The sequence below is a fragment of the Panthera pardus genome, unplaced genomic scaffold, assembly GCF_024362965.1.
Source record: "Panthera pardus isolate Hobbes unplaced genomic scaffold, ASM2436296v1 HiC_scaffold_24, whole genome shotgun sequence".
Lineage (NCBI taxonomy): Eukaryota > Metazoa > Chordata > Mammalia > Carnivora > Felidae > Panthera > Panthera pardus.
The window spans coordinates 120,756,690-120,900,868 of record NW_026526810.1 but is presented as its reverse complement, the minus strand read 5'-3'; positions in this window follow the sequence as shown (position 1 = coordinate 120,900,868).

Below are 144,179 nucleotides of genomic sequence, written 5' to 3'. Positions count from 1 at the left end.
TAGGTCTTTAGTCCTTATGCGTTGATTTTGTGTATGGTATAAGATCGGAGTACAGTTGCATTCTTTTACCTCCAGTTTTCTCAGCACCAGTTATTGAAGAGATTATCCTTTCCCTATTGTATATTTTGGTGTCTTAATTGCAAATTAATTGACTACATATATATGGGCTTGTTTCTGGCCTCCCTATTCTGTTCCATTGGTCTGTCTGTTTTTATGCCAATACCGCATTATTTTGATTACAATAGCTTTGTAATGTAGTTTGAAATCCAGTGGTGTCATACCTCAAGCTATGTTCTTCTTTGTGAAGATTGCTTTTGTTATTCATGGTCTTTTTTTTTTGAGCTTTGACACTCAAGGCCATTTAAAAAAATTTATTATGTTTATTTATTTTGAGAGAGAAAGAGAGACAGAGTGTGAGCAGGGGAGGGGCAGAGAGAGAGGGAGACACAGAATCCAGAGCAGGCTCCAGGCTGCGAGCTGTCGGCACAGAGCCCGACACGGGGCTCGAACTCACAGACCATGAGATCATGACCTGAGCTGAAGTCTCAACCGACTGAACCACCCAGGCGCCCCACCATTGGAATCTTAATAGGGATTGCATTGAATCTATACCTTGCTTGGTGTCATATAGATATTTTAACAATATTTATTCTTCCTATCCATTTATAATAGCATCAGAAGAATAAAATGCTTAGAACTAAATTTAACCAAGGAGGTGAAAGACCTATATGCTAAAAAGTACAAAATACAGATGAAAGAAAGAGCAGAAAATATAAGCAAGGCCATGTGCTGAGGTTCCCGTTAGACATGAATTTGGGGGGGCACACTATTTGAGTTAGTACCCCCTGGTTGAAGTGGCTTCCTGGCCACAGCACTTACTGGTTGTGACCTTGGGAAAGATGCTTTATATCTCTAATCTTCAGCTCCTTTGTAGTTAAAAGGAGAGCAGTGTTAGCACCACCTACCCTGCAGAGTTCCAGTGAGCACAGCCTGAACTAATGGATGTAAGGGCTTCAACAGCACCTGCAATATCAAGTGAGCTCTAATAAACAACATCTTTGAAATAAATAGAGTAGAGTGCAATGGGATATTTATGATAATGTCCTTCACTAGAACAGTGATGAAATGCTAAGGCAAAATTCTTACACATGGTTATATGAAACACCAAGAAATGCAAATCTCTAGAAAGACCTAAGGGTACAAAAAATATGTTGAGTAGCTGCTCAGAGACTTTCTATTGAATAATGCATTGTTCCAATAGAATCACACTAGAAGTTTTATTATCGGAATTCAAAAAGGGAGAGTACTGGGGGTGGTGGTTTAGAGTGGAGAGCGAATGCACTATTCCAAAGGGCACAGTTTGAGAAGAATAAACCCAGGAGAAGGATGGATCGCATCTCCTTCAAAGAGTGCTTTGTGAATACTGTTTCTCACAGTTGGATTTGTGTTAAGAATTGGGAAGTAGAAAAATGAAGTCTAAGAGCGGTTACATGCACCTAAGAGATGTGAGAGCAGAGAACAGCTTTAAATTCCTCAGATAGTAAAGCCACAGCAGTAACAGCGGCAACAATAAGACTAGTCATCTTGGGAAGGATTACTCGGTGCACTGTTCGACACATGTTCGGTGCCTCATTTCACCTAATCCTCACGGTCTTCTGAAGGAGATACTGGTAATTTTTCCATCTTTCTTGAAGATAAAACTGAGGCACAGAGAAGTGAAATTGATTAATGAAGTGCTACTAGGTGTCAGAAAAAAAGCATTGGAACTAAGCAGTCTGATGTTATTGCTTGTGGTTTTTACTCTTTGTGATTTTTAATTGCATTAGGAAACTAGCGATATTTTTTATGTTCTGGAATGTAGGGAGACTCAGTCCCTCCCTCTATTAGCGAACAATGTTAACTTTAAGGATGAGATTTGCTCAAAAATGAGTGTGAGGACACTAGATAACTAGAAGCTCAAATTTCTCCCATTAATTTTATTTATTAAATCTTTATCGTGTGCCTATTATGCATTAGGCACTCAGACAACAGAGCTTTTCTGAGCCTTGACCTACAAGGTGGCCATGTGACTTAGGAGACCACCATGTCTCCTAACACTGCCCCGTGACCAAAAACAAAATGACGCTCTCCATGTAGAGTCTCGTTAAAAGACAGACAGGGAAGGAAATTATTGTAGGGATGCAAATAATGTAAGATAATAATGATAGTATAGTGGAATTAGAGTTTGAACTGGATAGCGGTGTCTGGGTGACTCAGTTGGTTAAGCCTCTGACTCTTGATTTCGGCTCAAATCATGATCTCACAGTTCACGGGTTCAAGCCCCCCATCAGGCTCTGCACTGCTGGGGATTTTTACTCTCCGTTCTCTCTGTCCCTTCCTCACTCCCCCTCAAAATAAATAAATAAACTTTTTTTTTTAAGTTAAAAAATTTGAACTGGATATAAATATTTTTAAGTATATGAAGTAAGGATTTGACTGAATATTCTACTATTTCATGCTGGGTTAAAAACGGATTTTTTTTTTCCTGTAGAAATTATGTTTCTTTCTCACCTGACTCCGCTTCATGAAACATTGATTGGAAAAACTTGAGATCAAGCTAGTCGTCAGTGTTAAAATAGTTAATAGGTTTGACTCAGAATATATCATGAATCAAAAATAATCTTTTAACTTGGGCAAATAACTCGTCAAGGAGAATAGTGTGTTTTAATAAATGTGTCTCCGTATTTAAGTGAAAATATTTACGCCCAAATTAGCAGCATGTCTCATTCTTTTTCAATATCTTAGAATGGAATAAACCACAGGAGACAGAAGTTTCCTTTGTCTGATTTAATTGATTTTGGGGAGATAGACCAGCGTAAAGCCACCTGCATCAAATAACAAGAGTGTAGAGATAGGAGTTAAAGTACCATAAAAGTTGGGAGTTAACCCTGATGCAGTAAACAATTTGCAGTCTCAAGGATACTTTGAGATACAGTTTTTATCCCTACAACTTCCCTTTTAGGAACAAAGTAAGGATACTAAAAATGGATATACACCCACGGTGTCCTTAATGCAAATAAGATCATTAACAACTGCTATGTTGCCAGCAACACCCTCTCCTTAGAAAACCATGGATAAATTACGAGGATATTATTCCAATACCAAGAAAAAAAGAGGGAAAATTGGTGCTATTTTAATTTGTTTTCCTTTCTTCATGTCTAATGAATGGGTTTGTGCATGCAAGTGTGTGTATACGTACTTAATTACTTTAAATAATTTGGAGGAAAGAGGGGTGTTGGAAGAGGTTCTCTGCAAATTCAGCTAGCCCAGAAGGAATTGTCAAACCACTTGAATAGAAAAAGAGAACGGGGAAAATCGAGTGCCTTCCATGAGCCAGACCCTATGTGATTATCTGGATACACAAGGATAAAGAAGATAAAAAAGTTCTTGTCCTCAAGAAACTCAATCAGGACAAGGAACTATAAGCAGAAGTGAAAGTGAACATTCAGGACTAGCTTGTATGGTATTAAGCCGCCAGGGTAAGATGTAACATGGATATGGGAAGGTAAGAGGTTGGAAAAATAGCTTGGAGACAATTTCTAGTGACTTGAATTTAAGACCTAAAGTTAACGCTCTACTTTCCTTTCCTTTTTTTTTCCATAGCCAAAGAAGTAACAATGCCAGACAACTATATGAAAAGATTTACTTTTTAAATATTTCATCTGGTCTATAAATTGAATGTTTATGTCTCCCCAAAATTCATTAGGTTGAAAACCCAATCACCAAAATGATGGTACTTTGAGGTGGGGGTTTGGGGAGGAGATTAGGTCATGAGGGGGAAGCTTCATGTATAGGATTCATGTCCTTACAAGAGAGGCCCACAAAACTCCCTTGGCCCTTTTACCAGGTGAGATTATGATTTAAAAAAAAAAAATAAGGCCTTCTAGGAATTGGGCTCTCCTTAGACACAGAATCTGCCCATGCCATGATCTTGGACTTGCCAGCCTCCAGACCCATTTAAAAAGACCCATTTAAAAAGGAATGTGCAGGATAGGGATTTTAAAAAGATTGTGAATCAGATAAATATATTACCCTTGCACATTGACATAGACATTTTTTTCATGTTAATAAGAAATTGTGTTTTTGTTTTTCTGATATTTAGAAGTATTTCCAGGTTTGCTGCTTTATACTGTTTTTAACTTTATTTTCGGATTTGAGTGAGAAAGTTCTAAACTGTGAGTGATAATGTGAAATGTGGCCTATGTAGAAGCACTCTGTGGGGATGCTGGATCTCTGTGGCTTACCTATATGTTTAAATGGGGCTGGATGAGTCAACCAGGGTGGACCAAAGGCTATGATTTGGTCTTAAAATTAGGACACGCATCGGCAGTGTCCCTTCCTTTAGCAAGTAGACAGCTCTGGGAGTGTTCTTTCTGTGGCGCTATCTGAATGTGTAAAAACACCACACAAAACCTGTGGAACAATTGTAGCCTGGCAAATCCGGATTTTCCCATTCTTCTTGTAATTTTTAGATCAAATCCCAGGTTAAACAATGCAGCCAGCCGGTGGCACACTCTGTAGGGACAGAGGCAGAGCAAGGTGCACGGTGCTTTCTGTGAGCAAATCAAGAGGGTTTGTATTTGGAGGCTTGGTTATTTGCAGTTTGCTTTCTGTATTTTAACATTTGTAAAACAACAACAACAAAAAACTACCTTTCAACCGTGGTTGTTGAAGCTTTGCTGGGAAAAGTCTATTCCACAGCAAAAATTCAAGGCAGGAAGGGAGGCTTAAATTAGTGTTTCTCTAACTACCTGAGGCAAAGAGCTTTTTTTTTCTTTTAAATTTCCAATATATTGATGACCGTCACTTTTGTAAAATCTAATAGAAGTTACTAGAAAATTAAATAAAAGACATGCAAAATGTAAGCTCCCAGTTTTTATTATTAGATTCAATAGAAGTATTTTTCCTTTGTCAAGCTGCTCTACAGGTTTCTAAATGCTTACAATTTGCTACTTTTGTCTCCACATTTTGTAGAAAAGTTCCGGTAAGTGGACCACACTTCGAGTATCACAGGCTTAGAAAATTGTGAAAGCAATCAGGAAATCCCAGAGCAAATGATACAGTTAAAAAAGAAAAAAGAAAAAACTTGGGCGCCTGGGTGTCTCAGTTGGTTAAGTGTCCCCCTCGACTTCGGCTCAGTAGCTGTTGGTGGAATTCCGAACTGAGAAGCTATTTGTGTGTGTGTGCGCGCGCGCATATGCGGAACTATAACCTACAATCCGGGGGAACTTTGGGATCTTCATGATTTTTTTTTAAAGTAGCATCAAAAGAAACATACCCTCTGGAATACTGGCAATTACTTCTAGTTGTTTCTAAATTCATCTTTGTAAAATTTACAAATATAGAATGGAAGGCATCTTGGGGAGTTTCACTGAGTGATATTACCTCATCTTTAGAGCTATTTGTTTTCTGCTGTTTTTATTTTTTCAGCACCCCCCATTTCCCTCTATAAATCCTTTCCTCTGCTTCGTCCAAGTTTGTACTTCTTCTTACTGAATGATGAAGAAGGGGCTATCAGTCACTTCCACCTCCATTTCCCCTTCCTTCTAAAACAATAGAAGTCCTGATATTCTTTTTATGAACAAATGATTACCCAGAATAATAAAAGCTTGATTCCCAATCGTCCCTGGCAGTCAAGGGTAATTTTGAGAGTAACTGTAGACAATGGGATAAGAGCAGAGGTGTTGGCACCAGGTTGTGGGAACCGTACTTAAAAGACCCCTGGCAATCACACTTGGCTTTATTTTCCTCTTTGCCTTTACCTAATTTCTGGCTGAAATGCGGAGCTCCACCCCTCTTGGTTATAACATTGTCTGGGGAGTAGGAATCACATAGGCTGGAATGAAGAGTTAGATGAAGTAAGGATCTCGAACAGCTCCAAATACCATCCCATCTCCCTACCATTGCAAATAGATCTCCTCTGAAAGTTTCGACCTTGAGAGAAAATAAACTTCTGCCTTATTTAATCAACTATTACTCAGAAACAAACCTTGTCCTAACTGATAAGCGTGATAATAATGGAAGCATATTATAAATACATTTCTGTGCTTTTCAACGTGGTAGCCATTATCTATATGTAGTTATTTAAAAGTTAACTTAAATAAAATGTAAAATGCAGCTCCTCTGTCACCCTAGCATACTTTATGAGCTCAATAGCTATGTGTGCCTAGTGGCTATACTGACCAGTGCAGAAATTGTAGATATTTCCCTCATCACAGAAATTTCTGTTGGACAAGACCTAAGTTATTTCTTATTGTGACAAAATAAATAGATATTTACTATTTAGATAAATAGTATTGTACTATTGTACATTTACTATTTAGATAAATAGTATTGTACTATCGTAGATAAATAGATATTTACTACAATTTTCATTTCAAGGGAAGCTGGGTGACTGAGTCAGTTGAGCATCCAATTCTTGGTTTCAGCTCAGGTCATGATCCCAGGGTTGGGGGATTGAGCCCCACATCAGGCTCCATACTAAGCATGGAACCTGCCTGGGAATCTCTCTCTCTCCCCCCACCTCTGCCCCTCTCTGCTGTTTGCACTCTCTGTCTCAAAAAAAAAAAAAAATATTTTCAATATCTTTAAAGTACTTACATATGGAGTCACCCAGATAATCAAATAAATCTGTTTAAAAAATATAAAAATACATAGCAAATTTTGAGATAATTAAATGTTTGAAAACAAATCACAAGAAATACAAAATCATTCCTGGGATGGATGGACATAAAATTCAAGGGTTGATCCAGGGCCTGAAAGAAATAATTCCAAGTTCTTCTACCTCCCTTCCCCAATTTTCCAACTTATTATTTCAGGTGAAAGTGGATATCAAGGATGTCTACATGGAAAAGAATGAGGAGAGGGGCAGTGAGACACAAAAGTTGAAAGACATACCTTGGTCATGTTTTGGTTGGTAAAATAAAATAATGGGGGCCAACTGTATCTCAACTGACTTTGAGATAACAAAACATAAGAACTGACGTTATTTACAGTAATCTCATTTCCTTCATCTTTGTCTTTCATTTTTATTATTTTCCTCTTATTTGAAGTCACGTGCCTTATTTTCTACATAGTGCTTGGAGCACCTGCATATTACAGTATGCTAAGACCTCCAGAAGTTTGTCTATGACACACTTTCCGTTCTTAAGAGTGTGAGAAAGACGTTTTCACAAAGATGCAGTGTAGTATAACAGAAAGTTTAGAAACTATTTCATTGTGAAAACCTATCAGTTTGTTACATTTTTATTTTTGGTTGTCCCCATAGAAGATATCCAGGCTACTGCTCCTTTCTTCATATTGTTCTTCAAACTTTTTTTAAAGTAGACTTCACACTCAACGTGGGGCTTGAGCTTACACCTCTGAGATCAAGAGTTGGATGCTCTACCGACTGAGCCAACCAGGTGCTCCTCCTTTCTTCATATTGACTAGTAGACTTTCTACTTTTAAATATGCAAGTATATCCTTTCCCATGAGGCCTTAGCTAAAAACCAACAAACAAAAACCTTTATTTATTTTTAAGTGTTTATATTTTTGAGAGAGAGAGAGAGAGATCAGGGAAGGGGAAGAGAGAGAGGGAGATACAGAATCCAAAGCAGGCTCCAGGGTCAAGCTGTCAGCACAGAGCCCAATGTGGGGCTCCAACTCACAAACTGTGAGATCATGACCTGAGCCAAAGTTGGATGTTCAACAGACTGAACCACCTAGGTTCCCCGAAAACCTTTATTCAAAAACATTACAGTAGATTTTATTCTATAAAGTGATTATGAAAATTGAAGACTTGCTCTCTTAGTGAACTAATTTTTTTTTTCCATCTGGACTCAGTATTCAAGGGATGTCACATTGAACCTCATTCATATGGAAATGCATTGGAAACTCATCACAATGTTATTGGCTATATAGTAGAATTCAACATATATATATATATATATATATATATATATATATATATATATAAACATATTTCCCAGTCATGTATGGTGGTGATTCAGGAGTTCAAGATATTTATTTTGCCTTAATCACTTTTCCCCAGAAAGAGGTAATAACTTGATTAGCTGTGCATGCTTTCTGTCACTATATCTCAACCCTAGGTCACAATAAACCATGGCTTTCAGCTTTAGAAAGGCATCAGTGAGGTGATGTAATAGAAAGTACATAAGATTAGAGAGAGTTGAGTTCAACCCCTGGCTCCTGTTAGTTGTGGAACATGGTTAAGGGTCCTAGCCTTCCTAGGGCTCCACAAAATGAAGCATAGATTCTTTATTTCTTAGAGATATTATGAAAATGAAGTAAGAAAACTTACGGGACTATACCACTGTCTTAGTTGACTTGGAGTGTCATAAGAAAATGCCATAGACTGGATAGAAATGTATTTTTGCACAGTTCTGGGGGCTGGAAGTCTGAGATCAGAATACCAGTGTGGTCAGATGCTGATGAAGAGTCTCCTCCAGCCTTCATGCTGTGTGCTTACATTGCCTTTCCTAAATATGTGTGTGCAGAGAAAGAGAGAGCGAGCAAACTCTCTGATGTCTCTCTTTACATGGACACTCATCCATCCTATGAAACCAAACATCACCTTTATAACCTCATCGCAGCAAAAGCACCATCTTCAAGTATCATCACATTGGGGTAGGGCTTCAACATATGGATTTGGGGGTAATGTAAGCTTTCAGTCCATAATTATCTGGCACACAGGAGTCAACTGGTAAGTGCTCAAACACTAAGAGAAAAGTGAATCATCCTGTAGAGATGGATAGGACCTAAAAAAGGAAAGTAGTTATGATCACAGATACATGTTTGAGGATCTCACTTTTGGTGTGAACATCTAGACTAGAATTTCCTGGATGGCCTTTTGAAGAACAGGAGCTCCAGAGATGCTCAAAAAGGAAAAAAAAAAGGTTCCATGTTCAACAACATTTTAGAACTTTTGCCTGAAATAAGAAAATCTTAAAATACTACTTAAACCCAAAGATCCCGAACTTATTTAACTATATGATCCTCTTGTGACTTAGTCCGTGTAATATAAGAGTTTCATGGAACACAGTTTGGGAAACACTTATATTTATGAAGTTTATCATTTATTTAAAAAGAGTTTGCACTTGGGGTGTTTGGGTGGCTCAATGGGTTAACCATCCAGCTCTTGATTTCGTCTTCATGATTTCATGATTCATGGGATGGAGTCCTGCATTGGCCTCTGTGCTGACAGTGTGGAGCCTGCTTGGGATTCTCTCTCTTCCCCTCTCTCTGCTCCTCCCCTACTTGCACTCTCTCTCAAAAATAAATAAATACACATTTAAAAAAATAGAAAAGCTTTCACTTAGAAGTAGAAGAAGTAATTTGTTAATTCAATATATACTCCTATTCACAATTGACCTTAAGGCAGGACCCAAGAATAAAGATTTTATGAGACTCTGTCTCATGTTTCTGTATGTGACTATACATATTTCATGAGTGTATGCATCTATATACATACATGCACATGTAAAATATGTATATATACATAAATGCATATGTGTATACACATATATGTATTCTATGAATTTATTTTATATAGCCCACTTAATTAAAATAATTCAAGATGACTCAAACTTTGTTTAAAATGGTTTACCTCATGCACAATATACCCATTGAAAACAATAGCTAACACATTCTATGAACATGCTGTCATTATCTTAAGCTGTCTACATATATGCTTTTATTCAATCCTCAAAGTAGCTTTAGGAAGCAGGTTCATCAGTTAGTTCCCTTTTACAGATTTGGAAATTGGTGATCTGAGATGTTAAACAGTTTGCCCAAAGTTCATCTTGGAAGTAATCAGTGCAGAACGACCCTGAGGTGACCCCCAATGGGTGATGCTTCTATCCAACCCCTTTCCTTGAGTACAAGCACAACCTGTGACTTGCCTCTAACTGATAGATTATGGCAGTAGTGAAGGATATCGTCTGATTTAACTCAGGTCCTTAACAAATTGATACTGAGTTAACTAAAAGGAGATTATCTTGGGTGGGCTCAGCTTCATCTAGTGAAAGCCCCTATAAATGGCACTGGGGACTTCCCTCAAGTAAGTGGTCTGCCTGCTGACTTAAAGGAAGCAACTAACCGCCAACTCCATAGCTGTGAAGAACTGAATTCTGCCAACAACCTGAAAGAATTTGGAAGACCCTGGACTTCAGATGACAACATAGTCCAGACAAATCCTCGATCGCAGCCTTGCGAGACCAGGAACAGAGGACTCACCTCTGCAGAGCCTGGATTCTTGTCTCTCAGGAGGTGCAAGATAATAAACATGTGGTGCTTTCCACCACAAGTTCATGGAAATTCATTACATAGCAGTAAAGGGCCAATACGATGGCAAAGATGGGTTTTTAACTCAGGCTTGATTTTGTACTTCTAACCTCTGTGATATCCAGTCTGTTATAGCATAAAGCTTGGTGTCCAGTATCCTAGAGATGCACAGCAATTTACCTTGTGGTCTAGATGTTTACGGGGCCAAAGATGGGCAACAAGGTGAGTTGCAAACATAATATCTTATGTGGGTATTTTGTTTTGTTTTGTTTTGTTTTGTGTGTTTGTTTTTCTATTTAGTGTTAACGATACTTAAGTGGTGGGTAAGACCAGATATAGAGTGAAGGAATGCCATTTACTTTTTTGGTACTGGTTCTGCCCTTACTTGTATGACCTTGGGAAATTCCCAGGTTGCCATCTGCCTTATAAATTTCTTTGTGACATTGAGTTATGTTGTTCAGTTTCCAACTTAAAGCCAAGCCTGCTGATTAGACCACACGATGATGACTGAAAAAAGACTTGTCTCAAATGACAAGCATTTACAAAATATTAGCTTATACATCTAAAATCCATTTCAAAACTCATTTAATGAGTACTTACTCAGTGCCGAGTGCCATTCGTCTTCACAAATTCCTTAAGCATTGATTCTTCTCTCTTTTTAACAAGCTGGAACTAAAGTTAGTAAGCTATATGACTTGCCTCTGTGACCATAAGACAATCACTCACAAGTCCTGATTTATTGGGCTGCTAGATAAAATCTGGCTTCTGGATTTTTGAGTCCATACTTGTGGGTTGCACATCTTCAATATGTTAAGGAACAAAGAAAAATGTCAGATGATTTTAATTGCATGTTTTCACATTCTACAAGATGATGCAAGGTCTAGCCCAACTATCAGAAAAACCAGGCAATGGGTCTCGGTGTGAATTCTTGGCTCTCATTTAGGGAGCTGTGTTTTGAAAAGTAACATCGTTTCAAATTTATTTCTTCAACCCCACCCCTTATAAATGCATCGCGGCATCTACCAAGAATTTAGGAACATTAATTTTCTCTTGTCAGACTTCCTCTCTAAACACACGTTGCAAAGAACTGCTAACTTCATTTTCTTTCTGTTTAGTTTCATTTCTTTCTTTTTGGGATTCCTGTTTAAAAGAGCTTTTAGCAGTCTTCTGTCGCATATGGTGCATATGCTTACAGAATAGGCAAACCAGCTTGAGTAAAACAAGAATAAAAATAAACCACACAGAACTAAACTCCAAACTTTTTGGGAGGTCCTCAGTGGTGCTGCCTTTGTGTGTGTGTGTGTGTGTGTGTGTGTGTGTGTGCACATCAGTTATTCCTGTTTGGAACCAGGAATGGAATTGTCCCAAATACCCAAATACAGCAAGAAAGACGGCATTGTTCTCCAGATCAAAGAGTCAAACAAGGCCTATGAGTTCTTGAAAATTCTTCATCTTAAGAGATTTGCAGGCTTTATTCGTGAGCAAAAACCTTCAGCAAAAGATGAGAATTATTGCATGTGCTTTGCTAAAGGATGAACTTGACCATTTCTATTTGACATATTATAAAAAGGCAGACACTAAACATAACAAGCCACATAGCAAAGCATAAAGTCCTCAAACCTAAATATTTAAATTTTAGCTACTCAAGAAGCCCTGGAAATAAAATGGAATTTCCTAGTGAAATCCCTTTGGCATTGTCTTCCTGCTGAATGTTTTCAAAACACACGGAGCAGTCTATTTCCTTAGGGATCACTTTTCTCTAGTTGCTTTATATGTTTACACATGTTCAACTACTCATTGTATTGTCTATTATAAGAGAAAATTCATGCCATGCATTCAGGTTTGGATCCAGGTGATTACCAGATTGGTCCAAGATGTGGGCGTGCGATGCACTCCTGTCTAGATGGGATTTCAGCCTGTGTAAGAAGAGGGGAGTAAAAGCCTAGAGGAAAGAGGTTAGAGAATTGTGCTGAGTGGCTTCACTGCTCTGATCCTGCCAACACAGCCTTGGAGATCTGGCAAGATCTCTGCTCTTTGCTGCTTGAGTAAGAATCAATCAGGAAATCAATTAAAAAAAAAATAGGGTATGCACAAGGCAGGAAGGCGACACAGGGCAACTGGAGCTTGTTTTCTGGAGTTCCTACACATGATGGTGTGATAAGAATTTAAACAACATGTGACTCACCTACATGAGAGAAGTCACCATGTTCATCATTGCTTTCCAATCATCACAAACGTGGTACAGGCATCAAAGAGGAGATGGGACGTTACCTGTCAGTGAAGAAACTTGTGGTTTTTCAAGGAAATGTCAGGAAGACACATTCACTTGATTTTTTTAAGTTCATTTATTTATTTATGTAGAGAGAAAAAAGAAAAAAGAAAAAAGAGCATGAGGGGAGCGAAGAGAGGCAGACAGAGAATCCCAAGCAGGCTCCATACTGTCAGCACAGAGCCCGACGCAGGACTCGATTCCAGGAACCGTGAGGTCGTGACCGGAGCAGAAATCAAGAGTCGGAGGCTTAATCAACTGAGCCACCCAAGCGCCCTTGAATTTTGGTTTAACTAGAACGGGGTTCACAAACTCAGATGCCTTGTAGACAGCAGTGGTAATGTAAATTAGAAAAGAATGTTGGGGTTATAATTTCCTAAAGAAGCTCACTTTAAACTTTTAATTTTGCTTATCGAAGTAGTAGAAATATTCTTCACTTCCATAAAATAAAACAAAACAAAACAAAACAAAACAAAACACCTCCTTTCCCTCTTGTATTTTCTCTCAGGCCTTTCCACTTTGTAGCATGGATACAGAGCCACATGATTCCTCCTGTAGAAAAAGCAGCAGTGTAGACACATGAACAAACCTCCATTGACCCTTGGCCTCCCATCAGGAAACCAGAGGAAGCACAGAGAGCCCGCCCGCTCAGCTCCTATCCTGTCTGTGAGGAGTCGCTGTTGTGACCCTGTGAGGAAAAGAAACGATAAAGCCCAGAGCCTTGACTTTTCCAGAGAAGCTTGTATCTGAGCTTTAGTGTAAAAGCTCTCGATTTCTTTCTTGTTGACTCAATTTTTTTTTCAAGTGCGGTGCAAGCCAAAAATGCACCTGTAGAAGCAAGAATGCCCTCACCGGCATCAGCCACCAGAGAAGGGTGCCCTGGACTGCAAAGATAAGAACTTGTAGGAAATTCATGGAGTTAGTCTTCAGGTTTCAGGATGAAGATCCAGATCCGGGCTTTTACGCAGAGCCCAGATTGGATTGATTCGGTAAATGCCACATCCATTCTATTCGCATGGCATGTTTTAAAGGATTTTCCATTGGAACTGATTTTGTATTTGAGAGTGAAAGAAGAATGTATTCCGGCAAGCTGATGTTTCCTTCTGTGAAGAGCTGCTTTTCCAAGGGGTTGACAAACACCCATCTTGGCCCTTCAGCATTTTCCTATGTGCTGAATAGGTTCCAAGAGCATACATCATTTTTATTGCAGCATGCAATATGTTTGATAATAAACTTTTAAGCTCTGTTTATTGGACTCCACATACAAAACCATTACTTTCTTGGCTAACACCAATACCTTATCTAGTGGGAAAGATAAAGAGTGATTTCAGTAAGAAACTTTAAAGAGCATTTGATACTTGGGAGAAAAGAGTGATCAAATCACCTAGTATTTATTTCCTCCCGTGTGACTGGCATTATAATATTGATTGACACTGTCTTCTATAGATCTCATACATCAGCACGTTGTCTCTTTCTGTGTATGGTGAGCTCTAAATAATTGTTTCTGTGGAGTTACAGAAGCAGATTTTACTGCCTGAGCAGAAAATATCTGATAATTGCAGGAAATTTCAGAAGGACAGCAATAGGAAAAAAATTGATGTTGCAATATTTGAAGCTGACTGGTGATTACCAGATAATTTATGTGCAATTGTCCTCATTCAAATATAGATCTGACAAATGAGGAGGATATTTGAATGCCAGTTGAGAGGTAAAATGTATATAATGCTGCATTATTTCTCAATATATTTTTAATTTTGTTAGATCATTTGATATATAAAATAGCACTGTCAACCCTGGCTAAAAAAGAGAAAAAGTTGGTGTGTGTGTGTGTGTGTGTGTGTGTGTGTGTGTGTGTGTGTAGAAAGACACTAGCAGAGCTGAGCCTCCTGGCTTCCTAACCACAGTGATCTCTATCATGATAATAAATATATCTGCCTCTCACATATGCATTGTATGCACCTCCCACTGTGTACCTGACCATGGCTTGAGTGGAATTAGCCCCATCCCCTCACTGATCTATACTAATCTTTTGAAAATGACGCCCACATCAAAGTGATGGGTTCAAGACGGACATAGAGAACTAAGTTAAGCCTACAGTTTTGTCTTGACATTGTGGGGAGAAGCAAGTTCTTTTTCATTCACAAAATATAAATGAGAAAATGAGAGAGCATCTGGCACTAGGAATTGCTTGCACACATCTTGAAGCCACACGAGTTGTCAGCTTTGAGATAAAGCTGACCCTTTTCAGGCTGGAAAGAGACTGACATTAAGAACAACAAGCTAAGTACATATTTCAGCTACTGGGTAAAACCTTAAATGACTTTTTTTTTTAACCATATAGGTTTAAAAAGTGAAAAAAATTGCAACTTAAGCTAATTTCAGTTGTGGTTTCTATTATTTATAACTGAAAGAACCCAAAATGATACACAAAGCTACCTCTGAGGTCAAATTGCACACTGTTTCTCTATTAGAGAAAACCTTTAGACTGAGGAGGAGATATTTGCATGCATCAAGTGGTAACTATTTTTAGGCTATTTGCAAATATTTTTGAGATCTCGATGCAGAGAAGAGAAGCTTGCACATATAGGATTTGGGGGGAATGTTAGATTAAAGAAGTGGGTTTAAGTACACGGACCAGATTGTGTGGAATGTGGAATTGGAGACGGAGACATTTTCTTTACTGTTTCTCATTGCTCAGCACTGTTCTAGGGTTTTGTGAGTTTTGTGGACAATAAGGAACAGTCTCCTTCAGGGACAGGCATTGGCTTACTATCGGGGCATCAGCCAGGGCTAAGGTAAGGCTCCTCAAAGTGACTCTGAGAGCAGTTGCTATCAGCCTGGGAAGGTGGGGAACCGACAGGTAAACAGAAGCTAAGCACAGTATGAGAGGTGTAGAAGATATACTGATTCATAAACATTTTGTGTGTGATTTCTTGATTCAGGGTTGCCAAGAACTGGGAAGGGCTGAGATTTTACCTTGCTCACAAGCTAACAAGTTAGCATTAACACAACTTTATGGGTTCTTGCATAAGCAATGAGACTTTCATAAGAAAGGAATTATCGTTCATAGTACAGCAGTCAACATGAGCCCCAGTTAACTTTGCCCCCCAAGTTCCAGAGGGTGCAAAGGAGCCTAGATGGATGCTGCACCCAGAGTGGGTTTGTCACATACTCCAGCCATCCTGAGCTTAGGGAACCCAAATCTTTTATAGAGGGCAGTAAAAAAAAAAAAAAAAAAAAAAAAAAAATACACCCTCAGCTCTGAAAGGAGATTATCTCTTATCTTATAAGGCTCTTTGCTTACCAAGCATCTCTGAAATTGTAGTCCAGAGCAAAAAAAAGGAAGTGTATTTTCTTGAAAAATATGCAGAATAACAAGACACCCATGGAGCACTATCTTCCAACAGGATTTCATAGTGTTCTCTGGGATTCTCATATTGAAATGTAGATGTTGAAATATTATAGTTTTCATATAATAAAGTCAGTCCATTATAACTCAAAGTATAATATAAATATTCATGAGTGCATACCGATATAAATAAATGATTGAATAAATTAATATGTAGGGGAGAAGATGATTTGCCTTCACTAAGGGAGAGCATAGCTCTGTACTCCTTAGGTGTGAGCTGAGCATTGACTTCGTTCCAAAGCGTACAGTTTGTAAAGGAAGGGGTCATGGTTAAAAGGGTCAATTTATGGTGACAAAACCTGATAAACACCACCTTAGGTGATAAAGGCCAACATCAGCAGCATGTTCGTAGTATATACTCTTAATATGATACAATACAAATGGCACTTTATTTCCAAGGTCTGCCTTTCAATAAACCAGGACCCCAGTCTTATCATAACAAAAACATCAGAAAAATTTCAGTAGAAGTGCATTCTATAAAACATCTAGCCAAGGGGCTCCTGGATGGCTCAGTCAGTTAAGCATCTGACTTAGGCTCAGGTTTGTAAGTTCAAGCCCTGAATCGGGCTCTCTGCTGTCAGCACAGACCCTGCTTCGGATCCTTTGTCCCCCTCTCTCTTTGCCCCTCCCCCATTCTGTTTCTCAAAAAAAAGAAAAAAAATCTAGCCAGTACTCCTCAAAACTCTAAAAGTCATCAAAAACCAAGGACTGTCTGAGAAACTGCCATGACTGAGAACATAATTTGGATGGGGTCTTGGGACAGGAAAATAAAATGGGGTTAAATCTAAGTCTAAGGAAATTTAAATAAATCACAGACTTTTGTTGATAATAATGTATTGATATCGTTTCATTAATTGTAACAAATATATCACATACTGTAAGATGTTATTTTTTTTAATTTTTTAATGTTTGTTTATTTTTGAGAGAGAGACAAGGAGAGCACGAGAGAGCAGAGGAGGCACAGAGAGAGGGAGACACAGATCCAAAGCAGGATCTGGGCTCTGAGCTGTCAGCACAGAGCCCAATGTGGGGCTTGAACTCACGAACCGTGAGATCTGAGCAGAAGTCAGATGCTCAACTGAGCCACCCAGGCACCCCTATAATATGTTATTAATAGGAGAAATTTATTGAGGAGTATATTAGTAGTCTCTCTACTAGCTTCTCAATTTTTCTGCAAATCTAAAACTGTTCTACAAAATACATTCTCTTAAAAAATAATGAGCCTTCCTATGTCTTAGCAATTCGATTCTTGGGTATATAACCAACAGAAATATGTACATATATTTACTTAATGTATGTAAAACAATGTTTGTAGATTTACTATTCTTAATAGTTTCAACTGGAAAGAACTCAAAAGTCTTTCAATTGCATAATGAATATATTCACTATGTGTATTCACAGGGATTTTCTATGCAACATTAAGAAAGAATAAACTACAATTTCATGTAGCCATGTAGCTAAACTCCACAAACTGTGCAAAGGAAACTATGTATAAATAGAATGCACACCGCATGATTGTATTTGTATAAAATCTAAACATACAAAGTAACCTATTGGGCAGGAGGGTGGGCACCCATGAGGGAAAGTACCTGGGAGCGAAGTATGGAGTATTGGGATCTGGAAGTGCTGGTAACGTTCTCTTTCTTGATCTGGGCTTTGGATCCAAGACCGTGCAGTTTTTGAAAATCCATCAGCCTCTACTCTCATGATTTTTGCACATTTTTTATGTATGTTATACTGTCAATGACTCTTTTCCTTAAATAATTTTTGCATTGTATTTATAGGTTGTTGAAGTGTGATTACATCACATGCATGAATAGATGCTCCGGAATGAGGAACTTTTAGAAAATTAAATTCTCTTTAGAAAATTAAATTTAGAAAATTAAATTAGAGGAAAGGGGCGCGGATCAAGAAAGAAAAAGAGAAAGGTAAGCCTTAGGAATAACATGGAGACTGTTGTCTTGTCTTTTGAATCAAAACCCTAATCTTGGCTTTAATTCCCTGAAATGAGGGATAGGGTGTAACGGCAAACAGAGTTAGAGGAGTGAGAAATGAATGTACTTATTAATCAGGGTTGAATAAGTGTAGGGAGAATGACTGACTGTATCATCTCATTCTTCTCTGATTCTTCTCATCATCTCCTCTTCTTCTAAGGGGTTAATGGGATTATACCCGCACTTCCTGTCATAAATGTCAGAAGGTCTTTTTATAGCAAAAACCAAATGCTGTGTCACCATCAATTAGCCCACATGACTTCTTTAGCATGCTGGTAATACACGAACAAGTATTGATATAACATCTACTACCATGAGTGTCTATTCAGAAAGGTGATGTAAAACATGAACTCTCAAGACAGATTGCCTGAGTTCAAATCCTGGCTCTATTAGTTATTAGCTTTCTGACCTTGGGCATGTAGCATGCCATCTCTGTGCCTAATTTCTTCCCCTGAAAAGTTGGAATATTACTAATAACATCTTTATAATAAAGTAGCTGTGATGATTAAATGTAAGCTCTCTTTATGTATTAAGCTATAATTGTATCTCATGTCTATAAATTAATTTCTTAAATAATAGAGCAAACATACAAGAAAGTCACTTTTTACCTCCATTTCATAACAGAGGAAACGAAGACGTAGAGTCTTTAAATATTTTATCTAAGGTCACACAGCTTGTAAATGGTGGGACAGAATCTCAGATGTGTGCCCTTCCTCCCCCAATCCCTTTCTTGGTTCCCCAAGCTCCTGAAAAAAGCTTAAAAATACTAAGATGGGTTTTTTCATTAGGGATAGAATTCAGTCTGTTGTATATTAAAGATCTCTGTAACCACCATTAGGATGCTCTTTTCAGAACACAATTCCCTTTATTGTGGGGAAGTTCTACATGTTAGCTCATCTAATGCCTTATTCAGGTGAATTAAATCCACTTTTTTCATCTTCTTGCCTTTGTGTTGATCAAAACCAGTGCTCATTATCTACAGTATAAAAGGCTTCTTGTTATGTGAAAAGCAATTATTAGTCTTACAGGGGATAACAACTAAATCTAAAATTTCACATATTCAAGAGCTAATTGAGGGGCCTTGGGCCAGGCAGTCCCGTTCTCCACAAATGATCTCTGACTTCTCGGCATCTCATTTGAAAATTATTTGAAATAATTAGTCACCCTAGTATATTTACAATGGCAAATCTTGAACATCCATCAATTACCTATTTATAAAATACTTTCTGACCTTTGGGTGAATGAGCTTTGACGATATGGTACATGTCTTTCTGCATTTTACACTATAGTCCCAGCACACATTAGAAATTTTAGGAAGCAGGCTGGAATTCAGATTTCATGTACACTTGTTAGTTTTGACCAAAAGTTCTTGTGCCTTTCATTCGAGGAGGCAATAGAAGTTGAAACCACAAAATGCCATGATCAATGCCAATTTGTAGATTTCCACAAGCTCAGATTTGCGATTCAAGTTTTATAGAAACTTTACCTGAGCATATGAGTTTGCATTGTTATACTTTTGTAATAATCACTTAAAATTTTGGCAGTTTGTCATTATTTTTCACTTACCTAAGTAAATCTTATAAATTAGTATCAATGTTTCAGAGGTTTTGTTGGCTAGAGTATTTTATAACGTGACTCATATTGCTATCACCACCTTGATAGTCAATATAGAACTAGTCTTAGCTTGTGATTCTTTGCGTCAAAGGGTTTGAACTACTATTTCAGTTACAAATAGAAGCCTGGGGTGATTGTAATACATCCTGAGCATCTCCAGTCAGGAGGCATATTTGGCCATGCCACACGAGAGGTAGTTCAGGACTGAGCCCATCAAAATCCCAAGCTCTCATCTGAAACCCAGGGACAGCTATACATAAGAGTAGTAGGATAGGGGCGCCTGGGTGGCTCAGTCAATTAAGTGTCTGACTCTTGATTTCAGCTCAGGTTATGATGTCATGGTTGTGAGACTGAGCCCGGAATCAGGTTCTATGCAGAACATGGAGCCTGCTTAAGATTCTCTTTTTCCCCCTCTGTCTTCCCCTCCCCAGCAGGCACGGCATGTGCTCTCTCTGTTTCTCAAAACAAACAAACAAAGAGTAGTAGAATAATCAGAGGCAAATCCAGTCTTATTTTTTTTTTTAGTTTTATTTATTTATTTTGAGAGAGAGAGAGAGAGAGAGAGAAACAGAGAGAGCTCGAGCAGGGGAGCTGCAGAAAGAGAGGGAGAGAGAGAGAATCCCAAGTAGGCTCCATACTGTCAGCAGGGAGCCGGAGGCAATGCGGGGTTCGAACTCAGGAACCTCGAGATCATGACCTGAGCTGAAATCAAGAATCAGACAACCAACTGAGCCACCCAAACACCCCAAGGCGAATTCAGTCTTGAAAACACTGAAAGTCTGTTCTCTCCTTTATTAGATTAATGTTTCCTGGACTGTTCCAAGTGATCTGCAAGAAATAAAATGAACTCTCTCTGTAGAAAGAATTCTAAAATTCTACAATTTATAACAAGTCATTTCTGGCATTCAATCAGACATTACTAGGCATACCAAAAAATAAGATCAAGAGAAAGAAAAAAAGATGACCCATTATTGGAGCTGTTAGACACAGGCTTTAAAATAACTGTTATTAATACGTTCAAGAAAATGGGTGCATATGGATATTTATTTTGAGGAAAAAGAAAAAAAATGAAATCAGTGAAAAATAATCTAATGGATTTTTTAACTTAAAATCTTGGGGTGTCTGTGTGGCTCAGTCAGTTTGTTAAGCATCTGACTCTTGATTTCAGCTCAAATCATGATCTTGAGCCCGGCTTTGGGCTCCACACTGGGCATGACACCTGCTAAATATTTTCTCTCTCTCTCTCTCTCTCTTTCTCTAATTAATTAAACCTAAAAACTGTGGTAATTGAAATTCAAAATCCAGTAGATGAGTTGACCAATAATATCTGCAGAGGTCACTGGACAAATGGAAGATGAGCCAAAAATTTATACTCTGAGGCCAGGACAGCAAAAGCATGAGAACTACTTGAAAGGACATAGAGATAGGCAGGATTAGTATGAAGTGTAACGGACGTGTATTTGGAGTTTCAGAAGTATAGGAGAGAAAGAATGGGGTATTAATATTTGGAAAGAAATGGACAAGAATTTCCCCAAACTGAAGAAAGATATTAATTTATCAGACCAAAAAGTATGTCAAAGCCCAGCCTGGTTGGGTCTGAAGACAATCACCCCTAAAATTATTGAAGTAATACTGCTGATTTCCAATGTCAAAGAGAAATTATTACAAACAGCAGGTGGCGGGGGTGGAGGGACATGCTTGGCTTCAGACCAACAACAATCTGACATCTGACATTTCAGCAAAAACAATAAAAGCTAGAAGAGTAGAATTAATATGATTAAAGAAGATAGTGGAATTATTATTATCATTACTACTACTCCTACTATCTTCCACATGCGACAATAAGGCAACTTCAAAATCATGACCAAAAAAGACATTTTTAGGCATACAAGATGTGAATGAATTTGTCACTGGTAGACCCACACAAGAGCAGATACTAAAAGGAATTTTGTGAGACAGAAGAACAATGATCTCGGACTGGAAAATAGGCATACAGGAAGGATAAAAAGTAATGATAAAAATAAAGGTGGGGGCATATACAAATTAATAGACTATACAGTACCATAGCAGTGATAATTATGGGGTGAGGAAGGAAGATGTCTCATGAGCCATAACAGTTACAAAAAGGCAATATTTGATAAAAAGCACAAGGAATGAAAGGAAGTAATAAAACTTTCATTGTTTACTAACTAAATCATTGTTTTTGAGGGAAACCCCAAATGATCTAGAAATTCTATATTAGTCTTAATTCAGTGTAGTAAGTAGTTTGGGTATGTCAATATATAAAAATAAATTGTATCCTACATACCAGGAATTAAAAATGAGGAAATTATATTTTAAAAAATACTATTTTGGGGGGACGTTTGTGCGGCTCAGTTGTTACATGTCTGACTCTTGATTTCAGCTCAGGTCTCTGTCTCATGGGTTCATGCATTTGAGCCCCATACTGTCAGTGTAGAGCCTGTTTGGGATTCTCTCTCCCTCTCCCTCTCTTTCTGCACCCCCCCCCCCACACTGTCTCTCTCAAAATAAATAAACTTTAAAACAAATAATAAAACAGACTATTTATACCAGTTTAAAAATAGATATATAAGACTAAATCTAATAAAAATATACTAGACTTTTACATATGAAATTTAAACACTTACTGAGAGAAACTAATAAAAACCAAATAAAGTATTTACCATTTTTTAAAAGTATTTACCTTTTGCAAAGTTTGGGAAATTCCATATCGTAAAGATATTAATTCTGCACCAAATGAGCTATGGATTCAATGCAATAATAATAAAAAAAATTCAGCATGTCGTGAATTTGTGCATATGTACATGTGTTTGTAAAAGTTGACGAGCAGTGTAAAAGCTTTATTAAAATGAAAAAAAACCCACAAAATAACCAAGATAATCTTAAAGAGTAATAAAGTTGGAGGACTTATATCAGATATCAAGACTTAATATAATGCCACAGAAATTAAGAATATGCGATATCAAAACAGGGTTTTGTAGATCAATGGAAAAGAAATTCAGGCACAGATTTTTATATAATGACCTAATTTATAACAAAACAAGTACTGAGGTGCTGCAAGGAAGATTTTTCATTTGTTTGTTTGTTGTTTTCACAAAGAGCTAAGTCAGGTGGAGAATTGGAGATTTATGTGGGAAAAAAAGGTTAATCTTGACCCCTAACTTTTTCTAAAAGAGGAAAACCCTCAATTGCTACTTTGTTCTCAAGAAGAAAACATGAGAGAACATCTTCATGACCTTGGTTAGGCAAACATTTCTTTCTTTTCTCTTTTTTTTAACTTTTTTAAATTACATTTCTTTATTTTTGAGAGGCAGAGAGAGACAGAGTGCGAGTGGGGGAGGGGCAGAGAGAGAGGGAGACACAGAATCCGAGGCAGGCTCCAGACTCTGAGCTGTCAGCACACAGCCCGACGCAGGGCTCAAACTCACGAACTTGAGATCAAGACCTGAGCCGAAGTCTGATGCTCAACCGACAGAGCCACCCAGCACCCCAATAGGCAAGCATGTCTTAAAGAGGACATTACAAAACACCAACCATAAAGAAATAAACAATAAAAATGGACTCCTGTTTATTGAAAGATACTATCAGGATAATAAAAATCAGAACACAGAGTTGGAAAATATATTTATTATATACATCCTATAAGGACTTATACCTAAAATACATAAAGAACATCTATCCATTAATGGCTGAATGAATAAAAGCCCACCCAAGAGAAAAACAAAAAGAAATGAACAAAAGACATGAGGAGACATTTTACAAAAGAGGATATAGAAATGCCAACAGGTATCTGAAAATAAAATTCACTATTATCATGATCAAAGTCATGCAAACCAAAACCACAATGAAATATCACTGCATGACCCACAGAACAGCTTAAATGAGAAGAGATGAACCAAACCAAGTGCCCCCAGCCTGCAGACCACTGGAACTCTCACAGACTGTTGGTATAAGTGTCATTTAGGAAAATCACTTTGGGAAATTATTCGGCAAAATCTGCCGAAGGTAAAAAATATACATATTTTTATTTATTTTATTTATTTATTATTTATTTATTTATTATATTTATTTATATATTATTTATTATTTATTTATTTTATTTATTATTTACCAGTTCCACTCCTGGCGAGTCAACTAAATTATACATATGATTGACTAATGCCATGTATAAAAAGGTTCCTAGTAGCCTTATTTGTTACTTCAGTATTTATAATAGGTTCCTACTCAACGGTGAGCATGAACGAGCAAACTGCCACTACATGAAAGACGATGCATGAATCCTACAAACGGAATAATGAGCAAAAGACAGTACAAAAGATGACATACAGTATTATCCTGCTTGTGTAAAAGTCCAAATACGCCTACCTAATCTATGGAATTAGAAATGAGGAGAGTGGTTCCCGCTGGAGTGTAGGGACTGGGAGGAGACTCCAGGAGTGCGTCTTGCAAAAAGGTACAGGCACACCTCAGAGATAGGGTGTCAGTTCCAGATCACAGCAATAAAGCAACTAAAGAAATAAACTCAAATGAATTTTTTGATTTCCCAGTGCATATAAAAGTTCTCTTCGCATTATACTATGGTCTATTAAGCGTTTAAGAATATTATATCTAAAAAAATAACACGCAGGGGCGTGTGGGTGGCTCAGCGAGTTAAGCGTTCGACTTGATTTAGGCTCAGGTCATGATCTCATGGTTGTGAGTTTGAGCCCAGCATTGGCACAGAGCCTGCTTGGGATTCTCTGTCTCCCTCTCTCTCTTCCCCTCCCCTGCCCTCTTTCTTTCTCTCTCAAAAATAAATAGGCATTCAAAAAATTTAAAAACATGCGTGACTTAATTAAAAATAGCTTATTGTCAAAAATGCTAACCATCATCTCAGCTTTCAGCGAGTGGTGCTATTGCTGGTGAAGGGTCTTGCCTCAGTGTTGACGGCTAGAGTGATCGGGGTGATGGCTGCTGAAATTTGGGGTGGCTGTGGCGATTTCTTAAAATCAGAGCAAAGTGAAGTTTGCCTCATTGATTGACTCTTCCTTTCACAAATGACTTCTCTGCAGTAGTCAATGCTGTTTGAAAACATTTTACACAGCAGATCTTCTTTCAAACTTGGAGTCTGTCCTCTCAAACCCTGCTGCTGTTTTATCAACCAAGTTTATGGAATATTCTATATCCTGTCTTGTCATTCCAACAGTCTTCACAGCATCTTTTCCAGTTTCTTTGCTCATTTGTAAGAAGCAATTCATCTATTGAAGTTTTATCATGAGGGTACAGCAATTCAAATATCAGAACAATGACAAAGTTTGAAATTTTGAGAGAATTACCAAAATGTGATACAGAGACACAAAGTGGCCAAATGCTGTCGGCAAAATGGCGCCTATAGACATACTGAAGGCAAGGTTGCCACAAACTTTCAATTTAATTTGTGGAAAAAAAACCCTGCAACGCACAAATAAAGCGAAGCACAATTAAACAAGGCATGCCTGCGATATTTTCTTTTTTTGACTTGGGGGGTGGTTACGTAGTGTGTTATGCAGTGGTATTACGATTTGAGACATTTTCTATATTTTGATAAATTTCAATCACTTTAATTTTTTAAAAAAATGTATCTAATATCTGCCTTTAATCCACTGCAGCACACTTTATATTCCTGCCAAGTACTTAATCAAGGAGGAGAAAGTGTGTTTCTGGAGACCAAATAATAACAGGCGAATTTAGGAATGAGGTCTTTGTGAGTGAATCCATTTGAGTCAGTGGCCGGAGCTAATTGCTCCTTGGAGCCTTGGGAAGTGTAAAGACTATAGAAAAGGCTGTAATTAATGTGGCAGGAGTCCCACTGGTGATACGCGTAGACACCACCTAAGAGAGCTCCGAGATAGCACTCAAGCTCTCTTCCAGATGCCAGTTTCCCTCACCATTTTCAGGAAGCAGAGCGGGGAGGGAAAGGGAGGCATTTTCTTTGCCAAGGAGAATATCTCTGTGGGAATCTCAGCACAGAGGCTTTCCTGCCCTTGACTGCTGACGGTAAATGAGCTTGTCCTTACATACGTGCTTTGCCACCTGGAAAGGCTCCCCAGGCACTTTTATGAGAAACAGGCTCAGACAGATAGAAAGCTAGGGGTCACTTCTTTTGCCGTAGATGAGCTGCTATCTTGGTCAGGGCACAGCAGCCATTTAATGGAGACAGAGAAACAAAAATGTAATTACCACTGTTGAAATTTGTCCTGACACATGGTTAATGCTTCCATTTTGTATAAAGTGACAGAGGAGGGCTCCAGAGAGAAACTGGCCCATATTTCAGAAAACCTAGGACACAGGCCTTTAGCACTCAAGTAGGTAGGATCAAACTTGGATGAATACATCCTCTCTGTTTATTACATTGTCTTGTTTTCTCATCCACAAACAGATAGAGCCAGTCTTTTTTCCTTTGAGGAGAAGCATCATGAATTAGGGTAAGTGAATAGATGAAACAAACAAACAACTTATCTCCCTGATCTGAATCTTAGTTTCTTCACTTGCAAGTGGGAATAATAATTATATAGGAACAAACTCATTACGTTTGTGAGCACAAATGAGATAATAAATAGGAAAACATCTTTAAACTGAAAAACAACTGTTAAAACATTATTAATTAATAACATATAAAACAAGGCAACTTGCCTATGTGGCTCTACATGAATACTGAAAAAAGAAAAAAAAAAAAAAAAAAAAAACCTCTCCCCTCTTCCTTATCATTGAAATCCAAAGCCTTTCTAGCTTGCTCCTGAGTAGTAATCTGATGCCCAGAGACAGAGAAGTGCTATGTACTTGGAAAATATTTAAAAAGTAACAATTTCCAGACATTCCAGCCCCATAAACTGATCAGTCCAGACCTAAGAATTTTCTTCAGAGAAGTTAAATGACACTTGACTTGAGGTTACAGTTAAAAGCTCTCCAAGTCACAAGACCATCATTCAACTTTTTTAAACCAATGATCTAGTACACAGTCTATTGATTATGCTGGATATTCTCCACTTGCCCTTCTAGATTCACTCTCCATCCTTCTCTATCCTGTGCTGTGTTCCTGAAAGCTGACTTTTACCTTCTTAACCGGGTTCCCTCCTCTTGTAGCTTTCAGCTGGGATGGTCAATGGAAAGCATTGGGAGGAAAGTAGAAAGTGGGAAGGGAGTAAGAAGTAAAGCTGGGGATACTTTCCCAAACTCACTACCTACTGGGTCACAGGTTGGCATTGTCTATTTCCCACCAATTGCCAAGATTACTCGTTGGGCAACCATCTTAGAACTGGATTCCTCTGTGTCTGGATTCCAATGACAACTCTCTCCCTTTCCCCTTCAAATCTAGGGGTGGTAACAGTTCCCAGTTCTTGTTAGCTCTGGAATGATATGCAAGCATTTGCCATGTATCCTTTGAGTATATTTTCCTTAATTAACCAAACAAATGCTTCTCTTTCCCCTTGGGACTTTGACCTATCAGTGTGATGTACCAGGCATTATGGGAGGTTAGGAATACAGGAGAAAGAAACTGCCCTAGGTAACTTGTAATTTAAATATGGAAGGTCATCGAACAGTGCTGTATTATTGAGCTCAAATGTATTAGGAGTTCAAAGAAAGGGGAAATCGGTAATGCATAGAAGAGTCAAAGAACTTGTCATCATTAAGATCACAGAATAATACTCTCTTCTCAGGAAAGTTTTCCTTGATCTTTGAATGGAAAATCCAACTATTACACGTTCTTATGGTACACAGCATCTGTAACTTGTAACTCTCGTAGAGATTTTACATTTTTTATTTGATTATTTAACTGGCATTGGTTTCGCCCCCTGGGTAACAAGCACTATGGTGGCAGAGATCATGTCTGCTTTCTGTCCTACAGTTGCAATCCCAGCACCTATCACTATGTCCCGCACATACTAAGCCCTCAATAATTTACTTGTTGATTGACTACTTAAATGAGTGAATGGGTGAGAATACTCAAGTGGACATGGTGAACGATTTTAGCTACATCAGATCAAGATCAGAGATTCTTTACCAGGTTTATAGATCGTGATATGCAATAACATTAAATACTTCTTTGGGAATTTTTCTTCAAAGATACAGAGAGATATATCTTTCTGATTAAGTCCTTCTTAGGAGTAGATCAATCAAATTCAGTGACTTTTGGTCCTTATCCAATATATAGTCTTAAATAATAAGGCTTCCAGGTCAAATGTTGTATCACATAATTGCTTTTACTATAGTGTCCTAAGGACAATCACAGGCCTCTGCTTCAGTTGATGACAAATGACATTCTCTAGGCGTAATTCAGATTTGCACACTTGTTGGCCAGAAGCATGAATTCCCTGAGAATCAGGTTGTTTTTAACCTAGGAAGGCAATGGGTCTCAACCTTTTGTGTATCAGAATCACCTATTGTTTGTTAAATGCAAATCACTTGTTCCCCCCACCCAGAGTTTCCAATTCAGTAAATCTAAGGTGGGGCCCAAGAATTTGCAATTCCAGATGTTGCTGGTGTTACTAGTCTGGGGATCAATTTTGAGAACCATTGCACTAAGGAAGCCTTCTTTGTCAGAATTCCTAAGTAAAAATCATTTCACAACTAATAGTTTTTCTTATCTCACAATTTCTGCATTTTATCTTAATTTGTTATTTTGTTCTTGAATATTCAATTTCGGCAAACATTTATCAAGAGGCTAAAATAGGGTAGCACCGTTCTAAGTAACTGAAACAAACACACACAAAAATTTCCCTGCCCTCATAGAGTTTTAATTTATTATTTATAGTAAGACATACCAAAACCATATTTTTGCTTAATTTATGGGAAAGAATCTTTCCCAAGAAAGCACTTTTTGTTGTTGTTATGGCAATCTTATTCTACCCACCTCATTAATTGTTAACTCCCAGATTTTTTTATAGAAAGACCCACATTACGACTGAATAAATCTATTTTTTGTTTTAAAAATATCCTTTGACAGACTAAGACGCATAATGCATTTTTTCCTCATTTCTTTGAATTATATTCAAATACCTTTGTTTTGTCTGTTTGTTGTGCCGTGGATCTTCAGCAATGCCAGAGACAATGCTTGAAGGTTCTCTGCTTCATGTGAAGAAACTACCCTCAACCAAAGTTCCTCAAGTTTCTGCTGGTATGTAATGTTAATCATACCAGGTAAGGACTTACATAAACCAACAGAGAATATGTGGCTAGAAATTTCACAATCTGCTTTGTGGAAAACTTGGATTAAACAGTAATTTCTACATTTGTTTCCAAAATGGCTAAAGCCAGTGAGATCTAAATGTCGATCTTAATATTTGCTATTTTTATCTGCACCATACACACACCCAAAAAGTGAGTAAATTTGCATGTTTTATAGTTTATAGGGTTTTGTATTAAGTTCATTATGAAATATAATTTAAAATAATTTAGGGAGACTGATTATCCAGATAATTAAAAAAAATCTTCACTAGCTATTTAATAATTAAAGCATACATACATTCGCTTACATTACAGCAGTAACATTAGTAACATGGTAAAAAATGCCTGTAAATTATTCTATTACCCAGTGACTGATGGTGGGAATAAGATAAGAAAGTATCAAACCCAGTGTCAGAATGGAGAATAAGTTGTGTTCTGGACATGAGGCCTTTACATACTTTGCCAAGGAGTTTGAGCTCTGACATTAGAATTTGAGATTATCGCTGCTCTTCCATTAACTAAATAGTAAACTTGGGCACTTTCTATAACCTCTCAAACTGTCAACTTCTGTATCTGTAAAATAGGTTTAACAACAATACTCGAAAAGATTACTTTGCGTTAAATCAAGTAAAAGTTCTTAGCTGAGAATCTCACACATAGTTAAGTCTGTCACACATGTTAGTTATACAGGTTGTGATGCGTATGAATTACAGAAAGCTAAATCCATTCAAGAACGAGAAAATGGAAGAGGGATAAGATCCAGAAACAGGCAAGCCAAGTACACTGAAGTGTTTCTGATCAGTGTTTCCTCCAGAGCGTAATGAACCACTAGTTTAGAGGGATGCTCCAAGAAGCACCATTTCAAGGTTAAAGAAACCTGGGAAACATTGAATTTTGTATCATCTTTCTGGATGTACTTATTTGCGTATCAAAAGCCTTGAGAAAGTGTGCAAAATCCTTCCAAACATCTCCCAGTCCTTCCAAATTGGGCTAAATGTGGATCTCCTACACTGCCAATTATGTCCTGTAGTCTTTAAAATGTGTTGGGCAGTGCTGGTCCCAGACTTAACATCACTTTATTGTGGTAAGGTGCTGGTAGTAGGAGAAGAAAGACAAGTTAGAGTCAAGGGGGATCGCAAATAGAATTGGCAGAAATTTTACAGGCAAAGGGACCATCCCAAGATGACACGCATGACATCAGTCATGCATTAACTTTTCTTTGATTTGAACAACGATGGCAGTTTTTAAAAATGTAAAAATCAAATACGGGAGATTTTATAAGCATGGACATGTGTCTGATCTGGTGGGAAATAATAACCTCAACACATTCCACATGGGTCATTGGCTGTCATTGTGCATATTCCCAGCAAATTGGGCCCTTTGCTCCTAACTTAAACACCCGTTTTTGCCTAATTATGCTGTGTATTTACATTTCACATTATCTTTGTTAACACGTGGAAATCCAGCTGGTGACCTAGCAGGAAGTCCCTTGAAGTCATAACTCTTAATTACCTTCCCCGGAGCCCAGTGGTTTGAATTGAGAGGTAGTCAGAATGGTTTACAGGAGAGATCTTAGAAAAAACATGCAGATGTACAAGCTGTGGTGTTTTCGGCTAGAAGCCCGAGCTCAGTGCCTTACAGCAGCACGGGCTTTGGCTTAGATAGAGCAGTGTTCAAATATATTAGCTGGCTTGTATAACTTTGATGAGTGACTTGATCTTTCCATGCCCCAGTTTGCTTAATATTAAAATGATTAAATAATAATACCTAAATCCATAGGACTTGAGAGAAAGGAAAATAGAGGACTATGTGTAGAGCACTTAACATAGCCTCTGAAATACAGGACAGGCTCACTAAAGAGTAACTTTCTTTTTATAACAATAATAATAATAGTAATAATAATAATAATAATATTGTTATTATATTATTATTATTATTTCCTTCTGTAAAGTAAGAAGTGATTAAAATCTTGTTGCCAAAAATTATAGTAGTGTATATAATAGACAGTATTCATTAATAATGAGTAATTCATTGTTAACTTCTGCTCTGATGATTTGTCGATTTGATGTTTTTCTCTCTTCTTTAGAAATGCATCCATTTTTTGTTTCCTATATCATGGTAAAAATGTTAAATTTCTCATTTTTTAAAATGGCCAATGCTTCACAGATTTTAAGTGGTCAATAAATATTACTAACTAAATCATTGGAAACGAAAACCAACATGTCATCAGGAGCACCTTTAAGTATTTCATGATTCATGAAGCTGAATAAACTTCATCAATGCCATAAAAGCACATGAAAATGCTTAGCAAATCAACAGAGTTAAGGCTAAGAAATACATGTGTTTTATGATGGATTCAAATGATGGGTGTCCTGTCTCATGTAATAAAAGGACTGATCAAGCCACTGAAAATTGTTTCATATGCCTCCATTAATATGAATGTCATCACAATAATTACTGGTTATTGACTCTGTTCCATGGCCAAGAACTGTGCTAAGAATCACGTACATTATGCCATTGACATCTCACAAAAACTCTTCAATAAGTACCATTATCCCCAACTTACAGACGAGAAAACTGAGGAGATATAAAAATGGAAAATGCCTCAACCCAGCATTTCTTTCTGTACCTTTCTTCTAGTGAAAGAAGATGTATCACTAGCCACAGGAGCAGTTTGGGATTTAGTTACAGCATTCCCATCTCCCTGCAATTTTTTCATAGATGGGCATTTCCTCCAGCTGGACCACAGCCACTCTCATAGATTTCTCTGGTTTGAGTTGGTCCACAATAATTTTATCTCTGCATTTCTGTTTTAAAATGCTATGCTTGTACATCTGAAGTAAGCCATGGCATATTTTGTCTGCATAGAGAATGCGTAACTGTGTTGAAAGAGAGTGAATTTAACACAAAGGAAGGAAAGAGACAAATGGACAAGGTGAAGCCTAGGACCCAATCGTTCCTCAGTTCAGCCTCACTTACGCCTTTTTTGTGTTCTCATCATGTCACCAACATTTTGTTTTTCCCTTTAAGCTAAGTAAAGTCGGGTTTCTGAAGCTTTCCGTTAGAAGAGCGCCACCTATTTAAATCAAAGAGGTTAAGTCCAAAATTACATGGCTGGTTAGTTGTAGAGGCACAGAATAAATAAAACCAGGTCAATTAATGCAAAAGCCCCTTCCCTGAAAACTAGAAACTGTACTACAGCTTGACGAAAATATTTAATAATCCATGTGATCAAGAAAAAATACCTTTTAAGAACACTTGGACATTTTTCTAATGCACTAATAATGCAATAACAAGTGGATAAAATGAAGCCTTCAACTCTCAATATCAGTAACTACTTTCACATTAAGGTCTGTAAATGAATTAAAATAGATTTTTTATGGCAGCTTCTTGAAAAGCAGCACAATCTAGCAGCTTCTCCTTAGCAGGCCATCAGTCGTGATGATAAAACAGAGATATTATGTTCACACAGTTTTATATGCTGTTTTCAGAAATTATAGTTGTAGAATAGTGGCAGGTTCATGGATAGGAGCTAAACAGTAGGCACAGGACAAAGGAAAAGAGGAAACTGTAGTTTCCCGGAGCCATTGAAAATAATGTACCAACAGCTCAACTAGTGATGAAATGCTAATGGCAGTGATGAACTGATGGAAGCATACAAACGATCACATTTTGATTTTATGAAGACCATTGCTTCCAGATTAAAGCTGATAATAAGCTATGAATATGGACCTATAGTTGTAGTTTTCCTGCTATTTTGGCTTTTAATGTTATTTATATTACCAAGTCTAGTACTTCACATGAACAAATGGATCTTGATCTTGACCACCCTGCAAGAACCTCAAACAGATGCCCTTTGGTAAGTAAAACCATCATTTTTTTTTTTAGGTTGCCCAAAGCACAAGCAATCTCTGGGGGCTGGAGGTGACTTTATCCTCATGGGCAGATGTTATGACTCCCCACACTATTCTAGAAAGCCCATGGCTGCCAGAATATTTCATGGGTGCTCTTAAACATCACCCAACATAAGCTAATATTTCATTTTAACTGTGGTTCTGGGAAACACAAATGGAGACGTTGGATTGGAAATATACGAGGTATATTGGACATGGGTATTTTGCGTTTGAATGCAGAGTATCTCCAGAAAATATGTACTCCTCTGAAACTATTTCCGTATGTTTCCTGATCCACAGCTTTCACTACACAAGACATGGTGTTATCTTGATTAATGCCACGGTCGTAAATATATGATGAATGGGACTTTACGCCCATTCTAGCCCTTTCTCACTGTAACAAGATCAAAGTAAATATATTTCATTCTGCTATGAATGTGTTTTTTTCATCTTGTGTAATGCAAAAGCAGCTCCACTTTCATACGTGCCTAGAAAGGAAGGAAAAAATATTTTCTAAAGTTAAGGTCTCTTTTCTTCTGTAGAGGTAATACACATATTGTTTTTCCCTTAATACGAAGGGGTTATAAAACTCAGAAAATTACTTTCTTTTCTATTATTTACTGATGCCAAATTTTGGAGAACTAAAGAAAGTTGGCATTTAGCAGTCATGTCAAAAAAAATTGTATCTAAATTTTGTTCTTTTCCATTATTTGGAATTTTTTTGTTCTGTATTTAATTTTGATAACAATTTCCCATATTTCTCTATTAAAAACAGTCCTTCAGCAAACATGTTATGTACCTATTTATAGTAAATTCTTAACTGTGGGGGTGTTGAGCCTAAGAGAATATATAAAATACATCTCTATTTTACATTTTTTACATACTTCTCTTGAAATAACTCTTGAAAAGTGATACCCATTTATATGTTTACCTGCATACTTTCAAAAAATTGACTTTGTCAAAAGTATAAAAAATTTTCTGTTTTTGTTTTGAGTTTTTATTCTGAGAAAGGGTTGGGCATCTTTTCATTTTCTTTGGAAAATTTGTGTTTTTTGCCCTTGTCCTCTTTTTTTTAAACTATGTTTTCTTGCATATTTTCCTTTGATTTTTTATTTTTATTGATTTGAAAACATTTTATATTAAGAAAATTATATTTTGGGGGCACCTGGGTGGCTCAGTCAGTTAGGCATTCGACTTTGGCTCAGGTCATGATCTCATGGTTCATGAGTTTGAGTCCTGGGTAAGGTTCTGTGCTGACAGCTCAGAGCCTGGAGCCTGCTTCAGATTCTGTGTCTCCCTCTCTCTGCCCCTCCCCCACTCATGCTCAGTCACTCTCTCTCAAAAAAAAAATAAACATTAAAAAAATTTTTTTAAAGGAAATTATATTTTAATGCCTCAAATGCAACCTGATATTTAGAATCAATTTATTGTTTAATGAAGTGACTTTGTTAATTTCCTTTTGGTGTTTTGAAGGGAATTTTTTTATAAGCACACAAAAACTATAAACATATAATTCAATCAGTTATATTCTTTGGGACATTGAGGTACTTGTTCTTGCTTAGAAAGTCTTATCATTTATTAAAGAAAAATAATCTATTCTTACCTGCTTATAGCTTCATTTTCAAATGCACATTTTTTATTTAAAACTTTTAATATTTATCTACTTTTTCGAGAGGGAGAGCACAAGCAGAGGAAAGACAGAAAGAGACACACACAGAATCCAAGCCTCCAGTCTGTCAGTGCAGAGCTAAGAGACAACACGGGCTTGAACTCAGGAACCATGAGATCATGATCTGAGCTAAAGTTGTACACTTAACCAACTGAGCCACCCAGACATTCCTGCAAATTTTTGGTTCAGAGAAAATTGACTGTTGCATACAAAAGGCAGAATAGGATGCAAGTTTAATTTTTTCCTCTGAATAGATTTCCTGCTTTCCCAACACCAATTATTTTATTCTTTAGAGAATAGAGGTGTTAAAATGAAGAAAGTTAAGTAAACTGAGCTTCAATGACCTTATCAATATAATAATTGTGATGCCTCTTTAGTTGGTAACACTACATCTCGAAGACAATAATCAATGTGAAAGCAGCCAAAAACCACAAAACAGCTTTTAAGCTTTGTTGAATTTAAAGACCCTTTTTCAATTTGTGAAGGCTTTTATTATGTGTACAAATTAAATTTCAAAGATGGAAAATTTATTTTAGTAAAAGTTATAATTTTACACGAGGCAAAAAACATCTACATGCGATTTTTTACTGTTGTCTAGACAAAGAGGATTTCCTATGTGACCATTGTTGACATACTGATAACAGCTGTCATGAGAATATTGCAATATGCTACTGACCCATCACATATTAGGCATGGGCTTTAACTGCATTCCTATTTGATGGGATAGGATTTTCTCTGAGTCATTCTCCCTTGTAATCCACACCTTGCAGTTAAAAACAGAACACAGTAGATGTTCAAGGCATTTTTGTTGATTTCATTTGCATAGCTGGATTTGGCAATTCAATCCCTCACTATAACAAAGAAAACTGCTAAATACTCCCCATTGTGATTACACCTAATACCCTGATATCAAACACCAGGGTATTTTTTTATGACTATACTTTTTTTTTTTTAATGTTTACTTACTCTTGAGAGAGAGAGAGAGAGCGGGGGAGGGAGAAGCAGAGCACAAGTTGGGAAGGGGCAGAGAGAGAGAGGGAGACACAGAATCCGAAGCAGGCTCCAGGCTCTGAACTGTCAGCACAGAGTCTCATGCAGCCTTGAACCCATGAACTGTAAGATCATGACCTGAGCCAAAGTCAGACACTTAACTGACTGAGCCACCCAGGTGCCCCATGTCTACACTTTAATTAACAATACTCTCCCAGCAATAGACAATTATGAACTGTGTTCATCTAGATATGTATGTTAGTATATTTAGTTTTAAAAATGTTGAAATCTACCAGATTTAGTAACATTCCCGAATCATACATGCACCAAGCACTAACTGCCAAAAAGAAACATGTTCTTTGCAATGTCCTAGGGGAGGCAAGGAGAGAAATTCTACAGAATTGAATAGGCAGGCGGCCCGTGGGGACACAAGTTGCCTTAATGGGTATTGTGCCAGTGCACAGTCTTGAAGGGCATAAATAAAATGTGATGGAAATAGAAAAGAAAGAGAAAGACTCCATATCCGTAGGGACATATAAAGTATTGTGACAATATTCTAACAGCTGTTACATAACTTTTGTCAAAATCCATTTTAAACTGGAAGATTAGAGTAGAATTTTGCTTAAAAAATAAAGGTTATGCTCCCTATCAGTCATTTTTTGACATAGTGATATATTAAAAGCTACATAGATAGATAGATAGATAGATAATAAAAGCTAAACACCTCTAATTTTATCCATGAAACTAGAACTTTAGATAATGAACTAAGCATGAAAGAGAACATAAAAAACGTTGTTCTGATTTGACAACCATGAAACTGAAATAGGCTGTTATGGGATGAGTTATGTCCTCCCAGAATTCATATATTGAAGTCTTAACCCTCAGAATGTGACTGTATTTGTAGGTAGGGTCTTTAAAGAGTTAATTAAAATAAAATGAGGTCATGAGGATAGGCCCTAATCCAATATGACTGGTGTCCTTATAAGGAGAGGAGATTGGGATGCAGGGGAAGACACTAGAAGACAAGCATCTATAAAACACAGACAGTGGCCTCAGAAGCCATCCCCACTGACATCTTAATCTCAGACTTGGTACTTTGTTATGGAAGCCCCAGGAAACTAATACAATAGATTTCATACATAATTTTTTTTTCAAAACCATTATTTTTTGCATTCAAGGTAATATGCTTTAATAGCTTTGAATATGTTGTCATTTGATTCTTAGGACAAGCCTATACATTATTAATTCATGCATTATTAATTCAAATGTATGAGGAAATAAGATTAAGACTTTAAGTGATTTGGGGCACCTGGGTGGCTCTTTGGTTAAGCTTCCCACTTTGGCTCAGGTCATGATCTCATGGTTTGTGAGTTTGAGCCCCACATCAGGCTCTGTACTGACAGCTCAAAGCCTCAAACTGTTTTGGATTCTGTCTCCCTCTGTCTCTGCCCACTTCTCCATGTGTGCTCTCTCTTTCTCTCAAAAGTAAATAAACTTAAAAAAAATGAATTTAAATAATTTGCCATGTTCACACAGCTTATGTATCACAGCGAAAGACTGAAAGTAGGTATGTCTCATTCCAAAACATTTCTTTTAATCACTATACTATATATTCATGTAGCCTATCTTTGACGAAAGATTGCCAATGAGCTGTTCAAATGGCAAAATAAATGTCAAAGGTAAAAACAAGATAAGACTATTTCAGTGATTAAAATACTGAAGGGCCGCTTTCTGTCATATTTAGAATCTGATAGATTGATGACAAACTAGGAAAGAACACAAGTTCAAGACTAGAATCTTCTTAAGGAAAGCTCTGTTAGTAATAATATAATTCACTTAATGAATCTTTACTGAGCACCTGTCCAAGGCCCTGAACTAAGACTATATACATAGTACTGAATTCACAAATTTAGAGCTTGATGGTAGAAAATAGAAAAAAAAAATGTTAGTTACAAAATTACCAATGTTACCAGTGCACAGAATGAAATGGGAACATAAATGTGACTTCTAGCTCAGACTTTGCAAAATTATTTCTACCTAGAAGGAAAAGAATCTCATAAAATAGAGGGGAGCAAGATGAGAAGGATAGATTTGTAAAGATAAATAAGAAGCTATGAGTGGACATTTCTGGTTTTACCCCGTTTCTCAGCAGGTTATGAATTTTCACAGAAGAAATGATACTTGTGTACTCGCAGTTATAGGGACCAGAGTCTTTCTTACTAACATCAGGTACAATATATATATATATTTCTTTGGAGCAATGTGTAAGAATTCTTAGACCTTAGCCAAGTATTATGCCTATGTTTTAGGCTTCCCTAAATAAAGCCGTGTTTTCTGAAGCTATTGATCCTTGGTCATATATTGTATTTGTTTTCCAGGGCTGCTGTAACAAACTACCACAAACTGGGTAGCTTAAAAAAGAACAACAGAAACTTATTCTCACCCGATTGTTCAAGGTGTTGGTAGGATTCAGGTAGACTGAGGGTGAGGCAGACTCTCTCCCAGTCTTGTCTCCTACCTCCTGGTGGTTATTGGCAATCCTTCCTATCCCTGGGTTAATAGATCGCTCAAATTCTGCCCCAGTGTTCATATGGTGTTCCCCTGGGGCCTCACCTCTGCTTCCTACAAAGACCCCAGTCGCATTGGAGGAAGGCCCACCCTAATGATCTCAACTTACCTTCATTACATCTGCAAAGACCCTACTTCCAAATAAGGTCACGTTCACAGGTATTCAGATTATAACTTCAATATCTCTTTCTCGTGAACACAATTCAACCCGTAATATGTGCCTTTCCTGACAGCATTTTCTTTGGAATCCACGATGCTTACATGAGGAATTGATAGTCAAAATAATGCTGTGTATCGAACAGCTACAAAACCTCATTAACATACAGTAAAAAACATTTCTTTTCACCCATAAATATAGAGGATGGCTGGCTATTTCTGTTGATCTGAGTTGGGCTCTGGGGTCTCACTCATACTCTGACATTAAGCTGCATGTAGACTGGAAATCTTTGTGATCTTGGTTGGGTCCTCCCACGTGTTGGATCATGACAGGGACATCTGAGCTGAGGTGGTTTGATTCCACTCCACATGTCTTATCCTCAAACTGGCTTGGCTGAGGTGGAAAAAAGGGTGTGGAAATATACAAGTGATTATTTAGGTTTCTGATTGTGTCAAATTTATTATTTGTCTCATTGGCCAAAATAAGTCCTTTTGTCAAGCCCAGAGTCAGAGTGGGAAGATATCATCAAAAGATGTAGAGAGACAAAAATACTGGGACCATTAATACAATTAATTTGCTGTAGACTTACCTTCCTTCTCTGGTTCTTTGTTTCCATGTTGAAAATTCCTTTTTCAGTTTTTATTTCTCGTATATAAGTGTCGCTTCCCCCAAAGCCTCTTTCAATTAATTCTCTTCAAAGTTGTTTTTGAATACAGTAAACACCCTTTTTCAAAAATATGATTTTAGATTTTTCTCTTTCCCTTCTTAACACATCAAAATAAACTCATGCATTAGCAACTGAACTCTTTCTTTTTCATTATCTATTGCATACACTTAGACTACCTTACCTCAAATATCAGTTTTGCTCTGACACTTCCTTTCCAAAGTACCAACAACAAAGTGACTCCCCATTACTCAGCTTAATACTTGACCCCTCTGGCTGTCTACTAGTTTGGTTTCATAATTTAGTGGTATTTCTTATTAGGATTGGAGCTTCATAAGAGCAGGACTTGGTCTCTCTTATAAGTGAATAGTATGGTCTCTTGTCAAGCAAGGTATAAGATTTAACATATACTTAAAACAAACAAACAACAACAACAAAAACAAGCTTACACACTCCCTTGTTTTCCAATCAAGGCATTTTCCCCCTCATCCCTGTCTTTGATTTTTGCCTATTTGTTACACCAGCCTAGAGTGTCTTTGCTTTCCAATCATAAAGTACCCCTGAAAAAGATACAAAGTAGACAAAGAAAGTCCATTTTCTCATAGTCTGTGGGAAGGAAGCCATATACATAGGTGATAATAAAATACAGTCATTGCCATGACATAAATATTCATTAAAAACTATGGAAGTGTATAGAGAGACACCTGATCATGTATGGAAAGGGCAATCACATTTTCCTGAATTAAAAAGGAGAGTAGAATTCTTCAAGCAAAGAATGGAGCAAAGGTGGAGGCATGGACCAGTAAGGCCATGAAGGAACAACAAAGAGAATATTATTGAAGTGTCAAATTCAAGCCCCTGAATAGTGATATATAGACTGATGGGGAAAGCAGTGGCATGGACCATATGTTGGAGAGTCTTTATGCCATGTTAAAGAACTTGAACTTAATAAGTTTCCAGATGTGTAAAGATTTAAGCAAAAGAGTAAGAATTCCAAGTTTACCTTTCTAAACCTGGACCCAATAATTCCACTACATGGCAATTACAACCTTCAAGTCCTGAGTCTCATTCTCTGAATCTTCCTTTTAAACGTAAATTTTGCTCTGCTAATGTACTACTGGCTTAATGGCTGACTCAGTTGATTTTGTTCTCAGTCTTTTTGTGTTTTCAAATGCTCATCTTCTAAAGACAAAACATAAGTGAAAAGGTAGAAACAATAGCAAACTTTTCTGGCAATATGGCAAAAATGTGCAAGACATTTTTTTTTTAATGCTAACATTGGTATCATTCAAATCCTAATGATGCAGACATTACAGGCTAAGTGAATAAAAATTGATAAGACCATTTGGGCTACTTAGAGAACAAATGTGTCCCTTATATTATTTTCAAGACCATTGATTTAAAACATAATACTTTAAGTAAAGGAATATGCTTTTGCCTAAGACTACCCCAATAGACAAAATAGATTTTTCCATCTTGGAAGAAATTTTTACTTTTATTTGCTGTGTGTAAAATTATGGGGAAAGGAATTTGAACTCAGCCTAAAGTACAGGCATGGGAATTAGAAAGCGGAAGAAAAATTTATGGAACAAGTATAGATTCATCTGAAAAGCTAGATTAATTTTCACATGCTTATGCATGAAATGTTATTGCCTGTCTAACTATTCCATTATGTGTTAATAATAAAATAACCCATATGTACAAAATGGTATGTCACACCAAGAGAAAATGTTCAAAATGCCAAGTAAATACCACAACAAATGTATGAAAAATGCTTTACTGATGGTTTTACTTTGCAAATTCTTTTGAAGATTTTTCTTTTTCATTCTTCTGGAGCACAGAAAGCAAGGGTTCTCTGTTCATAGAAGAATTTTGTTTGGGTACAATTTTATATCCATTCAGTTTATATTTAACTGGAAACTTAAAATATTATGCTCTATAATGTTTTAAATTAGTATTTAAAAACATGTCAGGCTGTGAGGTTGGTTCTCCAAGCAGTATGGCTTTGAGAAAAGCTTAATTGGATGGTGTTAAGTCCTTTCATGTACTTTGAACTTTTCCTTTTTCAGTTTCCAATGTTTAAAATAAAGTTTTAGAAGAACTGAATATATTACTTTCTTCCTTGGATACAATGCTTTCATTTTTGGCAAATATTTATTTATCAATCACCCCCCCTTTGGTAGCTCTCAAGGACTTCAATTTGCATTAGCTCAATAAAAATATCTAATAGCAATGCACATTACCCCTGGACCCACTCTTCCCTCCTGAATTTCCTCTTTTGTTTATGTAAAGCCAATAGGGTCCCTTACCTTTGTAGAAGACTTTCATTACTTGATACTTAAAGTATCAGCCAGTCCTTTTTTTTTAATAGTTTGTTAGATATTTTTCCACACCCGCTTTACCAACATTTTGAAGGAGACAAGGGTTTCCATTTGGTTATTTTGTCACGATGAGCATTAGCTTTAGACCAGTCTCTCTCTTTTTTTTTCTGTTGTCGTGAGCCTGTTTCTGTTTTAATGCCCAACTGGAAAGGTCTTGATCAAGTTGGATTTTTGTGGAATTACAATCTCCGTGGAAGCCTCAGTGACAGCAATTTGTTTCCTATCATCCATAGATACACCATAGCCATGGAACAATGGCTTCTGCAAAGCTAATAACTGTTCATGCCATAGTGAGGTTATAGCTTGCTCTGCAGTAATGTTGTTTTTGAGGTGGCATTTTAAGGAACTTTGTCCAGCATTTGATTCCACCAGTTCACACATTCCTGGAAGCTTTACCTTTCTCCTTTGGCAGCATGGTGAAAAACATAAACTGCAGGCTCAGGCAGATCTTAGCTCTAACATTTGGTCTGCCACTTATTTGCTGGGCAATTTTTCTAAGATGGAGAAGACAGTGTGGATGCTTCTATTTTTAGCAATTCTGGACTAGGTTAATTCAACCAAACTTCTGAATTAGTTTTAATGAGAACCATTAATATAATTACAAATAAAACAAGTGCTTGAAGACCTCAAAGAAAATCCAGGTAGTGGTGACAGAGGAGGCCAAGATCCTGGAGGAGAAGCCTGTGCAGTGAGACAAATCTCAGGACTGGGAGCACTCTACTCTTTGTGACATTTTCTGATCCTGGAAGAGTTGCCTAAAAGGTAGAAAAACTGAGCAGTTCTATTGGAAGTCTGACAAGAAGAGGCAGACAAAACTGATGATCAGGGCCATCAAGGCTGGAAAGAGTATGATAAATCCCTATGCTTTGGTTTGGGATCATGAAGTAGGGGTGAGTGGAAAAAGCCACAGAATACCTCTTACAAGGACTGAGGTTAAGAAAAATAAGGTGATCCTAGAATGCTAGTTTTTTAGCCTGACCGCATATCAGAAGTAAAATTGAATTATCTCTAGGGATTATAAGCATCTGGAGCCATAGAATACCTCTTGCAAGGATTGAGATTAAGAAAATTAAGGTGATCCTAGAATGCTAGTCTCTTAGCCTGACCACCTGTCAGAAGTAAACTTGAATTATCTCTAGGGATTGTAAGCTTCCAGAGCCTTGACTTATCTCTACAACTTCTCAGTGTCCAATGTTTAATGATAATAATTTTTTAAAAAATTGAAAAAGAAGAAAAATCAAAACCAAAAAAAGGATCATTCCTCAGAAGGCTCTCTGCTGCATGGTGGTGACACCTTTCATGGGAATGGTGGTGTTCCTGCCCTGAGGGTGTCACTGGGGTAATGAAGACAAAATGATGGGTGATGGCGACCAATCACAATGGGCAGGAGAAATTTAAGAGTGGCCTGTTGAGGTGTTTAGGCGGAGGTAGAGGCTCCAGGGGTGAGGGGAAGAGTAGTTGCTGGATCCCAAAGGAGAGGGCTGATGAAGCCAAGTGTCAGGATTCATGAAAACCCCTTCTAGAACATGCTCCCACATCATCACACACAGGTGGGCATGGTCTGGGTCCAGGCTCCCAGATCTTCTTGTCCTGGGACAAAGAGCTGAGTGGTTGGTAACCAGTGCACACACTGGTGTTCTGTCATTTTGAACTTTCTTCTGGGAGACCTGAAGGCAGAAAAGGAATCTGCAGGGGCTAGCTGTTTTCTTACCTGCCAGCAAAGTAAGAGGAGCATGGGGTGCCCTGTCAGATGTCCTGCCCAGACAAAATAGCTGCAGACAGCCAATCCCTGTTACCATATATTACAGGATGCAAAACTTTCAGTGAGCATGCTCAACATCTCCATAGAAGAAATCACTGCAGCTGTGCACAGGAGATTGCACTACATTTAAGAACACGCTGTTTGAGATGAACTTCATGCAGATTAGCAAAGAGAAGTGATCAATATGCACATCTTTGTTCAAATGGTGACTGTGAACCTCCACTAGTCCCAGCCTCACACAATCTGATGTCATGCTGCTGGCATGATGAGCTACAAGCGGTGAAGGTTAGGTCCACCATGGCTGAGCCCACCCAGAGGAGAGACCAAAGCTTACAATGGCCTTAGAACTAGCCAGGATGCTTCCCTTGAAGTTTGCAGAACTCTCCATTCATTCATGATCATAAAAATCAGCTGTAATGCTTGCCACTGGCCGTTCTTTTTACCTTCAGTCGTGTAATCTTTCCGATGCAACAGAAGATGTTCTCATTTATTGGGACTACATTTGTTACTTCCTGAGACCACCAGTGAAAGGTTATCTGCCTGAAGACCATCCCTGCTGGGGACACAATGGATATAGTTGTGTTTGAGGGAGAGGACAAGAAGACATCATGAAGCACTGCGGAGAGAAAGCCACCAAGATCAGGTAAAGATCAGGAGTCTTGGCACAGGTCCTGTTTGGAGCCTCCTTTTTTGGTTCTGCTGGTGGGGAAGGAATCTAACATACCTGCCACACCTTCTGTGTTCATGGGAGCACACTGTCTCCTAACCATGACCTCTACAGTGCTTGATAAAGGGGAGCAGCAGGGGTGGCACTCTAGCAGACGCTGTGGACGTGCCAGCAACTGAGTGTGCAGACTCAAGGCAGCACTGGCAGGACAGAGTGGAGTGCCATAATACCAGTGGAAGCTCTAGTCTCTCCCCAGAGGATAGCATGGCTGCGGTGACTGCAAGAGCAGAGACTACCAGCAAGTCTGTTGCAGAAAAAGCAAGTGGTCCAGCAGCGAGATCCTTTGCCCAACCTTGAAGGATGAAAGCTATGGAAATGAACAGGATGGATTCAGTCTCCCAAACCCACACTGATGCATAGAGGAGAAAAAAAGAAAAGGAAAGAACTCTCCCAAGAAGACATGTTCATCATCGTAAGATGGTAGGACAAGTCTAATCTGATATCAACTTTTGCTGGTCCTTAGTGCACTATGGAACTATTAAGACTGAAAAAAAAAGAAAGGCCAAAGAAGCCTCGTGGATGGAGGACACATCTCCTTACCCCACAAAAACACCAACGACAACCCACTGCAAAGAATTCTAGGTGATATCAAACTTTGAGGAGAGCCAACATATAAGTAATTAAGAACCCCAAATCAACTGGTTCTTTCTTTATGAACTTCAAAACCCATCATACTGAACAAATAATAGTCCCAGGTTTTGGAATTAAAAGAACCAGCAGGATAGGCTAATTGCTAAAAATCAAAATTTGTCCTACTACATAAACATGGCCCCCAGTCCTGAAAGAAAGAGACTCAGAGGGATTTAATCTTTCTTAATGGATTTCAAAGCCAGTTCTACTATGCAAATATCAGGCCCAGGTCTCACAGCATAGAAATCCAGCAGAACTGGCTCTTTATTAAAGAATCTTAGGGGGCGCCTGAGTGGGTCAGTTGGTTAAGTGTTGACTCTTGATTTTGGCTCAAGTTATGATCTCACAGTCATGAGATTGAGCCCTGAATAAGGCTTTGTTCTGGGATTCGAATCTGCTTGAGATTCTCCCTCCCTCTGCCCCTTCCCTGCTCATGCTCTATCGCTCTCTTTTTCCAAAAAAAAAAAAAAAAATCTTGAAGAATCTCAAAGCCCTGTGTTCTGCACCTGACCATTATGTTTAAAACTGGAGAAGAACAGCATGGAGACCATCATTCAGTCAGCAGAGGATAATGGGGGGCTTGAGGTCACTGATACCATGATATCAGAAACTGAAGTAATAGTAAGTTTTGAAGTCTACCAAAAACCAAAATAAATAAATAAATAAATAAATAAATAAATAAATAAATAAATAAAAGTAACCAAAAGATAGGGACCAGGTTGTTTCCAGTTCAGCATCCTTTTTTTGAAAATAAATAAAACCACATATTCTCAAAATGAAACTTGGTTTTGTTTTTGAATTTACATGTTTCACAAGACAGTAGTGACTTTACTGGTGGATTCTGTGACATGAACTATACTGCAGCCTGGGACTTTCATCTCCAGTCAGCAGAGCCCAACCTCACACCTATGTTTAACAGAGCGGATAGGGGTGCTCCACCTTGCCTTGTCAGGTTCCCCTTGGGTTCCCCAAAATATGGCTAAAAGTCACAATCCCTGTCCTAAGAAACACTCTTCTTCTAATGTCTTCCCGAAAGTCCTTGAATGTAGATGTTAAATCCATTCCCCAGGAGGGAATTCACGTCCCCTCAGGATATTCAAGGAATGGAAGAGCGTACCCTTAACAATTTTACTTGTAGGTATATACCCTGGTAAAACTCTCACACACATGTCCCAGGGAAACGGCTATGAGAATATTTGTAGTAAAATAATTTATAAGAACAAAACACTGGAAATAGCCTCAAAAACCCATCTGTGGGAGGATTGATAAATTATAGTATACGACATACAAACACACACACACACACAAACACACACACACACACAGTGGGATACTATACAACAGTTGTAGCTAAGAACATGGACATGAATCAGTCTCAATGAGAAAAAAAAATCAAGTCACAGAAAAGCACATGTGCTATAATTTAGTTCAGGAAGAATTTTAAGATGACACAAAACAAGTTATTTAGGGTACAAATTTGGCAAGATTATAGATAAACAAGATCTCTGTGCTATAAAGCAAGGATATATCATCAGAAAAATACACATGAGTTTCAAAAGTGTTGGAAATTATATCATTTATATCATAAATCAGATAGTTGGTACATAGGCATTAATTCTTGAATATTTTAACACATCACGTTTTTGAAATCAGTGTGCTCTTAAGTGATATAGTTGCCATTGTCATTTTTTTCACAGAAAAATTTAACCACTTTGTCTTAGTAAGATTTTACATTTTATGGATTCACAAAATTGATAGGTCAAAAACCAAAGTCTTAAATATATGTTTTTAATAAATACATAGAACGATGTTTGAAGTGACAAGAGAAAAAATGCATTCAAGAGGAATTGAATGAACACCAAGCAAAAGAACAAAGAATTCAGACACATAGGGAGTCTAAATAAAAGAATTAAAATTGACATTGTTTTAGTTTCCTAGGGCTGCCAAACAAAGTATCACAAACTGGAGTTTGTGATACTGGGGGTGGGAGGGCGGGTTAAACAACAGAAATTGATTTTCTCACCATCCTGGAGGGTAAAATTCTGAGATCAAGGTGCTAGCAAGGTTGATTTCTTCTGAGGCCTCTCTTTTTGGGTTGCAGATGACATAATATGGGCATAATAGGAGCCTCAAAATAGTTAAAGCAAAAATTGACAATACTTAAACAAGAAGCAGAAAAAATATTAAAAAAAAAAAAGACAAATCCAGATCCATTGTGGGATATCTTTCAGTTAATTGATAGAAAACATAGGGCAGGGTGCCTGAGTGGCTCAGTCAGTTAAGCCTCCAACTTCAGCTCAGGTCATGATCTCATGGCTTGTGAGTTCAAGCCCCACATCAGGCTCTGTGCTGACAGCTTGGAGGCTGGAGCCTGCTTCGGATTCCGTGTCTCCCTCTCTCTCTGCCCCTCCCCTACTCATGCTCTGACTCTCCCTCTCTGTCTCTCTCTCTCAAAAATAAATAAACATTTAAAAGAAAGAAAAAAATAGGGCAAAAATCATTGGGAATAAAAGCAAATTCAATAGAATATTTAACAAATTTGATGAGTGGCATAAATATGATGGCCATATACAGACCCCAACTTAAGCAGAACATACATTGTTTTCAAATAAGAATAGAACATATCAAAAGTTGACCACATACTGGTACCTGAGGCATGTTTTCATTCATTTTACAGAGCTGGAATCATACACACTGTTTACTGATTAGTGTTCATATGAAATCAAAAATAAAACGATGAATGTCAAGTCCCCATATGTTTGGAAATGAAAAGACATTTGTAATTCGAAATTATACATGAATCAATAATAAATCACAATGGAAATTAGAAGTTAGTTGAAACTAAATGATAATGAAATATCAAAATATATGTAAAGCAGCCAGCACTGTGCTTAAAGATAAATTTACAAACTTAATTACATAAAATAAAAGAAGAATGATATCATAAAAGAAAAAGAAATCAGTTAAGAAGTAACAGAAATAAGGAATAAATATTACAAAGAAGAAGCAATGCAAATTATAGGAAGGATAAGAAATTTTAAAAAATGAACAAATTATCCATCTTATGAAGATAAATAACACCAAATTAAGCCCAGAATACAGTTAATACCATAATTGATTATTGAATGTCCTTATTCAGTGGTATTGCTAAATGATCCATCAGAAATATTTATCAATCGGTTTTTAAATCTGAATCTAGCAAAGATTCATTGGCACTTGTGATCGGCTTGATTCCAGAATAGCTTTCTCTATCCTACCCGCCTTGTGTACAAATCCTGAATAATGTCCTCTCCTTGAGTATGCACAGGACAAGACAGGTGTTTAAGACAGAATAACCTTTTTATAATTTGCTTATGTTATTTAGCAAAAGTGAATTGGTCTTCCAGGTACAATTAAAGTCCTTTTTCGGTTGATTTTGAGTTAATCAAAAAGGAGATTATTTTGAGTGAGGTTAACCTAATCAAATGAATCCTTGTAACAGAGTGTAGGCTGTCACTCAAGAGAGCTTAGAAATAAAAGTGATGATCCATGAAGAAGTAAACTGGCTGGGGAAGCTCCTACAAGTACCTATGTAAGAAACTGAAAAACCTCTAGAAACTGCTAGTACCTTCCACTTTGTAGCCAAGAACCTCAGTTCTACAGCCACAAAAAAGAAATTCTGACAAAAACCATATGAGTTTGGAAGGGAAACTCAAGCACTAGACGGGAACCATAGCTTGACTAACATATTGATTTCAGCATCATGAGCCCCTAAGCAGAGAACCCTGTTCTAATTTCTAAATATTGTGTGTAGAAAATGGATATATATATGTATACATATACATATATACGTGTATATATATTTATATTTATATTTATATTTATATTTATATTTATATTTATATTTATATTTATAATATAGAACGTTGGTAAAGTTCTGATTGATTTCCACTATATCAGAAAAGAAACTATTTGGCTCGCTTTTCAACATGATGAATATAAGTATGATTTATTGGCACTGACTGTGGACAAGGCGTTATAATAGGCACCAAGAAGGGGAGGTGGGCATTGAGCACCAAAATGCATTTAAGCGGAGAAGACCATTTCCCAAAGGACTTCAGAATATAATGAAGTTACCTGTCCACTGATTACAAGAGAATTGAGGAACAGCTCTGCTATTAATTGGGCCTGGGAGCCTTACCTCGGGGTACAACAGTTACCTGGGTTTGGTTATGTATTCAGTATTGGCATTCCAAACCCCGTAACATCTTATTAAATTTTCTCAACCTTGAGAAGAAAGGAAAGTAATTGCACAGAACTTAACAGTTTGAAAAGAATATAAACCTCTTGAGAGACTAGATGTATTGATTCCAATATTGCATCATCCTGAAAGATTTGTTTGCATCCATTAAATATGAATAACTAACTCTTTTCTTCAATATCACCACTGTAGAAACGTTATCTCTGGCAAAGTGATCCTTTCTTGCATTCCCAGCTGGCTTTTTTTTTCCCTTGAGAGTCTTAGTCTGTTTTCCTCAGGTTATTCTGTAATCTTTGTTAGATATATTTCTGTCATGAGGATAGTCAGTGCATCATTTCTGAAGAATAATGAAATGAACATATAGTCTTAACTAGCTAAGAGCTGAGCTTTGTATTAGATACTTAGATATAGTCACCATATTTACTTATTAGTGTCTTTATTGATATTACGTCACAACAAAAATTTACTTGAACATTTACTCTGTTTCATAAACATTGTCTTAATGCTCATAATCATCATAAAAGTCAAGCAATTTCTTTTCATTTCTACTGATAGCGAAACGCAGAGAGATTATGTTTCCTGTGCAAGGCACAGAGTCAGTGAAAAAAATTATCTGGGTTCAAGCCACACTGGTGACACTAAGACCATAGACTATGCACCAAATGTCTATTTTTATCTCTGAATTTCTGTCTCAGTGTGTGTCCGTGCCTCTGTGTGTGTGTTTGTGTGTATGCAAGCCAAAATTCCCGAGTTCTAATCCTTGCTTTACCATTTGGCGCATTACTCTAAGATTTCTGATTCAGTTTCTTTGTAGAGCAGGGATAATACCTATTTCATGGAGTTATTGTGAAGCTCAACATACCTCGTAAGAGTTCTATGAGAATCGCTATTACGATTTTTCAGCCAGGCTATCAAAAGTGAGATCTAGCAAACGGTTCCCTCTCTTAGATTCTTTTTTACCCAGCCTCGCCGACCTGCATCCTCCTTATCACCATCATGGGCATGCCGGGGGGGGGGGGGGGGGGGGGGGGGGTAATGCTCTACCTCTACACTTCCAGCACGCTGTAGAAGCCAAGGCAGAGATGAGCAGGCTTACTTAACTTCAACGAGGTGCAAAGTCAGAGATGGGGAATTCCACCACATCCATGCATATAAAACAAGAGCCTCATTTTTCTAGTGTAAGCCAAACGGACACACCTTTCTTAGTTAAAATGCGCTATCTTTAAGATGACAACCATTCAGGCAGAAACCACAAACTCAAACACCTGCAGGTCGCAAGCAGCAAGCATGACTCAAGTGAGTGAAATATTGGAGAGGCCATGTTCCATAAAAGCTTCAGAGCAATTCCGCTCGGCTCCATGGAACATAGGGTCCAGGTTCTTTCCAGAAATTGGGCAAATTCTCACATTTATTTAAGAAGCACTGGTTCTACTAGGAAATATGAAAGCACTTTATAAATATTAATTTACTTAATCGTTAAAACTACCCCATGTGATAGTTACTACTATTCTTCCGATATCACAAATGAGGAAATGGAGGCAGGGAGAGGTTAAGTGTCCAGTCCAAGGTCACTCACTTGAGAAATGACTAACCCAGTGTCCTGTGGCAAGCTATACACATGTCACTACTACCCAGGCACACAACTGTGGTGACTTGAGTGGTACAGATATGCCCAGGCCTGAGCTGAGGATTTTAAATGCCAAAATACAAAGACTGCCTTAGCAGACGACTCCTTAAACTCAAAAGAAAACACTTTTTTTTTCTTTTTTTTTTTTTTCATTTTAACAGATAGGGACCCTGAAATTCAGAGAGAATGAGTATACTGCTCACAGTCTTAATATTTAAAGAACTTTGGGGAGCCTGGGTGGCTCAGTCGGTTAAACATCCAGCTCTTGATTTGGGCTCAAGTCATGATCTCACAGTTCATGAGATCAAGCCCTGTGTCAGACTCTGTGCTGGCAGCATGGAGCCTGCTTGGGGTTCTCTCTCTCTCCCTCTTCCTCTGACCCTTCCCTGCTCACTCTTTCTCTCTCTCAAAAAAGAATTCATTAATTCATTAATTAAAAAGATTAAGATCCTCACCAGCCCTTTACTGAATTTAAGACCCTCGATTGCTCTGTTAAACTTTATTATGCCTCACTTTAGCATGAATAGATGAAAGGATCTCAGCAAGGAAATGAGTGAAGTCTATGTTTTTGTCCAAAAAAAAACCCAATACCAAAGCAACTGCCTATCGGTTTTAACATAGGATTGTTTAATGCTCCTGTTGTTCTCTGAAAGCAGCCAATTCAAATTCCCCAGACTCTTACTCAGTGGCCACTATTAAGGGATATCTCCGGAGGAGGCCTGGGTGGCTCAGTTGGTTGAGTAACGACCGACTCTTGATTTTAGCTCAAGTCATAATCCCAGGGTTGTGGGATGGGCCTTTGCGGGTCAGGATCTGTGCTGAGTATGGAGCCTGCTCAAGATTCAAGATTCTCTCTCCCTCTCTCTCTATCTCTCTCTCAAATAAAAATAAATACATAAAATAGGGGTGCCTGGGTGGCTCAGTCAGTTAGGCCTATGACTCTTGATTTCGGCTCAGGTCATGATCTCACAATGGTGAGATTGAGCCCCACACCAGGCTCTGTATTGAATGTGGAGCCTGCTTGGGACTCTCACTCTCCCTCTCTCTCTATTCCTCCCCTTCTCGCATGTGTGCCTGCTCTCTCTCTCCACCTCTCTCTCAATCAACAAATAAACTGTAAAAACAAAACAAAATGAAATACAATAAAGTTTATCTCCAAAAGTAATTATTTATTTTTCCAGATATGCTATATCCTAGGGGAAGATGGTTTCCGGAGTTCCTAAAGACAAAAGACCAAGCAGAAATATAGTGAACAGTACAGATCTTTAAACTTTCTATGTGCAACACCATGTTTATAGGATGAGACTCCAGAATCTCTTCCTTAGGTCTTGTATCTTATGTTCCTGGGAGACGAGGCTGACTCATTGTGACAGAAAAACAATTTAGCGCCATCTGAGGCTCTGCAGTCTTTCACACATCTCCTATTGGCTTCCCCAAAGAAGCTTTGCCTATTACCATGTCTGGCACGGTTTTGACTGAAGTACTCAGCTAGGCTGTAAAAGGCACTCATACAGGGAGACAAGCATTATGGAATGGCTGCTTCTGTTGGCTCACTGGGATGACTCAGGTTGCCTGGAGTAAAGCAGCTCTCGGGAGTGATAGAATTGTTTCTTTGAACCAACACTAGATATTCTTAACAAACTAACGATTTTTTCTATTGCAGCATACCTTAAATCTATAAAAACAATCATACTTTTATGTATCATTCCTTCCAGAATATCCTAAAAAGATTAAGGCGGGGAAGGTAATATCTTGGCCCTTTCATATACCAGCTGTGTGATCTTGGACATATTATAAGCATACAAGCATTACTTTTCTTCTGGTGAAATGAGGAGAAACATGAGCATAGAGAAAGGTTCTATAAGAAGGAGGCATCTTTCAGTGGCTAATAAGTCTCTGATTAGATTTAGATACACATAGGTTTGGATCCTGACTCCACGGTAGGATCTTGGGCAACTAACATTCTTCAGCTTCAGTTTTCCACATTTTTAGAACAGAGTACGATCTACCTGGAACTTACTATAAAACTCAAAAGAGGTAATACATGCAAAGTACTTAGCAAATTACGAGGCAGACAGCAAATCATAAAATAAATGTTTGTTATTTATTAGATTACTACCACCACACCCTACTAGTTTTACAACTCACACTGCAGGTTTGCTCAGGAGAATCTCTTCTAGGGATGAAACTTTAATATTAAGTAGCCCCCCGCCCCCAGTACTATGGACTGTGCTATCAATATTGAATAATTTTAACTGTTGTGAATGGTACAGAAAAAGGAAGGAAGGGGCACCTGGGTGGCTTAGGAGGTTAAACATTAGACTTGAGCCCTGCATAGGGCTCTATGCTGACAGGTCAGAGCCTGGAGCCTGCTTCAGATTCTGTGTCTCCCTCTCTGTCTGTCTGTCTGTTTGTCTCTCTTTCTCTCTCAAAAATAAATAAACATTAAAAATTAAAAATAAATTAAAAAATAAAAATAAAAAAAGAAAGAAAGAAAAGAAAGAAGAAAAGAAAGAAAGAAAGAAAGAAAGAAAGAAAGAAAGAAAGAAAGAGAGAAAGAAAAAGAAAAAGGAAGGGGAAGTCATGGAAAAAAAGAGAGACAAATGGAACAGAAATACAATGGTTACATGTGAAGCGTCAGGGAGATCGGAACATCCAAGAGGGAAGCTTGAAGGTACTCAGAGTGAACATAAAATAAAAAACGAGGATAAGAATTCCCTGAATATTGAGTGGAGATTAAATTCTAATGTTAGTTAGGTACTTTTGTTCTGTTTTGTTTTTAGGGAAAAAGACTCAGACTTTCTCCTGAGTTGCAAAAGGTTAATTCATGGTAGATGGTGCATTGATCGATGTTAACAACAGAAGCAAATCAAACAAAGTTGCATAATTGGATCAGAGTCAGGGTAACAGGTAGAGGTCATGGGCATAGAGATTCCAGTTTGAAAGCTATCAGACAATGAAGAGGAAAATGAGCTCAGAACCCTAGCAGGTAGGAGCATCAGGGAACCTGAGAAATTAGGCTCATTGGTAGAAGAGCATAGGATCAGAGAGAGCAATCAGTAGAAATTAGAGTGAATTTAAAATCCTCAGATTACTTTATTATCAACTCTTCCTTTGACCTCTCCTTCCAGAACTGCAGCCTGAAAATGTTATGCCAACATAAAGAAGTGAAATTGATGGGCTGTAAAGAGAACTGGGGGCTGGCCGTGCAATCGTAATTTTGTCTTGCTGTCAATTTTTCCCCTAAATTAAGTGATTTTGACCTTGGGCAAATTACTTAGCCCCTCTGAAGATAAGTGTCTTTACTCATAAAATGGGGATATTATACTTTCCACACAAGGCTTTATTTTTGAGATTTAAATGAAACAACATAGGTAGCACTTTTCACACTGGACCTTATCCATGCTATAAGTTCAATAAATCAGCATTTATTCTTAAGAAAAATAAGTCTATATAGCCAAGTTAGAGCAATTACTGGAGGCTTATTTATTTCTGTATATAATCTGCATATACATGGACCATATAACACCAATTCTTTCTCCATTCATGTGAGTTTTTTTTTAATGTGTATTTTTTGAGACAGAAGGACAGAGAGCAAGCAGGGAAAGGGCAGAGGGAGAGGGAGACACAGCTTCCGAAGCAGGATCCAGGCTCTGAACTCAGGCTCTGAGCTGTCAGCACTGAGCTCGATGCAGGGCTCGAACTCACGAATTGAGAGATCATGACCTGAGCCAGAGTCGGACGCCCAACCGCCTGAGCCACCCAGGCACCCCGCATTCATGTGATTCTTGAAGGGCACTATGAACTATAATAACCTCCAAATTGATAACTAGTCAAATATCACGTTTATTGAATATGAACTATAAATTAGCACAAATTAGGAGCTTTTGCCACAAAGACAAACCAGGCTAAGTTCTTGCTGTCTGGTGCTAACAATGAAATGGCAACAAGTAAAGCCCTCACATGCACACACACACACACACACACACACACACACAGAGGATAAGCATCTGGAATGCAAAAGGCATGTTTGAAAAATCCTTTTCCGTAAAACACATATTTTTTGTGTGTATATCTCTGTTGGTATCATTAGAACTTAGAGTCTTCCCACACTTGGAAAAAGAACCAGTTACTGGAGGAAATTTCCTTAAATGCTTGACTTTTGTAAGCATTTTACATCCCCAGTCAGCTTTAGTTTCCAAGTGTCACAAAGTAACATTTATCAAACCTTACGTGTACTTTCTTTTCATTTTAAAGGCAAAAAAATGTTGTCTTAAGCACATTATTTAACTGTAATGCAAGTCTTAAAATATCAGCAAATGAGTGAAAATAATTTTATGATGAAACGTCTATCTAACACATGCAATAAATGGATACATCTACCAGCAGGGTTTCAAGTTTTCAATAGATGTGTTTGTAAATTGTATAGTTATAGTTAATTAGCTACTGTATATTTAAAAGGCTGCCCCAGAGATCTTGTTAAATCTTGCTTTTGTAGCATTAATTATGATTCAATGAGACGTTCAACAAAATTAAATTCTGAATGAATCAAAAGAGAATTGTTCCCTGGAATGTTACTGTTAGGCCTACCAATGATCACAAGAATGTGGCATTATTGTTATTATTTCTTGTAGATTGGCCTCTTTTTTCCCCAAAATGTAATTTTGCAAGGAACTGATGTGCTTGGCAAATCAACTGCAGTTTATGAGACGTGCCTTCCTATCCTGATGTGTTCCAAAGGTCATACAGCAGGCATCATCAGGAAGGAAAACCCATATCAAAATCAAACACATACTATTTTTCAGTTGTGTAAAATCACAGTGTTCAAATGGAAAAAGGCCTGAACTTGGGCTCTTCTCCCTGGTAGCTGTATATTTCTGGGAACTTAGATTTATTTCTGAGGATCTCCTTCTGCTTTTATAAAAAAGAGGCAATTACACCAGTTTTAGTTACTTCACAGGATGATTTTGTGATTCACTATATATATATATATATATATATATAATATTGTGATTCAGCATACATATATACATATATATGCATATATACATACATACATACATATATATGTATGTATACATACATATACATATATATGTATATATGCATATATATGTATATATGTATATATATGTGTATATATACATTGCTATATGATATATATGTATATCATGAATAGTTTTTTTATCTGTCTCCATGGCTACCTCCAAATCTAATCTGTTGGCCTCGTTCTTAATGTTGACCTGGTGATCCTTAGAGTTATTCTGTTTTCTGGATATGCTTCGCCAGAAGCGCTATGTGGCAATTACCTGTACACTTAATGAACATGCTTAGATTATTATGTGGGCAACTATTCCTAATTCCACTAAATACTTCCATAGGTATGAAATGATCTTCCATGTAAATACAGTTAATGGAGTTTTTCAAACTTTTCACATTTCCTAATGGGTTTATGCTGATGAAGTTAACTCTGAGCTATACATCTGTGTCTGAGAGTTGCACCTCAAAAAGGAAATAATGGAAGGGCTCCTGAGTAGCTCAATTGGTTAAGCCTCCAGCTATTGGTTTCTGCTCAGGTCGTCATCTCATGGTTTGTGGATTCGAGCCCTGCATCAGGCCCTGTGCTGACGGCTCAGAATCTGTTTGGGATTCTCTCCCTCCCTCTCTTTCTCTCTCTCTCCCAAAATAAATAAATGAACATTTTTTTAAAAAAGTAAATAATGGAGCTAGAAATAGCCTAAAGAAGACACCAACTAAACTAGTAGCTCTAAAATATTTGTGTGTTCTATAATCAACAGGGAAGCTTACTAAAAGCAGACTCAATAGGGGCTTTACCAGATAGTCTGATTCAGCAGAAGGTGGTTTAGGAATCTGCAATTTTATGAAGCATTTGATATAATTTTGATACGTGGGAAAGAGTGACTAGTGCTAGTAAAACTATTTTGGACAAGCAGCTACACACATTTAACCAACATAATGGACTAATGTCAGAACAGTGGAGATGGGGAGGTGGCCATATCTAAAATCTTCACATAACATAAGGTGGCTTTAGTGATACATTTGTTTTCATTAAGCTCTTGGAAAAATTAGAAATGAACACATAATCTTGGCCTTCAGCTCCCTTTGTTCTACATTTTTTTCTTTTGGCCTTATTTCCTCTCATCATCTTTCTCTTTAGACATGGAAGGTGAAATGGTCCCTACAGACTGATTAAATTAACTTTCTCAAGTCCCGACATCAGAATTTTCTCTCCGAGATTGACTTCAGGTTCCCCGCTCTGACGTACTACATCCATTCTACATTGCCCAATCTTACCTGCAGAACCAAGAGAGGATTTCTAAGGATTGGATCCTGCCCTTACCATAAATGTCTCCCTGCTTCCATCAGTGAGCAAAAATTCACAAATGTCATAATCCAAAAACCAAAATCTATTCCGACAGACATACTTCACCTTAGACTCAGCTATTCCTAAAATATTTACATTGGAACTTGAGTTTCATAATTTGATCATTCCCTCATTGATAACAAGTACTAGAACTTTTTTTGAGTAATCCTTCACTGGCTTCCTCCATCCCTAGCCAGGTGTGAAGAACAAAGTCAACAGATGGAAGGAGATTTTTCTGTCCATGTGACATAGTGAACATAAGCTTGTGTGCTAAACTCCAACATGGTGGAATGAAGGCTATTAATTCTCAAAGTAATAAACAAAAGAGGAAGAAACAGGCAACTGAAATGTCTATAGACTTTACAGTCAGAAAGGGTCACGTTTGAATTATGCCTCAAGACTTACTAGTTTAATGTCCGCAAGCATATTCTTAACCTCACAAAGCCGTGGTTTCCAAATAAGATAAAACAAAGATGTTATATACTTGGCAACATTAGTACCGACATACAGAATACATTCGGCCAATGTTTATTTTCCTTGCCTTTTCCTCTTACGTCATCTGAGAAGATAGAGAGCTTACATAATTTATAGCAGGAATAGCAAATGCTGAAATTAAGAATAAGCTTTCATAAGGAAAGATTGCTCTGAAAAAAATGGTCAATCCTTATTTCTTTTACTTTTGTTTCTAAATTTTACAAATGTTCTTTTTCCATATGCAGCTTCGCAAGAGAATCACGTACAGTTAACTTTTCCCCACCTCTCTATGTTTATCTGGCCACTTATCACCCACCACATCAAGTATAGCTTTCTCTTCAGACAGGCTAACCGAGCCAATGTCTCAATACCACCCTGGCTGTCTCTCCCGGATCCGTGCAAGGGTGTGCACGGGCCAATAGATAGCAGTCACCCCTGAAAGGCACAGGTGAGTAATGAGGTTCAGTGTTACAGATCGGAGGCTGTGCTGTCAGGAGGAACAGACCTTTGCTGGCACCCCGGGAGCACTCTGTACTCAGTTTTAGAAATGCCATGGGTGCCATTTTCTTTTGTTAACGACTACTAACTTTTATTTCAAATTCTAGTGGTAATACAATGCATTTTCAAGTTAAGAGTAACCCTGAAAGAAGAGTGCTTATTTTTTTTCTTTCTTATATTGTACTTTGGATCACATGCAGTCAGTCAATCAACCTTTGCAGCACCCTGAAACCCGCAAGGGAAGATCTCATTGTTCACGTCCTTATTTCACTGCAACTGACGTGAACCACTCCAGGTGCGTATGGATGAACACACAGTGGGTGCCTCTTCTGTGCACTGTGATAGGCATTGTGAGTAAACCCAAGTGTCCTCAGGGAGCTGCCTAAAAAATGAGGGAGACAGAGTATAAACAAGGAATTACAACGCATGTTAGATGGGGGCTGTCAGGGACGCCTGGGTGGCTCAGTCAGTTCAGCGTTTGACTCTTGATTTTGGCTCAGGTCATGATCTCAGGTTTTCATGAGTTCGAACCCTGTGTCAGGTTCCGCACTGACAGGGAGGCAGAGCCTGCTTATGATTCTCTGTCTCCGTCTCTCCCTCCCCCTCTCTCTTTGCCCCTCCCCCACTCACACTGTCTCTATCTCTAAAAAAAATAAATAGCTTAAAAATTTTTTAAAAGATGGGGGTGTCAGGAAAAGCGTCATTCGCCATATAACTTTTGAGAACCACCTTAAAGAGTGTTGGGAGGTTTTGCACCTAAAAAAAAAAAAAAGGAAAACAAAAACAGGTGGCAGGTAGCTGAAGAAAAAGTGTTTAGTGGAGAAACAAAACAAATAAATGGAAGATTTGGAGAAGTGGAATAAATCAGCTGTCAGTATATAGAGAATAAAAATAAGTAGAATGGAGGAAGGAGGTGAAAGACAGAATGTGATGGTGGAAGGTGATGTGTTCTTCATGAAGAATGGTTTATAGCCCACTATGGAATTTGTGTGCGTTCAGTAGAAAAAAAATTTGAAGTGTAAGTGCCACAGGAGCATAGTTTGTAATAAGATCACTTTAACAGCAGTGTGGAAGGCTGATGATATTTGAAGCAGGGAGATGAGATGTGAGGGCTTGTTGTCATTGAAGAGCTTAGATGACGGAGGTTTAGACCATTGGTTTTCAGCTGGAGCAAATTCTCCCCCTCCTGCTCGACCCCTACCACACGCCTACTGGGGACAGCTGGTTCTATCTGCAGACGTTTTTTCTCATCACAGCTAGAGAGTTGACACCAGCATCTAGTGACTAGAGGCCAGTGATGTTGCTATATATCCTACAATACGGAAGAAAACTCCTCGTGACAAAGAATTATCCAGTTCAAAATGTCAATAGTGCTGAGGTCGAACACCCCTGGTCCAGTCAAAGGCTGTGACAGTTGAAATAGACAAAGAAGCCTGACCTTGAGGAACAATTCTGAAGAAATTTCAGGACTGAGAGAATGTAAGGAATAAAGAAAGAAATGAAGACATCCAAGAATTTGTCAGTATAAGAACTTAGATGTCCTTACCAAATGAGATACTTTCAATATAATAAAAGAAGATGACGTCATATTTTCAGGTGAGAGTTTCTAATAATCTATTATCCAGAAGAGATTGGCGGTTGGAAATAGATTGTTTAGTCACTGGCCTTTAACTTATAACTGAGAACATGGAATAAATGAAATTATTGAAGTAGAGTATGTATGGCTGTAACCAGAGTGGTGCATCAGAACCTTCTGGACTCAGAGAAATATTCTAACTTGGTGGACTGAAAGTAGGTCCGAAGAATATGTCTCTCGAATATGCTTTCTAAAGGGCTAAACAATACATTTATTTATTTTTTTTTTTTTAACGTTTATTTACTTTTGAGGCAGAGAGAGACAGAGCATGAACAGGGGAGGGTCAGAGAGAGAGAGGGAGACACAGAATCCGAAACAGGCTCCAGGCTCTGAGCTGTCAGCACAGAGCCCGATGCGGGGCTCGAACTCACGAACTGTGAGATCATGACCTGAGCCGAAGTCGGACGCTCAACCGACTGAGCCACCCAGGCGCCCCTAAACAATACATTTTTTAATGGTTCTTACATGGGAGTAAGAAATGGTGTAAAGAAAACAAGAATAGAAAATCATCTTTTGTGATGATATCTGATTTTGTAGAATTCAGTTTGGATTCATGGAAATATTTACATGAGAACAAAACAAAATAAAATAAACTAATATTTCCTAAAAATCTAAAGTGAAATTAAATAATACACCTATTTATATTTTGAGTTGGTGGCATTACAGCTAATCCATTCTGAGTGACTTTAAAATATAGTCATGTAACCATTTACTATGGACTGAATTGTGCTTCCCTACTGAAACCCACACTCCAGAAAAAAATCATATGCTGAATCTCTAACTCCCAATATAATGGATGATATTTGGAGATGAGGGTTTGGTGAGATAATCAGGTTTATTTTTATTTTTTTTTAATTTTTTAATCTTTATTTATTTTTGAGAGAGAAAGAGAAAAAAAACAGAGCACCTGAGGGGAAAGGGAGGAGAGAGAGGGAGACACAGAATCTGAAGCAGGCTCCAGGCTCTGAGCTGTCAGCTGTCTGTTCCTGCATGGGCTCAAACCCACGAACCAGGAGATCATGACCTGAGCTGAAGTCGGATGCTTAACCAACTGAGCCACCCAGGTGCCCCTAGGGAGATAATCAGGTTTAGACGAGGTCTTGAAGATCAAGCCCTCGTGGTAGAATTAGTACCTTTATAAGGACAGAAGGAGATAACAGAGCACTCTGTCTCTCTGCCATGTAAGGACACAGTGAGAAGGTGACCGTCTTTAGCCAAGCAGAGGGTTCTCACCAGGAATTGAATTAGCCTGCACCTTGATCTTGGACTTCCCAGTCCCCAGAGCTAAGAGAAAATAAATTTCTGTCATTTCAGCCGCTCAGTCTTCGGTATTTTTTATAGCAGCTTGAGCTGAATAAGACATATATGTGCCAAATAGGGTTCCTGTTTTTAGTAATCATATCAATGGTGGTTGTGGCAATAATGCTATTCTGAGAGTTGTATGTGCATTTTGAGCTAATATAAATGCATAATTATTCTTATATGTTTAAGAATGGGGTTTGGAGGATATAAAAATGTGATTCAGATATATGATTCATATGGTTAAGTAAGAATTCTTTATCAGTCATGATGTAGTCGTCTTAAAAAGTAAGTACATACTTTCTAACTCTGACTATTGAAAATGCATAAAATCTCAGCAGCAATTAACATTACCAGCACCAGACTGTGGTCTCTCAATACCTACTTTTTGGGAAAAGGAACCAAGATCCCCCTGGAGAAATGGCTAATTCTATGTCTGTTTCTTGGTTCCTTTTTTAAAAAGATAAATACAAAACAAAACACACATAGGTGTCATCATAGAAGCATGCTAGGGCATGGGTACATCATTTTGGAAACTGGTAAGAACAGGAAAAAGACCTCTAATAAAGCATTTAGTCTTATCTTTTCTATATACATTGTTTCTCAGAGCAAAAAATTAGTTGGATATAGAAAATTCTTTTAAGATAAATAGTCCAGCTAATAAATGAAGAAAGACTGTTAAAGTTAGAATAGCATCATTTTGCCACTCCAGTTGACATAATCAATCTAGGTAATAATCATTAATTGTTTCTCACTTTACAAAATGACAGACCAGCAAACATGGCATGACTCTGCCCTTCCAAAATACTCAAACCTGAAGCTAATTGATCATCTAGATTTATTTTCAGAAAATGCACAAGATGGAGTATGCAAAAGCACCTGAGAAGACAGTCAGCAAACTCCAGATGGGGAGAAACAAAAGAAACAACCCAGTTTCTTTGACAAATAGTAAGGAAGAAAGAGAAAGAAACAGAAGCCAGGAGAGGAGTAGGGCAAAAGATATTTTAAAAGAAACTGAAGAGATATATATCAACCACCAGCGGGGATACATAAAACTTATTCTAATTCTGATACAATCAAATAAGCTTTAAAATAACAATTTATGAAACAACATGGCTAATTTAATTTTTATTTTTATTTATTTTTTTTAGTTTTTTAATGTTTATTTATTTTTGAGAGAGAGACAGAGCTGGAGAGGGGGAGAGGCAGAGAGAGAGGGAGACATAGAATCCAAAGCAAGCTCCAGGCTTTCAGCTGTCAGCACAGAGCCCAATATGGTGCTCGAACTCACAAACCATAAGGTCATGACCTGAACTGATGTCAGATGCTTAACCGACTGAGCCACCCAGGTGCCCCATCAATATGGTTAATTTTAAAACTGACTGATGATATCAAGGAATTAATTCTAAGTTAATGAATGACCGTGGTATGTAATTATGTTTCAAAATATTCCTTTTCTAAAATATTCATTGATGTATTTTTGATCGGAAGGAAATATCCAAGATTTGCTAAAAATTCATTTGGGAGATTGACGGGTCAAAGTGGGTTTAGAAGAAACAAATTGGCTATGAACTGAGTATTGAAACAGACAAGAGTGGGTGCTGATTTTTCTATTCTCTATATTTTGTGTATGCTTGAAACTTTTCATAGTAATAAAGTTTTTGTAAAGCTTCTCAAATGATTGTGTTTAAGCCAGGTGATTACTGGTGCAAAGTAAGGATAAACAGAAACAAGGTAAGAATCCTAAGACTAGGAACCTGGATTTGAAGAATTTGCTGAGGGAGGATTAACATCAACCACTGACTCTCAGGGAGAAAAGGCAACATGACCTTTGGTGCAAATCAAGGGGGTGGTGGTAGAGGGTCCGAGAAGAGAAAGCTTTAGTCTCTGTACTCATAGAATTAAAAATGGGGTTATCCATAGGATTTTGTTACATATGACTTCTATCATCAAAGAAACTGTGTGTGTGTGTGTGTGTGTGTGTGTGTGTGTGTGTGTACATGCACACACACACATATACACACATGGACACACTAGTAATTAATTATATGGTTTTTATTTGATTCTCTTATAGTCCTTATAAATCTACCAAAGGTTTTGTAATGTATTTATTTTTTTGAAACCCTCTCATATCTCCCCTCACTGCCCTCCCTAAATCCCACCAATTTATACAGTTCTATATACTTAAACAACATGCTCAAAAGAAACATGGCAGACTTAGTGAAATTGAATTGGATTGGAAAAATGTGAGGATGCATATGAAAGGTAAGAACACGGACCTGAGATCTGGGATTACAGGAAAGGTAGGGAGATCCATCTGGATCCCAGGAAATTTTAGAAGTTTGCAGAGCCTTGATCCAGATTTTATTCACCCCCACTTTTTTATAATGCTATTCAAGGTACAAAAGAATTTTTATAGACTAAACATTGTTGAACATTACTTTGAAGTCTAGTATTCATGAGAAAATAATTTCCAACAGAACAGTTTGCTAAGTATGTGTGGAAGAGAGTAAAGTGGGTAGAATATGGTGTTGGGGCTTTAAGCCCCAAAGATATGTACGTAAGCCTCAGTCGCTACTTAGGACCAGCCAGTGATAGGCCATTTCCTGTTCCCCAAACTTACCTCAACTCACTCCCAACGATGACTAGATCTATGTCTGTACATTTAAAATGAACACTGTATGGCAAGACCCTTTTATAAGCTGGGCCTCCCTAAATGCCTCTGTGACTTGCTTTTCAGCGCATCTGACATGTCTAGTTTCTAAGGACAGCATGCAGATCAAACTTGGGTAAAAGGTCCAAAAGGCAGAAATATCCTCGTGATTTGTGACTATCTTGTGAGAAAACTCTCCCACTCCAGTTTACTTTTCTTTTTTCTTAACCTCTACGAAATGTCATTAGATTAAGGCTAATTCTGCAACAAGTCCGTTTTGTGTCTGAGTCTCAGTTTCCAAATTGGTCAAATACAAATATAATTGCTGATGAACCCCATACGATGGTGAGGCATGAAGTAACTATACATTGAACAATAAGGCAGAGTTAGGTGGACAGAAAAAACATGAAATACTTTTCAGCTCCTCAGTGCAGGCCTCTATGAACTCCCACTGCGTAATAAATATTTACAGCATCAGGCTTCATTTTGCACATTATCCTATGTGTGTGCCCCCAATTTAACAATTCTGAATCAGGAAGTAGCTCTATTCCCTCTGAAACAGATGACAACCTATGCATTGCATAAGTTTATACTTTCCAGGGCCCAAGAGTCTATTTAAACATGCATTGAACACTGGATGCCTCAATAGAGATGTCTTGAATTACCCCCAAATAATTGAGCCATTCAGAGAACTCTAGATTGTTTCACAGGGCACTGAAGCCTATGGTATAACATTTGCCTCGTGTGATGGGGATGTCATGTGACTTGGAACAAATGGTTTATAAAGACCAGAAAGTTAAGAGTTGTCAGAGTCTGAATGTGCCTATTGTATTTCAGTAATTGCCACTTAGTATTTGATTTAATGAAAGCTTAGAAGTAAAGAATGTTTCTATAGACAAGGCTGTTATGCTAATTTTTACTATACCCTTCTCTGTCTTCCCAAACTACATTCAGAAACCTCTGTTTTCTATTATAGAACCACTTTCACTCCCCCTGCTTTGTGCATACATTCCCAAATCTCTCAATGGCCTCATTAAAGACAACTACTGTAAATTATAGGGTCTCTGGTTAACTAGCTTGGCCTGTCCCGATCTAAAGATGCAAATTCCATTGCATATACTGGACAAAATTTATGCCTGTCTTCCATACATGTTAGACAAGCCAATCTTCTTTATAGAAGACTGTTGCTTGGTCAGATTGGTTAACTGCTTCCAATTATGTGTGTCTTGGTGGGAGCATATGTGTGCATATTTCAAACACCTTGTTACATTCTCGCAGGTCTGAGCTAGGGAAAAGGTGCTTCATTGCTTTTATAAAACACCCATTGATAATAATAAAGTCGGAGAATCTGGAAGGAGCTAGTTTCATCACATTCCGCCCTTCAAGTTATACAAGCCTCTGCAGGTAATGGTGGTGGAAAATAATCATTAGAAACATCCTATGGGAACTGAAATTCCAAAGCAGGGGCTAATTAGCCATCATTAGGGTATTACCTATTGTTCTATTGCTAACTCTATCTTGGACAGGTTCCAATACTTGAAGATCCAGGATCCAAATTTATTTTCTTATTAGTATTTATAATGATTTTCAGTCTATGCAACAGTTGGAAGTTAACTGCTTTCTTCCCGGCTTATAAAGCCACAATGCTCTCCCTCTCTCTCTTTCTCAATCTGTGTGTGTGTGTGTGTGTGTGTGTGTGTGTGTGTGTGTGATTGAATTATGGCAAAGAAGAAAAGAAAAAACAAAATCGACTGTCTCTGTAATCCCATACCAAGTACCTTCTGTGCTTAACACCAAATTAAATCTTCTGTTCTTTGTTTTCTTGTCCTAACAGGGACCAGCAGCCAAAGATGATGAAAATCTACAAGATAAATTATTCTGTTTTCCAATGAAGGTGTAGATAGCACAAAATTGTAAGAGAGATAGACTCTGCAGACAAGTTTTGAAGAATATCAAAGCCCCAGGGCCTTCTGAGAAGACACTCGAGTCCCTAGATTATCATTTTTAACTCCTATAAAATCATTTCAAATCCTTGGAAAGGGAATAATGAGGGGGGTTAATAGCTAAAAATGGAAATATGAATAGTACTTTCACTGGATTGATTTAAGCATTTAATGAATCAACGTAGAACTAAAGCAAGCTTATTAGCAAAAGGGGAGAAAAAACATAAAAACTATAGAAACAAGTGAGGGTAACACTTTTATGTCTGTAGCAGTCAGGAGTGGCTTCAAGAATAGTGAAGGTGACAGCTGTCTTCAAGGTTAATTTAAGGAGTACTTGGAAAGCAAGAAGCCTCAGGTAACTCTTCCATGGATTTGCCACTTATGCTTAAAATTGTGGTTGGAGAGAAGAAAGCACCGTGCAGAAAAGTACCTCTGGAAGAGGTAGCCTGTATCACTTATTCCAAGGGAATTACTTTATTAAATAATATTCAAGGCACGTTTAATTTCAGAATGGGTGGAGATATTCTGAAAACATAAGCAGCAGTTAAAAACTGAGAGATGGGTCCAGAAGAAGTGGGGACTGCCAGTTAACATAAGTAAGGAATAGGTTCAACTGGGATATTTAGAAGCCATGAAAACTGCAAAGATTATGTCACCTCTGTCGTACATTATGCACAAAACTACTTCATAGATCCAGTAAATTCCAAAGGGTAATCATCTTGCTTCCTCTTTTGAGCTAATTCATCTATCCTACTGTCTTGTGTCCTCTGCATTTGCTTCGCCTGCCTATCCAGTATGCCACAACAGGCAGAAGAGGATTTTAGTGGAAGAATTGTACTGGAAGGAGTCATAGACAAGTCCTGTATGTTTCCAACTTTGCACTTTCACCAATGACTGTTTGATTTTATGTAAAACAAAAAATGCCCTCCAATAACCTGTGTCTCTTAGTGGAAAAGAAATTCAAGGCTTATAGAGACACTGCCCAGGAAAACACAGACATTTTTACCGCTGTACCTGATGTGAGAGGCATCAGACTAAATCCTCAGCCTCAGTTTCCTTATCGTTCTATATTATGTATCTGATATTCCTTGGGCCTTGGCTGATGAGGATATTAGGCAATCATGGACAGGTACTGATGAGGTCAAGAAGAATTTCACTACAGGTGCAACCTTATACCTCTTCTGAACCAATAATGCCAAGACTCACCTAGGCATCAGAATTTCCCAAGGGACTTGACTCCAGATTTGTTGAATCAGAATTCCCTGGACAAGAGTTCTGGTCTTGCAATTTTTAATAAATTCCCCAGAGAATTCTCCTGCTTTTAGTCTGGCACTTTTCTGTGGCCTGACACTTGGGAGCCACTGTTCTTTATTCTGTTGTTTGTTATGGGCCTTTTATGTTTCATGCCATAAATCATATTCCCAAGAGCACTTTCAACAACTTTTAAACTCTTTTCTTTCATTTCTTTTAAACTCTCATTTCCTCAATGCCCTTTGCCTGTCGTAGAGATCTAATTCCCAACCCACATACATTTTCCAGTGCTTTCAAGTATATCTTACAGCAGATCCTCAATGTGTCTGAGTTGACAGAAGGAGTGGAATCTCCCCCTCTGTCTGTAACCCTACAAGGGCCTCCCTGGTTAAGCAACTCAGCCCACAGATTTGCTGGTACTGAGTCTTAAAGGGAAGGTCAAATATAATGTCAGAAAATCGTCAGCTAGTCATACCTAATTGTGAGATTCATGGCAGAACCACAAAAATAAAGTATTGAGTGAGAAGATATAGATTCCAGTTCAAGCATTTATACGGATTTGTTGAATGACTCGAATGACTCCGAAAAGTCATGGAATCTCTCTGAAACTGTTTCTTCATGTGTCACTTGGGGATTTTATGATCTGCTTTCACTTCATCTAAGGGTGTCTCAAGGATCAAATTAGTAGAAAGTGCCACCAATTGTAAGGCATTACCTTGAATCTAAGAAACAATTCGAAGACCACTCTTACAACCTCAGGGTCAAGTTTGTTTTTTAGGGTTTTTTTTTGTTTTGATTTGGTTTTGGTTTGTTTTTGCAAATCCTCCCACCTTCTCATTTTCAGTGATTCTTCCCATGTGTGGAGATGGAAGGACCTGATATGTCTGAGAAGTATTTCTGGTCTAGAAATCTAGTCAATGGAAAGGAAATAAAGTACAATTTCTACTTTTTTTTCTCCTCGTATTACTTTCCCAAAGTCATTTGGACAAATAACCACAAATGAGGTGTCTTTAAACCATAGAAATTTATACTCTTGCATTTCTGGAGGCCAGAAGTCCAAAATCCAGGAGATGGCTGGGTCAGGTTCCCTCTTGAGTTTCTAGGGTAGAATCCTTCCTTTCCTCTTCTAGCTTGTGGTCACCAAGCAATCCTCAATGTTTTGGTTTATGGAAGCCCAACCCTAGTCTCTGCTTTTGTCCTCTCATGCCCTTCTTTCCTATGTGTACATCTGTGTCCAAATTTCCCTCCTCTCATAAGGAGAGAATTGTATCCAGCCCTACTCTAATCCAGTATGATATCATCTCAATTTGATTACGTCAGCAAAGACTTTATTTCCAGATAAGGTCACATTCATAGATTTTTGAGTGGTCATAATTTGGAGGGGACTGTTCAACTCAATAAATTCTTATTGATTGTTTTTTCTCCTTTTTCTTGAGCTTCTTTATGTACCAACTTTCCAAAGCATTCTACTTCTTATCATATTTTATTGTAAAAAATAAACACATTTTTTTATCTTGGGAGATTATTAAAGGCTTTAAATGTTCCTTGGAGGTATAAATCAGTTTAACTGTTAGTGAGGAGGTGGGATTGCTGTGAGAAGCAACTAAAACATAGCTCATGATCTTTATTTAGGTCGATGAGCTACAGAACATTTTCTAGCTCTGTTAAAATATTTGAATAAAGCTCATGAGGCAAAAGAGAATTACAAATTTTCCTGGTGAATATCATATATGTGGACAATGAAGCTAAATCAATTCATCAGGAAATAAATCTATGTCTCAATAAAATAGTTTTTTATAGCACTAACAGATCTAGAGCAAGTTCAATGTTTTGCTTATGAGTAGAACCAAAACCTCATTTCTGGGAGAAAATCCAATGGAAAAGGAGAAGCTATGGTTATGGAACTTAACATTTAGACATCACAACATTTTATAAAGGATTATTAATTTTATTGGAATGTAAGCATTTGAACCTGATCACTAAAACAAGTCTCAGTCTATCATACTTTTCTTTCTTCTCTTACCAGGAAGTTCAGAGCTAAGTTTAATTGTGCTAAGACTATATCTCTTTTAATGATAGTATAAAAAAAATCTATTGGTATCCTGGAGTTCCCCTCCTTGTCCATTTTCTAATCCTATCGTTTTAACAAAAGTGTGGCATATGTTTTTCTACTTTATTGTCAAATATACCATAACAGGTATATTAATTTGGTGATAGAAAGTATTAGGCTGAAGAGCTACATGAAATTGACTATGTTCAACAATTTGTATCCATACCAAAGATAACTGTATATGATTCAAACATAAATAAATAAATTAAATAAATAAATAAATAACAATAAGAAAATAATATCCATCAACAAAAATTCTCCACGAAGTTCGTCACATGTCTTTTCCTGACATGGTTACTAGAGGATTATATGTGGGGAACTCATTCAACCTTCATTCATTCATTAAACAAATGTTTATTGAGCATTTTCCATTTGCTGAACACCATGAAATGTGCCAATATAACAGGTAAAACAGACATTTATGCCCTTAAATAATATAACTTGCAACTCAACTGGAGTGAAAATCATGGTAGTCAATTTTTTAAACACTCAAACTACATTTTTTATGTGAAAGGTAAAAGTCACTTATATCAAGGGGTTTTAAAATGGAGCTGGGAGGCCATTAAGGAGTTAGACCTTATGCATATCCTCACTGGGTAGAACTATAAACTTTTGAACTGGGCCAAACCCCAAATAGTCTAAGGTCTCAAACCTTAGATAAACACCTGCAGCTTGCTAGAGTAATGGACCTTTGCTTAGCAATAACCATAGCAACCAAGTATGTTTAGCCAAGATTGGTTTTCTGCTGCCAACACCAATCGAAACTGTCTGTAAACAACATATAGGATCATTTCCTTTTTGTTTTTAAAACCCCCTGACTTTCGTTCCCTAGTGGGACACAATTTGGGTGCTACCTGAATCTGTGTTCCTTGAACTGCATTTCTAAGACCTCAAATAAATGTTTTTGTTCTATCTCAGTTCTGCCTCTTTTCTCCATCCATAATTGAAACCTTTACGATGCTTCAAGCCCCGTGCCAGGCACTGAGAAGCAATAGTGAACAAAACATAAAAGATGATCCCTGCCCTGGCATTCTGGTAGTTTATCGTGAGCTTACTCACATAAAATTCAAAATTTGCCTCTAGTGATCAATCCTTTTAAAAAAAGAAAGCAGAGTATTAAAGGAATTTAGAATAGAGGGGATCTGATCTCATTTTATGGGCTTCATCAAGCTGAAGGTTGAGCAGGAATGAACTAGCTGAAGGTATGAGCGGGGTATTGTGGAAGAAGGCATCCTTGTCCAGGGGAACTGCTTGCTCCTGGAACTGTAAGAATGTGGGGCTGAAGTGGGAGATTAGAATGAGGATAGAGGGATCAGGAATTTAGGAGAAGAAGGGCCTTGAAGTCCTTTTTAAGATCTTAGTCTTGATCTAGACATTCTAGAGAAGCCATTAACACTTACGCAGAGGAGTTTGAGAATCTAATTTGCATTTTAAAAAGGCACCTCTGCTGGAACAAAGAAGGAAAAGTGGAATGGAAAGTGCTGTTTGGCTGGAGGCTACTGCATGTGAATTTCACATTGCATATTGTCTATACATAAGGGTGCATATGCTATTGTGTAGAGGCCTGACAGGAAATGGGTGATTGGTGGACCCAGCAGGGTTACCCGTAGGCATAACCAGGGACGTATCAACCAGAGTCAAAGTGTGTGGGACATGGATTCAAGATCAGGTCCAATAAGAGCTTCAAAGGGCAAGTGAGCTTCTCACTGAATCTGCAAATCCTTATGAACTATCATGTTGTATCATCTAAGGAGGCTAGAAGGAGAAGTAGAGACTAGACAAGAATCCAGGCTGCTCCCCCATTTGTGTGTATTTATAATTTACCATCCTGGGCCTCAGTTTCCTCATTTGATATATGGGAACATAATGCATTCTCTACTCCACAGAATGAGTGTTTTGATCCTACAACAAAATGGAAAAGAATTTTGACAAAAGAGAGAATACTGTAAAAAGGTAGGTTATTATTAACTTTTTGCATAATTTTTGACAGCTTATCTTCCCGAAATATGAGAGAAAATAGGACTGAATATGTTCCTATGCTCAGAGAAAAATGACATTATTGTCTCTCTTCCCATTATGTAACTTTAAAGGTTTTAATTCAGAACATTTTTTTGTAGAGCTCTGCACCCTGTGGGTGCTAAATAATTACTTGTCAACTGACCTGTTATTAAATGTTACTTTTAATCACCTTGCAGAGAGAATTTAAAGTAGGCTACGGAAGGACAGGCTCGATAACCTAATGGATCTTAAAATGTCTGGGAGTCTGCTGCATTGCATTTGAATTCATAAGCTATCGGAGCTTAATTTCTTTAGAGAGAAACTAGTGCTCAATGAGCTTTTTCTACAATAAAGAATTTTGAAAAAAAATCTTTCAAGGGAACAATTATTTCTCTCACAGGATAACCTTTCCTTCAAACACCTCTAGTTGGTAAAACTTCCTAAGTTTTAGAAGGAAATGAGTTCTGTAGAATTATATCTGCATTACCTTTTTTAAACAGAAGAAAGGATAGAGATAATTGGAAAAATTGTTCCAAGACAAATCCAAATTCCAGGGCCAATTTTACAGAATCTCTGTCTGCACACCGAACATTTGGTTTGACCAACCCATTGGAGACGTCCTTTCCAACTTACAGTGGCTCTCTGACTATGCGAGCCTCCAGGTAACTGGTATGGCGGTGTGTAGGACTGTTTTTATGAGTTGAGGTGAGTCACAGTATAGTGTCCCTTCTGGATTCAGGTAAGCTTCCTCTTCAAAGGCAGAGCAATACTCTGGAGCCTTTGGCTAATGGGGTCTCGTGCTCGACTTTCAAAAAGCCATTATCAAGTAAAATTGGGAACCGTTCCCATTGTTTTTTTCTTGGTACCGAACTCTGGATGACTTGTAAATATCTAGATGACTGAATTTTTTAGATTCTGGAATTTTTCAAACATCAAACACATACTTTTGGAGTTCAAGATAAATGCAATACACAGATAACCACCTGCCAGCAATGAAACATTACTGAAATTTTCTAAGATTCTATGTTCATCATGTGTTCATCTCTGTTCATCATCTGAATAGTGGGCATATTAGTGATGCCAAACCCATATGATTATTGGCAGGATTGGAAAGCAAACTCTCAGCATGTCCTTTAATCCACTGAAGTACCCAATGTATATTGGCTGTTGTCCTCAGCGACTTCTAAGGGTTGTAATTGGAATGAAAGTTATCGATGTACCGTGGCTTCCAATTACTGCTAGTTTCCTCTCCTTAAGAATTTTTTCTAAGTAATGACAATCATAGACATTTTTCTATTATCTAGTACAGTTACAAAAATCACATATTCTAGTAAATTAAATTATCACATATACTTAAACAAAGATCATCCATTACCATTTACATATGTACAAATTCTACTGAATGAAATTTTTATATTATCAAGGTACTCAAAGAAGTGTAACACCCCTCATATCCTCAAGGTCAATGTTGTGATTATTATACATATTCTTATACTAATATACTGGATGATGAATAAGAGAGTCTTGATTAATAGAATACTATCTGACAAAACAGCCATTGTGACAAAGCACCCGAGTTAGAATTTTAGAACCGAAATAATACCAACATTATAAATCTAATGTCTCATTTTACTAATGGAAAAATGATAATATATACACATATACTTACACATACATATATATATATAGTATAAGTATATACGTATAAACATACATATATATTAATTAGTTATTTCAGTTTTTTGTTTTCATATAAGTTTTGTTTTGTTTTCATATAAGAACTATATATATAGTAATATATATATATACACTATATATACACTAGTTATATATATATATATATATATATATAGTTAATGTCCAGTCTAATTTGTTCATCTGTGCCCTTGGGGTTGACATTAAAAGAAGCCTATTTACTTACTATGTACTACTAAACTGTAAGACCCAAGAGATTATGGTTGTATTGGTTTTCTATTGCTGCATAACTTATCACAAATTTACTGGCTTTAAACAATACTCTTGAATTACTTCATAGTTTCTGTAGGTTCTAAGTCTGGGCAAGCCTCAACTGGCTTTTCTACTTATGGTCTGTATTAGTTTGCTGACACTGTTATAACAAAATGCCACAAACTGGGTAGCTTAAAACACAGAATTTGTTTTCTCATAGTTCCAGACACTAGCAGTCTATGATCAAAGTGTTGGAAGCTTTGATTTCTTCTGAGACCTCTTTCCTTGCCTTTCAGATGCCATTTTCTCTGTATCTGCACATTGTCTTTTCTCTGGACATGTCCCTTCCTGGTATCTCTATGTCCAAATTTCCTCTTCTTTTAAGGACACCAGTCATTTTGGATTGGGCCCACCCTAAGAGCCTCATCACAGCCCATCACACGGTCTCATATGACCAAAATAAATGTGTTATATGGAGCCATACTCTCACATGAATTTTGTGGGTCTTTTCCAAACTCATTGGTGTTGACCAATCCATTTTGGCTGTTGTTAGAATGGAACAAACAAACAAACAAACAAAAACAAACATTTAGAGATGAGTAATATATACCCAGCTCAAAAAATATCTCTTTAGAATAATTTTTCTTATCAAGAAGCTACCAGACGATTTATCAAATAATAAAGAAGTCAAACTCTGGAATGAGAGTTATGTATTCATTTACACACACACACACACACACACACACACACACACACATATATACACACACATATTTATTTTAGATCATACATTTATCTATACCCATTTAAAAAAATAAGCCTTCGGGGTGCCTGGGTGGCTCAGCCGGCTAAGCGTCCGAAGCTCAGGTCATGATCTCATGGTCCGTGAGTTCGAGCCCCGCGTTGGGCTCTGTGCTGACTGCTCTGAGCCTGGAGCCTGTTTCAGATTCTGTGTCTCCCTCTCTCTCTGCCCCTCTCCTGTTCATGCTCTGTCTCTCTCTGTCTCAAAAATAAACGTTAAAAAAATTAAAAAAAAATAAATTAAAAAAATTAAAAAAATAAAAAAATAAGCCTTCAGTGGAGCTTGATATTAATTTCTGGGCTCCCCTGTCTATGAAATTGTTACATCTCTTAGCTAGTCTGGCCAATAGATGACTTTCGTCTTAATTCCAACACCCAACTGTTCTGGGTTTTTTTTGGGTTTTTTTAATCCTTTTTTTAATTTTTTAATTTTTTTTAAATATATGAAATTTATTATCAAATTGGTTTCCATACAACACACAGTTGTTGACTCATCCCAAAAGATGCCCTCTTCAATACCCATCACCCACCCTCCCCTCCCTCCCACCTCCCATCAGCCCTCAGTTTGTTCTCAGTTTTTAAGAGTCTCTTATGCTTTGGCTCTCTTCCACTCTAACCTCTCTCTCTCTCTTTTTTTTTTCCTTCCCCTCCCCCATGGGTTCCTGTTAAGTTTCTCAGGATCCACATAAGAGTGAAAACATATGGTATCTGTCTTTCTCTGTATGGCTTATTTCACTTAGCATCACACTCTCCAGTTCCATCCACATTGCTACAAAGGGCCATATTTCATTCTTTCTCATTGCCACGTAGTATTCCATTGTGTATATGAACCACAATTTCTTTATCCATTCATCAGTTGATGGACATTTAGGCTCTTTCCATCATTTGGCTATTGTTGAGAGTGCTGCTATAAACATTGGGGTACAAATGCCCCTATGCATCAGTACTCCTGTATCCCTTGGGTAAATTCCTAGCAGTGCTATTGCTGGGTCATAGGGTAGGTCTATTTTTAATTTTCTGAGGAACCTCCACACTGCTTTCCAGAGCAGCTGCACCAGTTTGCATTCCCACCAACAGTGCAAGAGGGTTCCTGTTTCTCCACATCCTCTCCAGCATCTATAGTCTCCTGATTTGTTCATTTTGGCCAACTGTTCTGTTTTGAAGCCACTTTTTAAGTGACCTACTTATTAGTAAGTTTTCCTCTGAATGTATACACTTGGTTAATAACTATCAAGCATTTACCAGTTGCTTTTATGGAAGTGTTTGCATTGCTTTCCATTATATGGTGCAAAACACTTTTAGACTCAAAAATACTCAGTAAATGGAGTGGATATGTGATAGTATAACCATCTTTCCCTTTCTCTCTCTGTCTGTTTCTCAATCTTTGTTCTTTCTGTTGTATGTATGCTCTGTGTTTCTAATTTTGTTATATGTGGTTTGATCTTCACATGTTGAGATGAAAAGAAATGCCTCTTCCTGCTTGTGATCCAAATGAAAGTAGAGGCTTCACTGGGCAAAAGCAAAGAAACACTACTGCCCATTCCTTGAGGTGAGTGACAAATCTGTCCCTGTGCCTCTGTTCTAAAGCCCCTTAGTTAGCTTCTCAGGTGGAATGTGACCATTTAGCAACTTCCTTCTAAGTCTTCTAGATGGGTCAGATTCTAATTTTATTAGGTACTTGAGTATCCTAATCGCAATAAATTAAACTTTGTGTTAAAATGATGTTTAAAAAACCCCTCTGTTATATTTTTTCTTAATTCTTAGTATTTTTCTTTAGTCTGCTTATTCTCCAGTCCACTCAAATTTCTTTTTCATTCCCCCCAATTTTTCTTCATCCTCGTTAGGGTGTTCTTTTGATTATTACAAGTTCTTTTCATAGTTTTTGAGAAAATCTCAATGCAAGTTCCTATCACTGCTAACAGTTTCAGACGACTCGGACTTCTCGCAATTTAGACTGCCAGTTCATCAGCTGCTCTCAAATTATGCAGAAAAAGAAAAGTTATCAGATAATCACCAAATGGAATTAACTTTGAATCTGTAGAACTAGTTAGTTCTAGAAAGTTTTGCATATTTCTATAGTATTCATGAGTATTTTGAGAAGTAAGGAGATCACACTCCTGCAGCTAGTGTATTGGAATACTCTCTCTGGTAAATGGCAAATCAAGTGCTCTCAATTCATTAGCATAGTAATCTAAATTCTTTATATCAAGTCGTAATTTTTCAAAATTACTATGTCAGAAAAATCCAAACATATAGATATGGAAAAATAAGTGTGGTTGACACATTTTCGTTTCTCTAAAAGATTTCCTTTTCCTTTTTTATTTTTAATTTTTTTTGTCCATAACATAATGTTTTATAACATTGTGGATCACTTGTTTCAGAATCACCTAAGTGGATGTTTAGTTTGGTTTTATTTGTTTTGTTTTTTCAACCCAGATATATATGACCAGCCTCTGACCTACTGAATCAGAATTCTTGCAGAGAGACTTTGCAGCATTTTCAAGTTTATTAATTCATTCAACCAATATCTGTCTACGATGTATCTGGCAATTGTCCAAGGTACTAGGGATACAACCGTGAACTGATCCTGTCTACTCCTCCTGGAGGGAGACGGAGTTAGAAATTTCAATTTCAAATAGAATAATAAAGGAGGACATCGCTGAGACAAAGGCATGAAGGAGAAAAGGAAGCCCTCCAACAAGATTTGTAAAGGCAAGGACTTGCCAGGCAGAGGGTTTGGGAGTTGAGACAGGAGCTGTCTGGTATGCCAAACAATAGCAAGAAAGCCAGTATAGCTGGAGGGGCTGACTGCTACAGAGACAGTGTTGCTGTGTCCATAAGAGAATGCTTTCTGGGGACAGATCGCCTGTGCTTGTGTCAGCCTATCACATGCTGTGTGACCTCGGGCAAGTTTCTGAATTGCTCTGGACCTCGGTTTCTTTATCTATAAAGTGAGAATACTACTTAGACCATGATTAGGTCATTATGAAATTTAATGAGCTAATATTTGTAGCTGCTTGACATTTGCATTAGTCAGGATTCTCAATTGGGAAAAAAAAAGTGGGATTCTCTAGTGAGACAGAGCCACAGGACATACACAGATAGATATAAGAGGAAATTTATTTTAGGAATTAGCTCACGTGGTTATGGAGGCCAAAGAGTTCCACAGTCTACTTCTGCAAGAGGAGGAAACAGGGCAGTCTCTGGTACAATTCGGTCTGAGTCTGAAGGCTGGGAGCCAGAGGCCATGGGTGTGAGTCCGAGAGTCTGAAGGCCCAGTAGTTCTGATGTCCAAGGGCAGGAAAAATTGACATCCCAGGTCAAGAAGACAAAAGAGGAAAATATTTACCTTTCCTTTCCTTTCTGTTGTTTTTGTGTAATCCTTCAACGGATTAGAAGGTGCTTACCCACAGCGGTGAGGGTAGCTCTCTTTACTTAGTCTACTGAATCATATGCTAATCTCTTTTAGAAACCCCTCCACAGAGGTACCCAGAAGTATGCTTTACTAGTTCTCTGAGCATCCCTTAACCCAGTCAGGTTGACACAAAGTTAACCATCACAACCCCCCTTAAAGTAGAACAATAATAGAAAATGAGGTCAGAGGGTAGGAAGCACCAATATGTAGAACATTCACTTTCACTCTGATTGAGTTGGGAAACCATTATAGGCTTTCAGCAGAAAAACTGTGAGATATGACATACATTTTAAGTAGGACAAACGTTTGTATTTTGTTTCATTCTCCGTTAATGAACTCTTTGAGAAGAAACACTTTGAAATATAGATTCAACTTGTCACATTTATTTTATTTTATTGTTGTGGCTGTCAACATCTAAATTGCAAAAAATCTCTTGGGTTTGAAATATCCTCAGATATGGCTTAGGGTTAATTTATTCTCCATCACCTGTCATGTAATCCTACTAATCAGTAATGAAATACCACTCATATTTTGCCCTGTTGCTACCGCCTAATACAACCTATTATTTCCAAAGTTCTTGACCCCTGGTTTCCTCATCCATACCACAGGATATACATATTTTTCCAGCTTGTTTCCCTTGAGAATCAGCTGAGAAAAATATATATGAACTCATTGAAATCAGCAAAATGCTATAGAAATAAATGTCTTGTCAGTCATGGCCTTTTTAAGTATTAAAGCACTGGGCTACTTAACTTCACTACTATCTTTTTAAGGTGGTAAAACTCATTTGAACAGAAAAGGTCTGCTTATTATTTCAGACACTGGGCAAGGTTATCATTAATGCATCACGGTAAGAGCCAGTCTACACTCCCTGGAATATTAGGGAGTCAGACTGGTCAATTGCAGGGGCGTAAGGAATACCTGTTATGAGTCAGCTCCTCGACCATGTTCACCCCTGTCAAGCTGGCTCTCTATTCTTCCAGAACTGCAGTTTGCAAAAGTACCCATTCCTATTCTTTCTGAGTTATCCCTCAGAAGAATGAGGACCGTGTCTTATTTGTTTATTTACAAATCCACCCATTCTCTACATATACTTTTGGAATTCTTGTGGTGTGCCAGCCACTGCTTCATGGTCTACTTATTGTTTTTTCCCTTCACTTCATGAATTACTAGTTATCTGAGGGTTGATGTTTTGGATCTTGAGTACTTAACCCAGTACCATAATCACTGAGTACCTAGACAATTGTAGAACTACACTTTGCCTAAAGAGAAGGCAAATGTGGCCTTAAGGAATGTACGTTGTGAGTCCTACAGTTGCAGACGGCTTCAAATACAGCCATCTGACCCAGGGTTGATGCTCATGGTCACAGGCTCATTGGGTGTTTAGGATGAGGATGGAAGTGGACTAGAGACAAGTTAAGTGTTTGGGTGATATTCAAATAATAGAGAAGCAGGTCACAGCCTCTTCATCTCAAGATTAAGCATGAGGAAAGAGTACGCACAAAAATCAGATTAATTTGCAAGGTAGGGGAATAAGTATATTATTATATACTTGTAACTAAGTATTCTGGGACCTTGTTATGTTGACTACTCATTAAAAACTGGGCAATATTCTCTTACCAAAATGGATGTCTCTTCTTTTCAGTTACTAGTTTCCTACACGCCATTCTTTTTTTTCTTTTTGTCTGCCATCAAAAAGAAATAAATTTGGTCATAAACAGCAAGTGTTCAAAGTTGCCAGCTGGATGTTCTACTTCTGGGCAATGACAATGACAATAAGAAGAGGGTGATGAACAACAACAGCTCGTGTTGCTGATAAGACCCAATTAAAGGGGCAAATAAGGACAAGTGTTCCACTTGACACACACACACACACACACACACACACGCACTCACCCGACTGGTCAGATTTTACAAAGTTGCCGTATTCTTTTTTCAAGTGCCTAACGTTGCCAGAATTCCTGGCATGGCCAATTGAATTTTCCACAGATTGATCCCATCATGCTGAAAATATCCAAGCCTCACATGATGATGATGCCAAACACAGACGTGGTCCTTAGCCTGAGGCATAAGGAGGCCAGCCCCAGCGCAGAGCTGCATGGCAGCATGTTGGAATGTTGTCTGGAGCAGCATGATGGGGCCTGGAGACAGTTTCCGTGGGAATTCTAGCAGTAGGCTCCAACCCTTCTAACATGGCATTTCCGTATGAACTCATGAAATGACACAGAAAATACATCTGTGCTCACCTGTAGTCCCTCTCTTGCTGTGATATTTACTGAATTATACTTCCAAAGTCTAGTGTCTCCAAACTACTCAGTATCCCACTATGAATGAGTTTAGGATTCTTTACTAGAATCACTCATGACCAGTTAGCTTCAGTTTTCCCAAGCAATCAGTGATTTTTTTTTTAACTTACCTCAGGTGCAAAATAATGATGTTTTCACTTACTCACTGAACCCAGAGAAGCCTGTGGTTTCCCGGGTGTCAGTACCATCAACGGGAAGGCAGTAAATAAGAGGGTTAGAATAACAAGCCTGAGTTGGTGAGGTCTGGGTTCAAATCCCAACCCTGTCTCAAGTCTGAGAGTAACATGTAGCCAAGCTACTTGAACTTATGAAGCTTCAGTTTTCTCAACTGCAAGAAAAGACAAAAAAAATAATTTCTGAGAGGGTTCTTATTAAGAATTAATGAGGGGAAAAAAAGCACATAAAACGATTGGTGCATAGTAAACGCTCAGAAAAGTTATGTGGTATTATAAATTCTTTAAGCAAAAGCATTCCTAACACACAATTAAATGCCATGTAGATTTGAATAAGATTTCTATTTAATTCATTATTAACGAATTAAATACATAAGAAAGTAAAAAAAACAGGCTGAGCTTTTCTTTCTTTTGTTGGGTGTCATATTTTACATTATAATTAAAGCATTATTCAAGACTAATTATACTCTTGATTTTTAACTCCGGTTTTGTTGATGATGAAAGTTAAGAGAATTTTAATCCCCAGGGTGGAGAGGGTAAAATGGCTTATTACTTGGCAAAAGAAAGAGAGAATAAGAAAGTTATTTATAGCCATCAACCAACAAAGTGCATGAGTTTTCATCAGAAATGATCGGTTGGGGAGCAGTTTTTGAGAACTCTAAGAGATAAAATAGAAGAATATAAATTGTTATAAGCACTCCACATTTTGTCCTGGCTGTGACCACCAACTCATTTTGTCAAATGTCTGTCTGTGCCCCAGCCTTCTGGTTTATAAAACGATTCTACTTTCCCTTATTTGCAAGGCATGGCTAACACCCGACATCTATTTTGGAAGTATTGTCACTCTGGAGGTTTTGCAGAGTAAGATAGTTTACAGCAGTAGGGAAGCTAAGTAATTCCAAAACCACACTTTCCAGTACAATGTAGATGTCAACATTACACCAAATACACCCATTAACTGAAAACCCTGCTTTTAAATCAGCCTGTTCATGCTTGTGGCTTCGTCTGCTTATGTGAATGTATTTGTGTTCACCGCCAAGTTCTGCTTTGAGTTGGTGAACACAGATGCCATAATGTAGGCTGGAAATACTATGTTTTGAAAAAAAAGTTACATCCTGAATTCCTGCCTGCACCCCTGTGTGTTTTATTCTCAATTGAAATGTTCATATAAAAGGAAAGATAATTATGTGATTCATTTACTGGTCGAGAGCAAGGAGGGTGTGAGTTCACAGAACTGTTGCATACCTTTGTTGGACTTTAGATTTCTTTTAGTAAGCATAGCCATTTCAGACAGGAGATACTAATAAGGCTCTTTTTTTTTTTTTCACTAATTGCTGCCAACAGAATATATAGGAAAATAAGACTGCTCATTTCTGATTTGCTTGTCCCAGCCTTGTTACTGCAGATGGATCTCAAGAGGACCATTGAAAGTGAGCTACTCTTTGGAAATAAGTGAGCTGACCTCTCCGCCTCCCCCCCCCCAACACCCTCTCCTCAAAACAAACTAGTTCACATGAGAACAAAAGAATGCCTTCTCAGAGCCTGAGTAAATAAAAGCAACTATCCTTCATAAGTCAAGAGTTCATTGGACCCCCTTTGTCAGATTCTTAAGATGAATACAGAATATGTGACGATCATCCATTTTGTTGTCTTCCTTCAGGAGGAAACAGAAAACCTAACCACCATCACATTTATGTAAATGAGAATAAGCCTCTTGTAACCAATTTCCCACCAGCCTCCCCAAAAACATTTTGAGGGACATTTGCTCAGATTTCTATTGCTGTGAAACAAACTACTACTGAACCTGGTGGCCTAAATCGACAATCATTTTATTTGTTCATGATGCTACGGGTCAGGAATGTGGGCAGAGTCCAACCTTGTGGCTCCTCTGCTTCATGTAGTATCAGCTGGGACACAAACAAGGCTGGAAGGTCCCAATGGTCTCGTTCATACACTGAACAGATGGTGTTGACTAGGGGCTATGACTTCAAGCTGACTTCCATTGTCCTTCATGTGGCTCTCTCTGTTGGCTACTTAGACTTCTTCACAGCACAGTGGCTGAGTTTCAAGAAGGAACATTCCAGGACGGATGAGAGTAGACACTTGAAATCACTTAAAGCTTGACCTCATGAGTTACCTGGCTTCACTTCAGTATAGTCGAAGCCTCATTCTGTTAGTCATTCCCTATTCTGATAGGCAAAGCCAGTCATCATATTAGCCCAAATTCAAGAGGAAGAGGAACAGACTAACCCTTTCAAAAGAATAAGTATCGCAGAATTGGAGGCCATCTTTAATCCACTACAACTTATGAAACCAAAACCAGATATAAAGTTAGCTGTAGAAAGTAAATATTTGCTTCCCCAAGTTTGATTTTTGACTTCTATTTATTTTATTTATTTACTTTTAATTTTTTTGTTGTTGTTTATTTTTTGAGAGAGACAGAGACAGAGTGTGAGCAGGAGAGGGGCAGAGAGAGAGGGAGGCACAGAATCCGAAGCAGGCTCTGGGCTCCGAGCTGTCAGCACAGAGCCCGACACAGGGCTGGAACCCACAAACTGTGAGATCATGACCTGAGCCGAAGTCGGACGCTCAACCGACTGAGCCACCCAGGTGCCCCTTGACTTCTATTTAAACACCGAATACTCTAAAGAGTCACAGAGCTGGGGGTACCCTCATGGAAACATACTCAAGTGTCAAGACTCAAAGCAATATGTATTTGTAGTCTTATTTTAAAAAAGACTTGTTTCAGATGGAAGGAACACATTGTTCAAAAAACCCTTTACTTGTTCATAGGGTGCATTCCCCCCGCCCCGAGATAGACTTAGAGAATGAGCCTACATACAGTAGACTTAGAATGTTGTCATCTTTCTGTAATGCTGAGACAGGAAACAGTACAGCTAAAAAAAAAAAAACAAAAAGAAAACAAATAGGGGGTGAGGTGGGCTGGGAAATATGTCTGGTCAAGTATATGGCACTATGCCTAAAGGAGAGGAAAAAAAATCTCTGATTTTGTCTGACACTCTAGTACCTGTGCACCTGAGTCTAGGTGCAATCAGATAAGCCTGAGCATTTTGCTTAGTACAGGTTTGACAAGTCAAGATGCTGGTAAAGATTCTTAGTGTTGATTCTGCTGTTAAATTCAAATAGCATGACTAAACCTAACAGAATCTGAGGCACACTTTTAAGATTCTCAGCTCCCCTCCCTCTTCCTCCCCGAAAATATGTGCATTCCATCTGTCTTTTTAAATTTTTTTTTTAAGACCGAAGGCATCCCTGGAAGGTTATGAAGTCTTTTTTGTATTATTTCGATTTAACTGGTGGGGAAATAGGTTGGTGATAAGTGATTTGCTCAGATTTGACAGTTAGAGACGGAATTTTTTTGAAGCTCTTGTCTCCTGCCTCTCTGTGAAGTGATCTTGGTTTCCGGCCCCCCCCCCCCGCCTCCCCCCCACCCCGGCAGATACACAGAATAGTTATTATATGCAATTTACTAAATTCCCAAGAGAACAAAACCTTACCTTTAATTAATTGATGATGCCAAGTTCAAGAGATATTAATGATGTTAATTACTAACCATGTAGTATTATTTCTTAAGTCAGGGGTAAGGGGCTTTTGGTCTTGATGATAATTACAGCAAGAATCACTGAGGCTAGAAATGCATTTTAAAATAATCTCTAGATAAACTGAGGGTTGATGGGGGGGGGGAGTGGGCGGGAGGGGAAAGTGGGTGATGGGCATTGAGGAGGGCACCTATTGGGATGAGCACTGGGTGTTGTATGAAAACCAATTTGACAATAAATTTCATATTAAAAAAATAAATAAAAAATAAAATAATCTCTAGTCATCCACTTTGTGCCCTGTCTTTCTAAAATCTTCAGCCTCCATGTGAGGAGGGAAATAAAAGGAAATGCTTTCAGAGGGTGGTAAACTGGATCTCTCACCTCATTTAAAGAATTCCCATCTTCAGTGAATTGTTGTCATGTGGCCATATGAGCCCAGCGTTGCCAGATCTTTTGATATTTCAAATAAGGCCAGAAATCCAGATTTTTACATGTACTTTCCATATTTTTTAAAATGTTAGCAATGATACAGAATACAAAGTGTGTGGGCCAGTTCTCTGGGGAGCAAAATGAAGAAAAGGCAAAAACAAGGACACACATACAATTGTGGGGACATTTCAAGTACCACGTGTGAGACTCTAGTTTGAGCTTCCTTAATGGCTTTTGTTCTTTCATATAAGATATAAAAGATATTGGAATCATTTTTCTTGTTTCCTTTCACTGCTTCATAAGCCCCCTAAGCGAAAAACACATAGAAATACACAATATGTAGACATAAACGGTACAACACCTACATATTCATACAAACAGCGAGTGTGATTTTGTGGTGTCATAGGTTCCATGGTCTGGTAGATTTCAAAAATGACCGTAACATCTTCCATTCCTCTGTGTCTATCCATTTTCCACATCTCCCATCAAAAGGAAGTCTCCTTCTAATGCCCTTGAATCTGGGCTTGATCCTCTGACTTATTTGGTTATTGAAACACTAGCAAACATGATGGAAGCAAGGCCTTGAAGAGGGTTTGTGTTTGCATCTTGTACTGATCTGTGGAACACTTCTCCCATCATGTGAATAAGTCCAAGTTGGCTTGGAACCACATGGAGGGAGTGCTACCTACCCCAGCTAATCTCGTATGCTCGGTTTGCCAGCTGAACTCTACCTCTGTACCAGTTGAGTCAACCTAGTCACAGGGAGCCACCTGGCTGACCCGTAGAATCATAAGAAATAACAAATGTGTGCTATTTGAACCTACTTACTGTTTCATGATACTAAAACAAAAACAAAAACAAAAAACGGGGAGCCTGGGTGGCTCAGTTGGTTAAGCGTCCGACTTCATCTCAGGTCATGAACTCGCGGTTTGTGAGTTTGAGCCCCGCATTGGGCTCTGTGCTGACAGCTCGGAGCCTGGAGCCTGCTTCGGATTCTGTGTCTCCCTCTCTCTCTTCCCCTCCCCTACTTGTGCTCTGTCTCTATCAAAAATAAATAAATGTAAAAATAAAAATTAAAAAACAACAGTGGGCTTTAGGGATAATAGTTTATGTCATTCCATAACTATGTGATATTGGACAAGTTCCTTGGATTTCCCTAAATTCCAATTTCTCCAATAAATTACTACCTAACATATAAGAATAAAAAGGCATATACTTATATCAATATCTGTATCCATCTATCTATCATCTATGTATCTGTCTGTCCATTTGTCCACCTCTCTGTCCTCTATGTAGTTATTCTATTAATTAGTTAGAACTATTAATATAGATCTTGGTGTTAAACTTGACAGAAGGCCTTGTCAGCTATCAGTGACCTTTCTCCTTTGTTAATTGTGTAAGTACCCTATATTGTAATGTTGACGGTTCCTGATTCCAAGGCATAGTTGTAGTTTGTGCTTGTGATGCTCTTGTTTTTGTTTTTTAATTTACTCTTAGCAACAACCTTGCCTGGCCTGTAAGGTAACCTTCCAACAAATTAAGAAATATTCAAATTGAAACTCGGAACTCCAGCAGTTGTTTTCGGAAACAAAGTTAATGATGCTGGAGGCATATGAAACCAAGTACATTGTCTTGCACTCCTTAAAGAGTAAACATTTTCCTCCAGCTCCTAAGTGAAACAAAGGCACAATCTGGATTGAATAGCTGCCCAATGTTAAGGCCTTCGATGAAAATATTATAATATTTTGGAAATAGATTTAAACGACAATTTTTGAGTCTGCCAGAGGTGTATTTTCATAGGTGTTTTTATATGTATACCAGGAATAAAGCTGTCAAAGGCAAAGGGAAGATCTAAGAAGCGATGCTAATCAAAATCACGGTATCTTGCAGGAATGCTTTTTACAACACCTTTTCTCCATCTTTGAGTTCCGATGCTGATCAAATTAAGTCAAGATACACTGAATATTGTGAGAAGGAATAAAAATACCGTTAGGGTTTTAGAAAACAGATATTCCTTTGTTTCCATTTAAAAACTCTTCTTGGTTATACATCAAAGCTATTGCTTTTCTCACCCTTGATCCTTTACAAAGTTTGACCCTCCACCTTCCAAAATGCTTCCATTTTATTTTCCACCTGTCTTGTCTCTCCTTTGTAACCCTACTACTTTAAATATGTGCTTTTATTTTTTTCTCTTCTTCCCAGCTTCTCATGCCCCTCCCTAAATATGGAAAGAACCCATCTGTACATATGTTTTCTTCTTTTTTTAATTAAAGAAAAAGCACAAAACTAAACACAAAAACACACAAAACCTAAGTGGGTCATATTTTATGCAGAAGTCCAAAGCCAAGCTCGCTGAGAATTCTGCCCACCTGATTAAAGCGTGGCTCATATCCTCTTATCCTTTTTATGCATGTCTCTGAATACGGTCTTTTTGGAACCAAGGGGTTGGTGGATTTTAATGGTTTTAAATGATTTCCTGTTGTGTGATATTCTACCGTTACAGTTTGGGATTTAAAAATAACTAACTAACTAACTAACTAACTAACTAAATAAATAAATAATAAATGTGCTTTCAGTTGGTAAAGCAACTCCTTTGTTCTTCATTCTTCCTCTCAAGTATACGTGGGAGTTTCTATTATCACCCACATCTGGTCTTTGAAACCTAAAATTCGAACTATAAACTTGCTTAAAAAAATACATGTGCACAAAAACACAGCTGTCTGTAGGTTTCTTTTGATCCCACTGTAAAAGAAGCTACATGTCATTTTCTTGATTTGAGGCTTTTCGAAGTGAGGGAGCTAACAGATCACGGCTTTTCTCCCTTCTCCTTTTCATCTTCCTCCTTACAGCACAGCATGTGTGAGAACTGTGGGCAAGAAGACACTCTTTCATGCATTAATGATTATGCTACATTTCGGTGGAAAAATAATTTGGACAAACAGGCATCCATTCACATTTTGGGGCATCTTCTGAAAGACACCAAATGTTGAGGCTGTTTCAAATTTGCTTTTCCTCCCGGGTTGTGTTTTGAGAAGAGAGGGAAGTGTTATCCGAACTTATTAGGTGATCAAACTAATTTCAGAGTCATTTTAGTGGCAGATGAAGGGCCTATATTTTTGAACTTGTCAAATGGTTCTATGATAAACCTATGAAACTCTTTCAAGTTCTTCGTGAAATCAGGATTAATGCCATATGCCATGTTCCTTGTTTATGCAGAACGAAGCAAAAACTAAAGTTAGACCTGCCAGACCTGATGTATAGGAGATTATACAGTAAAATTAGGTCTGTCGAATCTCGCCATCCCAGTATAGACACAGGAAGAAAAAATGCCAATAGTCTTCACACTTTGTTTAAAAGATCATTTCAATTTTTCACAAACATTTTTTTTTCCTAGAGATGCAAAAAAGCAGCAAAGCAGGAGTTCATTTTCTTACTTTTTAAATGTGAAATTTATGGTCAGATTGGTTTCCATACCACACCCAGCGCTCATCCCAACAGGTGCCTTCCTCAATGCCCATCACCCACTTTCCCCTCCCTCCCACCCCCTTTTTTTTAAAATTGGCTCTAGATGATTTTTTCTAGCCATTTGCAGGAATTACAAATAAATTGCAATATATGGTAAGTGTGCTTTGTGATGATTTGATATGCGTATACATTGTAAAAGGATTCCCACCATTGTTACCTAACACATGCATCACTTTTTATTTATTTATTTATTTATTTACTTACTTACTTACTTATTTGTTTGTTTGTTTATTTATTTACTTAGTGGGGTCATTTAAGTTCTATTTTCTTACCAAATTTCAGTTATACTACAGTAATGTCAACTGTAATCACCATGTTATGGATTCAACTCTCCAAACTTATTCATATTATGACTGAAAGTTCGTACTCTTTTCCAGTCTCCTTATTTTCCTCACCCTCTGGTCCCTGTCAAATATTATTCCGCTCTCAGTTTTTATGAGTTTGACTTAAAAAAAAAGTGATATTATGCAGTTTGTCCTTCGTTGTCTGGCTTATTTCACTTTGCATGACATCCTTTGCTTTCGTCTATGTTGTAAAAAAATGGCAGGATTTCCTCCTTCTTAGAGGCTGAATAATATTCCACTGTGTGTGCATATATACATGCAAGAGCATAAATATCTCTTTGAAATAATAATTTCCTTCCCTTTGCAGGTATACCCTCGTGTGGTATTGCTAGATCATAGGTGTAGTTATATTTTTAATTTCTTGAGAAACTTCCATATTTGGCCTTTCCATAATTCCATTGTTTTCTATAGTGGCTAGACCTATTGACATTCCCACCAACAGTGTGCAAGAGTTCCCTTTTCCTCACAGTGTTACCAGAATTTTTTAACTCTTATCTTTTTGATTATGGCCATCCTAACAGGTGTGAAGGCTTATCTCATTGTGGTTTGGATTTGCATTTCCATGATGATGAATGGTGCTGAACATCTTTTCATGTGCCTGTATATCTTCTTTGGAAAATGTCTATTGAGGTCCTTTGCTCATTTTTTGATGGAATCACTTAGTTTTTATGCTATTCAGTTACATGGTTTCCTTGCATAATTTACACATTAACCCCTTATCAGATATGTGGTTTGTAAATATTTTCTCCCATTTCATAGTTGGCCTTTTCATTTTGCTGATGGTTTCCTTTGAGGCACTGAAGCTTTTTAGTTTGATGTAGTCCTGCTTAATTATTTTTGCTTAGTTACCTTTTCTTTGGTGTCAAATCCAAACACTAATTGCAAATACAGATATCAAGGGACTTACGTCCAATGTTTTCTTCTAGACATTTTATGGTTTGGGGTCTTATGCTCCAGTTTTCAATCCATTTTGAGTTGATTTGTGTGAGTGGTGTAAGATAAGGGTCCAGTCTCACTCTTTTTTGCATGTAGCTATCCAGTTTTTCCAACAGCATTTGCTGAAGAAATTATCTTTTTTATTGTAAATTTTTTGTGTCTGTGTTGAAAATCAATTATCCATATATGGATTGGTCTATTTCTGGGCTCTCTGTTCTAATGCATTGATCTTTGTGTCTGTTTTTATGCCAATACCACTCTGATTTGATTACTATAGTTCACAACGTAGTCTGAATTCAGGAAGTAAGGATGAATTCAGGAATAAAGGATGCCTTTAGACTTATTCTTCTTTCTAAAGATTGTTTTGGCTATTAGAGGTATTTTGTGATTCCATATGAATTTAGGATTTATATATATTTTTTTCTTTCTTTAAAAAAATATCATTGAAATTTTGATAGGAACTGCACTGAATCTGTATATAGGTTTGGGTAGTATGGACCCTTTAACAATGTTTCATCTATTTGTATCTTCTTCAATTGCTTTCATCAATATTTCATAGTTTTCAGTGTTTAGATTTTTCACCTCCCTGGTTAAATTTATTAAGTATTCCATTCTTTCTGATGCTATTGTAAGTGAGATAGTTTTTTATTAATTTCTCTTTCTAATAGCTCATTATTAGTGTATAGAAATGCAACTGATTTTTGTATATTGATTTTGTATCCCACACTTTATTGAATTTGTTTATTTGTTTTAAGTTTTTGGCTGAAGTTTTTAAGGCTCTCAACATAAAGTCATATCATCTGCAAACTGAGACAATTTTAGCTTTCCCTTACCAATTTGAATACCTTTTATTTCTTTCTCTTGCCTAACTTCTTTAAAAAAAAACTTTATTTATTGAGAGAGAAGGACTGGGGGAGGGACAGAGAGAGAGGGAGAGAGAGAGAGAGAGAATCCCAATCAAGGTCCTCACTGCAGGTGCCAAACCCAACAAAACGCTCCATCCCATGAACTGTGAGATCATGACCTAAGCTGAAATCAAGAGCCAATGCCTAACCGAGACCCCCAGGTGCCCCTTGCCTAACTTCTACTAGTATTTCCCAGTATGATGCTGCATAAAAGTGGTGAGAGTGGTCATCTTCAACTTGTTATTGATCTCTTAGAAGAAAAGAGCTTTTAGCTCTTCACCTGTAAGTGTGATGATAGACTTGGCCTTGCCGTATATGGCCATTAGTATGTCAAAGTAAATTCCTTCTATATCCATTTTGTTGAGAATTTTTATCATGAAAGAATGTTGAATTCTGTCAAATGTGTTTTTTTTCCTCCATCTATTGAGATGATCATATGATTTTTATTCTTTATTTTGTTAATGTAGTGTATATTACATTGACTGATTCGTGATGCTGAATGCTCTTTGAATCTCTGAAATAAGTTCCACTTGATCATGATGTATGATCCTTTTAATGTACCATTAAATTTGGTGTTTTTGTATCCATATTCATCAATGGTATTAGCTTGTAATTTTCTTTTTCTTGTAGTATCTTGTAGCATCTGGCTTTGGTATCAGGGTAATGTTGGCCTCATAAAATGAGTTTGAGAGTGTTCCTTCATCTTCCGTTGTTTTGGAAGAGTTTGCAAAGTATTGATATTAACCCTTCTTTAAATGTTTAGTTAGAATTTACTCATGAAGTCATCTGGTCCTGGAACTTGTTGGGAGATTTTTGATTATTAATTTAATATGCACACTAGCAGCTGGTCTGTTCAAATTTTTCTGTTCCTTCATGATTCAGTCTTGGTAAGTTGTATGTTTCTCGGACTATATCCATTGCTTCTAAGTTATATAATTTGTTGGTATATAATTATTTATAATAATTTCATATGATTCTTAGTGTTTCTGTGTTATCAGTTGTTAATATCTACTCTTTGATTTCTGATTTTATGTATTTGAGTCTTGTTTTCCTAAGGTACTTTAGCATAAGCCTTATAAATTTTATCTTTTTAAAAGCCTCTCTTCATTTGATTGATCTTTTCTATTGGCTTTCTAGTCTTTATTTCAATTATTTCCACTCAGCTATTTGTTGTTTCCTTCCTTCTATGAACTCTGGGCTATTTGTGCTTCTTTTTTCTAGTTCTTTGAGATGTGAAGTTAGGTTGTTTATTTGAAATGTTTCTTGTTTCTTAATGTAGGCAGTTATCACTACAAATTTTAAGAAATGCTTTTGCTATATCCCATAAACTTTGGTATGTTTTGTTTCTATTTTTATTTATATCAAGAAGCTTTATGATTTTCTTTAAGATCTCTTCTTTGCCCTATTAGTTATTTAGGAGCATGTTGTTTAATCTCCACATATTTGTGAATTTTCCAGTTTTCTCTTGCAATTGGTTTCTAGTTTCATGCTATTGTTGTCAGAAAAGATATTTGATAGGATTCCATTCTTTGTAAATTTATTAATATTGTTTTTGTGGCCTAATGTGTTATCTTTCCTGGAGAATGTTCCACATGTTTTTGAAAAAAAAAAAACATATTCTGGCGCTTCAGGGTGGCATGTTCTGAGTATGTCTTCAGGGCCTATCTGGTGTAATATGTAGTTTAACTTCAATGTTTCCTCATTAATTTTCTATTTGGATGCTCAAGCTAGCCACTGTTGGAAATTCAGTAGTAAAGTCCCCTTTTGTTATTGCATTGGTAACTATTTTCTCCTTTAAATCTGATAAGATTTGTTATATATTTGATAATGATAAAAGGGTCAATTCTTCAAGAGTGTATACAACTGGGTGCATGAACATTTATAATTGTATATCCTCTTGAAGAACTGATACCTTTATCATTATATAATGACCTTTGTTTCTTGATAACATTTTTGCCTTGAAGTCTATTTTTTTCTAAATAAGAGAGCTATCTTTGTATCTTTTGTTTATTTGCTTGTTTGTTTCTATTTGGGTGGAATATCTACTTTCAGTCTACACGTGTCCTTGCATCGGAAGTGAGCCTCTTATATGCAGCATATGGGCAGTTCGTTTTTACCACCCCCCCATTAAGCCACTCTATGTTTTTGACTGGAGAATTTAGTACATTTACATGTATAGCAATTATTGGTAAATATAGGCTTATTATTGGCATTTGTTAATTGTTTTCTGACTTTCATTCCTTTTTCCCTTGTATTCTTTCTTGCTCTTTTCTTTTGTGATTTGATGATTTTCTGTACTGATAGTATTTGATTCTTTTTTCTTTATCTTTAGTGAATCAACCATATATTTATGCTTCATGGTTACTATAGGGCTTACACGAAATATATTTATTACAGTCTATTTTAAACTCATAGCAACTTAACTTTAAATACATACTAAATCTCTAAATTTTTACAATCCTCCCATACATGTTATGTTTTTAATGTCATAATTTTCTTCTTTTTATACTGTGTATCTGCTAACAAATTGTTATCATTACAGTTATTTCAATACTTTTGTCTTTTAACCTTTATTCTAGAATTTTAAGTGATTTGCTCACCACTATTTCAGTATTAAAGTATTCTGAAAATAACTACCAATTACCTTTTCTGGTGATTTTTATACGTTTATGTATTTTCCCGTTACTGATTTTATTTTATTTCAACTTGAAGAACTCCCTTTAACATTTCTTGTAAGGCCAGTCTTATGGCAATGAATTCCTTCGGCCTTTGTTTTCCTGGGTGACTCTTGAGCTCTCCTTTAATACCAAAGGTAAGTTTGCCAGTTAGGGTATCTTGATTGACAGTTTTTGTTGTTCCTGTTGTTTATTTTATTTATTTATTTATTGCACTTTGAGTATATAAACCCATTCTTTTTTGGTCTGCAAAACTTCCCCCAAAATTCCCACTAATAATCGTTGGAGTTTTCTTATATGTAGCAAGTTGCTTTTCTCCTGCTATTTTTAAAAATTCTCCCTTTGTCTTTAACTTGTGACAGTTTAATTATAATATATCTTGATGTGGGTCTCTTTAGAATCACCTTATCTGGTATTTTTTTGGACTTCCTGGATCTGGAGTCTGTCATTTCCTCCAAGTTAAAGAAGTTTCTTGTCATTATTCCTTTAAATAAGTTTTTTGTTCCTTTCTCTCTCTCTTCTTCTTCTGGGACCCATAAAAAGCCAATATTGGTATTATTGATGGTATTCTATAAATCTCTTAAGCTGTCTTTACTTTTTTCCATTCTTCGTTTTCTTTTTGTTCCTTTGATTGGATGAATTCCACTTCCCTGTCATTAAGTTCACTGATTCTTTCTTCTGCTTAATGTAGACTAATGTTGAACTCTTTCATTGAATTTTTAGCCCAGTTCTTGTATTTTTTAGGTTTATGATTTCTGTTTGGTAGGGGTTTTAATATAATCTCTTTGTTGTAATTCTTATTTTATTCATGTATTTCTCATAACCTTGGTGAGCATATTTGTGATCATTTGAACTCTGGGTAAATCATTTATCTCCATTTCATTAAGATCAGTTTTTGGAGATTTATCTGCTTTTGTTTTTAATATTTTCATCTGGTGTTTTGATTTTCCTTGTCTCTTTATGTTGCTTTTTGAATATTAAATAAAATAGTCACCCCTTCCAGGTTTGACAGACTGGTCATGTGTAAAGGAACCTTGTCAATCAGTCTGGTCTGAGCTCCTGCTTGTTTCTGAAACTTTTGTGATTATCCAATCTTCCTTCTTGCTACTAATGGCTCCTGGTAGTGAGAAGTGTGCTTAGACTTTTGTAAGTTTCCCAATGGGAAGCTTGTGGTAAGCGCCCAGATGCTGGCTGATTAGTAGCTAAACCCTCAGGCAGCAGCTGGGATGTATGCAGTCAAAGCCCTTGCAAGGAAAAACTGGGAGATGGTCCCCTCTGTGCTGAACCACGGTGAGTGCTAGCATTACAGTTCATTCCTTCTTTGTTTGTTATAGTTGTGTGGGACTCATGAGCACAAAGTCATTGGCTTTCAGAGCTAAGCAATTTGGGGTCCCAGCCACTGGTTGACAGGTTTAAAAGTTTAGGTACTAGATGTGTGGTCCAAATCTTTTCCTCCTCAGGGAAAAGCTGGGAATTAGGGGTTCCGTCCCAATTGTCTATCATTGTACCCAGGTGGAGTTTATGGCCAGAAGATGTCTCAGCCTTTTCTACCCATTTCAGTGTGGGTGTTTTCTCAGTTGTCCAACATGCAGGAGTCACACACTCTTTTCTGGATCTCTCTCTGGGGGAACCGCTCCACCCGTGGTTACATATTTGGTGCATCTGCCAGACAAGGGAAATTCAGGTGGCTTCTATGTCACCATTTCGATAAAGAGTTCTAGAAGAAATGCTAGAATCCCCTAGATAATGTTTTAATGCAAATATGTTAATTAACTTTTTAATGTATTTGCTTTAAAAGAAAATTAAATTATACAGATCACACACTTTTTGGTAAAGTAGATAGATAGACCATGAAACAGATTTTATAAATTAATAGTGCTCTTAGATTGTTGCCTTGTAATTCTTGCCTCATTAATGGAGTAAATTTGTTCTAGCAAAATATATTTGTTATGTTTTAGATGGTAGGTTGCAATATTTGGATTATCGAAGGCTAAAACAGCCTTCAAAATCTTGAGTGGCATGGGGGGAAACGTATTCATTGTAGACTTTATGCTTAAAGTCTATTTTTTTCAAAAATTAATACAAAAAAGTGAAAAACAAATTTAAGCGTGAGTTCTTTTATAGTTTCTTTTTTTTTTTTTTTTTGGTTATTTGTTCTAAATTTCACACTCTATGTATGAATTACAGCCAAGACATTTTTGTTTGTGATGATAAATTAAAAGATTTAGTAAATGGCAATAAATCTTGAATTTATAATTCCAAGTGGTAAGATGGGAATTCTCATAAGTTTTCAACTGAAGCTTGGTTTCAATTATTATTTTTGCTTCCTTTATTACTCTCTCTACCAAAAGATTATCATTACACTTACAGGCAATTTGGGGTAGTAGTGAGCTACCAATATTTTCAGATAGCAACTTAGTTTATTGCTATGAAAGAAAGATCATATTCTTTAGCTCCTTTTTCTATTATGCTTCATATCCCATATTCCCTGTACCTGCGTGTATGTATCTATGTACATGTGTTATACTACATATATATAGTTTTCTTACTTTTTGTCTAAAATAATTCTGTACGTAAATTGATTGTATTGCACTAGATATAATAAACCATAATAATAGCTTAAAATATTTTTCAAAGTGCTTTTCCATAGGGTAATATGTGTTCATAGAATATTAGCAGTCTATTTGAGGTGTGATCACTTGTACATGAAAAAATATTGAATGCAATAATAATATGTTGATTAAATAATATTTAATGAACTGTGTAAATAAAGGAATCAATGAATTATTTTAGCTGGAGAAGACCTCCCATCAAAGTCATATCTTTGGATGAATTGTGACGAATGTGAGACACATGAGTTCCTGGAGAAGTGAATTTATTATGGAGTGTATAGAAAGATAGGAGCGAGGGACATGTAAGTCCTGCCGTAGGTGACCAATCTTTGTGCCATGTGGAAAAAAAGTTTTGTTGGGGATAACAACAAAATGAACCAATAAAACCACCTTTTATTGTATTAGCCAATAAAACCTCAGTAAATAAAAGGATATAATTGAGGTAGCTGGGTGGCTCAGTCGTTTGAGCGTCCAACTTTGGCTCAGGTCATGATCTCATGGTTCATGGGTTCGAGCCCTGCCTTGCACTTGGTGCTGACAGCTCAGAGCCTGGAGTCTCTTTCGGATTCTGTGCCTGCCTCTCTCTCTCTGCCCTTCCTCACTTGTGCTCTGTCTTCTCTCTCTCTCTCTCAAAAATAAATAAACATTAAAAAAAAACTTAAAGGGTATAATGGTGAGAGGTAACTCGAATGTTCTGTGAATAAAGTGTTACTTATATTTCCTAAAATTTTGCAATGCTGCCTTCGAGTATATGTAGCAAAATAGCATTCTTATTGCATACTTAAACATCTTGGAGAACTTACTTTAGTGAATAGAAAAGAATGGCATCTAAGTAGGACACTAAAAGCACATACTTTGACATTCTTAAACAGGTGCAAGGATGTGAAAAAAAGACATTGCCAACAGGGAGAATAAAACAGCCATATGCTCAAGAGAGGGGAAAAAACTGGTTGCCTGAATCAATTTTTATTGATTTTAGATCCTAATCATTTAGCGACAACTTCACATAATTAACCATGCTTCCAAAAGCCCATTGCTTACTGCCACCCCTACGAGTGAAAGTCAGCTGTCAGCAACAGCTGGCTCTAGGAGCCACACTCTTGCTTCTGAAAGATCACCGACCCATCACCTCTAATGGCCTTGTATAAGATCAGCTCTTTGCTCCATTAAGACTATTCCATACAAGCCCAACTTCCCTTAGATAATCAAGTCATATGGTTTAGCTTTTCCTTTCAAGTATTGAGAGGTAGGCTCTTCCTTTGACTGGAAGATACGGAGGTATGAAGAAAATATGTAAGTATTTTTTCTAAAATTTTTATTTCTTTAAAAAATTTTTTAAATGTTTACTTTTGTTTTTGAGACAGAGAGAGACAGAACATGAGCAGGGAGAGGCAGAGAGAGAGGGAGACACAGAATCAGAAGCAGGCTCCAGGCTCTGTGCTGTCTGCACAGAGCCGGACGCAGGGCTCAAACTCGTCAACTGCAAGATCATGATGGAGCCGAAGTTGGACGCTTAACTGACTGAGCCACCCAGGTGCCCCATAAAAATTTTATTTCTTATTAGATGATTAATAGAAAAGTATCCATTATGAATTCTGAAACTGGGGGATTGATTCATTCAAGAAACTCTTACTTGGTACTGGGAACAATAAAGAAAATGCATGTTTTCAAAAAGCTCAGACACTGAAGCTAATAATTACAATTCAGTGTATTTACTATAATAATGGGGATGGGCTTGATGTTACAGGAGTACACAGGAGGGCCATAAAACTAAAGGTGAAGGAAATCCGAGAAGATTTACTTCTGAGCTCCCTCTTAGAAATAATAATAATAATAATAATAGGCAAATGGAGAGATGGCCATTAAGGATAAATAACTAAACCAAATGGATGTTGAGGGAATTGAACTGAATCCAGTGTTGCTATCACATAAAGAAAAAGCAGAGAACTCTGAAAAAATGAGAGAGGTAGGTATGGGCTAGATCTGCCATCAGTGAGGCATGATGAGAAATGGACATGGGGGGTTGGAGAATGGAGATGATGGAGAAATGATTGGGGAGCAATATTAGGAGACAAAGGAAACTGGACATGCAGAGAAAGGAGGAGAAAAGCAGTCGCTGTTCAGCAAGGCGAATGACGGAGCTACCAAACGCAATTGATAGGAGAGGTCATGGGTCAACAACAGTAGAGTTTATCGTGTAAATCTTAAAAATTGAAATCAACCTTAAGCTCTCTTTAGTATTTCTAAATTCATTTCACAGATTGCTTGATATTTGGAGGTGACATCCCTTTTCACATGTTTCAACAAGCTGCACTAATTCTTTTGGAAAAGGAATATTTTCCTTGACCGTCAAATGCGAGACCAATAACCGCACCATGAGATTCAACTTCTTGAAGGGTGCAACTGAGCACACAAAATGTCGGAGAAACTGGCAAATATTTAAACTGTATGCATGCTTGTTACGTGTCATTGGACTTAGTTTGGAACAAGATACTACCGATGTTGCAGTGCCTACTTGGTCTTTGAAATACAGTAAGCCATTGTTTGGTGTCTTTTTACTCCAGGTATCCTTAATGTGAGGTGGCTATTTTTACCCCCAGGCAGAGGTCTTTGAGCAAGTGATTTTATAGCTGGCGTTTTTACAGATTTAAAAGCAGACCTGCTGGAGGTCATACCAAATTAAAGTTTGCTTAGCACCAAGGACAACAGTTCAGACTGCATCAATACGGGAAAACACAGGTGTCTAAACAGAAAGAGATTAGTTTACTTCTCATTCAGCAAATGTGAAAAATGGTTCTTTGTCATATTTTCATGAGGTAAAAATCACTTTTTCTAAGGTCTATGGTAAGTGTTAACAGGCTTTCATCTTTGTCCTGACTTATCAGTTGGATATGTAAATAAAGGAGAAGCATGAGAGCATAGGTTTTGTGAGAGATGTTTACACAATTTTATTACATAAAACAGCAGTCTTTTCTATTAATAAAGCAACACACAATTGAGTGAGTGTGTCCATTATTGTTAATTACATAAATGAACATGGAGAGGAAAGAAAAATTAAAAAAAAATTACTTATTTAATGATAACTTTAAATAATAATCCTATTTGCTTCAGGTTTGGCATTTTAAAATCATGCTTCAAGATATCCAGGAAATATTAGTTATTATATATATATATATATATCCATATAAATATTTAATAAATATATTTAAATATATACATATATGTAGATGAATACATATATGAATTCATACATATATACATGTATTTTAAATTTGTGATTTATCACTAGAGGTACAGAAATGTTGGAACTGATTTTGACGTGGGTTATGGTCACGAGTTGAAAGATACCTGGTGTCCTCTTTCCTAATCTCATGGAAGATGGTTTCTATGTTTGGATACTAAAATCCAAAGCAAATGCCCCCCAAAACCTAAATTTTGTAAGGTTTCACAGTTTCACCAGCCTATGTGTTTGCAACATAAAAGAGGTACCAATAGTATAATTGTATTATTAAAATCAAAATACAGGACATTTTATTTTGTGTATAATTGGGAATTCACTACCGTCACTGCAGGTCTCGGCCGACGAGGTCTCGGCCGACGAGAGAATCTGCTTTTGCTACAGCTCTTTTCTCATTGCATTGTCCAGACTTCCACGGAAGCAGATCTTTAAGCGAAAATGTCTAACTTACTGTGTTTTCTTTTTTTTTTTTTTTTTAATTTTTTTTTCCAACGTTTTTTATTTATTTTTGGGACAGAGAGAGACAGAGCATGAACGGGGGAGGGGCAGAGAGAGAGGGAGACACAGAGTCGGAAACAGGCTCCAGGCTCCGAGCCATCAGCCCAGAGCCTGACGCGGGGCTCGAACTCACGGACCGCGAGATCATGACCTGGCTGAAGTCGGACGCTTACCGACTGCGCCACCCAGGCGCCCCACTTATTGTGTTTTCTTAATTTGTCCAGCCTCAACCACTAACTCTGTTTGCTGTATGCTGTTAAAATGCATCGGTTAGAAGGATGTTTGGAAGAATAGATGGGTGAAAAGAGACCTAGGCAAGTGAACACATTCTACTAGGAATGCCACCTGTCCTCTGTCTCATAGGCTTCGGTGGGAAGTGGTTGGGCAGAGGGTATAAAGAGGGCACCTTCATGTAACAGAAGGGCAGAATCAATCACCAACATTTAGGTTTCTGTAAAGCCACCGCGTTCTAAGTCATTTGACTACCAATCTGCATTTCCCCTGAATTGCTAAGTACCGCCCACTCTACGGATTTAGAACAGTTTTCCTATACATGAGATCGGCATATGCAAATTAAAATATCAATGACTAAAACGACATATGGCTTAATCTTTGCTTTAAATGAAATCTTATCGGGCGTGAAAATCTTTAACTGGAGATGGAATGCATCCTAACAGCCTGAACTTTAGTATTTTTTTTTCCTCTTCTCCTAACAGCAGTTATTGGTTTATCATTAGTTTAATCAGAGGCAGCCTAAAATGTGTTTGTTTTGCACCTTCATTGCAGCCGACTTGCTAAAACTAGAAGAGCATATTGGAAACATAATATGCGGTGACATTCTGAGACTGATGCCTCATTCTGTCCACCTGTTACCAGGTAAGTGCATCCAGGCGGCTTCTTGGAACATTTGAAAAGCTCTCTTAGGTACAGAGAAGATAAAAAGGGCTTTTAAAATACACATATGCTAAAAATCCATTCCTTTTCTCTCTGGAAGAGTGTATCTTTTGACCTTTTTCTACCACTTCTTTTGCTATGGTGACTCCTCTTTCCCAACTCTCTTTTATCCATATTCTCAAATTCTTGTTTCAAGAGGTGAAAAACAAGTGAGGGTCATTTTCTGTTTTTTTGTTGTTATTGTTGTTGTTTATACTCTTTTCCTTTATATCCAGACTCTGTGCCAACTTTCCCTCCAAATATTTTTATTAACACTATCACCACTCTGATTTTGACAGTTAATTAAAGTTGTCATTGACTAAACATGGAAAAGGCCCATGGCTTACCTTATAGGCTTTGTTACTCTCTAATGATTGAGTCAGAGAAGTGAAAGGAATAAGTATAAGTTGAAAAGAAAGTCATTATAGAGGGCTTTCCTTGGGTGTATGCTTTGCCTCTGACCTTCTAATATGTCACCCTGAGTCTTGAGTAGTTCAGGTATCCATTTAAGCATAAAAAGTATCAATGGGGGGAATTATAATTAGGGTTATGCAACTGTTAATTGTGACGAATGACACTTATTTAACCATAACATCAAAATATCCTTAACTATATGGGAAGAAAATTGTCCTGTGCCTCACCAAATACGCATGGTTGAGTTAGTCATGGAGTCTCATGTATTGTTTTATTAGCCTCTTTGACCTGGAAATAGTAGAAGATCCCGCTAAGCTTACACTATACAACGCTTGAGTTCAGCGGGGAGAGGGGAGAACGCTCTCGCACGTAGAAAGAGCAACCGGATAATGTATAATGAACCAAAGAATTTCCAGCTTGTAGATTTAGTTTATGATTTATACACTTAACTTAAACTGCTTATAATAATAACTTTAGAACCAAAGAAAAATATAATTTTACTTATGACATTTTGTGTTTACTCTTTCTGGCATGAGAGCTCTTAAGATGACTAATTTTTATAAAATTTTATCTGCTACTGTACAAGCAATTTTTTTAAAGTATCATACTTGAACTTTTCATATTTGGTTTAGCTACTGGGCCCTTCTGAAGCAAAAGGATAGGAAATAAAACGGTTTTTTTTTTGTTTTGTTTTGTTTTTTTTTTTTAATTTTTTTTTTTCAACTTTTTTTTTTTATTTATTTTTGGGACAGAGAGAGACAGAGCATGAACGGGGGAGGGGCAGAGAGAGAGGGAGACACAGAGTCGGAAACAGGCTCCAGGCTCCGAGCCATCAGCCCAGAGCCTGACGCGGGGCTCGAACTCACGGACCGCGAGATCGTGACCTGGCTGAAGTCGGACGCTTAACCGACTGCGCCACCCAGGCGCCCCGGAAATAAAACGTTTTTAATAGGCATGTCCTAATTTCTTAATATTAAAGTACAATATGCTCGTTGTATTAATTTTCCAAATTAAAACATCACAAATAGAAAATGTCAAACATTCCCACAATCTCAAAGTTAACAATACTCCCTATTTCTTTTAAATGTTTATTTGTTTTTGAGACAGAGAGAGACAGAGCATGAATGGGGGAGGGTCAGAGAGAGAGGGAGACACAGAATCTGAAGCAGGCTCCAGGCTCCGAGCTGTCAGCACAGAGCGCGACGCGGGGCTCGAACTCACAGACCATGAGATCATGACCTGAGCCGAGGTCGGACGCCCAACCGACTGAGCCACCCAGGCGCCCCAACAATACTCACTATTAAAAATGTATTTGACAAAAAAATTAAAATTAAAAAAAATAAAAAAATAAAAAAAATAAATAAAAATGTATTTGACTCCCTTTTAGTTCTTTTCTAAAGTAGGTTCAAATTTTATTTTACAACTTTGAGATCATATTTTAAAGCAATTTTATTCTACATTTTTCCATAATGATTATCCCACCACTGTTTTCCTTTTCATGATATAATTCCTAACCTTTTGCTATTTGTTGCATCATTTTCCATTATATATATAACATTCTATCTTAATTTTATTCTTTTATTGTAGTTTTGGATTTTTGGATGCTTTTTATCATTGTAATAATATTGAATCAAATATGCTATATATACTTTTCTCATAGATCTATGTTTGAATAATTTTCTTAAGAAAGTTTCCTTCAAGGAGAACAATCTGGTGAAGAGTATTAAATGTTTAATATATGTGGGCATATACTGATAAATCATTTTTGAGAAGTTTTACCAACTTATGCTTCTTTCTTTCTTTCTTTCTCTTTTCTAAAAGACAGACTGCCACATTCAGCTCCTTGTTTGGATATGTCTGGAGTCCTGGAAGCTTGATTACCCCACATTATCCTCCAAAGGGACCTTGAGAACTTGTTTGGATGTTCTAGCAGGGGGAGCTCAGACACTCATGTACCCTTGACCAAAAAATGGTCATCCTCTATCATTGAAGGTCTTCGACCCAGCATGCAGCCTGGGGAGAGATACACGTGGAGCAGTGAAGGAGGAAAGGGACACTTGTCTAGCCAGCTAGATCAGCCGAATCAACCTTGGCAATCAATGGGGTGATTGCCCTCACATCCCCCACTTATACCTATTTCACTCATTTATGAAAGTGATTGCTTTTATAACAGTGAGTACTCTTATTCATCTGTTGGCAAAACATGATACGCCTTCCAGGTTATTTTGCATTTATTTCATTACATGTACTTTGAACACATTTACATGTACTTTAGTCCATTTTATTTTCCCATTACTTATCAGTTCAAGTTCTCTACTGTGGGCGTGTATTTGATACCCACAACACATGGGATGAAAGAATATATGGTTTAAAAATTTTGTAATTTGGGTGCCTGGGTGGCTCAGTGGGTTAAACATTGGACTTCAGCTCAGGTCATGATCTCTAAGTTCGTGAGTTGGAGCCCCACATCTGGCTCTGTGCTGACAGCTCAGAGCCTGGGGCTGGCTTTGGATTCTGTGTCTCCCTCTCCTTCTGCCCCTCCCCTGCTCGTGCTCTGTCTCTCTGTCTCTCAAAAATTAACTTTAAAAATTATTATTGTAAATATTAGTACTATAAAACAATATGATACAAAATGCATTATATTTGTTAGATATTTATTTTGAAAAATCCTGTTGATTATATTTCAAAATTTACCTTATTTTTAAAATATGCTTCCAGAGCAGATGATGTCTTTTGAGTTAATGTTCCTCTGTTTCTTAACACCTTCCACTGTCAGTACATATAGGAGTGATTTCAAAACGTGACCTAGGGTGTTTAGAATTCTCTAACTGTAAACCATCTCTAACCAAAGTGGGGCTAATGCAATTTTGGGTCACAGACCAGTGGACACCTGAAAATTAATGGAATTTCTTCCCCTTAACCTAGGTCAGATTCATCCCCGAGCTTATGAAGGTGAAAGGCTAATGTTAACTCAATTACTCTGTCATAGGATCTCCTGATTTACAGTCTATTAAGATTTGAACATTTCCAGTTAAACTGACATACTTGACATTAAATTATGAGCTCTCTTCACTTTCCTTCCTTTGCTGGAAGTAGCTCTGTTTATCCTCCAAAGAGGTCAAGACCTTAAAATAAGAGACCGAATTTCTTTGATGATTTGAGGTTCTTCTTTGCTCACCAGTGATAAAATGGACTATAGAAGAGTTCTTAATTTAAAAAAGGCAGGATTCATTTGCTTAGTTTGTAAAAGGAGGGATATATAATGAACAAACGCTTGGATAAATAAACCCTAATGTAAATATTTGAGACAAATTGACCACATGGGCTCTTTTAAGAAGAATTTCATCAAATTATGTTTGGCAACTAGGCCTTTAACTCACTACAAAATAAACGATGTGACTTAATGAATAGCAGCTATCTGTCCAATTAATAGAAAGATTGATTCCACTCTCATTTGGGTTCTTTTTCTAAAAATGCTTCTTTATTTATTTTGAGAGAGAGAGAGAGAGAGAGAGAGAGAGAGATGAAGAGGGAGAGAGAGAGAGAGAGAGAGAGAGAGAGAGAGAGATAATGCCAAGCAGGTTCTGCATTGTGAGCACAGAGCCTGATGTTGGGTTCAACGGGTTTGATCCCATGAACCATGAGATCATGACTTGAGCTGCAATCAAGAGTTGGACTGAGTCACCCAGAAGCTCCTCATCTGGCTTCTAAGAATCATTTTACTTTTTACCATTCTCAGAACCATTATGGTTAAAAAGTGGGTTTTGACATTTAGTACTTACCTAATAGAGTTGCTGAGAGCATTAAATAAGCTATTAGATTTCAGTGACTGGTACATAGTATATAATAAATAGTTTAATATTGCTGATAATGTTTATATTTAGGCAAATAGATGCCTCTGAAATTTCATACGTATCAACAGTTATAATAGCTAATGTATTATAAATTTTATTGTTTAATTGTATCTTTACAAATATAATAGCAAGAATATAAAAAGTAATTATATGTTTAAGAATCTTAGGTTCTTTTTTTAATCTTCCTTATTACCCTTGTTTCACTTGGAAACATTCAGCAGATAGGGCAGTATTTCAAAGAGCAAATAATTGGGTTAAAGATCTAAAGTACAGGTGTCTGGGGGCCCCTGGGTGACTCAGTTGGTCGAGTGTCAACTTTACTCAGTCATGATCTCATGGGGTTCACGCCTCACATTGGGCTCTCTGCTGTCAGCACAGAGCCCACCTCAGATCATCTGTCTCCCTCTCTCTCTGCCCCTGTCCCACTTGCTCTCTCTCTCTCTTTCTCTCTCAAAAATAAACATCAAAAAATAATAATACATACATACATAAATAATAAAATACACGTGTCTGTGTAAGTTCGCTATTTTAGAGGTAAGATTCTCAACTCTGTTTCCTCACGGTATGTAAGAGAACTAGAGAATTGTCAATGGCTAAATAACCAAAGGCCCCACCCATCTGAGTCCCTGAGCACTGCTGGGCACCAGGAATGATCTACATGGTACCAGAAATGCCAGATGACTTTATGCCAACTTGGCGCCCCTGGCACACCTGTGAAAGGAAGAAACCCTGTTTCCCAGAGTCACCTTTCCTTTATGGTCCTGGTTTGAAAACTGTCAATGAGAGGAGCTCATGCTGAACTTGTAAGGTAGACGTGAATAAGAAGCCACTATTTTCTGGAGGTTGCCCCAGCCAAACTTGCAGATAGACAAAGGCCCAGAGGCTTCCCAAAAGCTATTGAGATCCACTCACTTGGGCTTTGCAAGTTGAGAGTTTTAGTGTCACCTCATGAGATTGTTGGTAGTCATCCCCTCATGACCTTCAACAGTGGTAGCTTCCCTGGCCTCTACTCCCTTGGCTGTTGGAATGATCACGTAAGCGCTAATTAACATCAAAAGCATTGCATCTGGAATATAAGAAGTGGCTTCTGTTCTGATCAAACGCTGAGCAGATAAAATGGACAAATTCTAAGCACAGCTTTAAAATATTTTTGACTGAGGTCCCATTTGTGTTTACAAACCAATTTGAATGGTTCTACATATGCGACTGTACAATAAATGTTAAAAGCTATAGTAATTCTGTTGAATTATGTTTTAATTAATCACCTGATATGCTAATGCCATAAACATGGGAGGTCAAGAGTGAGTATATTGATTCATTTTGTTTTTCTTTTTGATGGCATGTTTTCATCTATATACAGGCAAAATAAATAAATAAATAAATAATGAAAAAGGCATCAGGCCCATAGGATTGTATGGGCTATGTAGGAGGTTGACTAGTGTCCCCTCCAAAATTCATGTCCACCTGGAACTCAGAACACGACCTTGTTTGGAAATACGGCTTTTGCAGATGTAATTAGGTAAGATAATACTGGTTTAGGGTTCGCCTTCAATTCAATGACAGTGACCTTATAAGAGAAGGAGAGGACACACAGAGATACATACAGGGAAGTAGCCCATATGAAGACGGAGGCAGAGATTGGAGTGATTCAGCTGTTAGCCGAGCAAGGTTAAGAATTGCCGGGAGTCACCAAAGCCAAGAAGAAGGAAAGGATTCTTCCTTAGAGCCTTCAGAGGGAGTATGGCCTTACCAACACCTTGCTTTCAGATTCATGCCTCTAGAACTGAGAGAATCAATAACTGTTCTATTAACCACCCAATCTGTGGTTAATTCTTCATGCAGCCCTAGGCAATAACTGCATGCCAGTTCAATAAACTTCCGACATTTGTCTCATGATATTTTAAAAGTTTTAGAAAATAGTTAAAGCCTCTCAATCAATTCACCTTCTCTATGAATCTGATAACATCAAATAATAAAGCAAACAAAAAACAGCCTCACATAAATTTAATGAAAAGATGTTAAATATAATATTAGCATCCCAGATACTTAAATTAATACTTCATATTAGTGATTAATAAATTGTACCAACTAGGATTTATTCCAGAAATTCTAGAGTGGTTCCATATTTACAAAATCTATTGATAGCATCTGTTATCATACAAGAACCACAAAGGAAAATATATTAGCATCAGTGCATGCTAAAAAAGATGTTCTTTTTTTTTTTTACTTTTTTTTTTTCAACGTTTTTTATTTATTTTTGGGACAGAGAGAGACAGAGCATGAACGGGGGAGGGGCAGAGAGAGAGGGAGACACAGAATCGGAAACAGGCTCCAGGCTCCGAGCCATCAGCCCAGAGCCTGACACGGGGCTCGAACTCACGGAGCGCGAGATCGTGACCTGGCTGAAGTCGGACGCTTAACCGACTGTGCCACCCAGGCGCCCCTAAAAAAGATGTTCAATTACATTTCAAAACCATTTTTCTTTACTGAAAGATTAACATATAAATATGTGAATAAAAGGAAGTGCCTTTAAAATGATAAAGATTACCTATCTCTCTCAAATAGTCACCACCACTAGTCAAATGGCACAGCACCAGATACTTTATCATTAGGGATATGAATAAATTATGGATATTTGCTGCCACCACTTCTTCAGCATTATATTCCGATTTCTGACCAATATAATAGGACAATAAAATAAACAAGAATTTGACAGAAGAAAATAAATTTTTATCATTATTTTATTATTTTAATCTAATTAATTAATTTACTTATGTATGTATGTATGTATTTTTGAGAGTGTGAAAGTAGGGGGTGGGGCAGAGAGAAGGGGACAGAAGACCCAAATCAGGCTCTGCACTGACAGCAGTGAGCCTGATGTGGGGCTTGAACTCATGAACCTCGAGATCATGACCTGAGTGGAAGTTAGATGCTCAACTGACTGAGCCACGCAGGTGCTCCCCCTTTATTTTTTAATTTTTTAATGTATTTATTTTTCAGAGATATTTTTTTATCATTATTTGTAAATTTTACGCTTTACCTTGAAAAACCTGAACAAGTTAACTGAAAAGTACTACAATTAGAGATTTGAATGTGATAGTTAGTTGTAGAAATTACAAATAAAATAAGTTACTCTGCTAAAGACTGACCATAAAAAGGTGAAAGTAAAGAAAATAAGTTACTCATCATAACCCAAAGTATAAATAATCTAAATGAGGAATGCATGTTTCTTTAAATAAAATTATAATATATTACTGTTGACCATAATAGAAGAGTTGAGTAAGCAAAATGATCCACCATGCTCTTGGGTTGGAAGATTAACAATCAATATGTATCATTTTTCTCCAAATTAGTGAATGAATTTAGCAATTTCTACCTTTTTCTATGTAATGACAGCCAAATAATTTTTCGAAAAAAAGACAAGTAATATCAGCAAATGCACTCTTCTATATTATAAATATAGATGAGAAAAGAAAATTATAAACAATAAAAAATTATTAATAAAGTTATGAATATACTAAAGCTGATGATGTTTGTTCAGTAAGGAAGGGATAGGTTATTTGAAAACCTAGATCTTAGATACAAATAGATTATTGTTTGTATGTAAAAATTAAGAATTCTCTTTCCAGCATATACCATAGTAAATCCCTCAGGGAATACAAAGTTAAATGTAAGAAATTAAATCATAAAAGAGGAGAAAATGTAGTTAACATTTATTTATTGAGGATTGGGAAAAAAAGGTGTGTCTGTGTAATGTATTATTAAAAATTGTATGTGAGGGAGAAAAAAATAAAGAAACAGGCACCATTAACAAGGCAAAGAAGTAATTACAAACTGGGAGAAAATGACAACATATACGATGGACAAATGGTAAATATTCCTATTATATAAAGAGATTTTTCAAATTTGTAAATTTGAACATTAGATGTTGTAAGGAAACAAAACGACTAATGAATATTATAATCTTAGCCTTGTACACAGAGTAACTGCCACCTATATGTAAACTATTATCACTTTGTTAAAGGCAGTATAGCTAATTTGAATCAATAAAAGATAATCTGTTAGAAAAAAATGAACAATTAGCATCCATAGGGAAACAATGAAAAAGTTCAGTAGACTAATAATATGAAGACATTTGAGTAGTATAAACGATCCCACATGAGTAATTTATAAAGTACAACATTCTTACATATAATATTGCTAAAGTTTTTAAAAAAATAATAATTGCTGGATAAGATGTAGAAAGAGTATACTCACATAGATAGCAAAATTCTAAATATAAAACAATATTTGAAGTGCGGTTTTGACTACATTTAAAATAAAGAAAACACCAAAAAAGAAATATAAAGCAAACAAACCAAAAAACTTCAAAAATGAATATGCTGATGTAATTTCAACTTTAAAAATTTATTCTTTCAAAAAAAAAGGTCCAGAATGCAAAGATGTTTCTTTCAAAACCAGAACCACTCTGAATACCTAAAGTAAAGGTTTGAATAAGAATAGTATCTTCTTATAATAGAATATTATGCTCTTTAGAATGATATTATAGAATTAAAAAAAAAAACTTAAGAATCTGGGTAAAATAAGTTCCTTTTTTTTATAATTACAAGTGAAGTCAGGTAGAAGTACATATAGAAAAGTATCTAGAAAGAGGCAAATTGCATATATTACATATGCATATCCATTGGGTATTGATATTATGATTGATTTGTTCTTTATGCTGATCTTTTTTTTTTTCTCTATTTTCCCGTTGTGAACAGGCATGTGTTGGGTAATTAAAATGTGACTTTCTATGGCAAAGAAGTTTATGCAGACTAATGATGTTGAAATCAAACTGTGTATTAAATGTTAAAGGATTGTTATAAAAAATTACATATGGAATAATTCTAAGATGTAAAAAAAAAAAAAAACGAGAGTGAATTAGTGTTCTCCAGTGGATAGATTTATAAGCAACTTCTTTTTCTTCTTCATCTGTATTTTTAATGTTTCAATAATGACTAAGAAATAAATAATTAAGTCAAGCTATTTAAAACAAAAATACATTGAATGCCGTTGAGGCCAAATTGCCATCAAGTGATTGATCAAATGGACCTCAATTTATATTTCCTTTTTTAATGTATCCAGTAAGAATTTCAGCTGCTGTGTTAACATTATTGCTGTTTTCCTTAATCTACTTTTCTCCAATTTATAAGTTATATCCTGCTTCCCCGGGCACACAGCATGAGCATCACCCTTGGGCTTGTCAGAAATGTAGAATCTTCAGCCCCACCGCAGACCTACTGAATCAAATCTGCATTATAGCCAAAGCTTCAGGAAAATCGTATGAATATTAATTTGTGTTGCAGTGAATTATATCAGTTGATTCTACTAAGGCATCAACTGCTTTATGGATGCCTCTTCTGACTAAGTAAAATAGCAAAATCATTCTCCCTATTCAGTTTTCATCACAACACTGACTTTATTTGATCTTCCAGCTTACATTTATTCCTTATTATATATTCTTTTTTTTTTTAACAAGCTCTGCTTTCTCTAAGTTCAGGAGAATTTAGTGAGCAGGCTTGTGTAGTTGTGAAAGTGTTAAGAGTTCAGAACTGGAAAGCAGGACAGGGTCAACGTCACAAGTGGAGGTAGGATCAGTTATTTATGCAACAAATACTTCTTGAACTTTTACTGAGCACCATACCCAGGGCACAAATCAGTGCAAAATTCCTGTCCTCCTAAAACTTTCATTCTACTCAGAGGAGACAGTAGAATTGCAAAATAAATAAGTTTAGGACATTAGACAATGAGCAGTGGCAAGGAAAAGGTAGTGGATGAGGGAACAGGGGACAGCTGGGGCCCATGTCGAGTCAGTTAGATGTGAGGATTCTACATTGGCTCCTTGCCACTGCTCTCCCATAAAAAATTGTGTGACCCTCTCCTGTGCTTTCTTCACAAATGTGCATACTCTGATCCTGTATTCAGAGGAGGAAACTAACACATTTGAAATCCCTCTAAACTATAAGCTGCTGCAGGGCACAGTCTGTGACAAAATTACCACTCAGTCCACGTATCATAATTCAGGGTCTGACATGTAAAAGATGATTAGCAGTATTTGATGAAAGTTCCTGGAATGGACAGGCAAGAGTTGAGGAAAATAAACAGAAAGTAGATAGTGATGTTGCCCTGGGATTGGAGGGTGGAAAAGTGGCTGTGGCAGCAGCCTCAAGAGAACGAGAGACGATGAGATGCTGGAGAGGACTGGGTTGAAATGGTTGGGTGGGAGGCGCTGATGACCTGAAGATATGGTCCCGAAATAGGGCTGATGAACAGGAAAATACCCGGGATTCAACATCATGTAGAGCCAAGGTAGCTAACTGCTTTGGGTCAAGGGAGAGGGGTAAGTAGAGCTGGAGCCATGGTCAAGAAGAGGATAGACGGTGTTGGAGCACATTTTGCCATTATGTGGTTATGATAACGGCCTAAGTGCAAATTAGCGGTTGATCATTCACTGCATGGAGCGTTAGGCAGGGGATGCCTTGACTAAAATCAGATTCTCATTAAAGACACTTCTGAGGAAACATAACTTTTAATGAGGGGCTTGATTAGTTTATGTTCTCCCGAGCAGCCTGAGAAGGGAAAAGATGTGGGCTCTCTGCCCTTGATGTCACGAGCCAACCGAAGTTTGATGATTCCAGATTTAACAGCTACCATGTCAGTGCGATGCCTGCCATTCTCACTGATGTTATGGGATCCAATTTAACTGCAGGCACAGCTTTTGATGAAGCCACATGACTGGCCACGCAATCACTAAATTTTACTGCTTACAAAAAAAGAGCTTTCTAACCGGATGGAGGTATACAGTAATGTTCTCATATGGCTTCATATTTTCTTTACAGGCTAATTCTGCTTGTGTATGTGAATCCCAAGAAACCTTTCAATCTTCCTTGTATTATCAGGCATGGATGAAAATTTACCAGGAAAATCAAGTCATTGAATGTATTGACTGCTACACTTTCTAACTCACACATATGGCAACCTAGCCTTCCACCCCTCCATCAAACTTCTTCCTTGGTCATATTTTACAGGTTGACATTTAACACAGCCTTTTTTTTTTTTTTAAGGCAGCAGTACCCTTGAAAAGATGTGCTTATGGATTTTCAAGTTCTCTTTCCTTTTTGTGATAAGGTTGGATGAGAATTACGAATGGATGTAATAAAGCCTTCGTCTGCATAACCATCCATGGATTCTTACAAAATAGGGATTTTTCATAGTATAAACAGAAGCAATACGTTCTCCTGATTAGTACTTGTTGACTGCTTGTTGACTGCCTGGGAGCATAGGGCCAAGGCTGCTGAGTTATGGTCCCCGGTCTGTCATGAGCAAACTGTGTAACCTTGTTCAAGTTAGGTTACCTCTTAGCATTTCATTTGTAAAATGGGTGTAATCAGACCTTCCTGACAGGAATGTTGTAAGGGTTAATTAATTGCTGTTTGTTAAGTGTGCTGAGATTGTCAGATTAAAGCATTAGGGAAGTGTCAAGTTTGTGTTATTATGGTATTATTTTTCTTTGTTTGGGAGGAAATGCCATTTCTGTGTAATTTACTTTAACAGTAAAATAAGCCATTTTAATCAATGCACAATCAAGCCCTTATTCATGGAGGACAAGGGTGTATACACTTAGCAAGCACAGTAGTGTCAGCTGACCCAGGGCAGGAATCTGAAAATTCGGCGTTGGATACAAAGAAAGCCTAGAAAATGAGACATGGGGCAATCAGAATCTGAGAGCCCAGGAGACTCAGGTTACAGACCCAATATAGTCTGTTAATAGCAAAGAGAAAAAAAGTCTGTAACCTTAGCAACCGATACCAAAAAAAAAAAAGTTACCCATGTTACCAAGAAATTTTTGAAGTGATTGCACATATGGCCCAAAAACTAAATATTACAAATATTTCATTAGAATCCAAAGGGAATTTTAAACATATGGAGTTGTTTAAGACTTCCTTAGTAACTTTAAAGTGTGCATGTTTGGATGTGATTTTATTTGTATAAATACATGTTAGTTATGATTTAGGCTTTGACTATTATGATAATAGCGGGTGAATCTTGATTTTCCCAAGAGAATGCTTAGAGTTACAACTGAAAATGTTATTTAGCAATATACATAAGTTGCAATAATTTTAAGACATTATTTTTCTAATATGTATATATATACATATAAAATGTATGTATGTTTCTAATATATATATAGGAAATATACATAATAAATAGTTTAATAAGAACTTTTACTAAAAAATTACAACCATTCAGCACAAATGTTTAAAATGAGGGTGAATAAAGTGTGACACTTCATTGATTATAGGTAGGTATTTTCTAAACAATGTCCTACAAATAATGACGGCAATAACTCTCATCTACACTTTTCAGTATTAATTATCTTTGTGTTATTCAAGAATCCTATGTAGTTATTCAAAATTCTACAAATTTTACATCTTTTATTGTCCACATGGATTTAACTATTTTTTTTATTATTTTGCGCTAATACAGATGTATCTACAATCTCCATTTTGAAAAAGTACTGAAATAAATTTTCCATTTAACCAGTTTGCAAAGTCATATTGAAAGAGGGGCCATCCTCATACCTCAGTTGGACAAGAGCAGTGGGTCTCTAATGACCTCTCTGCCTACCCCTGTGTGATACAGAAGGCAGATAAATCTCTTTAAGATGTAAGTCAGGTCATGTCACAGCTCTGTTGAAAATCTGCTAGTAAGTTCCCACTGCACTGAAACCAAAATCCCACAGGGTCCTCCATAGAAGCTTCCATAGCTGCTTGTTTGCCCTCATCTCCTACATTTTTCTTTGCCTGCACAGCTCTGGCCTTATTGTTTTTCTTGGTGTACATGAGAAATACTGTACTTGGGCTTTCCCTATGGCATTTGTATTTTCTGTTCTTTCTGTAAAGGTTCCTCATTCCTTTTTCTCAGTTCTGTGCTCAAAGACGACCTTAGAGTATTTCCCTAGAAATCGTGTGTTTTGGGGCACCTGGGTGATTTGGTTGGTTACGCTTAACCTTGACTTTGGCTCAGGTCATGATCTCATGGTCCTTGAGATGGAGCCCCTGGTTGAGACCTGAGTCAGGCCCTGTGGTGTCAGTTCAGAGCTTGCTTGGGATTCTCTCTCAATCTCTCTCTCTCTCTCTCTCTCTCTCTCTCTCTCTCTCTCTCAAAATAAAAAAACTTAAAAAAAAATCTTTTGTGTTAACATCACCACTAAGCCATTTTCCTATTACCTTCTCTTACTTTTAACTTTATAACACTTCCTATCATCTGCCATATTATATATTCATCTCTCTTAGAGAACAGCTTGTTTAGTTCACTTCTTCAATGCACAGAAGACTATCCAGTGAATAATAGTAGCTTAACAAATATTTACTGAATACTTGAATGCATAGTGAGATATTGTCACGTTCCAAAATATTCTGTAAAATCTTAGTCATTACTAATGATGTTATTATTTATTGAATATTCCCAAATTAAAGTGTCTAGTTTTTTTTTTATTTTTTAAAGTTTTTATTTCTTTTTTAGGGAGAGGGATAGAGAAAGAGAGAGAGAGAGAGAGAGGATGAGCAGGGGAGGAGCAGAGAGAGAGGGAGACAGAATCTGAAGCAGGCTCCAGGCCTCGAGCTGTCAGCACAGAGCCCAACATGGGGCTTGAACCCACGAACCATGAGATCATGACCTGAGCCAAAGTTGGATGCTTAATGGACTGAGCCACTCAGGCACCCCAAAGTGCCTACTTTTGATGTGGCTTAGCCGTTCTTGAAAACAAGTGAACATTTTATTAAGGAGAATCTGTTTTGACACTCTCCAGAGCTAAAGCTTATATTTTATGTGGCTTTAAACAGTCAGTGAGGGCCTCTGCTGCGGACTCAGCTCCAGAGTTAAAGTTTGCTCATTGGTGAAAGCAACCCTGTGGCCTGAGTGAATTGTGCTATTGTTCATCCTCAGACTTACACTTTCATTTTACTTTTCTTTCTTTCTTTCTTTCTTTCTTTCTTTCTTTCTTTCTTTCTCTTTAAACTCACACTTTTCAATACAGAAGAAAAGTTGGGTGGAAATTTGATGTGAAGCATGCAAGTTTCCTAGAGGCTAATTTTGCAAGACATTTTTTTATTTGATTAAACTGATATCATTTTATGGTTCCTGAGAAAATAAAGGACAGTGTATTGCTACTTATCTGAATGTTCAAAATCCTGGTTATCCTTCAAAACCAATCTCAAATATTGAGACCCCTTTCAGTGCTAACTGCTTCCTCCTTGATTCTCTTTCCATATACCTTTAGAACACATGGTACAAAATTTATATATGTACCTGTTTCCCAATCACACTGAGCTCATTCAGTGTAGTTCCATACCATATTTATCCTTTATCTCCAGCATCTATCTCTACATTTAGCCTGGAATCGCCATTTAATAAGTATGTGTAGAAGGTTTACATGCACAGACTTCTAATTGTTCGGTTTCTTACTCGTCTATCTTTAATCTGTGTATATTCAGATTACTTCCTAGATCCATTAGAAATTAAAAGCAGTTCTTAGAGCCTTTGGAAAGGTGTTGTGATATGACGTCATCATTGCTGTCATCAACAATGTATATAATTTAATTAAACACCTACTCTAACTCTGGGTGGTCTATGCATTGCTGAAAAGTTTCACTTGTAACTGATTTGTATCATCAAATAATAGTTTGGGTCTGCTATCACATGTACGAAGTGCAAACACTTTCCAGAGTAACCCTTTGATCAATTTCTTTTTTTGCAAGAAGAAGCATGTAAAATTAGGAAGAAAAGTATATTTCATTTATAAGGGCAGGGAATTGGAGTGTTGGGGTTACAGTGTTATTCTTTTCAGTGTTTGACTTTGAGCTAACGTAACCTATTTTATGCTTTCCATTTGTCATTTGTGAAAGAGGAGTCACAGATGGATGATAGCTGTGGGTGGGCAGAATAATATTCCACAAAGATGTTTATAGCAGATTCCTGGGAACCCGTGAGTATGATGCCTTCTCTGGAGAAGCGGACTTTGTGGGTGTGGTTCCGATGAAGGATTTTGAGTCGGGGACATTAACCTGGATTATCCTGGTGAGCTCATCCTGATCACATGATTTCAGCAGAAGCAATGAAGCTTCCTTAGCTGTTGGCAGGCAGGGAGGTGTGACTAGGAAGAAAAATCAAGGAGATGCAACATTGTTGCTGGCTATGAAGAGAGAAGCAGCCTACAGCCAAGGAAAAGGGTGGCCTCTGGAAACTACCAGAGGCAAGAAAATGAATTCTTCACCGGTCTCTGAAAAGGAATGTAGCCCTGTTGAAACCTTGCGTTTAGTCCAGGGAGACCCGTGCCAGGCTCCTGATCTACAAAATGTAAATAAATTTGGGGTAATTTGTTACAGCAGCAGTAGAACCCTAATACGGTATCTTGTTGCTTTTCGCCTTGAAAATCTTCCAATTCCACCTTTAATATATTTAATATATTGTTTAAATCCCGGTTATCATGTAGCGAGGCTGTTTAAAAGTGACGCGCATTCATACCGCAGATTTCTGTCTTCTAAATGTATGCATTTGATATACTTCAGAAAAACCTCTCAATTCACTGCTTGAACAAAGGATTTTGTAACTAACTCCTATACTCCTTCTACACAATAGAAATCAGAGCCTGTGAGAGCTCATGCCATTTACTTGCGTCAAAATCTGAATGATGCATTGCATAAGTAACCGCATAATAAGGCCCTCATATTGTAATCTGGGTGGATGTATGCTGTGCTTTGAAAATCAAATATCGTTCCCTTTGACGTTTTGACAAGTAATTTCGACAACAATATACATTTGGCTAACTCATGAATGTAGTACTTCTCGTCCTCCGGATTGTGCCGGGTTTGCACTCTGCTAAGAATGACAACAATTAGAGAACTGACTCGCATCTGCCAAGTGAACAGATGGTCTTGTAGTTTAGAGGAACAATGGTGAGGAAAGAAAAGGCAAAGGGGTGGGAGGGAGAGCCGGTGGGGTGGGATAAAAATTTTGCAATCCAAAATAGCACTAATATGTCTAAAGAAAGATGTAGACAAAGGCATGTTACAATTTATTATTGAGAGGTATAAAAAAAAATAAGAGAAAGGTCTTGCTTATTTCACCCTTCTTTCATACTGGCATTGAATCAAGTTCCAGGGTACTTGAGATCTGTAAGCTTTAAAACTAATATTGACCACCTCATTTATGGAAATGGTTGTTTTATTTTATTTTATTTTATTTTATTTTATTTTATTTTATTTTTTAATGTTTATTTATTTTTGAGAGAGAGAGAGAGAGAGAGAAGGAGAGAGCGCACGAGCAGGAGAGGGGCAGAGAGAGAGGGAGGCAGAATCCAAAGCAGGCTCCAGGCTCTGAGCTCTGAGCTGTCAGCACGGAGCCCGACTCAGGGCTCAAATCCATGAACCGTGAGATCATGACCGGAGCTGAAATCAGGTGCTTAGCTGCCTGAGCCACCTAAGCGCCTCTGGAAATGGTTATTTTAAAGTATTATCAATGTATCATTTGGGATGACATTTTGCCCCTGTTGTCTATATACTTCTTTTTGTTGTTGTTGTTCTTTTTAGTTTATCTGTGGAATGAATAGAACACAAATAAGAATAAGGACTTCAGTTCTCATCAACCTCAAATATTTTATACAGATCCCCTTCCTAGGAACAGTGAAGTAATTGTTTTCTTTTATCTCTTTGGAGTCATTTTACCTTCACTTGGTAACATGGAATATAGGTGCCTCTTTAGAAAACACTTCATTAAATAAATAGGTGGTGCATATGTGTGTATTTGTGTTGTGTGTGCACTTGGGCATTAGGTAACCCACAAAAATGGTCCTACGTTCTTGCCGTCAAGAGTCTGGATTACATGCAAAGTCATATCTTTGAATTTAAAAATATTTAGACTTATCAACCCGTAAGGATCCCCTTGCTTAAGCAGCTTTCGTGTAGAGAAGACTGAATTGCCAGTTAGATTATATCAAGGACAGAGTCTGTACTTAGATGCATAGTCTTAAAAACTATTCAGATATTTATTTTCTCTTCCTGGAAGAGTACTTATGGTACTTAATTACCAAACTAATTATAATAACTCCCATTGTAAGTATTTTGTTAGGCTCTGTGTTAAATATTTTATCATATTTTATCTCATTTAAAATTCAGAAAAAGAAGGCCTCTTGGGTGGCCTAGTCGGTTAAGCATCAGACTCTTGATTTCGGCTTAGGTCATGATCTCATGGTTTGTAAGTTCGAGCCCCACATCGGGTTTAGCATTGACAGTGAGGAGGCTGCTTAGGATTTTCTCTCTCCCTCTCTTTCTGCCCATCCCCCACTCCCTCTCTATCTCTCTAAATAAATAAACTTAAAAAACAATTTAAAAAAATAAAATTCAGGAAAAGAATATTACATGTTATCTCATTAAAACTCTGGCATAGGTTTTTCCCCTTTTTAAAGATCAGACAATGGAGGTCTTTGCAGTTTGAGAGACTTTACCCAAAGCCACACATTTGGCAAATTGGGAATGGGAATTGAAAGTTAGGTTTACTTAACTCCAAACTCTCTACTTCAGTTTTCAAATTAGTTAAGGTAAGCTGGGGAATGAACACAATAGATGGTAAATTTCAATGGTTTAACGCCATTGTTCACTGTTCGTTTATGTGAGTGACCCGCTGGTGTTAATGTCTGCAGGACAACCCTCCCCATAGGATCACACACAGAGATCCAGGCTCGTTGGGCCTTGGTGCTCAGCCAGACCCTACCGAAGACCTTGCCATGGTCTGTACTTCCAGAGGAAGGAAAAGAGCAAGGAGCAACGCCCATGGGAGGATTTGACCAACACACTGCTACTTGTGTTCCTTTGGGAAAAACTTAGTCACAAGGAGTTTTGCATCTCAAAAGAGGCTGGCAAAGTCATCCAGTTGTTTGACCAAAGAAAAGGAGGGACTTTAGTGAACATCTAGCCATCTCTTTAGCACCACTGTTTAGTGTGTTTTATTAATGGATTTGTGAATAATAAGGAAGCTTCAGAGTGGATCTTCAGTGATTTGTGAATAAGGCTTAAATTATTTTTCTCACCCATACCTAGCCCACAGTACAGATCCCTGAGAGCCTTTTGTTCTGTCCTTTGCCTACCAGAGTTGCTTGATTGATTCCAATGGTTTGAGGGGCTCCTTGGGACCTGTGTTCTTTGTGTTGAATGGAGGAAACATTTACAGGTTGGGGAAAGGGTGAAAGGCAGGTTCTTTCCCCCCAGGCATTGTCGATTAGGTTTCCTCTTAACATTTCGGAGGTGTTTATTATTGGAAGTTACACTACAACTAATAGTTAACATTGTTATCATTAATTAATTTCAATGAATTTTTATTTGAATTAAATTAAATTTAATAAAGAGTTTTAACATTTAGGCAACTCAAAATAATAATCTCTAGTGTCTCTTTGTTTTCCAATTAATGTCAAAAAAGATTCATTGTTAGAACTGGCCATAATAGGAGATCAGAAGCAGCTCAGCTATTTTCAACTACTTAGAATGTGAGAAAGGCAATTTACAATCGTGCCGTGATTTTAATGGTACCGCTAAGTAAAAACAGTGCCTCCTTTTTCCATCATTATCATCATATAAAATGTTTCATATAGGTGAATTTTCCATATACACAGTACAAAACTTAACAATAAAAACAGGAGACCTTTCCTAAATATTTTGCATAATTTCTTTATAATTTAAATTTATCATGATATCATAAACTTGTAAATGTAACTATCCATTATCGTTATTTTCTAAGATACTACAGGACTGCCCTTTTGAAGCCAGAGATGCCTGTCCCTGTTTTAACAAGTCCCAAACCACTTATGTATCTTGAAATTTTGTTTTTATTTTTTATAGTTTTTTTCTGTTTTCCCTTCATTTAAAACACATTTCATATGTTTCAGATGTTTGCATTTAATATGTTTTATATGGATATAAATATATGTTTTATATTTATATTTAATATGTTTTTATGATATACATACATAGTGTCATACATTGGATAAATATTATGCAGATTGCATTTATATATTTCTACCAACCTGGCTATGATTTCCTGCTAATCTATCTGTTATGGGATGAAAGAGCAGCAGATCAGTATGAATTGTGTTAATGATAAGAATCTAAAATGAGTGCAATTTACTCTCTGCAAGGCTTTCTGGTATGTAATGAACACAAACGTAGGACATGGTCTAAAATGTTTTGTACAAATAGTCTGGTCTTTTTAGGCAAAGGGAGACCTTATGCTTTGTTTCTTATTTTTGTTTGTATAAGGAACATGATGGAGAAATAAGTCATAATTACAATATTATTGATCCACTTTGATCTTCGTTTCTCTCTCCTTTCCTTGAATATATCTCCATTTTATTTTTTTTTATTTATTTATTTTTTTTAAAATTTTTTTTTTCAACGTTTATTTTATTTTTGGGACAGAGAGAGACAGAGCATGAACGGGGGAGGGGCAGAGAGAGAGGGAGACACAGAATCGGAAACAGGCTCCAGGCTCCGAGCCATCAGCCCAGAGCCCGACGCGGGGCTCGAACTCACGGACCGTGAGATCGTGACCTGGCTGAAGTCGGACGCCCAACCGACTGCGCCACCCAGGCGCCCCAATATATCTCCATTTTAAAGTAAAAACTGAGCATGTAATTTTTGCTTTTTAGGCAAGGGACTATTTTCCTCTCCTACAGCATATCAATAAGATTAATGGGGTTTCTTTTGCTTGTTTTTGTTTTTGTTTGTTTACTATTTTGTTGTTGTGTTTTACAGAATTACACTCAGGTTTGACATTTTCAGTAACACTCTTCCCTCTCCCTCACTTACACTGAGCTATCCTTAGGTCTTTATCTTCCTATTTTCCATCTTTCCTTACAGGTTTTTGTTGTTATTGTTTTAACAATGGCTATTTTCTTTTCAATTGTGAATGAATGCCTCCTAATTCTGTCTCCGATATTTTTTTTTCTCCTGAAAACTGAGTCTTGATCATCTTCCATCAATACCTATCCCTCTTATTGTAAAAAATCACCTTACTATTATTATCTGAAAACTAAATGATATGATCATTGTTGTGCCAAATTAAAAATTTTGGTAAACGTACAATTACACTCCAGGGAAGAAATTGCATTTCACAGACCTGTTCTAACCTCCTTGACCCATTTCCCCTCTGTACCATTTCCCTTATCTTCTGATAAACCTCATTCTATCTATTACTACACCTTTTCCTCCAGAGAAGTCCTGATGTCAATTATAAATTGTTGGAAATTTAAAATAACAATTTATAAAACATAAACTAAGTACAAGGCACTCCTGTAAGCACTACACACACATTATTAACTTACTGAGTTTTATTATTATAACACATCTAAAATAGTCCTATAAATATACTCCTTGTTTTATATATGAGAAAACCACATCACAGAGACATCTACCTATTGGTCAAACATTGTTGAGTTGGATCTTACACTCGGGCAGCCTGGATCTGGAGTAATGTTCTATAAGGGGCAGAAATTAACTTCAATGTTATTGACTCCTTACTGCCCATCATGCTATGAATTAGTGATTGCAGTGTTTTTAAACTTATCTTCTTCCCTAATCATATAATGAAAACTTTTGCCCTACTTTAAAAGAATTGCAAGCATCAAGGACCTCACAGGGTGGTATTTGTGGAGAAGAGCTCTGTTGATTGCCTAATGTTAGATCCCATATGAGTCTACTTGTACAGTGCCAGGCTTAGGTACATTTTCTAATTATTCCCTACTGCAGTCTGTGCCTGAGACAAGAAATCAGGGGTCTGTGTTCGCTTCACCCATTATTCCTTCATTCATGTGTGCATTTACCTGTTCACCATTACTCCTTTATTCAGAAAACATACATTGAATGTTACCTAATCTCTAAGTACTATGGTTGTTTCTGATTTGATTAAGGGAGCTCACAGCATTTGGGAAAGCTAGAGACACAAATAGCTAGAGTGCAATTGGTAAGAGTCACAATATGAATAGGATAGAATAGAATAGAATAGAATAATAGAATAGAATATGAACAGATTGCTATGGAAACATAAAAGCGAGAGGGACTTGCTCCACTAGTTGTCTTGTTGCTCTATGGGGAAGGCAAGAGGACCAAATCTTGTTGAATATGTTGGATTTCAGCACATAAAAATGGGATATGTATCGTATCAAGTATGCTCAGAAGCATGTAGGGCCAAGTATGTCCGGGAACTAGAAAGTGTTTAAGTGGCTGAGGTACAGGATAACTAAAGTTTAGGATACTTGATGTGAGGTGGGGCAAGTTAAAAAAGACAGGTACCAACTGCAAAGAGCTTTTGAGCTACCTAAGAGCTCTAGAATATTCCTTGTAGAGTGGGCATGACATGATCACCCCAACTCCAAGCTGTATGAGAAATAAACAGGAGCCGCAGAAATCATATAGGAGGCGGTAAGTTCCAGGGCTCACGTAGAGGTGGTGGGAATGAAAGGCAGGGAACAAATCTAAGAACCATTTAGGGCCAGAATTGGTTTAATGTTTATTTTATCTTAGAGAGAGAGAGAAAGTATGAGTGGGGAAGGGAGAGACAGAGGGAGACACAGAAGCCGAAGCAGGCTCCAGGCTCTGGGCTGTCAACACAGAGCCCAAAAGGGGCCTCGAACTCACGAACCATGAGATCATGACCTGAGCAGATGCTTAACGGACTGAGCCACCCAGGCGCTCCAGAGCTAGAATTAACAGATGTGAACAGGTGTGAGGAATGGGGCAGCAGTAGGAGTGTAAGTTCTATCACATGGATTAGGAAATGCAGGGAAAGAAGGCTTTGAAATGAGATGAAGATGTGCTTAATACTTACAATGTTTAACTGGAAGCACTTACAAGTATTTCAGATACAAGAGTGCAATGCATTTCAGTCTGGAGAGAAAGAGAAAAAAAAAAAAAACGGGAATGGAAATATACATGTGAAGAGCTGTAATCAAATTGGTGATACTTGAAGCCAACAGAAATTGATAATTGCACAGAAAAGAGTACAGAGAGGAAAAGGAGAAGAAAATTGATGACACTTTGCTAGAACTGAAGTGGCAAATTGAATTTGTTTCACCAGTGACAAGTTAAGGAACATTTACCAGAATGCTTGATAGATTTAAAGGATAGAGTTTCTTTTAGTCGCACATCTTGAAATTTATTTTTCTTTACCACACTATTGCTACTAAAATTTTAAGTCAGCTATATAATAGCCTTAACATTTATTTGCTTTTGTATGAGTACCCCTCCTCTGAATATTGTTCTTTGAAGCAGGGCTCTATGAATATAAGATCTATATGGTTTAAAGCTCTCTGTTCTCAGGATGTGTTGGGAAGGAAACTTATTTTGCAATCAGTTTCAGGCATAAAAGGAGGTACTTTTTATTAAAACAACAGCGTATAATTTTTTTTTTTTGAAAGCTTCTTGGACTGGGGAGAAACTTGAACTAGGAATTAAAAGACTTGCAATTTTATTCTGCCTGTGTCCGTAACTTTGCGAAGCTCACAAGTCATAGCACCTCTTTGAATGGTGCCCACAGGGGCTGTAAAACAATGTAAGCCATGACAAAGATCTTTCAGATGTCCTCGACTCTGTATTTCTATGATAATCTTTCTCCATCTTGAAATTTTTCCGGCTATTCTCCATGTTCCCTTTTCTCTAAACTTGGCCTTTATGTAGCTATCACGACACTGAGACCCTAAAAAGAATTAACTTAGCTCTGCCTCCTGCAGTTGAGTTTTAAGACGTGGCTGGCTGGTCTAGATTTTCTAATTACAAGTCAAGTTAAAGGCATGAATGAAGCTTGCACTGGTTACCGATATAGAAAACAACGTACAGCCCAATGCTCATCGTTGAGGAGTTTACATTGACTGAGACAAATTCTGTCTATGGTCTCGTGAACGACTCAACAATAAATAAAGGCCAGAAGTTTTCTCTGATCATGAGTTTAATCAATCATGATCTCACTTGATTTTAATCAGTTTCATTACTTGCCTGTAAAAGGAAGGTGGGTTAACTTGCAGTAATTTTTGTCATGTGAAAAATGCACATTTAAAACTGTTGTGTTGGAAGTTAATAAGGGAAGAACCTGGTAAGCATTTACACCACCACTCATTTTGCTTTATAAAATTTTTTAATGTCTGTTTCTTTTTGAGAGACAGAGAGAGAGCGCGTGAGCAGGGGAGGGGCAGAGAGGGAGACATAGAATCCGAAGCAGGCTCATGGCTCTGAGCTGTCAGCATAGGGCCCCAAACAGGGCTCAAACCCATGAAACATGAGATCATGATCTGAGCCCAAGTCAGACACTTAACGAACTGAGTCACCCAGGCGCCCCTACTCATTTTGCTTAAATCTCACTCTCTATGCCTATGTTTGCATTTGACAGGACTAGACTAAGCCTGAGCTTCGTAAAGCCCTTTAGCTTGTAGAAGACAATGGTAATAAGCAGATGTGGTAAAGAATTATACAAGGCAGGGCGCCTGGGTGACTTGGTTGAGCATCCAACTTCGGCTCAGGTCATGATCTCACGGTTCCTGAGTTCTAGCCCCACATCAGGCTTGCGGCTATCAGTGCAGAGCCTTCTTTGGATCCTGGGTCCCCCCCTCTCTCTCTGCCCCTCTCTCAAAAGTAAACATTACTTTTAATGTTCCCTCCACCTCTCTCAAAAGTAAACATTAAAAAAGAAAGTAATTATATAAGGTTATGACATTGGGTATGATCTATAAAACTTTGCAAAAATATACACTATGAGCCAATTTATGAGTCATAATTACTGATCTTTGCTTCCAAAATCACCTTAAATATTTCAGGATTAACCAAATTTGAATTGACACTAAGCCCTTTGACATCAGATATTGTGTCTTCTTTTTTTTTCTTTCTTTCTTTTTTTTTTTTTTTTTTGTATCTCTAGAATCTATTCCAGTGGGCAAGATATTCATCAGCATTCAAAAAATTTGCTATATTATAGAATATTAATGCTAAATTAGAATTGTTCATACTTGATTTTTCACAGATACTTATTCACTCAGTATATATTCATGTGTACTTACTATGTGTCAGGCACTAAAGATTATGCATGGGGGAGACAAAACGTAAACAGCAGAAATTTATTTTTTACAGTTCTAGAGCCTGGAAGTCTGAGAAGAAGGTGTCAGCATGATGGGATGAGAACCTTCCAGGTTAAATATTCTCATTTTGTCCTCACATGGTGAAAGAGGGTAGGGATCTCTGTGGGTCTCTTTGTGGCACACTGATCCCGTTCATGAGGACTCTACCCTTATGCCCTAAGGACCTCCCAAAGCCCCATCTCCTTATAGCATCCCATTGGGCATCAGGATTCCAACACTAGAGGGTTATGATAGACCACAGCACTCACCCGCTACATTGACTACAATGTCCTAATGTACCATTATAACTGTTCAGTAATGCGATAGGTCATGAATGAGTTACATATACCCTGAAACACAAGTCTTGGTTCCAGTTGTTTTAATACAATGTGAAAAAAACCCACAAAATTGTAAGAAATTAATAAAAAAATGTACTTTGTGAATCATCCTTAGGATAGACATACTGGTAGGTATCATGTCAGACCGTTAACTCCAAGCTGAATACCCATGTTTGGTGATAATGTTGACCCGAAAATCTCAGAAGTTATGCAAGGAAAATGTATATAGACAGCAACACCAAAATAAAAGTTTATTTGGGAGGAACTCCAGACAAGATAGGGCTCCTTTATACAGACTTTGTGAACTGTTTATAAAGCAATAAACATGCTTTTATTTTTTGATAAAGCAGAAGTAGTGACTTCTCAGAGGTGTGTGTGTGTGTGTGTGTGCGCGTGTGTGTGTAAGTGCATACGCACGTGCACACAAGCGTATGCGTTTGCTTCCTGTGGGAACTGGAGCTTTCTTGGTAGAGCCTCAAAATTAATTTTCCAGCATCAGGGGTTGTGATCATCAAAGGCATGTCAGGTTTATGGGCTTCTCTCATTTTATTGATTGGTTCAAGTTACACTATTTTTAAGGATTTTATTTGCATTCATAAGGAGAAGGCAAGAGTGATTTAGTTTAAAATGTTTTTATTTTTATAAAGTAACTCTGAAAAATATTATAATATTTTACTTCAAATATCATTTCATGCCTACAGAATTAGGATGAACTTTATAAATAATACAAAGATACAATATAACCATCGCAGACCTTGAAATTTTCATAGCAGGAATATCATATGTCATATATTTTATCCTCTCAAAATAGACTGAGTAGAAGGAAATCTTTTGACCAGTTGGCTTTGTAGTTCATATGCAGAATGAAACTCAATATGGGATAGATCCCTGTTCGGGAGAAAGAATCCCCTTTATACCCTCTAATAATGTAGTTACTCCAACTTAGTAACTTATGCCTTGAAAAGAAATTTAATAATGTAGGATGTCTAGTCCTCAGCAGTAGGCTACCATCCCCTATTCAAAATAGGTGAATATTTGACTAAATGATAAGAAACACAGCCAGTAAAAGTAGGTGAGAATCAATTGGGTCATTTAGCTGGACCACACGTTCAAAACAAACTCCAAACCTATTTGTTGTGTTTGACTTGGTTTGTTTTTTTCCACATTTCAGTTCTTCCAATGTACTTAAGATCAACCGTAGCTGTACATCAAAGCAGAATCTCTCTTCAATAAACCAGGCATTTTTCCAAAAGTGAAGTTTAAACTTATTTTGGTGTAATCTGTTTTATATTTATACATCTTAACTTAGAAATCTCTTCCTAATAATCCAATGGAGAAAAAAAAAATGTCACTTTGACAAATGGTGTTAAAGAAAGTGGCTATCCCTACGTTCAGTAGAAGCAGTGGAAGGAATGCCCCAAGGCAGAGTCCCAAGTCCTTGAGGGGGAATGCTAGTGACGTGAGCTGGAGGCAAGGATAGTGATACATAGGTTACACATTAGCAGCCGGGGGCACAAGACGCTGACCTTGTGGCTTCCAAGACCTTGAGGCTGACATATCCAGAGCCACAGGTGCAGGGCGTGTGCTCTTTTCTCCCACCTCTGCCCCAGGGTGACCCCTACACTCCTTATAATGCATTTGCCTTGCAGTTATAGCCCCCTACCCCATCTGAGAAAGGCTGCCTTGACTGTTCTGGTACAAACATCGTAGGGTCAAAAGCTCCCGCTCCCAACCTGTGGAGAAGTCCCCCAAATGATTGCAAGCTGCCTCCATTTAGAGACCACCCCACTGTGAGTCTCAGCTCCTCCCAGCCCAGAGAGCTATAACAGATACCCAATCCTTAAACAACTTAGGGCCAGTGCCACCTCCTGGAACTTGCCTGCTCTCCCACCTTGAGAGTGTACTTTTGCTTTACTCAACTGCTTTGTGGTTGCTGCTTTCCCTGTGGCTGTCTTTGTTCCAGTGGGATTGTTGGGTATTATCTTTTCGTGGGAAATCCAAGAACCCAGACCTCCATTCACACACTGCAGACTCTCCTGCTGGAAATACACATGCAAACTAAAAGTAAAATTAAATCCCTATCAGCACTGTATAAAAAAAAAATATTGAAGATGGTTCAAAAACACAAATATAAAATTATAAAACTTCCAAAAAAAGAAAAAACAGAAAAAAACATGGGAGAAAACTCTTGGGATCTTGGGTTAAGCAAAGATTTATCAGCTATTACAACAAATCAAAGTCTATAAAAGAAAAAACAGACTACATCAAAATTAAAAACTTTTGGGGCACCTGGGTGGCCCAGTTGGTTAAGCGTCTGACTCTTGATTTCAGCTCAGGTCACAATCTCACAATCTTAGGTTGTCAGATCAAGCCCTTCTATGGCTCTGTGGAGTCTGTTTAAGATTCTCTCTCTCCTTCTCCCTCTGCTCCCCCACTCCCACCGCTGCTCACTCATGCAGCTACTCTTTCTCTCTCTCTCTCTCTCTCTCAAAAGAAAAAAAAATTAAGAACTTTTGTTCTTTAAGAGACACTGGTTAAGACAAGCTGCAGATTAGGATAATATATTTGTAAATCACTTATCTGATATAGGACTTGTATGTACACTACATAACAAATTTCCAAAACTTAATAAGAAAACAAACAACTCAATTCTAAAAAATGGATGAAGGGTTTATATAGACATTCCACCACAGAAGATAAGTGGATGGGAAATATGCCCATGGCGGGAAGTTCAACATCATTTGTTACTGTGGGAATGCAAATTAAAACCATGATAAGGTACCAATATGTGTGTGGTATGAAAATGGCTTAAATTAAAAAGACTGACCATACCAAGTGTTGGTGAGAATGTGGAGGTATTTGGACTCTCATACATCGCTGATGGGAATGAAAAAATCATACACTTTTGAAAATCATTTGGAAGTTTTATAAAATGTAACACTCACACTTGCCAGATGAACCATCCATTCTACTTCTAGGTATCTACCCAAGAGAAAAGAAAGCACGTAGCCAAACAATGACTTACATACAAATGTTTATAATGGCTTTATTTGTAATAGCCCAAGGTTGGAAACAACCCAAATGTCTGTCAACTGATGAATGGATAAACAAACCAGTACATTCACACAATACAATACTACTTGCATTAAAAGGAATGCACCATTGATTCATACTATAACATGAATGAATCTCAAAATAATTATGTTGAATACAAAAAAAAAAAGACAGAAAAAGAGTACTTATTGTATGGAACAATTTGTATATAATTCAAAAAAATAAATATTAACGAGAGTAATTAAGTGGTTACCTGAAAGAGAGGAGCTTGAGAGACATTACGTTAAGGCATGAGGAAAGTTTTTGGAGTGATGGGTAAATTCATAATTTTGATTGTGGTGATGATTTCAAACTTACAAAATTGCATATCTAATGTATGCAATGTAGGTATATCCATTGTACCACAACAGAGTTGTTTAAAAAAGTTTTGTCAAGGGGCGCCTGGGTGGCGCAGTCGGTTAAGCGTCCGACTTCAGCCAGGTCACGATCTCGCGGTCCGTGAGTTCGAGCCCCGCGTCAGGCTCTGGGCTGATGGCTCAGAGCCTGGAGCCTGTTTCCGATTCTGTGTCTCCCTCTCTCTCTGCCCCTCCCCCGTTCATGCTCTGTCTCTCTCTGTCCCAAAAATAAATAAAAAACGTTGAAAAAAAAAATTTTTTTAAAAAGTCTTGTCAAGAGTCTCACAATCAGGAAGTCTCTGAACTTCTCAAGTTCTAAAAGTGACTTTATTCTGAGATTTTTTTTGAAGCCCACTCTCTACATTTATTCATATTAATATTTGTCATATCCATGATATGTTTCTGTATAAATGGGGGTGTGTGTTATATTACATATATATCATTATGTACATGTCATTTAATTTATAGACTACTCAAAACACATGGTTTTGACTAGCTGCTGGTTATTGACTCCTTTTTATTTCTAACTTGATATTTTTATTTATTTATTTTATTTGTTTTTGTAATCTTTATTTATTTTTGAGAGAGAGATGGAATGAGAGTGGAGAAGGAACAGAGAGAGAAAGAGACACAGAATCCGAAGCAGGCTTCAGGCTCTGAGCTGTCAGCACAAAGCCTGACACGGGGCTTGAACTCATGAATGGTGAGATGGTGACCTGAGCCAAAGTCGGACGCTCAACTGACTGAGCCGCCCAGGCGCCCCTCTAACTTGATATTTTTAAAAATTTTAAAAAGAACATAGTGACTGAGGCTTCTAATCACTATGTGGGGGCTATTTCTCTCCTTTCCTTCTATCCCTGGGAGAAAATAACAACTCAAAGGCCATGATCATGAACTCTGAAAAAGACCTTTCCCTTTCCACTACATGGGCCAATATCAGAGAAGTTTCATACCCGTATGAGGCCAGGTGTTACGCTGGCTACATGATAGCAGTGGACTGGAATTCAGTTTTCCAACCCTGAGTTGTATCAAGAGTAAATGATATTAATGTAGCAAAATCTGAAAAGTAAAGATTTTGCCAATGTATACAACATAAAATTATTATGAAGGAAGCTGAGTGAAATTGTAACTGATTTTTTTCCTTTAAAAAAATACAACGATTAGATCACTTCAGTTTCATGAGTGGCTCTTAATCAGGGGTGCCCATCAAATTTATAGGGGGAGATTTTTCAAAATGCACATGCCTGAACCCTCATTTCACACCCATTGATTTGAGGAAAGGGAGACAAAACATGGAAAAGTCCCAAAAGTCATTTTGATATGAACTGCCAGTAGCAAACATTGATTTAGAAGAAAGAGATTAAAACAAAATGTGTCTCTATAACTAGATAATGGAAGGACCACAATGATCTCATCAGCTCCCATTCTGACATTAAAATAAATAGCATAACCTTGGCCATGGAGCTGATTATGCTCCAGTTGATTCAAAACTATTTAGTGTATTGACAAAGTTGTATCCCAGCCAGGTAGGAGGGAAAGTGTAAAGTATAAAAGTGCCTGAGATAGCAGACAATTTCACCACCACTGTGTTTTTACAGATTCTCAGAAGCTAGATATCATGGACTTAAGTATTTGAGTGTTTCATTTTGATTTCAAGGAGGTTTCAGTTCTTATATGCCCTGTGAATCATTGGGGTGGGTGTATTCGATTCTGGTAAGCTCTGATATGAACACATTGCTTTCAAACTTCAGTTGCCCTGGAGGTGTAGGCCTGTGCAATGTATTAAGTTGTCCAACACAGAGATGTAGTAGACAACTTTAGAGCTTGAGAGCATTTTATATGTTTTATCTGTAATAATGTTTGCTCTCCATGGGGTGTATAACTTGATTGATAATCTGCACACAAAGTTCTATGGTAAACATGTTATTTTAAATATATATTTTTTCTCTTTGATGTTCACAGCAGCCCTGTGAGGTATGTGTTATTAACCCATTTTAAACCTGAGAACACCGAAGCATAAGAGAAGACCAGGTGATGTTAAAGAGGAAACAAGAATGGCTCTAGCTTAACATTGGAAGGGACTTTGAGCAAGAACAAATATAATAGGGCAACGATTTTCCCATTGTTTCCATACAAAGTACTCTAATAAGAGTTTAACTCAGATGAAGTAATCATCACCATCATCATCATCCTGGATTTTTGAACATCTGGCACTAGAGGGTTTTATTTATGAATATCTGTAATGGTTATGTGTCAACTTGAATGGCCATGGGTGCCCAGATTAAACACTATTTCTGGGTGTGTCTGTGAAGAGTTTCTGGATGAGATTAGCATTTGAACTGATGGATTCAGTAAGGTAGAACCCCCTCCCCAGTGTGGGTGGGTGTCATCCAGTACACTGAGGGCCTGCCTAGAGCAAGAGCCTGAGGAAGGAAGAATTTGCCCTCCACCACCACCCCCCCCCCTTTTTCTTTCCTGCCTCACTGATGGAGCTAAGATATCTCATCTCCTCTCTGTCCATGGACTGAAACTTACAACATCAGAGTTCCTGGTTCTTGGGCCTTTGGACTCAAACTGAATTACACCACCAGCTATCCTGGGTTTCCAGCTTGCAGACAGCAGATCATGGGGCTTTTCAGCCTCCATAGTTGTGAGCCAATTCCTATAGAAAAATCTCATAAAATATATCTGATATATAGATGAATCTGTTATTTCCTTGTGACTGCAAAGCATCGTCTGATTTTGTTGAGGAAGATGTCTCTATCCCTAAAGGTCAATTAAGGTGGATTAAATCTACCTAAAGGTAGATTAATGGCTAACAGTCACGTTTCTGGTATGAGAACTCTAAGGACCAACTTGGTCTTTAGACTCTAATAAAATGTGGTCTAAAGATGTCATTTCTTTCTCACTGTTCTGATTAACTGCTCATATGGATAGCTGATTACTACATTGTCTGAAAAATTAATCAGCAGCCAGTTAAACAATACCTCTGATTTGGTTTAGGAGCACTTGGCCAAGAATGAGGAAAAAAATGTGTCAAATACCTACTGGTAACCAAACCCCCATGGTCACTGCTGAAATCTCATCAGAGATTGTTTTGACATTGTCCCAAAAATCAGATACCTGGAACTTAAGGAAATGAGGTTATTTAATCTAGCAAGTTCTGTATAATGTTTCCAAACAGAGTTGGTATGTTGTATTCTGTGGCAAGAAGTCTCCTGCAGGACTGGATCATGACTGGGGGCAGATTGTGTGAGAAAATTCAGATAAAAAGAATGAGGTGGATATATAGCAATTTCTTTTTTAGCTGCTTCAATGACAGCACAATTCTCCTAGGCAGATCATGGCTTGCCTCCTGTTTCAGTTATAAATTGCTATGTATAGAAACAATCCATAATTTAGTAGCATAAAACAACTATTATTTCTCAGAAGACTTTGGGTTGTCTAGAATGTTCTGCTGTCTCTGCACCACCCCTCTTAGGTTACTTACGCGTCTCCTCTGACCTAGTGGGTCTGTTGAGGACTGGACTCAGCTATCGTGCCAGGATGGCTACATATGTCTCTCATTGTGGTCTCAACATTTTTCTTCACACATGTTCACTCATCACTCAGGAGCCTCAACAAGACATCTAACATAGTGGCTAGGTTGTAAAACGTAGTATTCTAAAATAATTAGGACTCTAGATGTTCAGCTTGCATCACACATTATAAATGTCCCATTGGCTAAGGTAAGTCACATGGGCAAGACAACAGTCAACGTGGAAGGAAATTACACAGGGTGTGAATAGAAGGAAGTATGGTTCACGGTAGGCCACCTTACTCCAATCTAACATACCTCCTGAGTGGCAGCTCTCTGGACCTTGAGCCAGATACTAAATTTCCTTTTTATGTAGCATAGGTTTAAAAATAGCACCTATTTCAGTGACATACAAATTAAGTGGTTAGTAGGTGTGGTATTTGGAATGGTGCCTGAAACACAGTAAGAGCTGTAAAAGGTTTTGTCCTTACTATCAGCATCATTATCATCATGTTATTGTTGTTGCTGAACTTTTTGTGCAATATTTTTACCCTGTTAGAGTGTTATATTACACATTAGTTCATCTATAGGGTCTCCAACCCCTGAAACATAATTCTATCTTGAAGGATATGACTGTCTAAAGAAGATGGCACACAAAAATACAGAATTCTAATACAAGATGATTTAAGAGGGATTAGAAAAAGGTGCTTTAAGGAGCAAAGATACATTTTTCTCAGCTTCCCCTATTTAAAATTTTACAACTGTCACAAACTAATGCACATTTATGTCATGCAATAGTTTCACACACAAGCATAGAAATCAATTCTAAATGTGTCTAAACAAGCATACCAATATTAAGTTAATTATCAATACCTTTACCCCTTCATTTAACATGTCAGATTTCTCATGGCTCATAGTTCAACATTTCAATGTATTGGAATGAAGTCTCACTCTCATTCTGAGTAAAGGTCTAAACTAAGAAACCAGAGATGACAGTGCCCCCGATCTCTAAGCAATTTGATTGTATCAGTGCTGTTAAAATCTTCCTACCGTGTCCTGGGAACAATTCTTATAATGTGACACAGGGTCTGGCCTACGTAGAAGGAAATGATGAAAATAAGAGTGAACATTTATTCAACCTTGTCATGTGCAGGCTTTATCCTCAGTTCTACATGTGATTCTTATTGAGAACCCTCTGCCCTGGAATGTGGTCTTTTTTTCTTTTCCAGCTGATCGTGGTTCATTTTATTGGTGTTCACAGATCTTCACTCTCCTATCCCTATCGTGGGTATGCATTCTCACCCCAGTCTACTCATGTTGGGTTCAGCCAATGGAATGTGAGTGAACACAGCACACACCTCATCCCAAGCAGAAGGTGTACTGTCACTGTCACCAGGTGGTTGCCTTGTCTCCCTTTCTCCTTCCCTCTGCCATGAGAATGAGAGCGTACTAGATCAGGGCTGCTCCCTCAGCTTGAATCTCAGAAAGAGTAGACCCCATAGCCTGGCATTGACCTGCAGCTTAGAGCTGCAGCAGCTGTTTTCTACCTTCATGCGATATTAGCAAGAAAGTAAATAGCTGTAGTTGAAACCTCTATGATGTAGGAGTTGTTCATTAGCAGCATTACTTAAACTGAGGTTGAAATGTTAGTTCCCCTGAGTAGATTATTCAAAACTAGCTTCTGTATCTGGGCTGTACCTCTTTGCACAATGGTACTGAGTTGTAGCAGTTTTGATTTTTCTCCCCAGGACTTGGAGAGAAAAGGATCTATCCTAGTCTAACATAGCCCCTCTCCCATGAAAGCGTATCTAGAATAAGGAATTTTTACAACTCAGTTCTAAGGAGACAACCCATTTTTTATTAATAGGCAGAAAGTGAAACAGGAATAACACAAACGAAGATATACAAATGACCAGTAACCACATAACCACGGGAAAAATGCTTAACATCATTAGTAATCATGGAAATGTGAATTAAAAGTACAATGAGACATAAATAGAAATCTATTCAAATGGCTAAAAAAAGAGAAAACAAACAAACAAACCAAACCAAACAAAAAACAACCTTATAATTGGAGCGCCTGGATGGCTCACTCAGGGAAGCACCTGATTCTTGATTCTGGCTCCTTTCGTGATCCCAGACTCATGGGGTCAAGCCCTGTATCAGGCTCCATGCTGAGTGTGAAGCCTACTTAAGATTCTCTCTCTCTATCCCTCTGAACCTCTCCCCTACTCGGGCTCTCTCTCTCTCTCTCAAAAAAAAAAATAAAGTGGTAAATTAGCTCATAAAGAATAAAGAAAATTAATCACAGATTTTTTTAAAATCCCCCAAATTGTCAAATATGTGAAATACCTGAAACTCTCATACATTGCTGGTAGGTTTGCAAAATGGAAATCTCTGAGAGTCTCTTATAAAGTTAAACATGCAGTTACGCTATCACCCAGCAATTTTACTCCCATGTATTCACTTAAATCAATGAAAATAGAGGTCTACAAAAAACACGTACAGCAATATAGCAGCTTCATTCATAGTAGTGACAAGCTACAAACAATCCAAATGTCCATTAATATATGAACTGATAAATTAATTGGATTATAGTCATACAGTAGAATACTACTCAGCAATACAGAGGAACAAAGTACTGATAGATGTAACGACACAGCTGTATCTCAAAACCACTGTGCTGAATTAAACAGTCAGACAAAAAGGACTACTTACTGTGTGATTTCATTTATATAAAATTCTAGAATGGGCAAAACTAATCTTTAGTGACAGAAAGCAGACCACTCATTTTTCTGGGGCTGGAGCTGGGCTCCTGACTACAAGGAGGCAGAAGAAATCTCTCTGGGATGATGGAAAGAGTCTTAGTTGTAGCGGCAGTTACACCAGTGCATAGATTTTTCCATAGGTACATTTAATTGTGTGTAAACTGTACTATAAAAAAGTAATTTAAACATAAAATAAAATAACATGGTTTACCAGAATACCAGAATACTGCAAACCGAAATAGCCATCACTAACTCCTAAATCTTTGCTGTGTTCCATTGACTAGGATGAATCTCTCCTATGACTAAATTGGTCATGCTCTCCATTGTCGCTGAGTAAGTGAATATATCTGATTCTATACCCCCCTTCCCGCTCTTGTTCTGCCTTGTCCTTTTGACATTAATTAGGCCTTACCTAAGTATATCCTAAAAAAGTGTGGTTTTTGTTTTTTGTAGTACTTGGTGAAGGTTAAGGAAGACTCATGTAGCTCCCTATAGGCCAAGTCAATTCTGGCAAACAATGTAGTATCCGATATGGTGGTCTTCCTGGTGTCTAGTACTTCTTAATAGTGGCAGAAAGTTAAATTTCCCCATTTTCATTCAATTACCATTCTCCTCCACTTATGCTGATAGGCCCTGTGAAGTGGTTATTGGTTATCCACTTTGATTCCTATCCAGTTCATAAATTATTTATGAATAATTTTTAAATGTTCTATTTTTTTTTTACTTTGATGGAAGTGTTTTGTGCCAAGTGACAAATCAATGAGTTCCCATATATTATTTGTTTCCAAGTTGGCATTTTAAAGTTATAATTACTATACTAGAAAATAATACATTTAAAAGCAGAATTCTAAGTAGAACTCACATTTAGGTTTAAAAAGCAACCACTACATAAAATAAATCCTGAACTCTCACTGAACCATAGAGAAATGGTACTTTTTATAAGGACTGCAATGTAAAATCCCAGATGATTGTATTTATATACTTACACTTGATATATATGGACAGAAGCAAGAGAACTGAAGCATTATTTTCATGGGCAACAACATTATTCTTGGGTTTTGACACAAAAAACACCTACTAGTAATAAAAACATTTCAACCACAAGGAAGTATTTTTTTTACTTCATCAATCTCTAGTGAAAACTATTGGTTTCTCATTATTGATTGGAGGGAGAATCTATTGTTTTGGAGGAAAGGAAGTTATCAGCATTGGTTAGTAGAAAAAGAGTGTGCAAGTCAGTGAAAACTGATTAAAGGTTACAATATAAGGTTACAATTATAAGGTTATAAAAACATTAGGGGGAGACAAATTCATAAGACATTCTTTGATTATAGATAGGAAGGAAAGCAAAAATCCAGTTGGCAAAGGAAAAAAATGGAATGGAGACGCTAATTTAGGTTTCACTTATATTGTGTTCTCGGTAGTCATGAAAATAGGGAACCCTTCCTATGGTAAAAAGAATTCAACAATGTAAACATACATTAGAAGTGAAGTCAGGAGGTATTTGTACTTTGGGTAGTTTCCCATCTTTGGGAAGGAGGGATATTAGGAGAAGTTTGGGAAGGGTTTAGGATATTATTAAAAGGAGTGAAGCAATGAAGGGAAATGTTATTAATATGTAACTGGCATTAATTTGAGCATGTGTACTAAAGAAAGCTTATAGTTACTGTTGACCTATTGTTCTTCCTGTTAAATTGATGGGGTCAGTAAAAATAATAAGTTATATAGTGGATATTCACTGTAGTACATTGAATCATTACCACCCAAATTTATGTCCATCTAGAATCACAGAATGTGACCATATTTGAAATAATGGTCTCTGCAGATGGGATTAAGGTAAGAATCTTGATTAGCATATGTACCAAATCCAATGACAAGTGTACTTATGAGAGACAGAAAAAGGGAAGACACACAGAGAGACACAGAGGGAGAAGGCCAAGCGATGTTGGTGTCAGAGATGGGGGTAGAAATACAATTACAAAGCAACAACTCCAGGGATTGCTTAGAAGCCACTAGAAGCTAGGAAAGAGACTTGGAACAGATTCTCCCTTGCAGGCTCCAGAAGGAAACATCCCTGCTGACATCTTTGATTTCAGACTTCCGGCCTTCAGAACTGTGATGAAATAGATCTGTTGTTTCAAGCCACTGACCTTGTGATAATTCATTACTCAAGTCCCAGGATACTAATACCATTTTTTGGTCATTCTTAATCTACTTCATCATCCCTTGTAAGGGTGCTGTAAAAAACTACATTAAGATTCATGTAAATACAGGATGCCTGGATGGCTAAGTCCGTTAAGTGTCCGACTCTCAATTTGGGCTCACGTCATGATCTCACGGTTTGTGGGGGCTCGAGCCCCGCATCAGGCTCTTTGCTGACAATGTAGAGCCTGCTTGGGATTCTGTCTTTCTCTTTCTACCCATCCTGCATGCTCTCTCTCTGTCTCTTTCTCTCAAAATAAATAAGCTTTAAAAAAAGAAAAAAATATTTATGTAAATACATGGAAAGCATTTGGTCAGGGTTTGAAGATAAGAAGCTCTTGATAAGTCTTAGTCACTGCTTCTTTGGTGGTAAGAGCACCAGTATGGAATTAGTATTATCGTGATTGCTAAGAATTATCTGGTCAATGTATTCTAAATAGCAACATCAGTTTGCATGAGAAGTTTTAGTGAAATCACAGAACTTAAGGAGGCCACCCAAGCCCTTATGTGTAATTGCAATGTTTATCTGCTCATACTCTATCTTTCAGACTTTTCCAGTGAATAGTCAATGAAATTGTGATTCTAGGAGCAGGATGAAGTTGTCAATCAAAACTGTAGCAACACAGACCTGTCTGGTGAAACCCATTATATTGATAATGGCTGCTGTGACTTCTGCTTCTCGGGAAATATTCATTGTTTCTGAATGCATTACATAATCTCTCAGTGATTCTTTAAATTCCACATCTCAATAGTTTTTAGTTGTAATGAAATACAGAACTCAATCCACCCATTAATGAAAACCCTAACTATAGTATATGCAAATTAATGAAAACAAGGAAGAAAACAAATATGTTTTCTCCCCCATTGCCTTAAAGGGTATGTATGGGGAAAATTAATCTGAATTATTTTGAATGGATATATCTATAATAGAAAAAATAAATGGGGGTGCAAAGGAAGAACATACGATCGATGGAATAATGAACTTATAAACAGAGCAAAATTACCTCCTCTAACCACAAATAAATGCAGAAAATATTACAGATAATTGATAATCCATTTCATAAAGCTTTTTCTTGCAAACACAATACGGTTAATATGATGTCAACTCCCTAGTTTGATATACAGCATATTATAATTTTAAAAGCAATGTTATTATAAAAAATTCATTTGCTGTAATAATCAAATAAATTTTCAAAGAAAAAACAAATATGCATTAAAAATAATTCCACAGGGCCTTGCTCTTCTAATGGAAATGCTAAATACAATACAAGAAAGATTTGCTAATTAAAAGCCATTTTTAAGCTTTCAATTTCATTCTTTTCCCTATTTAATTCAGTAGGAAGCGGAAAACAGTCAAACAGTATTTTTAAAAGGAGGAACTTTAAAAAGATACCACACTTAAGAGACCACTGCTGCTGATATATTTGATGTTCAATTATTTTTCTATTTTTGTTTTCACAGGGAAATTGGATTGCATAAGCACACACACACACACACACACACACATATATATATAATTTAAAATTAAGTTTGTTTTGTGCTTAATTAAAGCAGGTATAGCTTATATTACAAAATGGTGATTAAACTTTCTGCAGAGTCATTATGGGATTGAGAAATAACCCCAGACCTCATGTAAGCGTTTTAAAAGAGCTTTAAATTTCAGTGGCTCATGGTACTTCATCTTTTTCTTTTTTTAGTATAGCTTAGAATTCAGTCCTCCCCCCGCCCCGATAAAAGCTGTTCTGAGACTACTGAGTATGGTGCAAAGAACATGGAGTTGGTGATTAGTTGGACTAACCACTAATCAAACTAATTTTATCACTAGTTTGCTCTAGGTCATTCTTGACAAAAATCAGAGAGATCAGGGCTCTGACAAATTATGTATTGGGAGATAAAACCTACTCTATAAATTTCTAGACTTATTTTAGAATAAACTGAAGGGAAAAAAATATATATGCCAGTACTTTACAAACATGATGTCATAATAATCCTGGTCTTTTAGGAATGAATAAATACATTTATCAGGCCGAGTTCAATCAGGAAATTGGAAATTATCCTAAGTATGTGAAGAGAGTGATTTAAACAGTATTAGAGGGTTGAGGTTTGTTCTTCAACAAGGGACTTATTGAGGCTAGGGACATAAAGGTCAAGAAAGCCACCAGTACCTTCAGGAAACCAGTGGGTACTGGAATCAGAGGAAGCTACTGGTTCTGAGCTCAGGCACATGCAGCAGTAGAACAGGTTGTCTTACACCTGGAATCTCCTGGCCAACATTCTCTTCTGCTCTCAGCTCATCTGGTAGCCAGCTTCTGCATTCATTAGGAGCAATCAAAGATGGCCTCCACCTCTATTGCTGCCAGATCACTGGGAAGTAACTCTCACTTTCTGAATCTAACCCAGAACCCACTGCCAAGCATTCTGGGAATGTAGTTCCCAGTCTTTTCACTGGACCTAGAAGAACAGATACAGGAAAAATAGTGTTATGTTAACAATGAACAATATGGCAGAGGATAGTAAACCTCATGAAAAGTTAATGATTTTGTTTTCAGCACATATCAGCAGATAAAGAAGGATTCATTGGGGCTTTGGTCCCCAAAATTACTCTGTTTGTATGGATATGAGGCTATGCTAATTTTTCTTAAGACTGAATCTATATTCTGAGTGTCTGTATATCTAATGTACTATCTTGTTGTCTCTTGTCTTCAGCTATGAATGACCTCAGAGATAAATATTACTGAAAATGTGTTTTAGCAGAACATTGCACCAAACTGTGAATGGCGATGTATGATTATGCTGAAAGAACTTTAAGAGTGTTTGCAAACTTTCAAGATATTAGGCGTGTTCTTGGGTATAAATCCATGCTCATCAGTAAGTCACAATTTGAAATCTGAGCCCATAGTTTCTGACTGCTCCCAGTCAGAAATGTAGCTTAGAAGGACTTCTGGTGCACTTGAGGGCCTAATATGGGCTGTAAACTTAGGTTACAAACAGGCTGTAAACTTAGAATGCTTCAGGAAGTACAGTAGAATAGTAAGAGCACAGCATCTGGAGCCAGACCACCTTCATTTAACACCCAATTTCAGGGGCGCCTGGGTGGCTCAGTTGGTTAAGCCTCCAACTCTTGATTTCCATTCAAGTATTGACCTCCTGGTGGTGGGATTGAGCCCCATGGTGAGCCACTCGCCAGGCCCTGCTCTGAGTGTGGAGCCTGTTTGGGATTCTCTTGCTGTCTCCCTTTGCCCCTCTCCCCTGCTCACACACTTTCTCTCTAAAATCAAAATTAAAAAATAAATAAATAAAACCCAATTTTAAAAACATATTAATCATGTGATCTTGGGCAAATTTCTTAACATTTCTGTGCCTCAATTTTCCCATCCATTAAATGGAATGAAAACATTACCTAATTCATAAGATTTTTGTGGGATGAAACAGTTTAATACATGATAAGCACTTAAAATATGACTTTAGTGATTTGTAGAATATTGTGTCATTTTGTATTCATTATGCTTAAAAGAACATTCTAAGGGCTGTAGTCACTGTTGGTTAGACTTGTTATCATAACACAACATGATAAAATGCAGGTCAGGTTGAATTTATATTGTGCCTACCTGTACAAGACACCACACTAATCTCATTCATTCATTTTTATTTAATTCATTTTCATGTACTGTCCCTCCCACCCATTTGTCTCCTGACCTGCTTTCACAAGAGTATGGTGGTTAAGGAACATGTCTTATGAAGCCAGATTGCCCTGTTTAGATCCCAACTCTACCGCCTACTAGCTGTGTGATCCTGTACAAGTTACTTAACCTCTCTGTCTCTTCATATGTATATTGGAGATACTATTAGATACTAGTCTCTTTGCATTGAAAGTTAAAATAGAGCACCTAAAGACATGAACATAGTTGGCACAGTGTTAACTGCTCTTATTATTGTGTCCAAAATGATCCATATCCCGTACTGATATAGTTATAACTCTTAGCAATTAAACGTGGTTAGCCCAGATTTTACACAGTTCCTTGTTGACCAGTATGTGTTTGTATCCAAGAACATGCCCACTTTCCCGCTGGTTGCAAATATTTTTTTTTCTGAAAAGTTTGTAAAAGAAAAAGAAAATTAACACACAACTACACACTTTTTTCTTTTCTAATTATCTATCTTTTCTAATTTATCTTTTCTAATTATCTTTTCTAATTATCTATATATTTGAGTGAAACTTGAAATACTTATTTATAAGATTTATAGTTTTGACGTCACTTCTGCAAAATACAAATGAGAATATAGTCTTTTTTGTTGTTGTTATTTGCTTCCCTTTACTTAAGCCTCTGTCTAGGTGAATGCACTTCCCATATCTTTAAATGTAAACAACACATACAAAATGTAATGCATCTAGGAATGATTTAGATATTTCCCCGTATTGTAAGGAATGCGTTTCCAGTCTCTAGGCAATATTTAAATGAGTCCTGGGAGTTCTATGAATAATTTCCTGGATTCCTTTTTTTATGGATGACTATAACCAAACCCCTTGCTAGGGCCCTAAACTCTATTTTCTCAGCTTTAGTGGTTTAATTAAGCATTAAGTTGTTTATAGTCAGGAAGCCCCAACACAAGAGGTTTCTTTCTCAATCTGTCTCTTGAAGAGACTCACTGGATTCAATCCAATAGTAATAATAAAAAATCACTAGTTATACTAATTAGCATTGCTTCTGTCATGAAGATTTTAAGGCTTGGAGTGATGCCTTGAACTTGAATAAAGTAAGATTTTTTTTTCTTCATTGCATGTATTATTACTCTGGGAAAATTATTACAAAACCATAATCTGATATATAGACTTTCTTGGTTAGAGAAAGGAATGGAAAGAAAAATATAACTTACCATCTCTTCATTTTGTGGTCTATGATAAGCATTTTCCTTTTTTGGGCAGATGATCAACTAATATCTTTGAGTCCTTCAATGGTGTTTAGAGAGCCTTGAATCACTACCTTTACTGATTCGTATGCTTGGCCACAAAAACTTCCAGAATTTGTAAAACTTTCCTAATAGTTATAGAGATACATTTTATTAAAACAACTCACCCTGCAGGTAAGACAATATTAAATATACAGCATATTGATTAAGTAAAACCAATTGTTACTCCAGAATATCATGAAACTTCCACATATCATTGATCAACACATGTCCCTGAACAACTCATTTAATTATTAATATATATATTTTTTTAAATTTCTTCAATTCATACATCAATAAATTCAACCCTTTTTGCCATAACATAAATTTACTTGCAGACTCTTGTTTTTTAATGTTTATTTTTGAGGGAGAGAGAGAGCTCAAGCAGGGGAAGGGCAGAGAGACAGAGGGAGATGCGGGGGAGAAGGGAGGGTGCAGGGCAGATAGAGAGGGAGACAGAGGATCTCAAGTGGGTTCCCTGCTGACAGTAGCAAGTCCAATGTGGCTCGAGCCACCAAGGCTCCCCAACTTGCAGATTCTTAATAGAGGAGCCTTAAGAATCCCAGTTCATGAGAAATAGCCTCAAATAATATGCTTGGGGCATTTTGAGAAGAGAACTTCCTGTGTTCCATTCATATTAGCTTCCTCTCTTTCCTGGTGGAGACACTGGGTTCCTTCCACGCTGCTCTCTCTCTGCAGATCGCTTCCCTCCACCTCTCCCATGCTTTGCTGGCTCACATTTACATACAGATACCCATGTGTACACATACTCGCACCCTACATTTTTTTTTCTTACCAACATTTATTGGAGCTATGCCTTTATTCATTTATTATGCATCTCCATGTCTGGACTATTAACAATGTGATGACCTAACAAGGACTGTATCTGTCATCAACTCCTGGAATCAGTTTTATTTCCTGTCATTCATAAGGTCAGGAAACATTTACGTAAGAGAGTCTCTGGCTAGGCATGGATATAATAAGCGAATAAAACAGACACTGTCCTAATGCTCATGAAACCTAGAATATAGATATTTATTTTTAAAATCAGGAGAGCCTGGCTGGCTCAAGTGGTAGAGCATGTGGCTCTTGATCTCTGAGTTATCAGTTCAAGGCCCATGTGGGGTGTAGAGTTTACTTTAAAAAAATCACACATTTCTAATAGTTATAAATATAGATACAGATATAGATATATGCAGATACAGGTTTTAGTCAGATCTGGCTGCCATAACAAAATACCACAGACTGGGTGGCTTAAGCAAGATTTTATTTCTCATGGTTTAGTTCTTCAGCAAAGTCTTTCCTCCTGGATTGCAGGTAGCTACCTTCTTACTTGGCTACATTGTAGAAAGAAAAAGAAAGAAAGAAAGAAAGAAAGAAAGAAAGAAAGAAAGAAAGAGAAAGAAAGAAAAGAAGAAGAAGAGGAGAAGAAAGCTATCTGATATTTCTTCCCATATGGGGACAAATCCACCATGGGACCCCTACCCTCATAACCTCATCTAAATCTAATTACCCTCACAGCCTCCATCTTTAAATACCATCACATTGGAAGTTAGGGCTTTAACACAGAAATACTGAAGGGACACAATTCAGTACTTGGCAGATATAGATGGACATTTAGATCGCATGCTAAAAAAAAAAAAGCTTCTTTATGGATAATTACAAACTGGTAGTCACTTTAACCAAAGCAGTGACATGGTGTAAACTTGATATAATTTATATTTATTTTTTATAGTTTATTTATTTTTGAGAGAGACACAGAGCATGAGCAGGGGAGGGGCAGTGAGCAGGAGACACAGAATCCAAAGCCAGACCCAGGCTATGAGGTGTCAGCACAGAACCCAAAATGGGTCTTGAACTCATGAACAATGGGATCATGACATGAGCTGAAATCAGACTCTCAACTGACTGAGCTATGGAGGCACCCCTGTAATTTATAGTTTTAAAAATTATCCTGATGAGGAATTCATCAGGGACATAAATCTGCGAATGGGAAGCCAGTTAGAAAACACTAACAGCGTTCTTGTGGCCACAGCTGGGGGCTGGAAATAGGGCTGTAATTGTGGTGACAGAGAACAATCAATTTAGCTAGCTGCCAAAGGCCGAAGCAATGGGCCAGATGATGGATCAGAGGTGGAGATGATGATGCAACAGGAACCAAAGTTGAATCTCACCTTTATGGACCGATTACCTTGATAGAGAATAAGTAGTATTATGAAGATGAAGAAATCAAGAAAAAGGGTTTAGGGAACATGTTCACAAGTGCAGTTCTGATGTGTGGGATTTGTGGTATCACTGAGAAATATAAACAGAAGAATCAAGGAAGCAGTTGGTGATATAAGAACTGGCCGTAGAGGACAGGTCAGCTCTCGAGATACACATTCCGAGATCATTGAACACAGATACTATTCAAGGCATATTGTAGATACATTAGTCAGACATGTAAAAAAACGAAGGGAGTACAAACCAGAGACATGAGGAACTCCAAAATCTAAAGGTAAGAAGGAAGAAGAATAGGGCAGAGGCAACATAGGGTGCTGAAAACTCAGGAGGAAGTCCTAAAATTAGATGTCATGGAGGTCAAGTGAAGATGTATTTAAGAAAAGGGGAGTGACCAGTTGTAATGCATTTAAAAGATGAAGAGTGATGAGGACCAGAAAATAGGCATTTAGCGACATGAATTCCATGGTGGCCTTGACAGGAACAGTTTCAGTACAACAACAGGGGACAGACACCAGCCTGGAGTGGATTGGTTTAAAGGGACATGAGGAAGTACATATGGATCCTGACATTAATTGAATAAGTTTGGATATAACAGGAAGTAGAAAAACAAAATAATTCCTGGAGAGGCAAAATATTCACATTGCGATGATAATGATCCAGAAGAGAGGAAAGAATAAATGATACGTATATACAAGGGATTTTGTCAGAATAAAGACATCCAGAATGTTATTCAGGGCACACATGGACAGATTCTACTGGCCTAAAGAGAAAGACACTTCCTTTATTTTAACAAAGGTGAAAAAAAAAGCTGGTGATGCTGTTAGGTTTGTTGATTTCTAAGTAGGGAGTTAAAAGGATGCCCATTTAATGGTATCTCTTTGCTCAAGACAGATTTATCACCTGAAAGCAAAGCAGTGGGGAGGAATGGGGAATGTGAGGAACAATGAGAATGTGTGAATGATCACTACAGACAGAGTGGAGTTGGAATGATAGGCTGTGACAAGTGTTTAAATAAAGCTAATGTCACCTATCCCCTAGATTGGTCTGCAATAGCATTCAGCTGAATTTGGGCCCAAAGAAAGTACGTATGTCAGTTCTTCCAGGGGTTAGGGCAGGTGTCAGGGCATTGGAGGTGTGTTTCTATCATAGGAGACATTGGAGTTAAAATACAGTAAAACCTTGGTTTGGGAGCATAATTCATTCAGGAAACATACTTGTAAACCAAAGCACTTGTATATCAAAGCGATTTTCAAGACCCATTGGCTCAGTTGTGATCACGTGACATTCGGCCTCATGTACTACTTGTATTGCAAGACATGGTTCATTTATCAAGTTAAAATTTATTAGAAATATTTGCTCGCCTTGTGGAACATTTGTAGAACAAGTTACTCACAATCTGAGGTTTTACTATATTTTCAAATAATTGTAGTAATGGATTGCAAAGCTTGAACTGGATTTGAGAAGAATACAGTAGGAGGGAAAAGTTGGATAGGTGAATGTGGTGAGTCAATACGTAATGAGTCAATGGGTTGAAGGCCTTCACACTTCCTCTCCTGACTAATTAATCCCTTGTGGCACCTGGATGGCTTAGTTGGTCAAGTGTCTGACTCTTGA